This window comes from Xyrauchen texanus, chromosome 44 (assembly GCF_025860055.1).
Source record: "Xyrauchen texanus isolate HMW12.3.18 chromosome 44, RBS_HiC_50CHRs, whole genome shotgun sequence".
NCBI lineage: Eukaryota > Metazoa > Chordata > Actinopteri > Cypriniformes > Catostomidae > Xyrauchen > Xyrauchen texanus.
The window spans coordinates 3,172,292-3,316,470 of NC_068319.1; the positions used below are offsets into that span (position 1 = coordinate 3,172,292).

Below are 144,179 nucleotides of genomic sequence, written 5' to 3' on the forward strand. Positions count from 1 at the left end.
TTTCTCTGGATTTATTTTTTATAGGTATGTGTTTGAGTAACATTATATTATTTTTTTTATTCTATAAAGTACTGACAGTATTTCTCCCAAATACAAATATTGTTATTTAGAGCATTTATTTGCAGAAAATGACCAACTGGTCAAAATAACAAAAAAGATGCTGAAAGGTGTTTTCATACCTCCAATAATGCAAAGAAAACAAGGTCATATTCATAAACAACACGATATTAATGTTTAAACATAGGATGAGTTCAGAAATCAATATTTGATGGAATAACCCTGATTATCAATCACAGCTGTCATGTGTCTTGGCATGCTCTCTGCCAGTCTTTCACATTGCTGTTGGGTAAATTTATGCCACTCTTGGCACAAACATTGAAGCAGCTCGGCTTTGTTTGATGCTTGTGTCCATCCATCTTCCTCTTGATCACATTCCAGAGGTTTTCAATGGGGTTCAGGTCTGGAGATTGTGCTGGCCATGACAGGTACTTGATCCGGTGGTCCTCCATCCACACCTTGATTGACCTGCTGTGTGGTATGGAGCATTATCCTGCTGGAGAAAACAATCCTCAGATTTGGGGAACATTGTCAGAGCAGAAGGAAGCAACTTTTCTTCCAGGGTAACCTTGTACATGACTTGATTCATGTGTCCTTCACAAAGACAAATCTGCCCGATTCCAGCCTCACTGAAGCACCCCCAGACCATCACCGATCCTCCACCTGATCGTCTAATGGATAGACAGAGACCTGGAGAGGCCTTCAAGACACAATGTCTCGCACCCACTGGGAAATTTCTTGGAGGATCGGTGATGGTCTGGGGGTGCTTCAGTGAGGCTGGAATCGGGCAGATTCGTCTCTGTGAAGGACGCATGAATCAAGCCCCGTATAAGTTTATCATAGACAAAAACTGTGATAAATAATAATGTTCCTTAAAACTAAAGGGACAGTTCACCCACAAATTTAAATTCTCTCATCATTTACTCACTCTTATGACATCCCAGATGTGTATGATATTTCTTCTGCAGAACACAAATTCAGATTTTTAGAAGAATATCTCAGCTCTGTAGGTCCATACAATGCAAGCGAATGGTGACCAGAACTTTGAAGCTAAAAAAAAAGCATACAAAAGGCATAAATATAATCAATACTTATTGATAAGTGGTTTAATCCATGTTTAATCATTCTGAAGCGATATTATAGGTGTGGGTGAGAAACAGATCAATATTGAAGTCCTTTTTACTGGAAAGTGAAAGTGGAGATTTATAGTAAAACATGATTTAACTATTGAACTGTTACTCGCCCACACCTATCACAATGCTTCTGAAGACATGGATTAAACCACTGGAGTTTTATAGATTACTTTTATGCTGCCTTTATGTGCTTTTTTGAGCTTTCAAATTCTGGCCACCATTCACTTGCATTGTATGGACCAACAGAGCTGAAATATTCCTCTAAATACTCCAGTATTGGGGTAAACACAGAGGCCAAATTTGATTATTTACACATTATAAAGTATTGCAACAAAGAGAACAAATTGAGTGTTATGAATTGGATTGTATTTCTAGTATTCTAGGAAAATGAAATGAAGAAATCAATTATCAATCAAATAATTCTAAAATAAAAGTCACCTTTTTTGTTTAATTCATATTTTAAAGTTAAACATAACAATAATATAATAAAATGTTTAAAATGACAATAAATATATTTTGAACGGTTTATTTAATTCATGTTTTAAAATGTAGTTAAAAATAACATGAAACTATTTAATAAATAATGTTAAATTGCTTTTAGACAAAGCATTTGCAGTTACTTTTCTTGACTTATTGTTTAGTTAGATTTTACTACATTTTAAAACATTAATTAAATAAAATGTCTATTCATTTGTCTATTTTAAAAAAATATTTAATTTATTATTTTCTTGTTATATTTAAATACTTTTTAAAAACAGCTTTAAATGTTGATTTATTTGTCAGTTAAAAATAATTTATTTTAATTTTTACATTTGAATCAATACATATATTTAGGTGGCACTTCTAGTCCACCGATCCTATTTTAACAAAAATTTACTATTTACATTTTTTTTGTGACAAATTGCTAGCTATGCTCCTCATTCGTAAGTCACATTGGATTAAAGCATCTGCTAAATACTAATTGAAATGTCTCCTTGTTAGCCAAGCATATTTTTGAGCTATTAAAAGGGATTTTTGTATCTCACACCCAAATAGAACAAATACATTTTTATTTATCCTTATTTATTAGTAAGAGAAGAATACAACATATTTATTTGTCCAGTCAGCATAATTGTTTCTACATTAGAACATCAACTGAAGGCACATTGTTTCCATGAACATTAGAAATGTACAAAGATTTACATTTTTCAGCAGCATGGCAATTAATGCATATTTTAGGTCACACATCTGGAATGCGCTCAGATTTCTTTTACAGAAACACAAAATAAAATCTTGTTTATTTCCTGCCATAACATGATTCAGTGATGCCGTTCACAAAAGCAGGATCACAATATATCAGATTTGGCAGCAACATGATAAAAAAAATGTAAAAAAAAAAAAATTATAATAATAATAATAATTATATATATATAAACTCAATTACATCAGTGAAGAACTACAGGCACAAATGTTCTTAAACTAAAAAAAACCAAAAATTTTATTTTTTCAGATTGACCCATTTATGCAAAAAAAAAAATCCATCACATTTAACAGAGTAATCTTTAGTAAAAACAATGATCAAAACCTAATTATTTAAAGTTTTATTCATTTAATTTGGTTAAAAATGACACTGTTCAATTTGATGGAATTTTGTCATGAAATTGAAATGCATAAATCTTAAAAATAGGCTCAAATATTTTCAGGGTGTATTGACAATCAATTGTGTAAATTGCATTCTCTCAAATCACTCATGATGTATGGAGAAGGCAAAACATGTTATATAAACAGTCGTACCCTCACTAGGGTACATTTAAAACTATTGCATATGTATAATAAGTTAAGTCATTATTATTTCACTGGTCTGTGTGAAACACAAAACTTAATTATGATCGAAAACAAAAGTGAAGTCACTTTTTTTAAATGTTATTTGTTACATGTCAGTCTGCTGTGTTATTCTAGAAGATATTGTGTCCACTTGCCCTCAAAGCATTTGTGCGATCGTAGCAGTAGCAGATGTTTGAGAAGTTTTGAGGTAGGAAGGCAGAACCACTGGAACATAAAAACAATCAAACCGATACATATTTAAGGCACGTACTGATATATGATCAGTATTTAATAGACTCTGGCTAGATCTGTTAAATAATACCTCATCATTATAAACTGCATTCTAATAATGTTAAATAATTAAACATACACTATATGGACAAACACATTGAGCCACACTGCTTAATCATTGAATTCAGGTGTTTCATCCAGTCCCATTGTCACAGGTGTATAAAATCAAGCACCTAGCCATTCAGGCTGGCATTACAAACATTTGTGAAAGAATGGGTCGTTCTAAAGAGCTCACTGAATTCAACCGTGGTACTGTAATAGGATGCCACCATTGCAACAAGTCAGTTCGTGACATTTCTTCCCTTCTTGATATACCACGATCAACTGTAAGTGGTATTATTGCAAAGTGGAAGCGTTTAGGAACCACAGCAACTCAGCCACGAAGTGGCAGACCACGTAAAGTTACAGAGCAGGGTCGCCGAGTGCTGAGACGCATAGTGCATAAATGTCGCCAATGCTCTGCTGACTCAATAACTGCAGAGTTCCAGACCTGCTCTGGCATTGACATCAGCACAGAAACTGTGCGCCGGGAGCTCCATGGCATCTGTTTCCATGGTCGAGCAGCTGTATGCAAGCCTTGCATCATCAAGCACAATGCCAAGCGTCGGGTGGAGTGGTGTAAAGCACGCCGCCACTGGACTCTGGAGCGGCGGAAACGTGTTCTGTGGAGTGACGAATCACGCTTCTCTATCTGCCAATCTGATGGACGAGTCTGGGTTTGGCGAATGCCAGGAGAACGTTTCCTGCCTGACTGCACTGTGCCAACTGTAAAGTTGGGTGGAGGAGGGATGATGCTCTGGGGTTGGTTTTCTGGGGTTGGCCTACACCCTTAGTTCCACTGAAGGGAAATGTTAATGCCTCCGCTTACCAAGACATTTTGGAAAATTCTATGCTTCCAACTTTATGGAAAGAATTTGGGGAAGGCCCTATTCTGTTCCAGCATGACTGTGCACTGGTGCACAAAGCAAGGTCCATAAAGTCATGGTTGGATTAGTTTGGTGTGGAAGAACTTGACACATTTGTGAGGTCCTCTCGTCCAACATCAGTGTCTGACCTCACAAATGTGGCAAAAATTCCAACAAACACACTCCAAAATCATAGGCGGCACGGTGGTGCAGCGGTTAGCACTGTCGCCTCACAGCAAGAAGGTCGTGGGTGCCCCGGCCTTTCTGTGTGGAGTTTGCATGTTCTCCCCGTGTCTGTGTGGGTTCTCTCTTTGTTGAATTGTTTGTTCCTCCCACCATCCAAAAGACATGCAGGCTAGGTTAATTGGTGTCTCCAAAAAAAAAAATTGCCCTAGGTGTGGATGTGGATGTGGAGGTGAGTGTGAGTGTATGTCTGTTTATGTGTGGCCCTGTGATGGACTGGCGACCTGTCCAGGGTGTCCCCCGCCTTTCGCCCAATGTTAGCTGGGATAGGCTCCAGCCCCCCGCGACCCTGTACACAGGATAAGCAGTTGACGATGGATGGATGGACACTCCAAAATCTTGTATAAAGCGTTCCCAGAAGAGTGGAAGCTATTATAACTGCAAAGGTGGGGACCAACTCGATATTAATGCCTATGGATTTAGAATGGGATGTCATAAAAGCTCCTGTAGGTGTACATGTCCCAATACTTTTGTCCATATCGTGTATTTGGTGACGCTAAATACGGTTCAGTTTTCATTAGGTTAGAGTGTTGTTGCACAGCATGTTGTGTGCTATTCCTTTCAGATATTGAGTTGTACAATTAAATCTGTCCTCAAACAGAGCAACAGCACTCCAAAAAATATTTAAATTTCATAATAAAAGTCCAACAACTTGAACTGCGTAATCTACACATAAAATATGTTTTAGTAATTACATTTGGTGAAAGATTACGCAACTAAAGTCGATGACATTTTGGTATGAAATTCAAATGCGTAAATCTAAAAATTAGGCTTAAATATTTTTTAATGGAGTGAGGTTTAAGTTGAGAATAATTGTATGTAATTTATGGCAATGATCATGTAAACAGAAGATTATAGAATGTATATTAATACAGACAAACCCTGAATTACTCTCATATCTATAATGCGAAAGTGCATGAATTATGTACAACTATAGGGTATAAAACATGCTTATCTTAAAATTAAAAGCTTTGTTGAATTGTTTGTTTTGTAAGGTTCAATTTATGCTTCATCTTAGGAAGTGACAACAGTTTAAGATCATTTAAAAGATCTTTTCTACGATGCACAAGATACACTATCTTAAGTTTTATGGTGTTTAAATGAGTAGCCTTTAGTACAAGGAAACGAAATGAAAGCGTATGTAATGTGAGCTGGTAAATTGCACTTAAGAAAATATAATATTGTTAAAACTTGAGCACTAACAAAAATCAACCTTTAAAAAAAATTACTAAAAATATTGATTATTAAAATTGGATTTAGCATTAAAAAAAAACATTTATCTTTAGTCGAATTTTCAAGTGTTTAGCATCTTTCTCACATTAGTCGGGTAAATCTAGATTAAATAAGAAGAATTAAGTACATTCCAGTGACTATTTGTCGTCAGCTGTGCGCAGGTATTTTGGCCCCAGAGTAAATGTTCCCACATCGGTATGATGCCATGAAGGCTTAACTCCGCCCATCACCATATTTGGTCCACCTCACAGATCCATTAATCCGTCTTCCACACTTTGTTGAGAACTTTCACAACTTCCTCATAGATGATGAACACAATAGCCACATCCAGACACACGCGACCTAACCTGGGAACGGTGCCTTTGTAGAATCTAGTGTACAAAGAGACATTTAAGTGAGTACATATAAAATCTCGACCATATACTTGATACATGATTAGCATCATGTTGACTTACGCTGCCGGTCCTTCGTGTTTCATGATCTTGATGGCACAGTCAAGGGTGCTCTTATATTTGTGAGCCTCCAACCCCTGTCAATATCATTATATGTTACATTTAATGCCACCAAGCCATCATGTTTATGTTTTCAATGTTGTATGTTGTATTTTCTAACACACCTGTAATCTAGTTTTGATCACATCCATTGGTGTATTACCAAACACACTTGCAGCTCCAGCAATCGCTCCGAACATTCCAGTTATGAAGGGGTTAATAGTCTTATTGGGGTTATCACCTGTTTTTTGAGAATAAATAGTGATATTAGCCAGAGTGATTGATTCATACAGATCCTTTGATAATTACACTTGATGATAATTCTACTCAATTACTTGAGGTTGAGCTATAGTGGATTTTGCCTATACCGATAACTAAGGTGGCGGGAAAAGCCGATAACAGATTAATCGGGCGATAGTTTTTAGAATGTAAAAAAATGTCTTAGTCTTTCCTTACTATGACGGGCACATACACAGAGACTACAAGAGTCCAAAGTGAACAAAATCCCAGATGCAGTTTATTGTGCAGAATTGAGGCATAACGCAGACTTTTAACTATAAACAAGCCCGGAATTCAATAATTGTTTCGGGACTTTTATTTTGAAATGACGGAATGCACTACATTTAAAGAGATAGTTCACCCAAATATGCAACTTCTGTCATTGTTTACTCACCCCTGTATTGTTATAACTCTATATGACTTTCTTTTTCTTAACACAAAGGGAGACATTGTGAAAAAATGCTGTGCTCAGTGATGTCATACAATGGCGGTTTATGATGACCACCTCTTCAAGCTTCAAAAGAAAGCAAAAGTATAATTCAGAAGTCTACTAAATTATCCCATGCCCAATCATGAATTATAAATTTGTGTTCTTTTGAAGCTTTTGAAGAGGTGGTCACCATAAACTGCCATTGTATGACATCAATGAGCACAAAATTATTTCACAAAGTCTCCCTTTGTGTTAAGAAAAAGAAAGAAAGGGGGTCTGGGTAGCTCAGAGAGTATTGACGTGGACTACGACCCCTGGAGTCACAAGTTTGAATCCAGGGTGTGCTGAGAGACTCCAGCCAGGTCACCTAAGCAACCAAATTGGCCCGGTTGCTAGGGAGGGTAGAGTCACATGGGGTAACCTCCTCGTGGTTACGATTAGTGGTTCTCGCTATCAATGGGGCGTGTGGTGAGTTGTGTGTGGATCGTGGAGAGTAGCATGAGCCTCCACATGCTGTGAGTCTCCGCGGTGTCATGCACAACAAGTCACGTGATAAGATGCACCAATTAACGGTCTCAGAAGTAGAGGCAACTGATCCACCCGGATTGAGGTGTGTAACCGCGCCACCACGAGGACCTACTAAGTAGTGGGAATTCCAAATTGGGAGAAAAGGGGATAGAAGATAAATAAATAAATAAAAAAGAGAAACAAAGTAATTTAGAGTTACAACAACACAGGGGTGAGTAAACAATGACTGAAGTTTCATTTTTGGGTGAACTCTCCCTTTAAGTATTGATCAAATTAATCTATGACCCGCTTTATATTAAGTGTCTTTAACTACTATGTACGTAAGCATTTGATGCAATGTACTTCTTATGTATGTGCATTGTACTTATATTTAATTACATCTGTAGTTACACTGTTAACCTTACCCTTGACCCTAAAAATATCCCTAAACCAACCTTTACCCTAACCCCTAACCCTAACTCATAAACCTACCCATACCTCAACCTCAGTAGCAGCAAATGTGAATCTTGTGAGAATTTTGCAGAACAACATGCAGTTACACAATAAATGCAATGGGTATTGTATGTGTTTAAATGTTAGTGCAATGTAGTTAAAGACACAAAATATAAAGTGGGACCTCATATATGCATCCCCCTGAGGTGTCAATGAATGTTTATATTTCACCTCTAGAGGTCGCTGTTAAACTGTGTAATCAACCCGTTCTAACAGTTGAATCCTTCATTAAGATTTAGAAGAAAAAAAATATTAACATATATTTTTGCTGATAACAATATAAAAAAAAAACACAGATACATCGGTCTAACTCTATTGATTAGACTATTACAATTGATAACTGTGGCTTCATTTCACATACCTTTGTACCAGTTTCTCAATGAGGTCATTACATAGAATCGTATGGCCTGGTTTGATCCCTGCTTCAGTACAGTCGCTGTCAAGCCCTGATAAGTTCCTTTGAGTCCTGAAAGAATACGAAACAACTTAAAAAATGCACTTGTGGTTTATGAGACTTACAAACTAGACTAACACAATCTTAAGAATATTATTGGATGCATGACTATAATGACTAAAATAATGGATTAGATTTGAGTGTGATTGGAGTGTGACAGTCTCATGGGTTGTTGGCAATAACATGATGTTCTTGTGACATGGTACGATCAATGAAAATGCAAAACACAAAATAGTCACACTGCAGTGCATATTGAGCTTCTAAAGACTGATAATGTAAAAATAAATAAAAATGATTTAAATGATACTTTGAGGTAAATAAAAAAAATCCTAGTTAGTTATTTGAGACAGACAAAAAAAGCAAATAATTTCATTTTCGAAATAAATTTACAAAGCAGCTTTGTTGGCATGCATGCATATATTTTTTCAGATGAAACTGTTGTAAGTGTGTTTGTTTTCCAGAAGGTGGTGCTGCAGTTAAACTCATGCACTCCTTAAATGTACCTTGTGTTCTCACTATTTCTCTGACGCCATGGAAAAAGCCTCTGTACTTTGGATTTGCTGAGGACTGATCGTGGATAAATTTCACCTAAAATTGACAGAGAAACAGACTTAAAATGTATATATTTTTATATTGGTTATTGGTTTTCCCCTTATATTTCAAAGAGATGTATGCATTTATAACAACGTACTCAGAAACAGACACTCTACGTCTGCTTATCATAATCATCCCATAAGTATGTTCTTGCATGAAAAACCTGACATTTCCAAACCTGTGGTTTGAAAGCCAGACTAACTATTACCAATGAGTGATACAGCACAACTAAAATGGTACTTCATATTTGTCCTCGTGGGAAATGATGAACACTGTGCATAGATTGCAAGTAAGCAAAGTGATGTACTGCAACTAATCTACAACACATATAATTTTAGTTCAGGAGCATTTTAGTTAAGTTGTGTCACATTGTTTGCTTTCAGTGTAGACGGACGAATCCCAAAGCATTAGGCTCTAAACTATCAATTAGCATTAGCAATGCACCAATGTATCAGCCGTCGATATTTATCGGCCAGTTTATGACCAAATTAAAACCATCAGCAAATAGGTTTAAGCATGAAAACGCCCAATATGAAAAACTGATAGTTCATTTATAATTAATCATCATCACACTTTGTAAAAACTCTTTGAATTCTAATGCACAATCCATAAATAATGATGCCACAGAATGTAGAAGAGTTGGCACTGTTGGAATGGGTAGAAGGGAAAACCTGTCGTTACGTGACATTATGAAAGCAGCACTTCCCTTTACGTGATCCATTCAAATGCTTTGAAAACAGCCAACTTTGACTTATGAGACATAGGTATGGTATCCATTAAGGCTGCATAACTGATTGAGTTAAAATTGAAATCGCAATTAGGTCTTGCGTGATTACAAAAGCTTGAAAGGCTGCGTTTAAAAATAGACACTTTAGGGATTGTGTAAGCAAGCGGCGCCCTCTAGCGGTATGGACAACATTTTCCATTATCCATTACACAACTATAGAATTTAAAAGGGCGTTTTGTTCCTTTGGTAGCTTTTTAGTTTTAATTGATGTGGTTGACATTTCTGTGGAATTTCCCAACATAATATATTTGCATACTATGAATCTGATGATCTATTATAAATAGTACAAACATGTAAAATGTGAGTTCTGTTGCTTTGAACTGCAAAAACAGAACAAATATTTTGTACCTCTTTGTACGTTTTTAAAACACAATTCCTGAGCAAAATAGTGACAAAATAAGGTAAGTGGCAAAATATCTGTATCGGCAAAGGTCTTAGCCAATGGTTATTTGTTAAAATAGGTATTGGCCAAAAATGTTCATCTCGGTGCATCCCTATAATTAATGCATTATTTAGAAAGCATTTTCAGTTAAATATAATCTCACACACCTTAACAGTCTCCATAGGACACACCACAACAACAGCCTCCGCCACTCCTGCACCCAGACCGCAGATTAACCCTTGTGTGCTGTCCAATTTACCAGACTCATCCCTCATCTTATTACTAAGGAACTCAAACACGCCAAACCTGCAGGCGAAGAGAACACATCACAGTACAGAACCTGAACAAAGTGCCTTTTCATAGCAAAAACTTCCAAAAAAACTAAACTTTTTTTTTTTTAAACTGTGTTGGGGTGCTGTGGTATAGTGGTTAACTCTCTGGGATGGTAACATGAGGGTTTCTGGTTCGACCCCTGCAAGGCCTCATTGTGGTCTTAATCATTGCCTAAAAGTTACGGAAGCGTATTCCACTGATAAACATAGATAAACATAGATCTAATCAAAAGTAAGATGAGTGGTATGTTTGTAAGGACGCAAGATATTACATTTAATGGTAAATGGTCTGCACATATAGAGCGCCCTTTTTTAACCTTAGAGGTTACCAAAGCGCTTCACACTGTGCCCATTCACCCATTCACACACACATTCACACTCACACACCAATGACAGCAGAGCTGCTATGCAAGGCACTAGCCTGCCACTGGGAGAAACTTGGGGTTCAGTGTCTTGCCCAAGGACACTTCAGCATGTGGAGTCATGTGGGCCAGGAATCGAACCGCCGCCAACCCAGTAATTAGCGGCCGACCCGCTCTACCACCTGAGCCAAACAGCACTGAATTTGCCGCATCTGCCATCAATCGGACAAACAGATAGTCCCGTTCACAACTTACACCATTGGTTGAGTCAATGTTGTTGCGTCTAGCTGAACAGGTCGCTCAAAACAAACATTGGATATTTTATTGCACCACTTGCAATAATTGTTGGTTTGAATATGCGCTAGCGTGAATGAGATTTGAGAGCTACAGTGGAGGAGAACATTTTGAATGGAGCCTGTTCACACCAAACCCATTTTTTTTATGCAATTGTTCGTTCCGAATGAGCTTTTGAACGGTAATAATGGATTCCTATGGCGCTATTCAAAGAGGGTCCGACAAATCGTCCATTTTTTTTCTTCAGACTGCGATGAAAAATGATTGGAGATTGTCATTTTTCCATAGTTGCTCAAGCTGCTCAATCCGGCACATTGGTGTTGCTAATTAACTGGCAAACACATGCATTGAAAGTGCAGCTGATCACACCTGAAAATTATGAACACTTATAAATAAATAGTTGCAGTTCATGAACACTTTGTACTGCAAACAAAAGCTCGGTCTGTTTTTGAAAGTCTGCTTATGGCATTTTGTCTTTAATGGTAAATGGTCTGCACTTATATAGCGCCTTTTTAACCTTTTCGGTATTCAAAGCACTTTACACTGTGTCCCATTCACCCACACATTCACGCTCATACACCAATGACAGCAGAGCTGCCATGTAAGGTGCTAGCCTGCCATTGGGAGCAACTTGGGGTTCAGTGTCTTGCCCAAGGACACTTCGGCATGTGGAGTCGTGTGGGCCAGGAATCGAACCACCAACCCTGGGATTAGTGGCCGACCCAGTCTACCAACTGAGCCACAGCCGCCCCGATATTAACATATCTTGTATATTCTCATGGGCAGCGAGGTTCGGCAAGTTCGTTAGCGCCAAGCTTGTTTTTAAAATATCCCATCAAAAGATTTGTTACATGAGAGCTTGACAGTACAACACTGTAGTGTTGTTGAACTTTGTATGACAAATTGCTTGCTATGTTCCTCATTTGTAAGTCGCTTTGGATAATAGTGTCTGCTAAATGACTAAATGTAAAAGACGTTAAGTACACAGTCTTGTATCTTTGTCTTTTTGTCGTATTTTCAAATCAAAGTTTGCAATGTTGTGATTCTCCTCGGAACTGGATGGTTTGGTTCATGGCTTGCAACTCTTTTACAGTATAAAGGACTTTATGAAATCTCTATGGAAAAAACTGTATGGGAAATAGGAATGGGACGGGCACTGCTGTGCTTTATAACAACTTAAATTTCATGACTTTAGAAGGTTTGGAATATAGTACACAAGTTTGGAGTACTTTTATGTTGATTTTTTTGGTACTTGACAGTCTCTGGTCACTGTATGTTTTCATTGTATGGAATAAAAGTAGCATGAGCATTCTTCAAAACATCTCCTTTTGTGTTCCACAGAAGAAAGTATGCTGTTTTGGAAGGACACAAGGGTAGGCAAATGATGACACAACTATCCCCTTCAATGTATTTTGATGTAATGGTTCCAGAGGGCATGAGAATGCTTACCTCACCGCAGCTTTGGGAATAGATCCATAGAGCAGAGAGCTCAGACCCCTGTACAGTCCCTTCACACCATGACCACGCACTGTCTGTTTCACACAGTCAGCTGTGCAAGAGGACAAAACCACAGAGAAGGTTGCGATTTCAACATTATTATCCATTTCGCAATCTACAGTGGCCCTGAAAAGTATTTGGAGACTTGTACATGTCTAATTTTTGTTGCATTAGATAACAAAATTTTAAAGCAAGTGTCATCTGCGCTCAAATGCTGTAAGAACTTCACTATTCTAAACCATTTATCCTCTGTGACTTTTAATCAACTGGTGTCGCAGTGACATTAGGCACTGGCTATGCACTATTTGCATTAGCTTTTGAGCTGGCGAAACATTTAAAATGCAAATCATTTGGAAACACGGGAGGGAATTAATTATTAAAAGCATTAATTTCCTCTTCAGGTTGTTCTTACGTGGATCCCCTGCAGTTGAAATGGTAAATGATTCATGAATCCAAAAAGAGAACATGACCAGTGTGAACCCTCGGACTGTTGAAACGTGACATAGCAGGTTGCAATCGCACTATTGGCTAACAAACGCCCAGGGTTCAACTATCAGTGCTGATAAGAGTGTTGTGAAAAAGGGCCACCTTCCAAAGTCCAGCGACTGATAAACTGTAACCCTAACGTTAACGGATTGTATCAGATCTAGTGCACTGAACTTTAAACCTGAAAGTACTTCATTTTTGCAGAAGAACTGTGTCTGCACCCAAAATGCTGAAATATTTTTTTAGTAAAGCCTTAGATTCAGTTCTCCTGGAAAATCATTGATGAGTGTCAGGAATCGACCACATAAAGAGTATTTTCAATGTTTAAAAAACCAATACTCACCAATGCCTTTATATCGAGGGGGGTTTGCCTTTTCATCTAGCTGTAGCTGTGTTTTCACATACTCTGTAGGAAACGTGATGCAGATTTCAATACCTCCAGCGATCCCACCTGCAAAACAAAAACTTAATTGAACCCTTAAACTCTGGTGCATTTTTGTGCTGAGGCCGAAAGTTTTCACACTCAAATTTAAAAACTCATCATTCACACATACTCTAAATTGCTAAAAATGGGTCTAATGTTTCAGAGAACTGACCAAATACAATAAAAAAGACTCCAATTATTCATAAATAATAATCTTTTTTAAACTGTTTTTGTTTTCCTAAATTTGTAAACATGTAATTCTGGTTCTGTTTTCTCTACCTCGCTTTGAAAAGCACTAGAAAAAAAATGTTCTCTATCACATTCCATCACAATATACAGATCTGAAATGTAGGGGGCGCTCTAACGCATTTTAGCCTCTGCAGATGTGCTCGTCCATAGACATTCAGTCTAATATTCAGTTCAAGCACCCCCCTCATTGTTTCACTGAATATCTCGGCCTCTGAGTGGACAACAAGCTCGATCTAAATGTCATTAGAAAGCTGAGATCCTCTCTTTTGCGATAATATAAAACTTTATTTTTCAACAATAGTCAAAAACATATTTTCTGTTGATTTTCCTTCTGGATGGCACATTTTGTTCTGGCATCTAAAATATAACACTGGACCTCACAGACAAATAAACATTGTTTAATTTTTAGAAAACTGCCTAAAGTAAAAGCAGGTAATTTTAGCTATTTGGGGCTTACAGCAGCAGTTAATGGAACATAACTTACAGAAATCATATTTCACTTTGTGATTCTTTTGAAAATCTTTCAAACTGTGGTATTAGGGCAGTAAAATATATATTTTTTAAATTATAACTTTTATTATTATATAAATATTTCTACCCCATTACCTCTGGGGGGCAATACAAATGTATTGAGGCCTTGTATTGTTATTTAAAGTAACATAAATGCTTAAGTGATTTCTGAAAAGTTCAGATTCTACACTTTCAAATGAGACCTCATATACCTGACTTATGTATACGGAGACTTTAACGTTTTAAGCGTAAACTGTTTACACGATATAGTGCTTCTGAGTACAGATATGTTTGTGTTGCTTGATTTAATGGCAGTGTTTGATACATTAAAGAGAAGGGTGGGAATATACGGGGTGGCTTTAGACTGGTTTGTTTCCTATATGTCAAATAGGAAATTTGTGGTGTCTTTTGGAGATGAGATGTCCTCTTGTTCAACTATAAATTGTGGTGTTCCGCAAGGATCTGTGTTAGGGCCGTTTAGTTTTTTCTATATACTGTATGTCACCCCTTCGTTCTGTGATTCAAAAATACAAAATTAACTATTTTCATTTCTATGCAGATGACATACAGTTATATTTGTCATTGTCTAGTTTAAATGTTCTTCAAGTGTGTATAGTAGATATAAAATAATTGGATGGCATGTGATTTTCTGCAGTTAAATTCAGATAAAACAGAGGTTGTCTTAATCATAAAAATATAACATAAAAAATCTGATTGAGTCAGCACTTAATCAGGTGGTCCCGAATATTCAGGAGGTGGTGAGAAATTTGGCCATTTATTTTGACGCCAAAATTGTAAATTTCGAACATCACATCAGGAAGTTAGTTCAGTCTTGTTTTTATCAGTTAAGGAACATTTCCAAGGTGAGACAGGTTTTGAGTTTTAGGCATACAGAGAAGCTTATTCATGCTTTTATTTATTTTTGCCTTGATTATTGTAATGCATATTTTAAGTTTTCAACTTTAAATCAATGCCCTTTAGGACAGCTACAATCAATGCAAAATGCTGCGGTTGCTGATTTTAAGATTTGATTAATTACATATATGGCATTACATGGGTTGGCACGAGATAATTTAGCAGAACTTTTAAGACCTTATGAAATAGCGGGACCTCTTAGACCAGATACAAAACAAAAGGTGATGGAGCATTTGTAGTGAAGGACACGCGATTATGGAACAACCTGTCCTGGGACATTAGATCTGCTGAATCTGTGACTGTTTTTAAGTCTCGTTTAAAAACTCAGTTGTATAAACTTACTTTTCTATTTTGTCATTTTTTGTTTTTAACTTATGTTTCACTGAATGTTTTTAGATTTTTGAAGCACTTTGTGCTAAATTACTAAAAGGTGCTAAATAAATAAAAACATACATATTTTAAGTAATTATAAACTTCTGATTTAGTCACCTAGAACAAAACTGAAAATGACGTATTTTGTAATTTTAGCCCTGTTGTACCCCTAATGCATAATAAAAATATTTTATATATATATATATATATATATATATATATATATATATATATATATATATATATATATATATATATATATATATTTTATTTTTATTATTATTATTATTTTATGGTGAAATGTGACCTGGACATCTTTAAATCTGTTAATAAGATTTATATAGTATTATAGAAGTAATTTTATTAAAAATGTTTACATTTAAAAAAATCATATAATTTCATTAAATGTGTTCAATTAAATTATCTCTCTATATTGCATATTTCTCTGCAAATAGCAATTGTTGTTCCTCCTTAAATGTCACTGTGGAGCACATCTGCAGTTGAACAGCAGGCAGCAGTGGGGGGGAGGGGGTGTCTGGCTTCTATTGGTTCAGTCCCCTCTGCTCACTACAGACGGGTGTGACTGTGAACTAAATGTCCTACTCTTTAATCACATTCAACTTTACAATTCACTTTTACTATGCCATGCATGCAGAGATGCACAAAGCTATAGGTGAACAATCAAGTTCACTTTTCAACTTTAAAAGTTCAATTCATCAAGCAGACATTGTTGTACACTACATAAAACACAGAGGAAAATGTTTGCTCTTACTTAGCTCAGGAGACTCAGTGGAGTTGTGTTTCTTTTAAGTATTAACTTAAGCAAAATTCTCCATTTATTGTCACAGTTGTCTATTTAAGAGATCTCATTTGTGTTTTACCCCAACAGAATGCACTAAAAATGCATACTGTACGATCTAAAAATATGTATACAATGTCAAATACAATGCCAAGGATTGTATGCTATTTATTCTTAAAACTGTATCTTGCAACTGTGAGATGTTGAGCATTTTAAAAGACAGCTAATTAAAACACCCTGCATAAATTAACTGTTTAGTATTGCTGTTATTGTATCAACGATAGTGGGATTAAACTGAAATTCCTCCAATATCAAATGGCAATTATTTAATTGCATTGATGAACAATTTTGTTTAAAGTGTTTTAATGATCTTCTGCACTCATTGATAAATCCTGGATCTAGTTTGTATGCTCTCAGGACATTTAGGACTTTGTTTTAATAAATACAAAACACAGGGTTTACACAGACAACTGACAAGTTGTTATCTATCTAAATATCAGGTCAGTCAGCAGGATATCTACAGGAGGGGTACATATCCAACCTGTTTGACTTGCTGGTCTCCATGAACCACATAAAGGCCCTGAAGGGAAATAATTGAACTCATTTTTCCTGACGAACAGCTCTAATCAATTTTAGAACAATTTTGGACATGCATGCCAGTAATGGACATGCATGCAATTAATAAATGCTTTGAGAGTTATTATTAATTATTATTAATAATAAAAAGTGCATATACTTTCTTATGTGCTGAGAACTTTCCTGACACATGACAAAACATACAATAATTTTTCTTCAATTATTTATAATTGGTTTACTATTTTTACATTATTTACTTTATTTTAATTATTGATTTGTTTCCTTCACCTGTACTTCTTCATACATTGTTGGATCGGTGTAATTTTGTACATCTTATTGAACATTTAACCTTGTGTTTTTCCAATTAAAATATCCACCGTTTTAGCACAATGTGTGGACTTTTTAGACGACCCCCCTCACCCCTTATGATACAAATCGCGTCCCGTGTCTATTCGATATGGGACGCATCATTCCATATTTAAATACGAGCCAATCCCGTATTTTATGGGATGTGTGGTAACCCTACCTAGAGGTCCAATACATTCTCATGAGCAAAGTGTGGATGCGGAAAATCGTGAGTTTATCTGGAGAAATTGTAAATCGGGAGTACAGCTGGAGGAGGGGTGGAAAAATGAGAGAAAGTCAGGTATGCTTTAACGTCATATTAACAACTCTATTTTGTAAACACGTTTTTAATTTTTCCAAGGCAGACTTCACACAAAATGCATTCTCATATGGCATCAGCACTATTTTTGAATTGTTGGTCAATGTAAACATGCGCTAATCCGATGTCGTTGGTGATTGCGTCATCCCTCGCTGTTTTTCAGCGGCTCGCACCATGAGCCCCATATAGAACTGCCACTAATCTAGAATAATTTTTTTTTACATTTCACTTCTTGTTAAGGTGTGGATTTGGCTTTGGGAAACTGACCACCAGTTATGAGCCACTTTATCCCAGAGCAGAAATCGAAAGCATCAGGCGGTCGATTAAGTGAGATAATTCTGCAATGAAATTCTTGATGCGAGAGCGGAAATATTAACCAATCAAATGCTAAATTGTATAATGAGGCATGAAAGCAGAATGCAACACCTGCAAATTTGGACACACTGATCTGTAAGATCATACATGTTTCTTGGTTTTGTGTGTGTTCGCCGCTATTCAAGGTAATATGCTTTGCCAATATACAGTATTGTTAAACTTACATATTCAATTGAGGGTGCGCTAACTTTGATTAACGCTTTGCATTCATTGAGGTTATAAGGTTTGCAACTTCACTAAAACAATGTTAGAGCTCCATAACCTCAGGCCTATTGCTTATTTAGCAGATTCCCAAACCAGCATATCATGAAGCGCATTCTGGGTTGAGCGAGCGGCACTGAGCGGCCTGAGAGACCGGAGAGGAATCTTCAAAAAGGCGCTCGCCGCTCAGGTGAAATTATCACCTTTCTGGTCACCGCTCCGAGCTCGCTCCGTTCTCCTCACACGCTCTGCTCCCCATATAGGTTGAGTATTCATTGCAATGGGGATTAAATCTTTTAAACTCTCATCCTCCAACCTCAACCTCCACAATATTAATCTGCCGGTAGACTGTGGCTATCCACGTTCTTACAGGATTCATAAAACAGCATTTATGATTCGTGTCAGAGCATCAAAATCAGCGCAGCTTTGAACTCCACATGAAAAGCGCTTGCAGACAGAAAGGTCTCATTCTGCGTCTTGGTGATCGTTAAGACTTGACGTGTTTCTGTGATTATTAAAATGCGCCTTAAATAGGCTGCAATGTACTTGATTTCTATCACAAGTCCCATCTGAGCTTGTTTTGTGTTTTCTGAGCAAATATTGTTAAGAGCTCTTTACCGACACAGATGTTGAGTGTGTGTTTGTTACACATGTTATCTTTGACAGCTCTAAAATATATATGGATGTATGTAGTATGTACTGTATGTATATTCATATATGGCCATATATTTCAGATTTGTGTACGGTTATGCGCATTATGTAGTTCAATATAAATTATCTAAACCATATTTGACAATATGTCAAATCATTATATATATATATATCATTATACGTCATAAACAAAACATAATATTTGTAGTGAATGGAACAATAGTTTAAATATGGAAACTTCAGTTGGAGAGAAGTTTAGTATGAGTAAATGCAAATAACACATTACAAACTCACTACCACAATGTTTAAGGAAGTAAAGAAGGATTGGTCATATGCCAGCTCACTAACCAGAACTCTGAAAGCACTTTCTGAATGAATGGCGTACCTAATCCTGCTTATCGTCTTTTAAAGTCAAACAAAGTAGACCTATATGATGCAATAAACGGCCTTGTGTGTTTCTGTGTTAACCCTGGAGGTGTGATGTAGGTATATTTTTACTGAGCCACTGGCTCATTCGTTTAGGCACCAGTGGAACAGGATTTGAGCATGTGTACACTCGATTATCCGTGATGAAATCAACAAATAACTAAACATACAGATAATGAAATGGCATCTCACATTACATTTCCCACCTAAAGGCAGAACAAAACCACTAAATAAATGTGATTAATACATATCTATCACAATTCAGTTCACTCGTAGTTGCACATTCTGCTTGTTAACCTCATCTTTGCCAAGAACAACATTCAAAAAGCAGCTGCTTACTTTGTTCTTGTGTTAATTCGTACATGCCAGAAAAAACAAGTCACTTTGATCATGTCATCTACTCTATTGATTCATGCATCCAGTCCACTGAGCAATTACTGAGACCAGGACGAGACTCATGCAGCACATCATTAGACGTGAATGGAACTATTATAAGTTTCCCATTAACTCTCATTGCATTGAAACTGAACCATGTGCCCTGGCAAGACATTACCCCGACTAATTTGACTTTGAGACACTGCTGGGAAGGGTGGAAAAAACTACAACTAGACATTCAAGACAAGCATGTTAACCATAGATGGGTAGATAGATAGATAGAAATAAAATAAATGTTTAGTAGCCCATTGCCATTAACATATCCTAAAGGAATGGAATTTTAAACTTAATTTGGAACCAATCCTTTGGCAATCAATCTGTTAATGTCTGTGCATTCCGTAGGATTCTATTTTTGATTCTTAAAGAATTTTTATTTAATCACTATAACAGAAATTCCATCATTTAAAAAATTTCATGATTCTAAATTCTGTAGATTACTTTCAGATTTGTGTTTGATTCCATTAAGATTAGTTGAAAATGGCGGCCTGGGTAGCTGAGCGAGTAAAGACGCTGGTTACGACCCCTGGGGTCACGAGTTTGAATACAGGGCGTGCTCAGTGACTCCAGCCAGGTCTCCTAAGCAACCAATTGGCCCGGTTGCTAGGGAGGGTAGTGTCACATTGGGTAAACCTCCTCGTGGTCGCTATAATGTGGTTCTCGCTCTGGGTGGGGCACGTGCCGAGTTGTGCGTGGATGCCGTGGAGAATAGCGTGAAGCCTCCGCACGAATTAAGTCTCCACGGTAACACGCTCAACAAGCCATGTGATAAGATGCGCGGATTGACGGTCTCAGACGTGGAGGCAATTGAGATTCGTCCTCCGCCACCCGGATTGAGGCGAGTCACGACTCCACCACAAGGACTTAGAGTGCATTGGGAATTGGGTATTTTTGACGGAAGTTTAACCTCTTCGGATAAACAGTTCACCTGTTCACCAACTTAGTACCGAAGTACCGGTACTTTTGACAACACTACAGGCCACTTGTATAATATATAATATGTACACACATTTCAACATTGGTTTCAACGTTTTTAATGCTATAATAAATTAATAAATACTTTTGAATACACAAATGACATTGTTTTTGTTTATTTAAGAATGTATAATTAGCACTTTGGCTAGAATGATGCAGACACCAACACAGAACTAAAAATGCAAACTGACGTGTTGGCCACTACGCGAGCATACGCAATAGGTTCGACACAGAAGCATAAATCAGCCTTAAGAATGTAATTGCAGAGCTCTGTAATTAAACATATCATACGTGATTTTTTACTAGTAAAAATGCATCTGTTGAGCTCGGTAATTGGAATTTTTACTAGTAAAGATTTTATTCTAAATCTTTCTATATTGAATTTTTACACATAAAATTTCAATTACAGAGCACACTAGCAAGAATTCAGTTGTAGAGCTTTGTAATAAAAAATGTTTACTAGTAAAATGCAATTAATAAGAGTAACGCTGGGAACATTAAAAGACAATCTGGCCTTCCATACACACCAACATTAACACACATCACAAGCACTCTGTATACTCGCCTGTGGTGACGTTGACTTACAGCCTGTAGGGGATCAATTAAGCAGTGACTGTAAACAGTGAGGATGACCGTGCAAAAACTGAATGGCACAGCTGATCTGAAATCAGTCAAAAATGTAACTTTCAAATATAAGATCAAAATGTAACTTACCCGCTAAAATGGCCTTTCCCGGGTGCGTGAGTTTTGCTTGTCCCGCGGGTGCAGCGGCTGATAAACAGTGCGGTCTGTGGAAAGGACTCACAAATTTCGGGTTCACTGACATTTTGGTTGTTTTTAAACTGGGTCTGCAGACAAACTTAATCTGACAGCACGTCCTACACAGTACTTTGTCTGGTGTAAATGGGGCTCATTAGTGAAGTGACAGGCTCTCTCTCTCTCTCTCTCTCTCTCTCTCTCTCTCTCTCTCCCTCTCTCTCGGGCAGCTGTGATCTTTTGACAGCGCAGAGTTTTTTCGTACAGTCAGAGAAAGCCTGAATATGTTTTTAAGGGGCGGGGCCTCGTGAAGTGCTGTCGGACCGCCGTATTTCTGTCAAACGCAACAGTCCTGTTAAGGTGGAACAGATGATTTTTGAATTTCAATTTTAAAGTACTATATATATATATTTATTTATTTTTTTTCAAATAATATTTCCAAACATCAATAAAAGTAACAAAACACCGTGACAGAAAAAATTATATATATATATATATATATATATATATATATATATATATATATATATATATATATATATATATATATATATATATATTATGTCGCATTGTAATAATACGTTTATTATTATTATATTATAAATACAATTATTATTATTATTATTTAATATTTAAATAACATTTTTAATTTATGTTTCTCTTAAAGGTTAATTGGCCTGAATGTGAAATGCCCCATATAACATCACTTTAGGAAAATTACCTCCATAAAACGTTTTAAAAGTTTAAGATTCATTCTTTTTGGAAAACATTGTAAATTTGATGCAAGACAACAAATTGAAACTAATACAACATGCTTTTTATTCATGTCAATATATCGTTTATTATATATAACATAATATATTAATGTATTACTTATCATTTAAAAGTGTTATATTTATTTATTTGTGTTATTATCAATATTATTAAAAATAATAATATAATATTATAATGAATATAATGTACAATAATTTTATAATTATTACAATATAAAATATGTAAAATTACATATGTCAAATAATATTAGAATTATAAAAAATACTGTAAAAATAATAAAAACAATAATAATGATAAAATACAATTATTGTAAAGGCTGTGTGCCAAACTCAAGCACATTAAATGATTTTGTCTTAAACCTGCATGCATATTTTTTTTATTGTAAAAAGCAACAAACATGGCCACGAAGGAAAAACTGACCAAAGTCAGAGACATGCAAAAAATGTCTACCCCACACATGCCCCAATCCTGTTTTCTTGACAATAAAAATAACAAACTTTTCGAGTTTGACAGAAGACTTTTATTTTGAAATATAATCTAGGTTTGTTGCCCTTGCGCATGCGCAGTATGTCTCCTTCACTTTGTCCTGTAGCAGCAGTTGGTGTCAAATCTGAAACAGGGCAAGCTAAAGATTTTCATTTCATAACATAATTTTATTTCTATCTCAACAACAATATACTCGGTATGACTTTATAATCTTATTTTCAACTTTAAATTGTGTTAAATGAATAACTGACCTTTAAAGCATGTGTTTGTTAATGAGAAACAGACTCCAGCTACTCTAATACTTTCATCCATAAAATGCACTTTTAAGTCCTCTTCTAAGTATTTTTTATAGGTTTATATGCTGTTAAATAGCTTTTAAATAGATTTTATGTTAAGTTTTGCCCTGTTGTTTCTAATAAGATATTAGGCTTTCTGCATATTATTAAGTCTTTAAACTATTTTTGTCCATTCATGATTAGATTATCAAGCTGTAGGACACGCCCCGCTTCATGCATAAATATGATTATCTGTGTTTTTAGCCTTTCAGGCACTTATCTGATTAACGGAAGGGGCGTGGCTTTACGATACACAGTCATACGCCCCCTTTACAGCCACAAAATTTGTCTAAGTTAGGTGTCAGTCGAGTTTGTTGTTCCTCATTTTAGTGTTAATGACACTAAATGTAATGTGCATGCACGAATATGACTTTGACAAAAATGCATGTTGAGGTTTCATATGAACATTAAATTGCCAAAAATCCAGCCAAGCTAAGCAGCTCATCAAGTTTTGAAACAGACAATATCTGGTGTAAAAATAAGGCTTGGATAACTGATGGAGTCTGTCTGACTGCAAGAGCACAGCATGTTTTGCATATGACCAAAGCTATAATGACCCTGCTATTATTCTGGCTATTTGCTAGGATAATAAACTGTCATCATCAAGCAGATCCTCTTGATTTAGACTAAAACTGGCATTGTTTAGAATGTTAAATAATGTTTTATTGGTAAAGTTTAAAACAAAGAAATGCTATGACATTAAGTGAAAATAGTTAAGAAATTCATGTGAATTTTTCACTTCAACATTGATGATTTCGTTTGTTATTGTGAATTAATTTGTTATATAGTGGTCTCAGTATTTTAGACTCCACTGTACAGTATATTACTAAGCAACAAAACTGGTTTGGTTTCTGTTAATGTTGCAATCTTGTGGGTTTGATCTATCTGCGTTTATATCCCATCTTTCTTTTGAAATGTTTGTAGTTTACTAAAGACACAGCGATAACGTTATTTTGACATATACACAAAAATTAGGAATGCACCGGCCAATTATTGAGCAAATTGAAACATCAGCGTATCGGTAATAAGCATTATGAAAAATGTATGGTTTATTTAAAATTAATTAGTAACACACTTTGTAAAAAATCTGTGAATTCAAATGCACAATCCAGAAATAATAAGAGCCACAATATTAAGAAGGGTTGGCACTCCTAAGAGCATGTCATATTACAGTCTTAATGCAGGAAAAAAACGGCATAAATGGGCATGCCAGTTGTTATAACAACACTTATCTATAGGCTACATAATGATGGTTTCAAAACGCTTTGAAACCACCAGACTTCGACTTCTGAGACATCGGTATGATATCCATTAATGCTGCACGATTGATTGAATTAAGATTGAAATCACAATATGGCCTTGTGTGATTACTAAACCTTAAAAGGATGCGTTTTAAACTGCAAAAAAGTTTTAGAAGTTTTCATATCAATCTTCATGTTTCAAATTTTTTTTCTTCTATTTATCTTATTCTATCTTATGTATATTTTTATTATTTTTATCCCCTATTCTCCCAATTTGGAATGCCTAATTCCCACTACTTAGTAGGTCCTCGTGGTGGTGCGGTTACTCACCTCAATCCGGGTGGCGGAGGACAAGTCTCAAGTTGGGACAAGTTGCCTCCCCTTTGAGACTGTCAATCCGTGCATCTTATCATGTGACTCGTTGTGCATGACACCGCGGAGACTCACAGCATGTGGAGGCTCACGCTACTCTCCACGATCCACACACAACTCACCACACGCCCCATTGAGAGCGAGAACCTCTAATCACGACCACAAGGAGGTTACCCCATGTGACTCTAGCCTCCCTAGCAACCAGGCCAATTTGGTTGCTAAGGAGACCTGGCTGAAATATTGTGGGCCTCTTTAAAATTTTGGCTTGTCACGTGTTCAACAGATCCACTGTTCAATGGAAATTATTTATTGTTAGAACAGTAAAAAAGCTTTTGTACCCCTTTGTAAAGTTTTTAACAGTGATCTGATGACAAAATAAGGTATTGTTGTCAAAATCGGTATCAGCCAAAAATGTTCCCATCGGTGCATCCCTAACAAAAATACACTGATTTGTCGTTTCTTTTCCGTGTCAGGCACGATGGAAGTTCCTCCAGCTTACTCCGATCTAGGCAAAGCAGCCAAAGACATTTTCAGCAAGGGTTACGGTGAGAACTGTGAATCATTACAGAAATGGAGGTTTGAGTTTTGGAAAACATCTGCATTCTACCGCAATTCCCATCGTGTCTTTAACTTCTTTCCTGGTAGGTTTTGGAATTATTAAACTGGACCTCAAGACTAAATCTCAGAATGGAGTGGTGAGTAAATTACCATTTAATTCATAGCTTTACTAACATTTAACATGTCAAGGTCACGTTTCGCACTAAAGTCGAAAGAGAAATAGTACGAAATAATATTTAGCATGAAATTGAAGGTCATTTGTGGCAATGTGCCATTATTTTTATGACAATTAAGCAGGTTTTTCTCTAAACTCTTATTACTGTAATGCGTTCCCATTATTATAATTATTCTTAATGATGATTCTCATTAATGTACATTATACTGATTGTAATAAGAATACTTTAAGGACAGTGAAACAAATACGACCATGAAGTGTTTAATTTGATTTATTTAATGTGCACTACAGTACTAAATCTTTCTCATACATTGCATTTATATCTGCATGTCCAAATGTTTGTGTGAACGGCTTGTGTGTTTTTTTACGTATATGTAAATGTAGTTTTTATCTCCTCGTTGCAACTTATTGGGAAATGCATTTACTGTAGATGGACCATTGTGTTTGTTTATCTGTGGGTAGTTTTACTGTGAAGTCCCACACATCTCTGTGGTCACCATCACACATCCTTTACCATAAAGGGAAGATTGCTTGAACATTTGTCTTGTTATCAGTTATTTGGCATAACTATTTTCAGGTCATGCGGGAATTAGAATTGTGTTTGGTATGAACTCCATCTGATATGCTCCCATCAGCTCATTGACTGATCAACTGTGTTTCTGTGTCATGTTTATAAGAAACCAAATTCTTCACTAATCATCTGCCGTACAGTCATGTCACCTGCCACGTGGTCACGCTGTCTGTTTTCATTGTATTTCAGCATATGTCTACAGTTTTTGTGTTGAATTATTAATAACGTTTTCTGGGTTGTTTTTAGGGATGAGCCTATAAAGGAGTTTTGGCTGGTACTAATAGTCGATCATTATAGTCGATATACATTTATGCATTTACATTTATGCATTTGGCAGACGCTTTTATCCAAAGCGACTTATAGTGCCCTTATTACAGGGACAATCCCCCCGGAGCAATCTGGAGTTAAGTGCCTTGCTCAAGGACACAATGGTGGTGGCCGTGGGGTTCGAACCAGCGACCTTCTGATTAACAGCCCTGTGTTAATCTACGCCACCACCACTCCACTAATTATTTTTATGTTATGGCGTAGAGGTCAACCGATAACTAAGTTTGTGAAAAGGCCAGATAATGATTATTCGGCCAATCGTTTTTAAAATCAGTTTATATAATGTTAAAAAAATTAACTTACTATGGTCTTTCCTTACTATGACGGGCAAAGTCATAGATGTTACAAGAGTCCGAAATGAATAAAATCCCAGATGCAGTTAATTGTTCAACCAAAATCCCAATAATAATCAGAAAAATATTTAAAGAATTAAACAATATTCAGTTTAAAGTATAAACAAGCCTGAATCACACTATGGACTCCTATTTTGAAATAACGCAGACTTGGTTCTGTTACAATTATCAGTAGTTATGTATTACTATAGAACATTCCATTTAAACACTTCGTTATCTAATAAAAAATAACAAAATATGCATTGAACTGTGAATTGTCAATGATTGATGAAGTAGCTCAAATGGAAAAATCCTCCACGGCTGGCCACAGAGGAACAATAAAAACTAAAAACGATTGGATTTTTGCAGATAAACGATTGTTTCAGAAAGAAACTGTCGGCACCGATTAATCGGTTAAAATTATATATGGGCCTACATCTATTATGGCAGATAACTGATGTATAACATTATCTGCTATCAGTTAAAGAACTGAACCTAACAGAATAGGTAGAAAAGTTTAAATATCGGTCAAACCGATTATCGCATCTAGATTAACTGTCCTGGGCTGCGTTTCCAAAAAGCATCATAAGCCTTAGTAGATCATAGAAACCATTGGTGCCAGTGGTCTCTACGATCAACTTAAGCTTACGATGCTTTTAAGCAATGCAGCCCTGGTCGATATATATTGGTCAACCAGTACTGCTGGTTTATTTTGGAAAGAGTTTGATAAAAAATGAATAATGGTTGTGTAGTAAAAAAACAAAACAAACTATGATATAATGGCTGATATTATGAATCTATTCTGTCGTAATAGACTCACATTACATGCAATCACATACTTTGTGAAATCAGACATCAAAACATTATAATGTGCAGTTTCAAATATGGATAACTCTTTAATACTTTTATATCCTGGAATGGAAATAAAAAGATTACAAATACCAATAATAATAATAATGAAAAGCTAATTATAGCTGGTACTTACAGTATATCTGCACCAATGTGTGGTGCATCCCTTGTTGTTTTTGCCTCCTAATGATCTCTAACTCTCCTCCAGGAGTTTAACTCATCTGGATCCAGTAACACTGATACAGGAAAAGCAGGTGGGAGTTTGGAGACCAAATATAAGATGAAGGATCTGGGATTGAGTTTGAATCAGAAGTGGAACACAGACAACGTGCTCAGTACAGAGGTGTCTGTAGAAGACCAGGTCAGTAGATACTAGGCATGACCCTTGACCCCTTGATTATATACTTATTATTCAATCTGTCTAACATAAATGAAACACTACAGCGTACTACTATTTGAAACGTTTATCCTTGCATATTGCACACTTTTTCACATGCAATTTTTTAAATAGCATGCAGTATCCAATATATACTGTGCATTACTCTAGTATTCAATTCTAAAACATAGCCATACTGACATGCTGTCAATGCAGTCTTGTGAATCTTGTATCTTATGTCCTCTCCACAGCTGGCACAGGGGTTGAAAGTGGCATTAGATACTTCTTTTGTACCAAACACAGGGTGAGTTATTAACTTCTGATGCATCAAGACTGGCCAGTCTTGATAAAAATGTTTTGATTTAAAACTATTTTTTATCTCAGCAAGAAGAGCGGTAAACTGAAGACCGGCTACAAGCGTGATTTTGTCAACCTGAGCTGTGACATTGATTTTGAGGGTCCAGTTGCGCATTCTTCAGCTGTTATGGGCGTCTGGGAACTTAGCGCTGCAACAGCTGGCTGATCAAATCTCAGACACAGAACAACAATACCCGGACTCAGTCATTATTATTCTTGGGGACTTTAACAAAACAAATCTCACACGCGAACTGCCCAAATACAGACAGCACATTACATGCCCCACCAGAGACAGGAATATACTGGACCACTGCTATACTACATTAAAGGATGCATATCGCTCTGTCCCACGTGCAGCTTTGGGTCTCTCTGATCACTGTCTGGTTCATCTTCTCCCGACCTACAGGCAGAAATTAAAATCAACCAAGCCAGTTGTAAGGACTATAAGGAGATGGACTATTGAAGCAGAGCTGGAACTACAAGCCTGCTTTGACTGCACTGATTGGAGTGTTTTTGAAGCTGCAGCTACAGACCTGGACGAGCTCACAGATACTGTTACATCATACATCAGTTTCTGTGAGGATATGTGCATCCCTACTAGGACATTTTTGTCATTCAACAATGATAAACCATGGTTCACAGGAAAACTCAGACAGCTTCGTCATGCCAAAGAGGAGGCTTACAGGGGTGGGGATAGAGTCTTGTATAATCAGGCCAGGAACACACTGAATAGGGAAATCAGAGTGGCTAAAAGAAGCTACTCTGAGAAGCTGAAAAACAAGTTTTCAGCTAACGACCCAGCATCAGTGTGGAGTGGCCTGAAACAACTTACTAATTACAGGACTCCTACCCCCAACCCTGTGGCGGACCAACGACTGGCTGACGACCTGAATGTGTTTTACTGCAGATTTGAAAGGCCCGATTTCACACCCCACATGCACTCGGACCTTCATTTCACACAACCATTAACACCTCCTGCAACCCCCTCCTCCCCCTCCTGCTACACTACCTGCACTAAAGATCTGTGAGGACGATGTGTGCCGTGTCTTTCGGAAGCAAAGGACAAGGAAGGCTCCAGGACCAGATGGCATCTCACCAGCTTGCCTTCGTTCCTGTGCTAACCAACTGGCCCCCATCTTCACTCAGATCTTCAATAGATCACTGGAGCAATGTGAAGTCCCATGCTGCTTCAAACGCTCAGTCATTATCCCCGTCCCTAAGAAACCAAAAATCACAGGACTTAATGACTACAGACCTGTCGCCCTGACATCTGTGGTCATGAAGTCATTTGAGAGACTGGTGTTGGCCCACCTGAAGGACATCACTGGACCCTTTCTGGACCCCCTTCAATTTGCTTATCGAGCAAACAGGTCTGTGGATGATGCAGTCAACATGGGTTTGCATCATATCCTGCAACATCTGGACAGACCGGGGACATACGCAAGGATCCTTTTTGTGGACTTCAGCTCGGCTTTCAACACAATCATACCAGATATACTCCGGACTAAGTTAAACCAACTCCCTGTTCCCACCTCTACCTGTCAGTGGATTACCAGCTTTCTGACGGACAGGCAGCAGCTTGTGAGGCAGGGAAAATTCACTTCCACCACCTGTACCATCAGCACTGGTGCCCCCAGGGATGTGTGCTCTCCCCACTACTCTTCTCCCTGTACACCAATGACTGCACCACCAAGGACCACTCTGTCAAGCTCCTGAAGTTTGCAGACGACACCACTGTCATCGGCCTCATCCGAGATGATGATGAGTCTGCGTATAGAAAGGAGGTTGAACGGCTGGCTGTCTGGTGCAGTCAAAACAACCTGGAGCTGAACACGCTCAAAACAGTGGAGATGATTGTGGACTTTAGGAGGAACACCCCAACATTGTCCCCCCTCACCATTCTAAACAGCACTGTGTCAGCAGTGGAGTCATTCAGGTTCCTGGGCACTACCATCTCACAGGACCTGAAGTGGGAGATACACATCGACTCCATTGTGAAAAAGGCCCAGCAGAGGTTGTACTTCCTTCGCCAGCTGAGGAAGTTCAACCTGCCACCAGTGCTGCTGAAACAGTTCTACTCAGCGGTCATTGAGTCTGTCCTCTGCACTTCAATAACTGTCTGGTTTGGTGCAGCCACGAAATTAGACATCAGAAGACTACAAAGGACAGTTCGGTCTGCTGAGAGGATTATTGGTTGCCCCCTGCCCTCCCTTCAAGAACTATACACTTCCAGAGTGAGGAAAAAGGCTGGTAAAATCACTCTGGACCCCACTCACCCTGCCCACTACCTTTTTGAACTGTTGCCTTCTGGCCGGCGCTTCAGAGCACTGAGCACCAGAACCGTCAGACACAGGAACAGTTTTTCCCTCAGGCCATCCATCTAATGAACAGTTAAATTACCCCCATTGAGCAATAATTATGTGCAATACACAGTTTAATTTTAATTTAAATTATATTATCCAACTTATCCACTTCTGCCATTACTTACATTGCTCTGTACATAATATACTGTTTTTTGTTCTTTATATACAGATTGTATTAGATTTGCACTCACGTGTGTGTATGTGGGTATGTATGAAGGTGAGTTTATGTACGTATATGTATAATTATTTATTTTGTGTTCTTTTTTGTTTTTAATTACCTATGCCTTGCTGCTGTTTTTTTTGGTATTGTTTGTATTGTTGTTGACTGGAAGCTCCTGTCACCTAGACAAATTCCTTGTATGTGTAAGCATACTTGGCAATAAAGCTGATTCTGATTCTGATTCTGATTCTGAAGGCTGGCTTTTGGGATACCAGAGAGCCTTTGACACAGCCAAGTCCAAACTCGTGCAAAACAACTTGGCTCTGGGCTACAAGACTGGAGACTTTCAGCTTCACACCAACGTGTAAGTATCAAGAAAACAACACTGGAAAGAATAGATTAGTAGAGTTTTTGTGATTGTTATGTCGACATTCTTGAGAGTAGGGTAGCCAATATACTGTATTGTGGATACATATTTTCCACTATTTAAAATAATTGTAAAACACCAACATTTTTAAATAACACAAATGGAAGTATGAAAATGATGTAGTCACCAAAAAGTTAAACAAATTAAAACGTATATCTTTAAAAGCTGACATACTTTTTAAACTGTATTGAATTCACTGCCTTCAATATCCAACTCATTCATTTAATTTATATTTACATATATATATGCACACTGGCAGCCAAAAGTTCAGAATAATGTTCAGATTTTGCTGTTTCGGAAGGAAATTGTTACTTTAATTCACCAAAGTGGCATTCAACTGATCACAGAGTATATTCAGGACATTACTGATGTAATAAACAGCACCATCACTATTTGAAAAAAGTCATTTTTGATCAAATCTAGACAGCAGCATCACTCCAACACCTTATCCTTGAGTAATCATGCTAAATTGACCATTTGATACTAGAAAATCACTTGCCATTATATCAAACACAGTTTAAAGATATTTGGTTCATTAAATAAAGCTTAACATCATCTTTGTGTTTGTTTTTGAGTTACGACAGTATGCAATAGACTGGCATGTCTTAAGGTCAATATTAGGTCAAATATGGCAAAAAAGAAACAGCTTTCTCTAGAAACTCATCAGTCAATCATTGTTTTGAGGAATGAAGGGGATAAAATGCTTGAAATTGCCAAAAACTTCAGATTTCATCCAAAGGTGTCACTACAGTCTTCAAAGACAAAGAACAACTGTCTCTAACAAGGACAGAAGGAATGTGGAAGGCCAGATGTGCAACTAAACAAGAGGATAAGTACATCAGAGTCACTAGTTTGAGAAAATAGACGCCTCACATGTCCTCCGCTGACAGCTTCATTGAATTCTACCCGCTCAACACCAGTTTCATGTACAACAGTAAAGAGAAGACTCAGGGGTGCATTATGGGAAGAATTGCAAAGAAAAAGACACTTTTGAAACAGAAAAACAGAAAGAAAAGGTTCAAGTGAGCAAAGAAACACAGACATTGGACAACAGATAACTGGAAAAGAGTGTTTTGGATCTAAACCCCATTGAGCTTTTGTGGGATCAGTTAGACTGTAAGGTGCGTGAGAAGTGTCCGACAAGACAGTCACATCTATGGCAAGTGCTCCAGGAAGTGTGGGGTGAAAGGTCACCTGAGTATCTGGACAAACTGACAGCTAGAATAACAAGGATCTGCAAAGCTGTCATTGCTGCATGTGGAGGATGTTTTGATGAGAACTCTTTGAAGTAGTTTACGTTTCTGAAAATTTGTATTAATGTCCTGATTATACATTGTGATCAGTTGTATGCCACTTTGGTGAATAAAAGTACCAATTTCTTTCCATACGAGCAAAATCTGTACATTATTCCAAACCTTTGGCTGTATATATATATATATATATATATATATATATATAAACACACACACTACCGGTCAAAAGTTTTGAAACATTTACTTGTTCTTTATTATAATTTGTTTTCTTCACATTTTAGAATAATAGTGAAGTCATCACAACTATGGAATAATAGAAATGGAAATATGGGAATTATCTTGTGACTAAACAAAATCCAAAATAAATCAAAACTGTGTTATATTTTAGGATCTTAGTCACACTTTGTCTAGAATTTGCAGACATGAACTCTTGACATTTTCTCAAGCAACATCTTGAGATATCACCCTGGGATGTGTATATATATATATATATAGATTAATTCATTAACATTTTTGTTGTGTACTTATATTTAATGTATTATTTAATTTAGATTTGATTTAACAATTTGTATGTATTATTTATGAAATATTTATTACATAATATTTTATTTTGATATATATATATATATATATATATATATATATATATATATATATATATATATATATACTGTACATAGATAGATAGATCATTTGGAACATAAATTCTGTCAAGTGTGTCCAAATGTTTGAATCTAATTTCTAATTCTACACAACAATAATAATTTGTGGAAATGAAAAGGACATTTTAGATGACTGTCAATAATTGATAAAGCTAAAAGCTAAAATAACAATGTAAAGGCTAGTTATTGGTGCAAAAATATAATTTTGTTTAGATGTTGTATAATTTGTGTCATGTGTCCTCCAGTAATGATGGAGCAGAGTTTGGAGGATCCGTCTATCAGAAAGTAACCGATCAGTTGGAGACCGCCGTCACGCTGGCCTGGACTGCCGGCAGCAACAACACACGCTTCGGAGTCGCTGCCAAGTACCAGCTGGACAAAGACACCTCTTTATCTGTAAGTTATCAGCCTTTACACATGAACATATACACTTGGAGATTAAATGAAGATGTCTGTAGATGAGAATAAATGTATGATTAGCAGTTATTATTTGTTGTTTTCTCATAACAGGCCAAAGTGAACAACGCCAGTTTGATTGGAGTTGGTTACACTCTGAGACTACGGCCTGGTAATCACTGACTTTTGTGCTTTTTATTCTCTATAATCATTGTTTGCAATCATTGGGAATGTTTGGAATAGCATACTACCATACTACTTTATAGTATGCTGTATAATATATACGGTGCACAAATTGTGACTATGCGTGGAATGCCTGGATGATCTACTACATTTGCCAAAATATGCAACTAAAGCACACTGCTCATTATTTGATCAGACATATAGTACTGTGCAAAAGTTTTAGGCACTTAAGATGTTTCATGAAAGCATTGATCTTAAGATGGTTATTTATATCTTCAGCGTTAGTGTGTCAATAGGAAAAATAAATGTTTGACCCCTAAACATTACTTTTGCAAATAGAAGAGATTAGAATAGAAGAACAGAGAGCCCTGCAACAGATGTTATGGTCCCCACAAAGCCCCCCACTGAACATAAAGTGAGTCCGAGATTACATGAAGAGACAGAAGCAACTGAGAGCCTAAATATATAGAAGAACTGTGTTGAATTCTCCAAGAAGCTTCAACATCCTGTCTGCCAACATCCAAGAACAACTATGTCCAGGTGAACAGGAGAATTGGTGCTGTTTTAAAGGCAAAAGTGGCCACACTGAATATTGATTTAGCTTTTTTATGTCATTAACATGACTTTGTGTGACATTAAGTGATAAATGAAAACTATTTATGGCATTATTTTTGTGCAACATTTTTCACAAGTGCCTAAAACTTTTGCACAGTTCTGAGTCATCAAATGCCTTAATGCATCTTTAAATGTCATATTTTCTCCTCATTGTCAAGGAGTAAAACTCACACTTTCTGCCCTCATTGATGGAAAAAACGTCAACACCGGTGGACACAAGGTTGGACTGGGCTTTGAACTCGAAGCGTAGCTGCTGTAGTGCATTAAAAGAAGATATGAGGCTCCTCCTGAAATGATTAACCCCTCTACCTCTCCTGCATCACACACACTTACACCCGATGACTTAAATACGTAGCGGCAAGATGATGATTACTGTTTTTTGGAGTCTCAATCGACCGTAAGATCTGGTCTTCTACGGGACATTTTGGTTGTTAACCTCATTTATTCCGTTCAGAGATTTAATGAGGACAGTTTTTGTGTAGAGCACCTGCAAAATCTAAAATACACGAGTAGCGATAGAGTGCAAATGTTTTTTGTTAATCACTATTTTTGTTTCGTTTTCCACAAAAAATGATTAAACAGTCTTAAAACAAGATATGTTTACTATGTGGAAAAAAAATCTTAATATGTCATAAATTATGTGTATTTTTCCTACCTCATTAACAAATATTTCCTCTTGTTTGAACCATAACCCTCACTAAATGTTGTTAAATATACGCTTAAAACAAGAACAACAATTTGCAAATTGGGTGAGATAAAAAGTCTTATTATTAGCTGACACGATTTTGCTTCTCAAGTAAATGTATCTTGTTTTAAGGATATTTATTCTGTTAGCATTGTTACTGTTTTTGAGCATGATAAACCCATGTGTTTGATTTAGCACTATGAGAGAAAGCCATCAATTGCATGGCATTTGTTATAGTTATGTCTTTTCAATTATATCAACTGGTTGGGACCTGTGATCACACTACCACGTTGCATTAGAGTGACATTGCACTTTTTTAGATGCTATCTAGTTACGAATAAGTTCACAGGAAACCATATAGACAGGATGTGTATTTTAAGCACATGCAACACTTTCTTAGACTCTCATTGATGGTAAGAGAGAGACTTGACGCTGAGAAAATGCTCTTCATCTGCAAACCACATAAAAAATGTACTGTTGTTTGAATGAGGGAGTTAAGTAACATTTTTGCCTCATGTGAGTCACTTTGTGGGCACCGAATTTTAAACGTTGAACATACCAATTGCTTTTTCAAACATTTAATTGAATCCAATTTACTCATGCTGCTTGTGTTTCTTAAATGACGGCCATTATATTATTATGACACTCATTTTACTTTTATCTTTTTACCTTTTATTTAGTTTTATCAGAATGTAGTACCTCATTTTTCAGCCAAAATGTAAAAATTTGAATAAATGACGAAAAACAATATGGCGTCACGTTATTTTCTGCTGTACAGTTTTTGTGCTTGAATCATCTACGTCACAGTGCATGTATGAGAATAAAATACTTTATGCTGTTTGTTTACACAATCTTTACAATCATAATGCACAGTTATAACAACAATGTTTCACAAAAAAGACAATGTAAAATAATTGAAATGCTTGACAATAAACCCGTTTCCATTTGGTATTAAGTTGCGTTTCGGGTGATCCGATCACATGTGGTCAGCGCTAAATACGGGTCTAAACCAAGTGTGCCGCACAAGCCCTCAAAAATTAAGCCAAAACGTCTCGATCGCCCCCCGGTGACTGGTCCTAGTATAGGTCATAAACCCCGCCTCCCCATGTTATTCAACGGGACGTGAGACCAACTAAACAATTAAATTACACTTCACATATCTTTTTTCCAAAGATAGTTTCTGTCATTTAATGTACAGTGCTGTGACATCATGATTGACATCATGATTGACAGGTTCTCTGAGCGAAGTAGTCACTGAAGCACCAACAGACTTTTTTTCGGGATCTTCGGAGGAGATTGAAGCTTTAAATTTAATATATAAATTTCTATAATTAATAATTTCAAACCGTCAAAAGTGCAGGGGCGTGTGCTTGCGATTGATTCAGCGAGAGTGAGGGCGGGGCCTTGATTTCGCAGCTTTACTTCCTGCTCACTACTGCGCAGGTCTGGTCCCGAAATCGCAACTGCGCAGACTCGAGTCCCAAGATGTCAGCGCCATATCGGGACACTGGCGGCTTCAGTTCTCACCAATGGAAAAGAGAGAAGGGGCGTCGTCCATCTTTTTTTACAGTCTATGGTCTAAACGGGGTTGTGATCGGATCACATGTGACCTAATCGCATTTGAGGTGTAAATGCTAATCTGTCCTGTATGCATTCTGGTAGCAATAATGCGCCATCACTCACCTGTCAATCAAACTAATACACTAAAACAAGTTTAAGCGTTGCCATTTACGAGCAGCTTTAAAAGGATGTGTCTCACCTGACCACATGTGATCAGCTCATCCGAGACGCATCTTAATACCAGGTGGAAACGGGGTCAATAAGACCAAACACAATGGCAAACATCTCACAAGGGCTTACTATAAGGGATGGGAATCGTAAGGAATTCCGCTTCCGAATCTTCTTAATGATTGCGGTTACTTAATGGTTCCATTAATGCTTCCTTTAGTACTTTTGAGGAAGAGTTATTTGAAAATAAGATAATGCCATTCTTATTGCATTTACTTCCCTTCAGCTGTCTGTTGCCAAATGCCAGATTTCGACAGCACAGATATAGAGGGACAGTGCTGTTGCTGAGTTGCACTGCAGGAAACCTAGCCTTTAGTACATGTTCCGTCCATTTTGGTTGGAAAATTGCATGCTTGGGAACCTTTATCAGAACTGAAAATCATCCTGGAACGGTTCTCGGGTCCCAACCCTACTCACAATTGAGTCCCACCAATGGTATCATCCTTGCATGTCGAACATCTGCATGGCAGATTGTGTTTTAGAGAAGGTTCACCTTTGCTACAACCTTCCTGCATCCGGTGTGGGAAAATGCCCACTTTCCTACATTATAGTACGAGAGTTCTTCCGCTAGTTTTTCTACGTGTGGGCGATCTGGGTAGAATCCTTCTCGAGACATCTCGTCAATAAAACACTCCATTACATGGCTTTTCTCTAAAAGAGTGAAGGGTAGGAACTCGGCTTCCAGGAATAGCGAGTGGTAACTTTGCAAGTAGCTGCGCAACCAAGGGGTCAGTCCTTGACTCAAGCTCAAAGGGCCCGAGACGGCGACACTAGAGTTATGAAGGACAAATTTGGTGATATCCTCATGTCCCAAGTTGCTAATTATAATGTAGATTGCATTTAAGTATTCGTTGTTTTTTTGGGGTTGTGTCAGATCTTGTAATGTGTCCAGCAACTCTCTGGGCATGTGTTCCACCTCGTCGAAGATGAAGAGCGGTATCTTCTCTTCTTCCTCAGCTTGAGTGACCATTTCAGTGATGCGGGCGTCCAGAGCGGTGGTGCAGTGAGGGATATCGTCATCCGTAGGGCAGTGGTGCAGCACAAAGTATTGCATTACCAATTGGTCGCCTACCACTGAACGAAAATGCTGAGCCAACAATCGACCAACGTGGCTCTTCCCGACTCCAGTCGGTCCATGAAGCGACAGCACCAAAGGTTTATTGTGAACATAAGTTGACAAATAATCTTGTAAATGCTCTAGAATGCCCTCGGTCACTTCCTGTTGTCCAAACACTTCCCTTTTCAGGGTCTTTTCAAGTCCGTCTAGATCGTACATGAGGACGTGGTCGTCTAGGTTCTCGAAGGCATTGTAAACCTGCAGAAAGACAATGATGCACAACAAGTACAGACACTTCTTGGCTCGGCTGTGCTCTTTTGTGGGAACAGCTCTCAAACTGTTGCTCGGATACAAGATTCGTGTCTTCCTCTTTTTCTTGCGTTTGCGTGGAGAAGCAGGCTCTGGGAAACTCTCAAAGGTGAAAAATTTGGGGCTGTGCGACCGTGGAGATATGGAATTCTGAAGGTTTTCCATACGCCGTTTCTTGATGGCCTGGTACTTTTGGCGAATTCGCATCATGGTGCGTACACTGGTGGAAAACTGGGAAAAACTTGTGTCATTTTCCTTCGGATCCTTTATTTCGTCACATGGTAGCCTGTTAGTTGGGTCTTGTTCACCCATCTGTGGAAATCAATATGGAATTGTATAGTAAATAAGCAAAACCAGTGTCAGAACAATTTCAGACAAATTTAGGATAGAATTTGAGTAATCAAGCTAAAACCAGCTCAAGGTTGGCAAACTGTTTTTTTTTATACAGGGGTATAGTAATGATGTGACATGCATTAAAATAATAACAAAATCCCAAAGATAAAATATAAAACTAGTGACACCAAGCAGAATTGTAATTATGGCAACATTGGCTCAACCAGTGGCATGAGTTTGGGGCGAGACCAACTCTTTTTGTCTAACCATGGAAGATGCACACAAACTCTGCACTGCAGCTTTTATATAAATGTGCAATAAGTAACAAAGCATCCAGAAATTAAAGAACAAATTTTACGCAAGTACGTGAACGCAGATGCTTCTATCTACACAAGCTCGATTTTATGCAATGTTGTGTTTTAAAATGTGCCGCAATTCATAACACTGCGCAAGTGCACGTTGCATTCTCAACATCGCCACAAGGGGGTGGTAGCGTATATTAGTGTGAATTTTCTACTTCTACAGTGTGTTTTCTCTACTATCATGGTGGAGAAACAGTTTGACGAAAATATTGGTGAACTAGTAAGCAACTTTCCAGAATAATGAAACATCAAGTTTAATGGCACAGACTTTCGAAGGTAACTCTATCGCCCCCTTGAGTACTGAAGTTTGTTAACGCAAGCATGGGTGTAGATTCCAGGGGGTATGGGGGAGTTAACTCCCCCAGTAATCAAAATAAGCAAGTACCAACCCCCACCCCCACAATATTTATATCAACTCATGAATGGAAACATAAATGCTTCACGCTGCAACCCCCCAATGTTCAAGCCAAATCTACGCCATTAAACGCATGTAAAGCATGTTCCATCAGAATGCACGTTGGCTATGCGTTAGCCAAACATCAACATTTGCATATGCATATTTGCCTACTAGTTTAGCCTTACAATATTTACATTTGTTAGTCATTCAAGCTGCCATTCTAATCAATTTAATATATCAAAAACTCAAAAACGCTATCATACATTGAGCTGTGGTTCTCAAGTTGGCGACATGATGTTTGAGTCTGGCTCGTGTTACCCTCTTTTCTCTTGGATTCTCTGTCCTCTTTCCAATAAATGGGCAAAACAAAATGCTTTAAAATATGTAGAAAATGTTTTAAATCTTTTAAGCTGCTTGCATGTTTTGTTTTGCGTTCTCACGTTACATTCTTGATCAAGCGGCATTTTCTACACAGGTATACATGACTCATGTTGTTAAAGGCATGCACCATCATCTACTGTATGATGCAAGTTACACTTTCTGTTTTGTTTCATTAATGGTCACTCTAGATGACATATACAGTTGTTTACAGTTTGCATTTGCCACAAAAGCTAATGCAGACACAAAGAATGGTACCAAAATACACAAAGGCATGTTGGGGCAACATGTTTAACATATTTAACCACCCTTACAGTAGGCACTTTGCCTTTTACCTAAAAGGGTGCCTTCTATTACTATACATATGCAAATGGTACTCAATTTATAAAGATGAATCTGCTATAGAAAGCACAATGTTTTCTTTTTAACAGAAGACACACTTGAATTGCTGGACCATCAAGTGTATAATGACAAAAACGAAAGATTCTTATTCCAAAGAGACTTCTTGATTTCCTCCTTAGAGTGAAACTTGGCCAAGAGCATGTATTTGCTTCTAACAAAAAAGAAACGACCTTAAGCTCTTTGGAAACCTACTTGAAAGGTTGGAAGCATGCTGTATTTGAACATGGTTTCCCTCTGCAAAAGTTACATTCCTCACATTCTGCTTTTCCATTACGAACCCCACAGCCAAAGCAGACTTCCTTCCTGAAAGTCCTTTTTTTTTTCTACGGCCACACACTTCTTTGAGAGAAAGGGTAATAAAAAAAAACGGACCCATACACCATTATATCATGAGGTTGCGTGACTAGACTGCAAGTTTGAAGACTCCCACCAACTTGATCTCTTAAGCTTTTGTCATTGGCTTTGATCATTGGTCAGATGAGAGTACTAAGTAATGCAAAAACTATTCTTGCGTTTGATAAATTCAGTTTTTTCCCCAGACCTCTCATGTGAGGGAAGTGAAGAAGTTAAGCAAGACAAGACTGTTGCTTCAGCTGCAGTGGTTAAACTCTAAGATGCAACAGGAAAATGTACAAGAACATAAATGTAAAGCCTGAGAAGGAAAAACAGAACATGTATTATAAAAGCAGAGTTTGCTTACCTTTATTAAATACAGTTAGCTGCCGATGTGTGGCTTTGAAACATCAAATTTGTCTGCCAGCTTGACAGATAGAAGAGGAGAGAAGAAGAGGACTTCCTCGCAGTTAGTTACATTAACAAGCACTTTTGTGGCTCCTCCTAAGGGACTATACTTGTCTGCAAGCCACACCCCTTTATACCTCTCTCAAAAGACTTGCTCATGCATCTTTGTGATTTTAGAAATGCACTTTATTGTATGTCATGTAGCTGGGAGATGGTTGAAAATTGTTGGTGGAAAATTGTCAAAACTAATTATTTGTATTTTTTTTAATGTGTTGTTTCCATTAAATCTCACTTTCATTTTCATTTTAAATGGTTCTGTAGTGTAACATATACAGCTATACATTTTCAAACGTATCCCATGTAGTCTCTCAATTAATATGAGGCCATAAAAGCTGCATGCATAATATATTTTAAAAATATGAAATGCTGTTTAAAATAGTTTTAGATTGAGTGTAGCGTGTCACGCCACAGGACATAATGTCAGCTACTATGTTCGAGACAGCTCAGTTGAATGTTTTATTGAAAGCCATTTATATGACAACATGTTGAGTGTTACCTGAGTTATTTTGTTAATACATAAACCATTCATCCCAGATGACTTATATTGGGTGTTGAGCTGCTTTATAAAGATGCCATTGTTGGGAATTCAGCAGGGTGTGAATCCGTTTGTATGACACTGTCAGTGTATGTGATGATTAGATGGTGTGACACGTTTTATGCTAATTCTCACTACTAACATATCTGCTTGCTTTGTGGTTCTGCACTGTAGGTAAAAAAAGCACAATTTCAAGAACTTTAGAACTAAATTATATTTTCTCCACTTCTAGTTTTTAATTCTTATTCACTGCTTATTCTATTATGTAACTTATTTTGATCTAAAAGGTTTTCACTTTATTATTATAATTAATATCATTATTACACTCATTATATTTCCATGGTATTACAATCTGATATTGTACCATGGTAATATAACGAGTGTAATAATTATATAAATTGTTGCCTCCGCTTCTGAGACCGTCAATCTGCGCATTTTATCACGTGACTCGTTGTGCATGACACCGCGGAGACTCACAGCATGTGGAGACTCATGCTACTCTCCACACACAACTTACCACACGCCCCATTGAGAGCGAAAACCACTAATCATGACCACTAGGAGGTTACCCCACATGACTCTACCCTCCCTAGCAACCAGGCTATTTTGGTTGCTTAGGAGACCTGGCTGGAGTCACTCAACACACCCTGGATTCAAACTCGTGACTCCAGGGGTGGTAGTCAGCGTCAATACTTATTTAAACCGTTTTATGTTTGGTAACAAGCATTTAGCTTGCATGTGGAAGGCATGTGTTTATAAGGAAAGTTTGAAATGTGTAATGTTCCAATAAAATGTTTAATTACATATGACTAAATATACATCAGAGTTGTTTGTAAAAGTTACTCTAACTGAAATGTTAGTCACTTTTTCAGTTTATAGAAAAAGAGACTCTTATTAAAAATCGCAACGCAAGGGCTTTTATTATGAAATTACTGTATACTTCTCCACCGGAAGTAACCCGGTAATTTATTTTTCATTATCAAACGTCATTTTTGTTTTCACGCGTTTGTTATCCAGTTAATAAAAATGATTTATTTTAGCGTTTATGACATGTAGTTATGATAAACAATAGTTATTATCGGTCGGATGTGATGTTTTAATACGTGTCACGCTGCATTAATAGTGTTTAATTGAGTTGTTGTTGTCGTCACTGCAGTTGGCAGCAGTTGATCAGTTATTGATCAGTTATTGATCATCGGAACACATGAGTGTGTCTCTGGTTGTGATCAGACTCGAGCTCGCTGATCAGTCTGATTTCCCGCAGGGTTTTCAATACTGCGCCGGTGAGTTGCACGATTTTACTGTTACAGTTACATTACCGAGACCCTGCCGTTACTTTGTGGATTTACCATGGTACAGTCATGTATCAGATGGTGAAACCATGGTACTTCAAAAGAATACCATGTTATTACCTTAATGGTAGTGACAAAACATAGTATACCCATGAAAATATGGTAATACTGTTGTGCTTTGATACATGCTATGGTATTAAGATTAATGTACCATGGTGTTTAGCTTTTTAGGGTGGGCAACTGACCGCGTGACTCATGTTTCAATTATCTCCCCCCCAGAGATAAGTGGCCCCAGGTCCTTTGCGAGTCAGAATCCGTCCCTGGGTCCTGGGGGCGTCTTGAAATGGGGGACGGGGCACAATAAAAACCTTTTCCAGAAAAAAATCTAAAATTACTTGAGAAGCAGAATAGCATAAGATTTATAAGTTTTGTTTTCAGAGAAATCTAACCAAATGTGGTGAAGTTTATACTTAAAATTATAAAAAATAAAACTATTTCCCAATGGGGTAAGAAAAATAAGCTTGTTTTCCCTTTGAATCAAGTTTTTTTTCTTACCACATTGACAAATAGTTTTCTTGTTATAAGTATAAACTTAACTAAATTTTATTAGATTTCTCTGTAAACAAGTCCAAATGTCTTGTAATTTTGCTTCACAAATAAATGTTGTTTTAAGAATGTTTTGTACGAAGCCCCTTTGAGGACAGGGTGGGAATTTATTTCAGAATAGTTTTGCGTTAACTCGCAATTCGTTTTCGTTCCCTCACAATTAGTTTTGTGTTCCCTCTCAATAGTTTTGTGTTCCCTCACAATTCGTTTTGTGTTCCCTCACAATTAGTTTTGTGTTCCCTCGCAATAGTTTTGTGTTCCCTCACAATTCGTTTTGTGTTCCCTCACAATTCGTTTTGTGTTCCCTCACAATTAGTTTTGTGTTCCCTCGCAATAGTTTTGTGTTCCCTCGCAATAGTTTTGCTTTCCCTCACAATTAGTTTTGTGTTCCCTCGCAATAGTTTTGTGTTCCCTCGCAATAGTTTTGTGTTCCCTCACAATTCGTTTTGTGTTCCCTCACAATTCGTTTTCGTTCCCTCACAATTCGTTTTGTGTTCCCTCACAACTAGTTTTGTGTTCCCTCTCAATAGTTTTGTGTTCCCTCACAATTAGTTTTGTGTTCCCTCACAATTAGTTTTGTGTTCCCTCGCAATAGTTTTGTGTTCCCTCGCAATAGTTTTGTGTTCCCTCGCAATAGTTTTGCTTTCCCTCACAATTAGTTTTGTGTTCCCTCTCAATAGTTTTGCTTTCCCTCACAATTAGTTTTGTGTTCCCTCTCAATAGTTTTGTGTTCCCTCTCAATAGTTTTGCGTTCCCTCACAATTCGTTTTGTGTTCCCTCTCAGTTTAGCGAGTCCTCTCAATAGTTTTGTGTTCCCTCTCAATAGTTTTGTGTTCCCTCGCAATTAGTTTTGTGTTCCCTCGCAATAGTTTTGTGTTCCCTCACAATTAATTTTGTGTTCCCTCGCAATAGTTTTGTGTTCCCTCGCAATTAGTTTTGTGTTCCCTCTCAGTTTATCGTTCCCTCGCAATTAGTTTTGTGTTCCCTCTCAGTTTATCGTTCCCTCGCAATTAGTTTTGTGTTCCCTCGCAATTAGTTTTGTGTTCCCTCTCAACAGTTTTGCGTTCCCTCTCAGTTTAGCGTTCCCTCGCAATAGTTTAGCGTTCCCTCCCAATAGTTTTCCGTTCCCTCTCAGTTTAGCATTCCCTCGCAATAGTTTAGCGTTCCCTCGCAATAGTTTAGCGTTCCCTCTCAATAGTTTTGCGTTCCCTCGCAATTAGTTTTGTGTTCCCTCGCAATAGTTTTGTGTTCCCTCACAATTAATTTTGTGTTCCCTCGCAATAGTTTTGTGTTCCCTCGCAATTAGTTTTGTGTTCCCTCTCAGTTTATCGTTCCCTCGCAATTAGTTTTGTGTTCCCTCTCAGTTTATCGTTCCCTCGCAATTAGTTTTGTGTTCCCTCGCAATTAGTTTTGTGTTCCCTCGCAATAGTTTTGTGTTCCCTCGCAATTAGTTTTGTGTTCCCTCTCAGTTTATCGTTCCCTCGCAATTAGTTTTGTGTTCCCTCTCAGTTTATCGTTCCCTCACAGTTAGTTTTGTGTTCCCTCGCAATTAGTTTTGTGTTCCCTCTCAACAGTTTTGCGTTCCCTCTCAGTTTAGCATTCCCTCGCAATATTTTAGCGTTCCCTCCCAATAGTTTTGCGTTCCCTCTCAGTTTAGCGTTCCCTCGCAATAGTTTAGCGTTCCCTCTCAATAGTTTAGCGTTCCCTCTCAATAGTTTTGCGTTCCCTCTTAGTTTAGCGTTCCCTCGCAATAGTTTAGCGTTCCCTCTCAATAGTTTTGCGTTCCCTCTCAGTTTAGCATTCCCTCGCAATAGTTTAGCGTTCCCTCTCAATAGTTTTCCGTTCCCTCTCAGTTTAGCGTTCCCTCACAATAAGTTTTGCATTCCCTCATAATTAGTACCATGGTATTTGTAGTAAAACTTTAGTAACCACAACCACAGCAATTAACCATGGTTAATCTATAGTAAAACCACGGTTACTATGTGGATACAGTATACTGTATTAAAACCAATGCACGTGGTTACTTATCTTACTTTTCATAGTTAGGCTACAGTATTACTATAGTAAATCCTTGGTTTCCAAAAAAACATTTTATTTATCTTTAATGTTAGTTAATACAAATAAAAAAATTTATTGTTAGTTTGTTAGTTCATAGTGCAATAACTAATGTTAACATATACAACTTTTTTAATATTATGTTGAAATTAACATTAACCAAGATTAATGAATGCTGTAAAAGTATTAGCATATTCATTGTTAGTTCATGTTAGCCAATGTTGTTGTAACTAATGGTAACAAATGTTACCTTATTTTAAAGTGTTAACCACAATATTACTATAGTAAAACCATAATACCCACAAAATTATGATTTTTATTACCATAGTTTGCATTTTCCTGTATTATTACTATGGCGTCACTACGAATATCATGGTTAAAATATGGTTACTGTATGAAAACCATGGTACATTTATTGCGAGGGGAAAAAATTCCCACTCTGTCCTCTAAGGAGCTCATTATTTTAGATCTTTTCACTAGAAAAGGAGACCAAAATTTTTATTTTATCAGTGCTTTGAATTCAGTTCTGGAATCTCTTTTCAGCATGTGCAGCATGGAGGCCTTTATGTTGCACTAGGCTGATGGTATTTGCTGGTGAAATGTGACTCCGCTCAACTCACCTCTGTGTGTTTCCTGCGTCCCCACAGTTACAGAGATGTCAGAGGAGGAGATGAGGGAGAAAGCGCTGGCCTCTGCAAGAGTCACGCTAAGAGGTAAAATGGACAAGGAGCGAGGGAGTCTACTGCATCAGCATCTGGGCAGCCGAGTCATGAGCGACATGGTGATCGAGACTTTTGAACGCAATGCAGGTTTGAATTTGTTTGCTACTCAGTACTGAATTGAGAATGCTTTTCCAGTTCAGTTCCTGAAGAATGCTTCTTTTCTAGAAAACCTGAGTTGTATATCTTTGAAATGTAATTCAGTACATTTGCATAAAACAGAAGGAACCGAGGAAGTTAACAAAGATGTGAAATACACAAATGACAGTAATGGAGATGCCAAAGATCAAACCGATGTGGGGACAACTCCAGACTCACCATCCAAACAGCTACCAGATCAAATTTCCTTCTTCAGTGGGAACCCGTCGGTGGAGATTGTTCACGGCATCATGCACCTTTACAAAACTAAGTTTGTATAGTGTGAAGGATGTTTACCTGCTGTTCTATTTCCTATGATTGTTTAAAAATAGAGCACTAGTATATATATATATGCATACCACACTCTCTTCTTTCCTGCTCTATGTAATCAATATGACTCTTACAAAATAGTACTGTGGCAGTACCATGGTACCGTGATGTTATGATTGCCATATTCATATGCCATGGTTTTACATGGTACTCCAAGGTACTTCAAAGAATAACATGGTATAGCACCAGGGTTTCTGTTAGCAGGTAAATCAAATTTTTTTTGACCGTTTAAACGTCCCAATGTCTGACAAATACAAAAGGAGTTTCAATTTTTTTATTATTTTTTTTTTCAATTTGGAATGCCCAACTCCCTCTACTTACCAGGTCCTCGTGGTGGCACGGTTGCTCACCTCAATCCGGGTGGCGGAGGACAAGTCTCAGTTGCCTCCGCTTCTGAGACCGTCAATCCGCGCATCTTATCACGTGACTCGTTGTGCATGACACCGCGGAGACTCACAGCATGTGGAGGCTCATGCTACTCTATGCGATCCACACACAACTTACCACACGCCCCATTGATAGCGAGAACCACTAATCGCGACCACGAAGAGGATACCCCATGTGACTCTACCCTCCCTAGCAACCAGGCTAATTTGGTTGCTTAGGAAACCTGGCTGGAGTCACTCGGCACACCCTAGATCCAAACTCGCGATTCCAGGGGTGGTATTCAGCATCAATACTCGCTGAGCTACCCAGACCCCCAAAAGGAAGTTTAAACTTTCCCAACAATTTGCGAAGTCCTAATCCGTTACTGCAGCAGGTTGTATCCCGCACACTAAAAAGCAGCCTGCATTATTCTCGTCTCGCATGCCCGCAGTGAGAAGCTTCTCACTTCAGAATCGCATTAAAACTGCCTTGTTTTTCCATCTTCTGGAGGTGAAGGACACCAGGCTTATGTGCATCTCAAGCTGTAGAGAAAAGCTGCACACATTGACTTCATGTCAGCTATGAAAAATCGGAAGAAAATAGTCATAAAAATAAAGAAAAATAAATTAGCCAAGGTGAGAAATTATATGACATAACCTAATGATTTTTGTTATTTAAAAATATTTTTGTGTGAACAAAAAATAAGTTTAGCTGTAATTCCTTCCTTTCCCCTTCCTTGTGCACGACCTTCATTCCACCCTTTTTATATCCGCATTTCCTACCTTCATCCCTTTTTCTGCATTACATCCCTTCCTTTCTCCCTTCATTTTGCACTTCCGTCCTTCCCTTTCTTCATCCTCTCTGCCCTTCATTTCATCCTCATTACCTTTCCCTTCCTTCCTCCCTTCTTCCTTCTGCACTTCCTTCATCCCCCTTCGTTCTTCATTTCTTTCCTTCCTTACTTCCTTAGTCATCTGTCCCTTCCTTCTGCACTTCCTTCCATCTTCCCTTTCTTTGTCCTGTCTGCACTTCCTTCCTTCCTTTTCCCTTCCTTCTTTCCTCACTTTCTTACTTCTGCACTTCCTTCATCCCCCCTTCATTCTTCATTTCTTTCCTTCCTTACTTCCTTAGTCATCTGTCCCTTCCTTCTGGACTTCCTTCCATCTTCCCTTTCTTTGTCCTGTTTGCACTTCCTTCCTTCCTTTACCCTTCTTTCCTTCCTTCCTTCCTTTTCCCTTCCTTCTGTCCTCACTTTCTTACTTCTGCACTTCCTTCATCCCCCTTCGTTCTTCATTTCTTTCCTTCCTTACTTCCTTAGTCATCTGTCCCTTCCTTCTGGACTTCCTTCCTCCTTCCCTTTCTTCGTCCTGTTTGCACTTCATTCCTTCCTTTTCCCTTCCTTCCTTCCTTCCTTCTTCCCTCCCTTTCTTCCTTCCGCACTTCCTTCATCCCCCTTCATTCTTCATTTCTTTCCTTCCTTCCTTAGTCATCCATCCCTTCCTTCTGCACATCCTTCCTTCTTCCCTTTCTTCGTCCTGTCTGCACTTCCTTCCTTCATTTACCATTCTTTCCTTCCTTCCTTCCTTCCTTCCTTCCTACCTTTTCCCTACCTTCTCCCATCCCTTTCTTCCTTCTGCACTTCCTTCATCCCCCTTCGTTCTTCATTTCTTTCCTTCCTTCCTTAGTCATCCGTCCCTTCCTTCTGCACTTCCTTCCTTCTTCCCTTTCTTCATCCTGTCTGCACTTCCTTCCTTCCTTTACCCTTCTTTCCTTCCTTCCTTTTCCCTTCCTTTCCTGCCTTTCTTCCTTCTGCACTTCCTTCATTCCCCTTCGTTCTTCATTTCTTTCCTTCCTTCCTTAGTCATCCGTCCCTTCCTTCTGCACATCCTTCCTTCTTCCCTTTCTTCGTCCTGTCTGCACTTCCTTCCTTCATTTACCATTCTTTCCTTCCTTCCTTCCTTCCTTCCTTCCTACCTTTTCCCTACCTTCTCCCATCCCTTTCTTCCTTCTGCACTTCCTTCATCCCCCTTCGTTCTTCATTTCTTTCCTTCCTTCCTTAGTCATCCGTCCCTTCCTTCTGCACATCCTTCCTTCTTCCCTTTCTTCGTCCTGTCTGCACTTCCTTCCTTCATTTACCATTCTTTCCTTCCTTCCTTCCTTCCTTCCTTCCTTCCTTCCTTCCTACCTTTTCCCTACCTTCTCCCATCCCTTTCTTCCTTCTGCACTTCCTTCATCCCCCTTCGTTCTTCATTTCTTTCCTTCCTTCCTTAGTCATCCATCCCTTACTTCTGCACTTCCTTCCTTCTACCCTTTCTTCGTCCTGTCTGCACTTCCTTCCTTCATTTACCATTCTTTCCTTCCTTCCTTCCTTCCTTCCTTCCTTCCTACCTTTTCCCTACCTTCTCCCATCCCTTTCTTCCTTCTGCACTTCCTTCATCCCCCTTCGTTCTTCATTTCTTTCCTTCCTTCCTTAGTCATCCGTCCCTTCCTTCTGCACATCCTTCCTTCTTCCCTTTCTTCGTCCTGTCTGCACTTCCTTCCTTCATTTACCATTCTTTCCTTCCTTCCTTCCTTCCTTCCTTCCTTCCTTCCTTCCTTCCTACCTTTTCCCTACCTTCTCCCATCCCTTTCTTCCTTCTGCACTTCCTTCATCCCCCTTCGTTCTTCATTTCTTTCCTTCCTTCCTTAGTCATCCATCCCTTACTTCTGCACTTCCTTCCTTCTACCCTTTCCTCGTCCTGTCTGCACTTCCTTCCTTCCTTTACCCTTCTTTCCTTCCTTCCTTTTCCCTTCCTTCTTTCCTCCATTTCTTCCTTCTGCACTTCCTTCATCCCCATGGTTATACCATGGTTCACTTTTGTGAGCAGAACTTGTTGTGCATTGTTCATGTTTTTAGCTTTAATATATAATTGTTATTGACAATCTGATCAACTGCCACCTTGTTGCATTGTTGACTTTGATGAGACTTGCCCAGCCTTGTTTTTTTTTTACCTTGTTTTGGTGATGTTTTGATGACAGTAAAATGACATCACTAACAGAGGACGTGAGGCGCAGCGCGATGATTTGTGTTCTCACGGTACCAACAACCATGACCAGCCATGACCTCATGAAGTTTGTGTCGCACTTTAATGATGTCATAGAGCACATGAAAATTATCAGAGACTCCACGCCTAACCAGTACATGGTGCTGATTGAGTTCAGGAATCAGGTGAGCTAGTTAACCAGGTCAAAGAACAGTCTTATTGATTTTTTTAGAGACCATGTATTTCTTAATTTCTTTGGTCTTGTTTCCAGTAAAAATATCTTAACATGCTTAAAACAAGATACATTTTATTTGGAAGCAAAATTGCATAAGATATTAAGGCATATTAATGTTATTCTTCTTACCCCTTTGGCTAAATGTTTTATTTTTCCTTTTCAAAAAAGCAATGATGGTTTGCCTCAATTTTTGTTCGCATAATAGTTTTACCACAAAATTTGCAATGTAAACTCATGCAAATTTGCTTGCTTGTAGTTTGTTTAATGTTTCATGAATGGATTGTCAGGACTGGTGACAAAGTTGCATGTGTGTTTTTTTTCTTCTTCTTTTGTTTAGGCCGATGCTGACAGCTTTTACACAACCTGTAATGGCCGTCGGTTTAACTCGATTGAAGATGCCATCTGCCAGTTAGTTTATGTGGAGAGGGCAGAAGTCATAAAATCTGAAGAGGTAAGGCTGTATAGTTCATGCTAATTAATGGTGTTTATTAGCAAAGACAAGCATCACTATTACTATTACTAATGCTAAAATATTAGTATTACAAGATAAAAAATTAAAAACAACTAGACCCTTAGTAATAAACATTAGCACCTAACTCGTCCCGTACCATTTTAGCTACATACATGAATGATTGACAAAGAAAAAATCCCATAGACTTACATTGAAGGAATTACCTAAGCCATATGTTGAGACCCGGAGGTCATTTTTACTGTAATAATATAAAATGGCAAAACATTTCTTAAATGACCAGGTTTCTACCACCCCTGGAGTCACGTGTTCGGATTCAGGGCGTGCTGAGTGACTCCAACCAGGTCTCCTAAGCAACCAAATTGGCCCGGTTGCTAGGGAGGGTAGAGTCACGTGGGGTAACCTCCTCGTGGTCGCTATAATGTGGGTCTCGCTCTCGGTGGTGCGTGTGGTGAGTTGTGCGTGGATGCCGCGGAGAATAGCGTGAAGCCTCCACATGTGCTACATCTCCGTGGTAACGCGATCAACAAGCCACGTGAGGCGAGTCTCTACGCCACCATGAGGACTTGGAGTGCATTGGGAATTGGGCATTCCAAATTGGGGAGAAAATGAAAAAAAAAAATAAAGAAAATAAAACAACCAGGTTCAGCCTTGTTTTTGTTGTTGACAAGCTGTTTCCATTTAAACACACACACCATCTCTACAGGCTGATTTAACAATGTATAACAATAGGTGCAGTATTCTGTAAAGTTTGAGCTAGTTTTGAATGATCTAAACCATGTTCATAATAAACCAGGGGGCCAGTTTACCAGTTATGCACCTTATTGAGCTGCCCAAGTGCACTGTGTGTTTGGAGCGCATGGATGAGTCGGTGAATGGAGTGCTGACCACCCTGTGTAACCACAGCTTTCATAGCCAATGCCTCCAGAGATGGGAAGACACAACGTAAGTGCTTTTTAATGTAGCTAAAATTAGGACTAGTTTATATTCCTCCTTCGAGACGACATGAAATCTTAATGTCTTATTTTGCTCAACCTCTGAAATTACTTTTAATTTTTGATGATACAACCAAGGTCATGTGGGTGGGAAAATAATATTAACCAACAATATCATAGCCCATTATTCTTGGTTCAATAAAACCCTAAAGAATAAACTGAAACTTTTCTGATTTGACATTATATACCTCTGAGTGTAAATAAGGCATCTCCGAAAAACTGCTTTTGTTTTGTTCCCAATCATGTCAACTGTAACTGAGTAAATTTTTGTGTCGATACATCAATCAAAAATGAATAGCATAATTTGTCCAAGTGTTCAAAAGCCTCTCCAAGCAAATAAAACACAATAATTATGCATAATTAACTAATTACACAACAATGACTAAACGTATCCTCTCTCTCCGAAGCATGTAGGCATGAGTAACAAGATCTCATTCAGTTCCATTCTGTGTCATTTGAGTCATCATTGAGTCTGCGTCATGTATTTGGCGCCATCTCCTGGTAGCCATATGTAATTAGAGTGAACGATCCTCTCTGCCCATATTTGGAGGACTTCCAACTCTGGTTGCAGCCGACTAAATCCTAATAAGATTGGTTTAGCATTCCATGATGCTGGACAATGTATTACATCATTTACAATGAAAGTCATCTGATCCATTAGCTTTCCTGGATCAGATGACTTTCATTGTAAATGATGTAATACGTTGTCCAGCATCATGGAATGCTAAATTATATGCTATAATTATATGGATTATATAATTATCTATGCATCCGGTGTGCATGTGTGTGGGCTTGTTTGAAAGATAATCACATAATCACACACAATAAGTAATAGTATGTGATATTTTATGTTCTGTTTATTTTATGTGAAGTTTAAATGTAACATGTATGTCAAAGACATATACTTAGCTATTACTTGCTATATTTTTGTCAGTGAGTAAAACAGTGGTTGTATTTTACTCATTGAGAGCTTTCCAACGACATATGACACATGGCTATTTGATCAGTTTGATGTTTTAACTGATAACTATAACATGTTTAGTGCAAATGTATTATTAAATTATCAAAACAGAACATTTCTGATTTGTCTGCAAATTTCAAAGCATTGGTTCAGTTTTGGTCATAATGTCTACATGCATTTTAAAGAAGAGCTTCTAAGATTAGGTATTGGATAAGACTCTAGTTATTAATATTTTGATAATTATTTTTTTCTCGGCAGGCCCATCCAAGCTTATAAACAGATGCATTTTTCTCTGTATATTTTGCTCCAATTCTGTGCATTAGTTCATCCACACCCGTCTCCTTTCATCACATTCTTCTCCGTGACTCATCCATGCTTGACACTGTGTTAACGCTCACATGTGTCTTTTTAACCTGCATTCTTCAAAGGTGACCTTTGACCCTTTAGAATGTCACATTGTCACATTTCATACAATGGAAAAACAAACTGCCAGTGTTTGAATGTTTAGGGAGTTAATGACATTAAAGTAATTTGCAATGCATTTAACTTGCGTAATGTGACATTTCTGAGTGAAACTCAATCTTCAGTGGAGACAGTGTTGGGCGGGACTTGATTTTATCTATAAGGATTTGATTGATCTGTGAAAAGTTGGCTGTGCTATTATTAGTAGTGTTTGTACAGTCATTTGCTCCTGATTAGGGTTGGTGATTTAAATTATCTCTTTATCTTAAGTATTAAACTTGGGTATTCAGCCCGTACTGCACCGTTTGGCCTACAGACATGAATAAAACCCCAAAATAGTGCGGCTGGTTGGGGAAAGGTTTCCTGTTTATTGTCTAAATAATCAGACATACATTTTTCCTTTAATAACATGCATTAATTTACAATAAAACCAGAGACATTTATGAAGAAAGGAAAATATGTCAATTTTGATTTCATGTTGTCTTGAAAAAAAGCTAAAATAATGCTTTTTTCCTCCAGGTGTCCAGTCTGTCGATACTGTCAGACCCCTGAACCCGTGGAGGAAAACAAGTGTTTTGAGTGCGGCGTACAAGAGGTAACAAACCTTTCAGATATAGACAGATCTTATCCTGAGCAAAGGTATCATTACTGGAAATATGAGTTAATAGCACTCGATATTTCAATGTTTGTTTACTTCACGCATAGAATCTGTGGATCTGTCTCATCTGCGGGCACATTGGTTGCGGGCGCTACGTAAGCCGCCACGCGTATAAGCACTTTGAAGAAACGCAGCACACCTACGCCATGCAGCTGACCAATCACAGGGTCTGGGACTACGCTGGAGGTATGCAAGATTAAAAAAAGTTCAGAGGCATCAAGCGCAGATATAAAATGAAAATCGTACTAGGCTTTTTTCTGATTGTCTTTATGGATTTTTTTTATTGTTTTTTTTTTTTTAATCAGATAACTATGTTCACCGGCTTGTTGCCAGTAAAACTGACGGTAAGATGGTACAGTACGAGTGTGAGGGCGACACGTGTCAAGATGAAAAAATTGATGCTCTACAGCTCGAGGTGCGTATTTGTCTGGAAAGTTGTGGTAAAACACAAGTCATTTGAAGTCACTGTCTGTTATTACTTTCTTTTGAATGCGTCTTCCTCTTCACAGTACTCGTATTTATTGACCAGTCAGCTGGACTCTCAGCGCATTTACTGGGAGAACAAAATTGTTCATTTAGAGAAAGACACAGCAGAAGAGGTGAGAACATTTAAAGGGACAGTTCACCAAAAAAATGAATAATCTCCCATTATTTATGCACCCTCATGCCATCCCAGATGTGAATGGCTTTCTTTCTTCTGCAGAACAGAAATGAAGATTTTTAGAAGAATATCTCAGCTCTGTAGGTCCATACAATGCAAATCAACAGGGTCCAAAACTTTTAAGCTCAGAAAAGCACATAAAGGTAGCATAAAAGTAATCCATAAGACTCCAATGGTTTAATCAGAAGTGATTTGATAGTTGTGGGTGAAAAACAGATCAATATTTAAGTCCTTTTTTATGATAAATTCTCTTCTCTGCCCAGTAGGGGGTGATACGCATGAACAATATGAATCGGCAAAAACAAAAGTAGAAGAGCGCTTAGCAGGGCTATTTGAAAGTGTAGATTTATGGTATAAAATGACTTAAATATTAATCTGTTTCTCAACCACACTTATCATGAATACATGGATTAAACCACTGGAGTATTATTGATTATTTTTATGCTACCTTTATGTACTTTTTTGTGCTTCAAAGTTTTGGACCCTGTTGACTTTAATTGTATGGACCTACAGAGCTGAAATATTCTTCTAAACATCTTTGTGTTCAGCAAAAGAAAGTAAGTCATACACATCTGGGATGGCAAGAGGGTGAATAAGTAATGGGATATTTTTCATTTTTGGGTGGACTATCCCTTTAAGACACTAAAACTGAAAACTAAACCAATGCTTTGTATTTACGGAGACTCTTTGAGGACAGGGAGAGAATTTATTTTCGCAATAGTTTTGCATTCCCATGGTATTTGTAGAAAACTATGTTAAACATAAAAATAATGACATGGTTACTGCAGGTTTACTATATTATTTATTTTATTTTATTTTACATTTTATTACCATAGTTTTTGTTTTGCTGTATTGTAACTCTGTTTTTCTACAAATATCATTGTTAAAATATGGCTACTGTAAAATCCATTGTAATATTTCATAAGGAATAGGTCAAAGTATTGTGAGGGAAGGCAAACCTATCCCTCCTGGTCCTCTAAGGGGCACCGAATGAATGAAATCCTCAATAATCCACTTATTTATTTGTGTTTTAGATCAACAATATGAAGGCCAAATTCAAGGAGACGATTGATAAGTGTGACAGTTTGGAACGGAAACTAAATGAACTCGTCAAAGAAAAACAATCCATCGAAAAGAAGTAAAGTTGACTGAATTTCACTTTTCACATTTGAATTTGACATCATCAAGCCCATTTTTGTAGCCCCTCCAACCGTTTTGATAATACAATCAATTACCAGTGAACAAAGCTAGAATAGTCGAGTGTTCAGCTGTTGAAGCTGATCTAAAGGGGTAATTATATAATGAAGAATGAGGGATTTCAGTATTGCATTTGTGCATTACTCACACTGTTGTGTGTTGTCGTCTGTTGACATTTCCTGCTGTTCAATTGTTTACCAGATGCTCACAGCTGAATAACAAAGTGGTGAAGATCAGTCAAGAGTTGAGGGAGGAGCAAGAAATGAACCGATGCCTACGAGCCAATCAGACGGAGCTGCAGACTCAGCTGCAGGAGGAGGAGAGGCGGGCCCACGAGGCCACAGCCAATAAAGAAGGACAGATCGCAGAGTTGAAGGAGCAGCTACGAGACGTCATGTTCTACCTGGAGACGCAGCAGCAAATCGATCGTATGCCCGCAGATACCCGGCAAGAAATACAGGAGGGCCAAATCAACATCGCCTCGGCGCCCGCCGCGCCACAGCCCGGGCCCTCTGCACATGGCACCGGGAAACTGTGCGGCAGGAAAGGACGATCTAAAAGAGGAAAATAGTGAATTCGAAGAGGATGGTGGAATTTATTAACTGCACATTTCGGCTGCTTGTCTTCGCAAAGTCTCCAAAAATATTCTGTTTTTGTACTACAGGAAATGCTGCTTTTGAAATGAGGGTGAATAATCACCGTCCCTCATATTCTGTCTACATTAAGGCTCTAAAATAATGTCATTTTTTCTGTAATATCTCACGTGAGAGCACCAATAGTGCTTAGAAATATAGCTTTACATGTTTCATATGAAAACAAAGTGCTGTTATTGTCGCAGAAATTTATTTTGGTATTATTTCATATTTAGTGTCCTCATGAGAGGAATATCTAAGGCTGAATTCCTTGGAATAAATTATAAAGCTGTTGAAAATTCTGGATGTTTGTGAATGGTTTGATTTACTTAATGTTTGGTGACATTTTCTCATATTTTTAGGAATATTTTACAGAGTCTTGCGTCTGTAATGGGGAAATCATATATATATATATATATATATATATATATATATATATATATATATAAGATGTTCAGCTTTCATTTCAACCTTAAATTATTTTGCATAAAGAAAAGGAAGCTTATATTTATTTGAATTGTACCCAAATTATTATTACCGTAATACATCCACACACTTTAGAGAGTTTTTTTTATTTATAATTCTTATTATTCTTAATGTTGATTCTCATTACTTAATTTAAATCTTTGTTGTCCCCAGAATGTGTTTGTGAAGTTTCAGCTCAAAATACCCTACAGTTAATTTATTATACCATGTTGAAAATGCCACTTTTTGTGTGGGAATTAAAACGAGCTGTTTTTGTGTGTGTGTGTGTGTGTGTGTGTGTGTGTGTGTGTGTGTCTTTAAATGCAAATGAGCTGCTGCTTCCCGCCCCGTACTCAGAATAGGGCGGAGTTTTGACATCTATGTTCGGATAACTGGACATAGTAAGCAATATGACTGACAGTGTAAATAGTGGTCTTTAGCCCGATATACACTCACCTAAAGGATTATTAGGAACACATACTAATACTGTGTTTGACCCCCTTTCGCCTTCAGAACTGCCTTAAATCTACGTGGCATTGATTCAACAAGGTGCTGAAAGCATTCTTTAGAAATGTTGGCCCATATTGATAGGATAGCATCTTGCAGTTGATGGAGATTTGTGGGATGCACATCCAGGGCACGAAGCTCCCGTTCCACCACATCCCAAAGATGCTCTATTGGGTTGAGATCTGGTGACTGTGGGGGCCATTTTAGTACAGTGAACTCATTGTCATGTTCAAGAAACCAATTTGAAATGATTCGAGCTTTGTGACATGGTGCATTATCCTGCTGGAAGTAGCCATCAGAGGATGGGTACATGGTGGCCATAAAGGGATGGACATGGTCAGAAATGATGCTCAGGTAGGCCGTGGCATTTAAACGATGCCCAATTGGCACTAAGGGGCCTAAAGTGTGCCAAGAAAACATCCCCCACACCATTACACCACCACCACCAGCCTGCACAGTGGTAACAAGGCATGATGGATCCATGTTCTCATTCTGTTTATGCCAAATTCTGACTCTACCATCTGAATGTCTCAACAGAAATCGAGACTCATCAGACCAGGCAACATTTTTCCAGTCTTCAACTGTCCAATTTTGGTGAGCTCTTGCAAATTGTAGCCTCTTTTTCCTATTTGTAGTGGAGATGAGTGGTACCCGGTGGGGTCTTCTGCTGTTGTAGCCCATCCGCCTCAAGGTTGTGTGTGTTGTGGCTTCACAAATGCTTTGCTGCATACCTCGGTTGTAAGGAGTGGTTATTTCAGGCAAAGTTGCTCTTCTATCAGCTTGAATCAGTCGGCCCATTCTCCTCTGACCTCTAGCATCAACAAGGCATTTTCAGCCCACAGGACTGCCGCATACTGGATGTTTTTCCCTTTTCACACCATTCTTTGTAATCCCTAGAAATGGTTGTGCGTGAAAATCCCAGTAACTGAGCAGATTGTGAAATACTCAGACCGGCCCGTCTGGCACCAACAACCATGCCACGCTCAAAATTGCTTAAATCACCTTTCTTTCCCATTCTGACATTCAGTTTGGAGTTCAGGAGATTGTCTTGACCAGGACCACACCCCTAAATGCATTGAAGCAACTGCCATGTGATTGGTTGATTAGATAATTGCATTAATGAGAAATTGAACAGGTGTTCCTAATAATCCTTTAGGTGAGTGTATTTGAGCCGGATTCAGACACTGATGAGGGAGAGACTGTCAGAACTTACAACTTTGAGAATTAACCAGGAAGTTTCCGAATGGTTATTTGATAATTTATTAATTTGTTGTAGAGTTTTTTCAGCAGTTTTGCAATGATGGATGAGCAACAACACACACACACACACAAATACTGTTACAACGTTCGCAATGCTTTATAACGAAACAACATACACAAACAAACATGTCCATCAACAGTCGTGGGCTTGCAGAGGCCCCGCCCTAAAGGGGTGGTTCAATAGCAATCGGGCTTGGTGATGTCATCCGAAAAGTAAAGTCGTTTCAGAGGTGGAGCTAGTTAGTACATTACTCTGAAAGACAATGAAGACAAACGTTTTTTTTTTCTTTTCATTTTGATTTTGGAATAACATGAACAAATTAATTTTTCACAATAAGATCAGAACATTTATTTTAAAAAAATAAATAATGTTAATTAAAAAAGAAAAGCAATATGACTATAATGCTAAATATCGCGGCGACATTTTGTGGTCCGTTCTGCATAACGCGGCGGCCCATTTTAGCTTATCGCGGACCATTCGGCACATTTCGCGGCCGACCCAACGGCCAGCTCGGTTCTGCCGATGGACAGTCCACCCCTGATCGGCCCCAAAGTGCGTCGGCCCACCTGGAAAATGCCCGGTATGCCAGATTACCAGTCAAGCACCATGTAAAAGTGCATTTTGCATAATAGGTCCACTTAAAGAAAAAAGAAAAAAAATATTTACAGTGAGGCACTCACAATGGAAATGAATGGGGCAAATTTTTTGGAGGGTTTAAAGGAAAAAATGTGAAGCTTAAAATTTTATAAAAGCAATTATGTTACATTTTCTGTCAAAACTTGTGTATTTTTATTTATTTATTTTTTTGCTGTAGAGTTGTTAAAATCATCAAAGACAAGTATTTTTGTCTTTTTTTTTCCAGTAAAAATATCTAAACATTCTTAAAACGTGATTTAATCACTGGCATAAGATTTAAAATATTGTTTTGAGAGAAATCTAATCAAATTATACTGTAATACAATTATTTTTATTTAAATGAGCAAAAAATCAATACAACAAGTACTAAATGATGTGTACTAAAACAACAAGTACTAAATGATTCACTTTACAATGTGATTAATACCATTTTAGTTTTTTTGCATCATGGCAAATTAAAAATAATTTTAAATCTAGACCCAACATAGGCTTTAGTTTATTGCCTTTAAAATTGCACTCGGTAACTTTTGTCATTGTGTCATCTTGGACTAGTGACACCTAGTGGCGTGGTTTCAGCATCATTTAAAATCAATAGTTTTCAGTGTCAGATGTTATAATGCAGTATTCACAGTCAGCCATGATTACTTTAAACAATGAGTGAAAGTGTCCAATAACAGGACGGCTACTGAGATTAACAGAGTAGTATTCGTCTGGTCATGTGATTCTAACATGGCCGCCCCCATGTGCGGACCCTCTCCATGTAGAATAAAACAGCTTTCATAAGGTTAGTCTTTGTTTTAATGTGAGTGCTCTTGATTTCCTACATACAATGCACGATTACAATTCATGTCTTTAGGAGTTCAACTTTTTCAATGAGGAATAAATGACTGCGTGTACCTTTAAGTACGATATATTTTTGTGAACAGTATTAATACACGTCCTAATCTAGAGGAAGGGCTCGTCCTCTTTCTGTGAATCATCACTGATAAAGAAACACAATGTTATTTGGTTATAGATTACATTACACACAATCATGTGGCTTTGTGGTTATTTTTAGAGCACACTATGGACTCACTCATCGTGTTATACATTTATAGTTTCCACACCCCTCAGTTAAACCACGTGGTATTGTCGTGTTACTAACGTTTGACAGGAACTTATCTGCACACAAATGTACGTGAGAACATAATCGTCAACAGAATTTACTGGAAAGCGCGCAGCTATATCAAATCCCACAAGCTATTTTGCTTAACCACAATGTGTTTGTAATGACAAGGAAATTCAATTTTTGTGTAGTGAATTATTCAAATTTAACATCCGAGGCCCACATGAAATTGTCACCCACAGAACAAAATTTTCACATTTCCGTAATAATCTGCGTTGAGAAAAAAAGTATTACTAAATACTAATTACATTTTCAACCCTGATCAACCTCGTCCAGATGAAAAATACAAGGATAGACATGAAACTGTTCTTTTTATTCTTTCAAATAAATCATATAAAATCTAATTAATTATTCATGAACTGGCCAAAGAATTTAAAGGGACAGCGTTAAATTACAACACATATTTTAACATTAGAAGTTACATTTAGATTATTCACTATTGTTTTATATAGAATTGTTCTGTATTCTATACAGTATTTCACGCAATTACACCAGAAGTAACTGTAAGTTACTTTTTTCAATGAAAAAGTACTTTACAGTAATTACCAACACTGGTAGATTTACCTCCAAAATCACTGATAATGTTAGTATACTTGTCATTTGTTGACAATCCCAATAACCAGATCCCATCACTAAAATAACAAAATGAAGCAATTTAATATCACTGAATTTAAAGAAAATAATGTATTATATAATTGTTTTTAAACCCCTCTGGAGGGCCTGCGTGGAGGCACGGCAGTTCAACATTAAGTTGTCGTAGTTTATTTAAATAACTGTACCTGCTTTACTCTCACCCAAATTTTACGACCCAATTCGTTCTGACATGAAGTTGCTTAAATATAAGTAAAATATTAAAATGTGATGTTAAATGAGTGATTTTTCATTTGGAAGTGTCGAAATCCTTTAACGAAATTAAACCCCCGCCAATCAGTCGATATTTTAAGATAAAATAGTTTTTAAATTTAACATGAAACCGGTCATGTAGCTTATGTAATGTATATTTATTTATGTAACGGCTTCGCTTCCAAATGAAAAAACAGCGTATTCACTGGCATCGGCTTTAAGCCGGTTATGTGATGTTTAACGTATTGAATTTGTAAAAATTGACAAATAGAAAAAACAAACAAACAAGTGGCTCCATATTGCTGAAACTCGAGTCGCAATGACCATTTTTGTTGTTGTTTTACAGTGATCCACCCTTCAAAGTTTAAGGAGTGGGTAGATGACATGAAGCAAATTCCCAAGGCTAGTTACGTTGATATCATAAACTTCTTCGAGTTAAGACAATCAAATGGTTGTTGTTCTGTCTGCCGCTCATTTCTGTATTTTTTTTTGTTTACGTGGCTTCTTATAGAGACCGGAAGCAGAAAACAATCCAATGGCAAGCCAGGATCATCATGGCACTGCCCAGTGGTTGGTCAGGTCATTCGAGGGGGGTGGTTCAATAACAGTCGGGCTTGGTGATGTCATTCGAAAAGTAAAGTCGTTTCAGAGGCGGAGCAAGTTAATACATTACTCTGAAAGATAATGAAGACAAACGTTTTTTTTTTTTGTTTTTTTTTCCCCATTTGATTTTGGAATAACATGCACAAATGAATTATTCACAATAAGATCAGGAACATTTATTAAAAAAACAAAAAAAAATCATGTTAATAAAAAAAATAAAAAAAATGTAAGCAATATGACTATAAATGCTAATTAAAACCATATAAACCAACCCAACTCATTTCTAATGCTAAACTACGTGAACACAAAATTAAAATAAATAAAATAAGAAAGCAAATGTGGACACGACAAGTGGAACATTTACATTTTATTTAAAAAAAAAAAAAAAAAAAAATCCTTTTCACATTCCAGTGTCTTTGTTTTCAATCAATTTCCCAAACAAAAGAAATAAACAGCCGACGCATTTCCAACCACCTCTTGACATCTCCAAATGATCTCCTCGGTTTTAGAAATGTTGTCATCCTCGTTGTTTGTGACCGTTAGAATGTAGTATGAGCCCTTCAGTTCGGAAATATTGGACATTCCAGAGGCCGGAGCAACAGATGAAGCGTTCATTGCACAAGCGGTCCTCGATCCTCTTCTTTAATTAAAATAATAAAAAGCTTGACAAAAGAGAAAAGCATCTACCCCCCAGATATAAAGCAGTGAAAGCTCATAGATTGCTGCACACCGTTTAACACGCCGATATTACTATAAACATGATTCGTGTTCGAAAACGTTGTAAACAGTTGCACTTTCCGTTAGACATCAACAATTCAGTCTTATAAAAACCTCTCTACCATGCTTATGTGGTGCTAATGCAAGGCTAATTTTGATGTTTTTGGTATCAATAATAATAATATAACCTCACAATTTAAGGGACAATCAGTGCAAGTTTTATGAGTTCAAACGTAAACCATTCAAACAACTTTTGACCAAACAATTCATTTGTATATTTAAGCATTAAATACATTTCAAATTTGATCTTTGAACCTTAACGCATATCAATTTAAACCCTCGGCATGTCCCATAGACAATGGCGTCTTTCATGTAGCAGTCAATGCTGTTACACTGTTGTATCTGATGACAAATCCAATGCTTTGTCAGAACAAAGCTTCATTTCGAATGTCATTTGTAACATACAAACAATATCGTAATATAAGCACCAAACATTAGCTGATTTGGGAACAAATATACTGACGAAAGCGTCTTAACAAATCGTTTATAGGATTGTTACATCACCCCGCCCTGATCACCATCATGCGTTTTCCCAAAAATGTACGCAACACATCTAACGTCGAGCTAGAGCATCGCGAATAGCTACGTAAACACATTGCGGAAAGTGTCAGCATGGAAGTTGGATCGAAGTTGGCTACTTCAGATACGCAGTGGCACCGATAGGGGTCTCACTTTGGAGTGTCGGGTGCTTTCGTGTGGTCTACGGCTGGGAAGTAACATTGAGACAATAACGCAAGACATCGACAAGGAAAAAAGCAGTTCACTTTAATTCATCAAGGAGTTCTTGTTGATCTTTATCTTCACACTATGTACAATAATTTATAGCAGTACTCCTAAAACTGCTTGTTCGTTCGCCTATGTAGTTTTTCTAGGGATATGAAGTTTATTTTTCCACTTAAAAGTGCTGCTTGGAGCACCGTACACATTTGTGCTGAAGCCGTTGTTGAACTTTACAGTGTGCCTGTATCTGTATGCGAGTAATGAGACATAAATAAAAGGTAAAGAAGGTAAGACAAGGGAGAGTCCGGTAAGCTCGACTTAATGAGTTCACAGACTTTGCGTTCGTACAGAGACAGAAAGACATAAGGACGTGTTAGGGACAGAGGACGCCGCCACATGGAGCTGTGCAGGTCAGGGACTGGATTGGTTGGTGGATTGATGGAGCTCTCAGATTTTGAAGGATTTGAACGTGTCCACTCGCTTCTTCAACAGTTCCCCGATCTCCTGCAGTGAACGCAGGTAGCTGCTCTGCACCTTATCGATCGCGTTCTTCGTGAAGGTCGCCTCCGCCTGAATAAAAATACATAACATACAAATATTATTGCATTTATTAAAATTTCAAAGTGGACAAAACAGGACTGTCCAAGTCCTGATGTCACTCACCTCAGTCTGGGTTTGTCCGTCCAGATTAAGGGCTTCCAGCTTAAGTGTAATCAGGCTGGTTTCCTGTCCCTTTATGAGCTCTACGGACTGGCTGAGGAGACTCTGCAAGCTGCCATTGAACTCCTGGAATCCTGTCAGCACCACCGGCTGTGTGGTAACATAAACAAGACTGACCCACATTCCTTTAAACCCAACTCATAATGAATATCGGCTTGGGAAAGAGTGTCAATAAAACCGCCAGCAATCGATGCATTACCGTAACTATGCTGGAGTCTTTTTTCTTTTTCTTCTTCTTTTGTAAGCTGGACTTTAGGGGTCGGAGAACACTACCGCAGTAATTACACACCCACAGGACGATACTAATGGTCTGCAACAAACATGTGAAAAAGTTATTTATTTTAGTTTCAGAAAAGAGCCATTTCTCTTTATTTTAGTGATGGTGAGATACTCACTTCAACAAAGTAGACTAGGTTTTCTATTAGGGAGGGCTGTGTCATGTTTTGACCATCTTTAACTTCAAACAGGTCACCTTTACACTTTTCCAACATGTCTGGAGAAGCACACGAAACACGTAGTTAAAGACAACATCAAACACCACTCACACGACACATTTAACTTATCTAATGTGAATACAAATACAATTCTTTAGAATAATGTGCACTGGTAAATCCTACCTAATATAACCAGAGACATTTATTAGTAAAGTACATAGGAATCATTTTCAAAGAAATAATGTGACCATAACAGCAGTACGGATCAGTGTCAGAAATAAACATTTTCATCATGGGGCAATTATTTAAAATATGCTGGTTGTATTCTACACTTTCAAACAACATATGACACATGGCTGTTTGATGAGTTTCATGTTTTTACTGAATACAATAACATGTTGGGACAGGGCGGAGGGTGGGGCCAGGTGGTGGTACTACACTGTTACAGGAAGTATCCTCCCCTATTTTTATTATTTTGGTTTCCCTCCCCTTGTCCCCTCCCTCATCCAGGTAGACGGGGCGGAAGGTACACCCCTCCCCAGGGAAAGAAGGGGTGGGGGGGTGTACGTCATGAGAGAACGAGGGAGGAATGTGGCAGGGCAGAGGGCGGGGTAGTGATTCTGCACACCCGGTTCCTTATGAGGCTAATCAAGCCTCCGAGAGGGATAAAAGCCAACAGCGGAAGGTGGTGCAGGAGAGAGAGTGATCGTTTACTGGCAGCTGACTGTCAAGTGTGTGTTTGTCTTTTGTTTAAGTTTTTCATAAAAATATTATTTATAATGTCCAGCCGGTTCTAAATCCCTTTACACATATACAGTGCAATTATTTATATTTATACCAAAATGGAAAACTTCTGATTTGTCTGCATATTTCAAAGCACTTGTTCAGTTTTGGTCATAATGTCTGCATGTATTGTAAAGTAGATCTTCTAAGCTTTAAAACGATACCTATTTTGTGTTGGTCAAGACTGTATTTTTTTTGGATACATCTGAGCTTAAAGGGTTAAAAATAAAATATAAAATGTAATTCACTAATATGCATACCTAGGCTTAGAATGGAATATTAAGAAATATATTAGTTACCCCCTGATTTAGATTTCTGGTGCATTTCGTCACTTTCGTTGGCATTTGTGCCCCGAGTCCTGAGTTTCTGACACTATTAAAATGGATTTAGGATTAATTGCACAACAGTGTAGAATTAGTCTGTGATGTACCTTGAAGTTGTACTGTTAAAGACTTGAAAAGATTTGAGATTTGTGTCTGAAGCTCCGCTGATTCATCTGAAAGCATAACAAACAATTGAGAACAATTAAGAATTATTGTATTGCGTTTCAGAAATGAAGTGGTCACACTGCAGGACCACTGCAGTGAACTGCAAAAAGGCGTCTCAAGCATGATCAAACAAGTTCTGATGTAACAAACCTAAACCGGCAGTCTCGAGCTCCTGGAGGTGAAGAGGAAGTTGTAGAGAGGATAGCTGACACTGACAGCAACCACTGGACAGAGCCTGAGTCAACCGAGACTGGACAGGACCCAGAAACGGGTACTGATGCTGTGAACAACACACAACAGCTCCTAACCAGACCCGACCACTTTCTCAGAGAAAACATTGTGCAATGTGCAAAGTCAGAAAAATCTCAGCCAATCAGAACACATGTGATGTTAATAAACTGTTGTTGGTTTCATCATGGGTGGAGCTACTCAGTGCAATGTCTGATCTCGCTAGTCGAGTCATTACGGATTAGAACAAAAACTCAAATTAACACGGAATATGTGACTTATCACGTTGGCCTCTTAGGACACAGTGCAAGGTGACGCCGCCAATTACAAGCAACAGAACACTTCAAAGGGGTCATGACATGAGGAATCTAATTGTACTTGATCTTTTGACATATAAGAGGTCATTGCACTATAAAGACACACTGTACTTTTCAGAACTCCAACTTTCTCACTGCAAAAAGAGCATTTGCTGAAACCAAGCTGCCAAATGACACGTTCTCCACTTCCTACACATTGTGATCGCCTCCACAACAACATATCATCGCCTACGTTATCTTTAATCACTTCCGTAGCCCCACCCTGCAGCTGTGAGCGGTGAGATATAGAGCAAGTATAGAGCATTTCTGACAGAGGGTCAAAATGAGGGTGAAAAAATGATTTATAATCATGTTTTACAAATATATGACTGTTTTTTTGTGCAAAAAACTTTACTAATATTATAAGTGAACCTTAAGGATCATATTCAAATAATAAAAAAGGCACGTCATGACCCCTTTAATTGCATTTGCTAAACTCCGGTCTCTAACAGTTCTGACCTGTCCGTGTTTTTCCGTAAACTGTACGGCCTGGTTTAGTGTGTTCTCTAGTTGGGACAGCAGCGACTGTAGAGTCGACGGTTTGGTGGAAATTCCATTCTCAGTCGTCTTTTCTGAGTTACGAGGCGTGGGTGGGTGACTCAATGCCGAGATGCAGCCAATCAGACGTAGGGTGAGCGATCGCAACTTCAGCCATAAGGTCTCGTCCTCGACAGAGCGCTGCTGGTGTTCCTCATTCAACTGCCTACAAACACACACACACATTATTCAGAGCAGTATTGCCAAAAACAAGATATAAAAACAAGTGGATTATAAAACTTAAGGTGTTCAGTTGGGGCGTCTAAGAGTACCATTCTTTAGGGTTCCAGCTGACGAGGACAGTCAGGTCTCGGTTGTCCCTTAAGTTGTCCCACGGGACGTCATCCTCTTCCGGACACAGAGACATTGCTTTAACGCTCTCCTCCAAAGTAGAAGATCTATGGGGGAAAATAAATCAATAACACCAAACAGTAAGTCTCAAAAAGAACCCTCAAAATAATTGGAACCCCACCCATCTTGTAATAGGTAAATATTCACTAAATGGATGTCTTTTACCGTTTAAGAGAAGTTTACATTTTAACCGTTTAAGCTTGGATGGGCTCGCCAGTAGGCCCACAAGAAAAAACAAATTCTCAAAATATTAATAACTAGTCTTGACCAACACAAAATAGGTATTGTTTTAAAGCTTAGAAGCTCTACTTTCCAATGCATGTAGGCAATATGAGCAAATCTGAACAAGTGTTTTGAAATTTGTAGACAAATCAGAAGTGTTCCATTTTGATAATTTAATAATAATTTTGCAATGCTCATGTTTTTGTAATCGGTAAAAACATCAAACTGTTCAAATAGCTATGTGTCATATGTCGTTGGAAAGCTCTCAAAGTGTAAAATACAACCAGCCTATTTCTTTTACTCACATCCAAAAATACATGGAGTATTAGCTAAGTACATGTCTTTGACATACATGTTACATGTAAACAGGTGTTGCTTGTATGCCGTATTTTCACTAATATCTTCACGAAAGAAAAAAATTGAATATAAAATATAATTTCATTATTTAGAAGGGGCGATTATCTTTAAAACGAGATCACACACAAGGTAATCGGATTCAAAGATCATTAGAAAATTCACACTAAGGTGTAGTACATTGTCCAGTACAATGGAACACTATGGAACCAATCGTATTAGGATTTAGTTCACTGTAACCACAAGTGGAAGTCATCCAAATATGGGCAGAGAGGATCGTTCACTCTAATTACATATGGCCACCAGGAGATGGCGCCAAGTACATGACACAGACTCAATGATGACTCAAATGACACAGAATGGAACTGAATGAGAACTCGTTACTCATGCCTGCATGCTTTGAAGCGAGAGCATACCTTTAATCAATGATATGTATTTAGTTCTTATGTACAATTATTATGTTTTATTTGCATGGAGATTTCTTCAGCAGTTTCTTTGGATGACAGTCTCAGAATTTATCAATCAATTTCATAAATTTTTCAATAAAAGTTTTCTTTCAAATGTTACCAAACACTTGACCTTCCTTGTTTTTTTGTTTGCTTATTTTTTATTTTTTTTATAAGCCTTTAATTTTGGGTATGCCACTGAAACAGGAACTCTTTAAAAACACCTTCAGAGCTTAAAGGGTTACAAAAGCATCTCAAGAGCCCTGCGATGTCTAAAAGTCGTTGCACTGCGTCTAGATTTTCTGGTGCTAGGACGTGTTCCGCCTGAACGTCTCATAAGCTGTATGATGTTGTGTCAGACAGAAGAACTAACATGTCTGCTTCCAGGAGGAGGTCGAGCAGCATCCTCTCCGTGCGCACCTGGGCGAAGTGCAGCGAATGATTGAGTCGGTTCCTGAAGGCGATGAACTCGGGGATTTTCTCAAAAGCACCATACTTATAAGCTTGAATAATGTATTCTGAGGTCTGCGGGAGCAAAACCAGAGTTCAGACATGGGTTTTTAACTTCTGCACAGAAAATATAGAGCAAATAAACAGAAAAACAACATACATCTTTCTGGTTGGAGTGAAAAAACCTGAGGGAGAAGTTACAAGACTGGGAAGCAGCAGCAAACTGGCCCAAAGACTCTGCATAGCGGGTCAATATATACCTGTGCAAAGACAAAACCACAGTAAATGTTACATTTCACATATTTTCACACTGCTGATATTTTAGCATAAGAATAAATGCTGCCAAATGTAATCAAACAATTCTCAGTGGGTTTTTTGAACGGTTTGTCCAGTTCTATTGTAGTTTCTTACCCTATGGTGTCGTGCTGGACGTGTTTGGCGTCCAGACTGGAGTAAAGATCTACCACAGGCTCGAACGCCCCCAGACGGCAGTACAGGAGCAAAAGCAGCAGTTTGAATTGAGCGTTAGAGGGACTATGAGCGAGACCTTCTTCTAACATCCCCAGACTCTGCCATAACACATTCTGATCACCTACAAGACAAAACACAGAACTTGATCAATAACTACAACTTTGATCGTTTTAAATGATCCCACAATGGAGCTTGCTTACCTGTCTCAGTCCACAGGTCTATATAGACATGCGCTGCCATCAGACAGTACATATCCGAGTACTGTAACTCCGTTTTTAAACACGACTTTCCTACGACACAACGAGAAACACCACAAAATAAAAACACCACCTTAAAAACTGAATATTACACTTGAATTTAAACATTTTAAACTGAAGTTATCATGGAACACTACATTTTTTGCATTTTGAGCAGTCAAAAGTGACCGACATATTGCTAGGGTTTTGTTGGTTGTTGCTAGGGTGTCCTGGGTTGCTCTAATTTATGAACAGGAATTATCAAGTTCTGTGCTTACCGAACTGTAAGCCATGGTGGTAATGTGCCTTAAGCTCTTTGATGACGTCCAGTTTGCCCTCCCTGTTTGGAGCGTGCTGTAACCCCAGACAGCGACTGAGCTGGGTCACGCAGAGGTGTCTCTGAAGAGCCCGCGTGTCTGCTGGCAGAGCGACGCCATCCTCTCCTGGAGCGCCCAGTGGCACGGCCTCCATCAGCCTGTTTATAAACTGAGACAGATACACCAGAGTTAGTGTTGGAGAGTACAATATGAAACATGTTGCTCAGATCGTCTATGTAAGTGGCCTGTTCTTGGTCAAAATAAGCTGCAAACGGACCAAACTTTATGCCTAGAGTCAAAAGTCTGGCTATACGAAACTAGACATCTCTGAATGGGGGTTTGTCTTAATGGTTTATGCTTCAGATTGAATTCAAATGCATCAAAGTCTCAACTGTTTACTACATCTGTTATGCAAACATTTTTAAAGGTATAAGAGATTTAACTATTGATAAAACTGTTGTATTATACCAAAGTAGTCCCTTTCAAGGAAAGTCAGTCCACTCAGCGGCCCTCTTGGGAACACTCCCAGGTAGTTATTTTCTATGGATACAACAAGTATAGCTCCTATCTACTTTAATGAAGAAAGACCAAATAACATTTAAAATCAGCAGTAAACTCTGACAACAATGGTATCATAAAATGCTCTTTTTTTTAGCTCGAGCAAAAAAACACTATTGTTCAGGCAACGTCTCTATCAAAAAGGTAATTGGCTCTTTTACTTGCAAGGCGGAACTTCCTGTTTTACACCCGCTTATATTAGAAGTTCCAATTTCTTCCATTCAAATGGTAAAAAAAAAAAAAAGATGAAAATTGTCAATAACTTTCACACCAAACTATTCATGCCGAGTTCTATGAGAATATCCGTCAGTCTCTGATTAAAACAGAAACATACTCCAGTAATTCACACACTGTACTGCAAAATATAGCACAAAATGTAGAGATGTCCCAATCAGCTTTTTTGGCCCCCAATTTAAATATTAAATATCTGCCGATACCGAGTCCCGATCCGATACTTGTATTTGCCTAGATAATAGAGCTGCAGACTGTTTTTTTGTTTTGTTTACAAAAATAACTCAAGTAAACAATCTCCTCAATGGCCTGTTTTACATGCTCGGCTGTATGAGACCCACGAAACTGGTGTGCATGCAATACTGCACGCTTAAACTCGAAAGTGGAGGAATCAATCCAGTGTGCAGAGAGGCTGTGCAATGCCATGGGGCAAACTTCAGAGCTCCAAATGTCACATTATGTTTTAAATCACCTCGTATGTTGTAACGAACCTTACTGTACAGCTCTGGTAAGGCGGTGTCTGAAATGTAGTGTCGAAACGGCTGGGCATAGCGTGGATCCAAAAGCTCCAAAAGACGGCAAAAACCTGCATTCTCTACCGCAGAGATGGGCTGGTTGTCCAAAGCTATGAATTCAACCACTTTCTCTGTAATCTTTTTGGCCTTTTCGCTCTCTCGAGGATATTTTTCCTTCCTTTTAAAAGTTTTGTCCAGTGTTTGTTGCTTCGGCGCAGCAGCCTTTTCCTATGTTGTTTGAGTGAACTCGCTGTATTCTGTTGCATGCTTAGTTTTAAGATGTCGTATCAAATTGGTCGTATTGAACGCAGCTCTATTCACCTCAAGAAACGATCGCATGGATGTTGGACAGTTTTCGATCTCTAGTTTAAAATATTTTCACACGGCTGATATTTTAGCCATGGGGTTGCTAATGCTAAGTTACTAATGAGTTCACGTTCTGCAGCAAATTGTGCTCAGCTGACGTAAATGATCGGAGTAAGGTGACCGGGCTGACTGCCGATCCCCGATCAGTTAAAAGATGACCATATTTGCTCCGATCCGATACTTGCGATCAGGACCGGGACATCCCTAACAAAATGCATCCAAAAATCTGTTGGAATGGAATGATGGAAGAGCCAACAATTACCAACAGACAGTTCTAAGTCAGGAATATCAGTTTTGTACAACCCCACCGCCCCCATAAATAATGTTAAAAAAACATTAAAATAAAAACAAAGGCCCACAGGGTGAATTTTCGATCTATAGAAGGGATCTATCTGGATTAAGGCTGGGCGATATGGCTTTAAAAATAATATCTCTCGATATTTTCAGCCTATTGATGATATTCGATATACAGTATATCTCGATAATTAAGTATTTGCTCTGAAATGGCTCAAAAGTAAGGAACCATAATTTTAACCAAACAGCCATTGTAGCCAATTAGATTCAATATTTGAAAAGCATTGAATACAAATCTAATTAAAAATATTTAAAGGCATGTTTCCCAACAGTTTTTCACTTAATAAACACAAGGGAGAATGAGATTTATTTATTTTCATTAATCAGGGTTCCCACTCTTTGGAAGGCACAATTTTCCAGGACATTTATTTGCCCAACTGGTGTAATATTTAAACAAAAACATAATGTACATTATGGTTATTGAATGGTTATGTTTTTCCAGAAATCTGTACACGTTCATTTTAAAGCCTACAGCACATGCAGATCATATTTTTATTTTTTTTGCAGTTTAAAAATCACACTAGGACATATTGCAATTTTAATTTGATTTGTGCATTCAAACATTCTTTTTTGTCCCAAATGTATCAAATTCCGAGACATTCCGCATTTTATACAGCTAGCTAATGCCATTTTTATGACTTCCAAACTAGTTTTCCAAATTTAGTTTTAACTAGTTTTATTTTTCTCATTTTCCATGACTGGAAAACTCCAATGCAAAATTTCAGGTTTCCCAGGATGCGTGGGAACCCTGTTAATGTGCACTTTTATATTTATATTCCATATACAATGACACATAGTAGCTTAAGTATTATTTCCCTTCAGACATTTTTACTAAAACATTTTTTAAATGAACAAGGTGTGCTTAACTATTTCACTTGTTTTTGGAGCCCAGATGAATATTGCATAATACTCAATTATTACTGTGGGACCCAGTCAAGTTTATTATTACAATATAATACGGAACTATCATTATTTTGAGAATTAGAAATGTCTTAAACAAAAGTTATATATTTCTATCCCATTTATTTCAACTTCACCTGGAGCTTTAATTTCGACACCAAAATTGCTGCATTTATTTGACAGTTTACAATGTTCTGCATCTGGTGAAACGCTGTTATCTCCTCCTTTGTTTTATTGTAGATTTGTATAACTTGTAGCGGTTACTAATGTTTGGAATTTACTGTTTTTGAGACCATAGATGTGTTTTTTTTTTTTAAAGTGGGCTTCTTCTATATTCTTCCACTTGCCTGCACATGTTGGTTAGGAGTCAAAAGATCCACAAAGATCTTCAGGTCTGTGATGCAACACGGCTTGTCTCCAAACTTCACGAAAAACTGAAACATGAGCTCCAGAGGTTCACCTGCATCACGACAGGTAAACACACATCAGAAACATATAACAAACATGTGTTAAACAAATCTCGACTGATCCTGTACCTAGCTGCGGTGCTTCAGGACAGTTGTGTTCTCGGAGGCGTTTAATAAGCTCCAAACGGGCCAGATAGGGTCCTCTCAGATGTTTGGACTCTTTCGCCTCCTCTGTGTTCAAGCGATCCACTATGAAACTGATGGCCTGGGCCACGGAGGAGTGCACCTCCCCTTCTGCAGAACTACAATACAGAACAACAGAATATATCGAGTACAGACAGTCATCATATAGATTATAATCAAAGCACACTGTGAGGAATACTGTATCCCACAATCCAATACTCTCCACTTTATCTTCCATCATCTAATGAGATGACTAAAACATAAGTGACATGAATAATTTTTTACAGCATCTCTAGTAGACTCACACTGCCTTAAATTTTTAAAAAGTATTTTAGATTTTCAGAGATGATAACTGGATGCCATTCGTTGAATTATACATGCAATATAATGAGGTCAGGTCACAACAATGTTGCATACTACTATTTGAATGCCTACTGCATATCGTTTTAAATTTTATTTGATCCTTTTACACACTGAAGGCAGTATATTAACTCTTAAATAATAATAATAAATATAGCTGCAAGCAGCAATCAACGGGCCCAAGCACCACAGGCCCATTTCCTCCAGGCGGCTTTAGTAAAACAATGCATCAAAAACTTTAAAGCGATTTGTGTAAATGTAACTAAACTGTTTTCAAAGACTGTTGTAAGGGCAACACTTCCTGCTGCCAGTTGGTGGCACTATGACCGTGACCCACAGTAGATACATCAATGTGATCAGCCCTCAAGTCCTAACATACCGGTCTATTTTTAAGTAAATAACACGATGCACGCAAAAGATATGAGACAATTCTTTCTTCCTGTTTTTTCGTTCATTTTTCGAGTCGCCGTGGAGACACCATTTGAGACGTCAAAAATCCATTCACAATTCAGCATCTTCAATGTTTTGGCATGACATTTGGTGCCAGATGAATTCCCTATGAGGAGTATTTCAAATTCCAGAGCCATTCCCTTTTCAAACAATCCAAAATGGCTGACTTCCTGTTGGGCGGAGCTAATGTCTGTGGTGTGAAAGTTGGCTGGCTTGATGAGATCTACATACAATATGTACAAAGTTTGGTGACTGTAGGTATGTGCTACAGAGTTCCCTGAACATGGCCATTTTCTATTTGGCACTACAGAGCCCCCTCTACATGCCAACTGAATTCACTGAATGAACCTTTGCCCAGCCCTAATGGCCGACGATTCTGGTGTGTGCAAAAGATCATAAAAATTCAAGCATGCCAAGTACATCACAAACATATGAATATACATATAAAGGAATAATAGTGTTTAATGTGTTACCATGGCAACAGTAGTTATCGAAAATCCCTTCATTTTAAAAGTGTACTTTCTTGACATTATTATAACAAAATTGGAAGCAGTTCAGATAAAAATATGAGTGCTATCCCATAGTCTGTAAAATGTTCCACACTTCCTGCTCCCTGTTGGTGGCGCTATGATCGTGCTGCACAATAGTCATATCTATGTGATAAGCCCCCAATACCAAACATAAATCTAAATTTGATCTAAATCGCACAATGCATGCCGAAAAAATTAGCACTTCCTCTTTTTCATTTTTCGGCATTAATTTATCTCCTTGCCATGGAAACACCATTTTAAATATCAAAGTATTTCAAATTCCAGAGCAACATGGCAGACTTCCTGTTGGGCGGAGCCTATGATGAGGTGAAAGTTGTCCATCTTGATGAGATCTATATGTGTACAAAGTTTTTGTGACTGTAGGTGAAAAGGCACGTGCTACAGAGCCTCCCAAAAATCAAATTTGACGTAAAAATTCATTTTGTTATTATTTATTTTTTAAATCTTGTAAATAATCCATCCATCCATCTTCAACCGCTTATCCGAAGTTGGGTTGCGGGGGCTGCTGCTCCAGCAGGGGGCCCAAACTTCCCTATCCCGAGCCACATTAACCAGCTCTGACTGGGGGACCCCGAGGCATTCCCAGGCCATAATGTACATCCAAAAAAAAAAATGGTTTTTTTTTTTCCTATTTAAGTTATCCTTTGGAACCCATTTATACACACACACACACGCACACGCACGCACACATATATATATATTTGACTGAAACAATTCTTTCCAGTTAAATATTTATGTGCATGAAATAGTCTCCATTTCCTTATTTCACTTACTGTGCTCCTTCCTGTGAGGGCATCCAGCTCTGATTGATCAGGTGAAACAAAGAGTCAAAATACATCAAGTAGAATTGCCAGTCATCGGGGCTGCAGAGATAAACAAAGATAACGAGATCACCTACTGATTGACATCTTACATAAATAACTTCATTACTCTATAAACTCTTGCAAATTAAAGGGACAGTTCACCCAAAAATGTTAATTCTCTCATCATTTACTCACTCTAATGCCATCCCAGATGTGTTTGACTTTCTTTCATTTAAAAATAATATTTCAGCTCTGTAGGTCCATACAATGCAAGTTGAATGTTTTCCAAAACATCAAAGCTCCAAAAAGCACATAAAGGCAGCATAACCAGTGGTTAAATCCATGTCTTCAGAAGCGATCTGATTGGTTTTGGAAGTGAAAGTGTAATCGTGTCTAGAGACTGCAATGGCAAGATGTACTGTGAAAAGGAGATACATTTTGGTCTGTTCTCACCCAAAACCAATATGATCTCTTCAAATACGTGGATTAAACCACTTGAGTCTTCTGGATTACTTTTATTCTACCTTTATATGCTTTTTGGAGCCCTTTGAACTTGCTTTGTATGGACCAAGAGAACTGAGATATTCTTGTAAAAATCTTAATTTGTGTTCTGCAGATGAAAGAAAGTCAAACACATCTGAGGGTGAGTAAACTATCAGAGAATTATCATTTTTGGGTGAACTGTCCCTTTAAGGTGTTTACATATACTTGTATTATGCTCCCCCCTAGTGTATACATATTGTATTGCACTGGAGCATTTGAATACATTAAATTTGTTTAATTTGTAATGTTGCTATTAAACCTTAATTAAAATAATGTCTTCTTTTATTTAAATCAGTTTTAGGTACAAGCTATCATTTAAAAATTCTAAACAAAAAGAAAGTGGTCTGAGATCAGTAGTGGACTGACTTTTTCAGGAGCAGTTTGCAGGAGAGAGCGTTGCACTCGGGCCAGTGCTCAAGACGACGGTACAACATCATGCATTTGTTCTCACGACTCTGAAGTTCACTGGTCAGCTTCTCTGAGGGAGCAAAACGCAAAGATGACCGCCATTGAAATCAACATGCATCGGCCTTCAAAATCACCATTTTACCCCCATACTATAAGGTGTTTTTGAGTGAAACAGAACATTCAGCGGGATACAAGCAGAGCAGGAGTTGGGTTTTACCAGTTTAGATTAAAAAAAAAATAGACTATTATATAATAATTGGCGAATTTATTTTTCACTGCCTATGTGGCCTTAGGTATAGTGTCGCTAGTGTAGCTTATGTGTTATGTTGCTTCATCTCTCTGTTATATGAAAAATGAAACATCAAAATATATCAGAATATGTTCCATTCTATTATTTTCTTACAGTCTTGAAAATGTTGCCACTTTGACACTATCTGGGCATTTTGAAGATCCGTTTGTGAAATACTTGCCAGGTCTCTAAAAACACGAGTATGTAATAGTATTTGTCAAAACACCCATGCATTTAAGGGTTGATCCTCCTCACCTCCAAGTGGCCCCTGCACCACCTCTAGTGCCTCCACATACTTCCCCAAACGCTCCAGGATCATAAAATACAGCTGCACCTGGAACAGACAATGGAAAACATGTCATATTCTTTCTTTGACTGGAATTGGAAACAGGTTATCAATAACACACCCACATACCTCCGCCTCTGCCTCAATCTTCTCCTCTTTCACCATTTTCTCCACCATGCGCTCGGCTAATGGCAGGAACATGGTCTGAGAGAGCTTCTCGTCTTGTGCTGAGATGGCCTGACACATAAAGCAACAGGTTGAAGTGCAGAAACGTGCAAGCTGATGATATTGTATGTGTTGCGGATGCACAATTCATCAGTGATAATTCTGGTGGAAGCCGATGTTGGCACTTTTGTAATGATTGTATTATCTGTAGGGTCCGAAATTCACTATGAAAGTACGTGACCATAGATATGAGTGCTTGGCCGTCGCATTGCCAAAGTGCGGTCTGGTTGAACATGCTTAACATGCATTAATGTGGCAGCAAGTACTCAAGGGGGCGCTAGAGTTACCTTCAAACATCTGTGCCATTAAAATAGATGTGTTATTATTCAAGTAAGTTGCTATAAATGTATTGATTTGAACTGATATGCTCAGCAATATTCTCTTCAAACTGTTGCTCTGCCATGACAGTAGTTGACTTGAAAGAGAAAACTCACCGTAAAATGGGACAATTAACACTAATGTACGCTACAGCGCCCCTTGTGGCAACTATGACAAGGCAACGAATTTTGGATCACAACTACGCACGAAATCGAGCTTGCATAGATAGAAACATTTGGGTTCACATACTTGTGTAGCGTATGCTTTGGCCTTTACATTTCATGGTATTTTTCGAGTGAGTCAATTAAAACAGTCAGATTAAATCAGACACAGCTCAGACTGATTCTAGTTTTTTCTCTCCCCAATTTGGAATTCCCAATGCGCTCCAGGTCCTCGTGGTGGCGTAGTGACTCGCCTCAATCCAGGTGCCGGAGGACGAATCTCAGTTGCCTCTGTGTCTGAGACCGTCAATCCATGCATCAGATCACGTGGTTTGTTGAGCGCGTTACCACGGAGACATAGTGCGTGCATATAGAGGCTTCACGCTATTCTCCATGGCATCTACGCACAACTCGTCACACCGAGAGTGAGAACCACATTTTTTTAAAGTCATTAAATACATTTTCTTGTAGGAAATACTAAAACTGCTTTTCAAAAATCTGTTACAACAACATGATTACTTAGAGACAAAACATTTTCATACCTGCATCACTAAGCTCATAACAGACCAGAAATAATAGGGATTTTTGGGAACAATTTTATACAGTGCCATTCCAGCCTGCGAAAGAAAATGCAAACATCAAAATCTCAAATACGGTCGAAACTAATCTTTCAACAAAAACATTTACAAAATAATGCAATTATTGAAGTTATTTCAGACCAGTTACAAACACAGAGAGATGCAGTAGAGATGTAAACAGAACCTGTTGCATTTTCTTGTATTCTCCGACACGAGCGTAGGCCATAAAGAGGTGGGAGTGATACTCCTCGCTTGTCGGGACCTTCCGGACTGCCGCTTCATACAGCTTGGTCACTAACTCAGCTAAAGAAAGAACGCAAACGTACAGAATTAAACAGCAAAAAATGACACAAGATATCAAAGCACAAACATAAATATGAAAATTGCATGCAGGTCTAAAATCCTGCTCCACAAATCTGGATTTAGAGGGCAACCGTTTGGTTTCGGAAGTAAAAATGCCATTCATTAAGGATAACATAAAAACCTTTTACATTTACATTTATGCATTTGGCAGATGCTTTTATCCAAAGCGACTTACAGTGCAATTATTACAGGGACAATCCCCCCGGAGCAACCTGGAGTTAAGTGCCTTGCTCAAGGACACAATGGTGGTGGCTGTGGGGATCAAACCAGCGACCTTCTGATTACAAGTTATGTGCTTAAGCCCACTACGCCGCCACCACCACCACTCCATGACACGTGAGCTCATAGGTTGTTAATCGATGGTATAATCGCCATCAGTCCATGTTAATTCAACTTTCAGTTTTAAAAATCGTGTTTAATAGGAGAATCTCTGGTGAAGAACGTCAATCCCATGATGCACTGTGAATTTGAGTTGGTTGTATTTTGTAGCATTTTCACATTCAATGAGTACAAATCAATTCCCTGACACTCCAAATTTGTTACGTTGTGACTAGAGCTGCAACTAACGATTATTCTAATCAAACTATTCGGGCGATTATTGCAATGATTAATCGTTTGATTATTCAGCTTGTGCCTGACTTATAAGGTTGTATTAAACGTGCTTACTAACAATAAAAAGGACAAAATCATCTTTTAAAAATGCCTCTAAATGACATTCACTGAATTAAAGGGGAAAACTACTTGGATTTTTATTGCTTAATTACAAATTTCACTGCAAAAAATCCTATTGTTATTAAGTGTTTTTGTCTTGTTTTCCATTCTAAATTGTCTAAAAATCCTTAACAAGACACATTTACTTGAGAAGCATCATATATGATATTTAGACTTGCTTTAAGAGAATGTATCTTAAATAAAAGTGTATTTTTTTACTTGTTCATACTTCTGTCAGTGCTGTAAAGAACAAAATATACTCATATTCAACATAAATGCTCTAAAAACATGTCTAAATATCTTAAATGTTGCTTCTCGGGTGAATGTATCTTGTTTTAAGGATTTTTCGTTATTTTTGAATATTTAAATATTAAAATTAATTAAATATTATATTCAAAATTCTCCGATAATCATTTTTTCTTCTCCCGTACAGCTGCTAAAGTAAATGTACATAAGGAGTTTTGATATTTATATTGGAAAACAAACCACTTTTTTTTTTGCATTGTATAATGGGCGAAGTCTGCACCCTCTCACCTTTTCGTTCACTTGATTTCAATCCATCTTTAACTCACAAAAAACAAACTCTTTCTCCTTTATAGAGCTGCGTATCGCTGATTTTCTTCAGCATAAGATACACACGTGACACTCATGTTATAATTCACTATGTCACGAGCAATCACTATAAACACAATCTAGCTTCAGCGAGCGTGCGCCAGTGATGAGAGTTTTTCAGGAAACTCATATAAGCGTCTCTGACCGCACGGACAAATGGCAGTTTCAGAGTTTGTGCTTATTAATAGAGCCTGCTTCCTTATCATTTGAACTTTAATAAAGGATGCATTAAATACAGAATATAAAAGCGCAGCATTTCCTTTTTTACGCTCTGACAGGCAAGTTTTGCTCAAGCAGAACACCACGTACAAGTTTGGAGTGTGTCTGGACTGTGATTTGTTCTTTCTTCCTCTCCTCAATCAAGTGCGAGCTGAAGTGCTGCTCTCCCACGTCATCATTAGCGTTTCAAAAGATCTCATGTTGTGTTAAATGAAATCAAACGACTATTCGACAACAAAAATGTTCTTGTCGACGTTGTCGATAATGTAGACTAAACGTTTCGGCCCTCTTGTGACTGGATAGGGCAAGGTGCCAGCTCCTCTTAGGACATTAGCATTAGCAAACTTTATTTTAGTTAAGTTTTTTAACTCACGCCGGTGCATTTCCCTGTACAGGATGGTCAGTGCCTGAAGGGAATTGTCGTCTGTTGGCTCTAGAATGGCCACTTCCTGTGCCAGCGTGAACGCTTCATCCTGTCTGCCTGTGCGCTGCAGACCAATAGCCTTCAGGACCTACAGAAACAGAGCACAGTGTGACACCAGCAGCTCGATTAATGTGTGGATAGAGACTCCAAAGCTAATTCATCAATCTTGAAGGTCAAATTGATCATATTTGTTTCTTTCATAAACAAAAAGGTTTTTCCACAGTCCACAGCATCATGCAAGTTACAGCATTGGTTTCAGCTGATGTTTGGTGACAATTGCTTTTACAATGAGAGTAACAGTGGAACCAACCAGAGCCAGAGCTGACCAGAATGCATTTGCTAATAAAAAAAAACAACCAGTTTTTCTAGATGATGTGGTGTGCCGGAGTGCCATCTTAAAGGGATAATGTACCTGACAAATTTAGTTTCAAACCAATGGCTTTATTCCTTCCACTGAACACAAAAGATGATAAAAAGATGACAGAATGTAACTTTTATGGACCTATTTTTATATTTTCCAAACAATAAAAGAAAAACCATTTCCTTTTTTGCTCTACAAATACAGGCATACAGGTTTAGAACAACATGAAGTAGTTAATGATGACCAAATATTCAAATAAAGCTACACACCTTTGCGCAGTGAAGATCTTTGTGCTTCTTGAGCAGTTTGTCGGCCTGCTGGATTGCCATCTTGTTATTGCCATTGTCCAGGTAATCTGGTAAAACAGATATATGTTAGCAACATTTCCATCAAGATGATCCAATCGAGATAAATAGCCTATTTAACCTTTACCTGTTTGTTTAATTGTAAGCATCAGCAGTATTGATGGAAATAGGGCATAAAATGATGACTGCTTTTGGTGCAAGAAAACTTGACTAAATCATTAGTGGATTTATTTATATATTATTCATTTTTTTATGTCATATCAGCATCAAAGGCAATTTTCATGGCAAGATCAAAGAGCCTGTAGACTGAATAAAATATGGCAGAAAAGATTAAAGGGATAGTTCACCCAAACATTTTATAAAAATGATGTACTCACCCCTGTGTTGTTATAACCCAATATGACTTTCCTTCTTTTTCTTAACCCAAAGGGAGAAATTGTGAATAAATGTTGTGTTCTGTGATGTCATACAATAACAGTACAATATGTACATACAATTATGACCACCTGTTCAAGCCTCATAAGAACACAAAAGTATAATTCAGAATGTAATAAATGATTCCATGATTGTTATGAAAGCATACGATAAGGTTTAGTGTAAACAATCCAATATCTAATGCATTATTTAGTGATAATGTTCACTGACCGTTATTCGAGATGAACAGTAGTTGTGCACATGGGGCGTTCAAGCTGAAACTTGTTTTGTTTTGCTTCAACAGGACCACCAGCGATATTAACAACAGAAAACACAACATAGCTGCACACAAACCAGAGAGCAGAACTGACAACACATGTCTGAAAAGTTTGTAATGAAAGATTAGATGCATTTCTATGCCCAGCCTTATTAGTTTGAACCGAAGTCTATCATCAAACAGTGTGATGTGCTGAAGGTAGCTTCAGTCACAGTGTCCTAACCAGACGCCAAACAACATGCAATAAAAGTGAGCATTTCTATGTCCTAAGCAGCTGCGATGAACAATGAGACATTCTGTCTGCTTGGTTTCTATATTTGGCATTGTGCAGGGAAACCCTGTCTGCTATAAAGTATACCATGCGACAACCGGTGCCCTACGGATGGTGCCCTACGCAGACTATATAATATGCATATAGGGAGCTGTGGTATGGGTAGCTACTTTCAGCCCCATCACGCTGTTTGATTGAGGACTCCGGTTCAAACAAATAAGGCTGGGCATAGAAATGCATCTATTCTTCCACTACAAACTCTTCAGACATGTTCTGTTCTCCAGTTTTTGTGCAGCTATGTTGTGTTTTCTGTTGTTAATATCGCTGGTGGTCCTGTTGAAGTAAAATAAAACAAGTTTCAGCTTGAACGCCCCATCTAATGCATGCTGCGTAACTACTGTTGCTCTCCTGCAAGGAGCTCTAAGGTGCACGTACAGACTCATGAATGCGCACAGGAGATCAACGGTCGGTCAAGAATTTCACTAATACATTAGAATTTAGTTTGTTTGGCACCAAACTTTATCGTATGCTTTCATAGCAATCATGAGCCTCGTGGAATAATTTATAAGACTTCTGATTTATACTTTTGCTTTCTTTTGAAACTTGAAGTAGTGGTCATAAACTGCCATTGAATGACATCACCAAGCACAAAATTCTCACAATTTCTACCTTTGCGTTAAGAAAAAGAAAGGCATATAGAGTTATAACAACACAGGGGTGAGTAAACAATGACAAAATTTGTGAACTATCCATTTTAGTACTTCTTTACATTGAATAAGTTAATGTGAACTAGAAAATATTAAGTAAATTCTACATTTGTACTCAATTCAAATGTAAAAATGTATGCTCTAGATTAATATTCATGATTGTTTGTTATCTTTACAATGCATCATTATGTACCAATCCTTAAGTAGAAAATATTGTCATATTAATTTGCTTATTTTAGTAAATCTCATGGGTAAATTAAATATGAACTATAATAACTTTTCGAAGCTGGTAATCCTAGCATTCACCAGGCTAGAATAATTAATGAGCTTGCAGGTTTATTTACACTGTTTTTATTGTTGATTTCATTGATATGTTAGGAACTTCTTGTTTTGTGAAGTTTGAAGTTCATTTTCTACTCAAAATTACCCTTTCAGAAACTTTGTTAGTGGACTAAGCAAAAAATGAAACGCTAAAGAAGTGTAAAATGCAATGCTTTAAAATTAGGCAGCCTAGGCAACTTGTACTTGTCAACCATGAGGGTGAATATAATAGTTTCATCACACAATGCAGAATTGCATCACTCAAACATGCTCTATGACTGTGTGAGAACGTTCTCTCAACGCCTGCCCCCTCCCTTCCCATGAGTCTCTGCTAAAAGGACACAGGACAATTTCTCATGACAGCTGGATGCCAAAATTAACCGGGCCAGACAGTAGATTTGTACTTTATATGAAAGAATAGCTCTCAGTATCTATGCCCATTGTCAAAGCACCAGAAACAAGTTTATTGACCTATTTACATAGCCTACATGTTTACTTAAATTCAGCAATTTTGTGTAAATCATTTGATTATATTAAATCGTATTATATATCTTATCTGCCACCTAGATGTCTAGATATCAGACTTGACTGACAGTATAATAGCACTAGTTACTTTCAAAACATGACAGCCCTGCACAAGAGCTGCAACACTACCTATTTTAAGTGTATTACCAGATATCAAAATGGATCTGCTGTACACTCCAATTGAAAGTGATATTTACAACATGCAAATACATTTACATACATACGATAAGATTCACATAAACGGAATAGTTTAAACATCGATGCCAGAACACTACTACTAAGAGGTGCTCTCCAAGGCTATATTTTGGTACCAATTTAATTTCAAGGTTTTAAGTCATTTGTAAGGCATTTTCTGCACATGTTTGAACACAATATTCAAAAGTAAAGACAGCTCAATTTATAATATAGACAAAGAGGCATATAAACCACCTTTAGACGATTATACTAGTTTAAAGAGCATTCACAGAAAACCACTAGGGGTGTAAATTAACCATCCGAGTGTCTCTATACAAAATTCTTCAAAGTAATTGTGGCAAATTAATGCATAAATGCAATAATTTTGTTTATATTTTCGTAGTTAATCTCTGACATCTCAGTCAGTCAATGAGCCGGTCAGATCATATGAGATTAACACGGAACGTTAGTGTTTAAACGTTTAAATGGCATAAGAGCAGGATTCATCCCACCGGTAGAAGCATGAGAGAATGACGGGATTAGGACGCACTGTCATCCTGCACCGCAGCCGAACCGACGCCGCGGCTTCACCTCTACAGGCCTCACCGGCTCTCAAAAGCTCCTGCAGCCCGTATAATAACCTCTATACCGCACATCCCGGTTCCACAGCACTAACCGGGTCCGTTACATGTATGTAAGCTCCGCAGTGTGGTATAAATCTCACCGTAAATAGGTCGCAGTCGCCTGTCGTTGGGGTCTTGCACATGGCCCCTCGCCGCCATGATGGAGGTGAGCAGGATTATTAGATGCGCATGCGCAGAGCGAGCACTCCGGAAAGACTTTTAAACAACCTGATGACATGCACACTAAAGTCATGCATGCCATTTACTGTCACTGTAAAATACATATATGTGTTGATATATTATGGTATGTTTTTTGGACATGTAGCATGTTAGTATTAAAAATAAAAAATTCCATGACTATCTATCTACCTTGTCTGTCTGTTCGTCCGTCAATCCATCTATATATCCTGTCTGTCTGTCCGTCCATTCATTCATCCATCCATCCATCTTGTCTGTCCATCCACCCACCCATCTATCATCTATCTATCCTGTCTGTCCGTTCATTCATCCATCCATCATCCATCTTGTCTGCCCATCCATCCATCTATCTATCTATCCTTTCTGTCTCTCTGTCCTTCCTTTCAATCATCCATCCATCAATCTTGTCTGTTTGTCTGTCCATCCATCCATCCATCTATCTTGTCCGTCCGTCCACCCACCCACCCATCCATCATCTATCTATCCTGTCTGTCCGTCCGTCCATTCATCCATCTTGTCTGCCCATCCATACATCCATCCTTTCTGTCTCTCTGTCCTTCCTTTCAATCATCCATCCATCAATCTTGTCTGTTTGTCTGTCCATCCATCAATCCATCTATCTTGTCCGTCCGTCCACCCACCCACCCATCCATCATCTATCTATCCTGTCTGTCCGTCCGTCCATTCATCCATTTTGTCTGCCCATCCATACATCCATCCATCTATCCTTTCTGTCTCTCTGTCCTTCCTTTCGTACATCCATCCATCCATCATCTATTTACCCGGTCTGTCAGTTCATCCATCCATCCATCCATCCATCTATCTTGTCTTTCCATCCATCCATCACTCTATCTGTCCAGTATATCTGTTCCTCCATCCATCCATCCATGTACAGTGGCAAGAGAAAGTATGTGAACCCTTTGGAATTAGCTGGTTTTCTGCCAGTGGTGGCTCAGCGGTTAAGGCTCTACGTTACTGACCAAAAGGTCAGGGGTTCAAGCCCCAGCTCTGCCAAGATACCACTGTTGGGCCCTTGAGCAAGGCCCTTGACCCTGTCTGCTCCAGGGGCGCTGTTTCATGGCTGACCCTATGCTCTCACCCCGGCTTAGTTGGGATATGCGAAAACACCTGCATTTCATTGCTCTGTACCTGTACTCTGCACAATGACAATAAAGTTGAATCTTTTAATCTTAACTATAGACAAACACAGTGCTCTTAAGTTAAATATTAAATATTCACAGTGCTGTGAAAAAATAAGTGAACTCTTGAATTAAAAAAACTGGACGATCCTCTTTTGGCAGCAGCAACATCAACCAAGCATTTCCGGTAGCTGCAGATAAGACCTGCACAATGTTCAGAAGGAATTTTGGACCTTCTTCCTTACAGAACTGCTTCAGCTCAGATTTTATTTTTTTGAAGCCGTTCTGTAGTGGATATACTTCAACGTTTAGGATAATTTTCCTGCTGCATCACCCAACTTCTACTGAGTTTCAGCTGGTGCACAGCTATCCTGACATTATCCTGTAGGATATCTTGATAAACTTCTAAAATATTTTTTTCCCTCGATGATGGGAAGTGGTCCAGGCTCCAAATCATGATGCTCCCTCATCTGTACTTCACTGTCGGTATGATGTTTTCATGTTGGTATGTGGTGCCCTTTTTATGCCATACGTAGTGCTGCGTGTTCTTCCCTAACAATTCAACCTTAGTTTCATCAGTCCACAAAACATCTTCCCAGTAGAGTTGTGGTGTGTCAAGGTGGTCTTTGGCAAACTTCAGGAACACAGCAATGTTTTTGTTGGAAAGCAGCAGCTTCCTTCTTGGTGTCCTGCCATGTTTAATGTTTTCTGTATAGTAGACTCATGAAAAGAGATGTTAACTAGTGCCTGTGAAGTCTTCATCTATCAATCTTTTTTTTAACCTCATTGAGCATTCTGTGGTGTGCCCTTTGAGTCATCTTGGCTGGGTTCACATACTTTTTCTTGCCACTGTATAGTCCATTCATCTATCTGTCTCCATCCATCTATTTATCTATCTAGTCCATCCATCCATCCATTCATCCTTCTAGCTATCTATCATCTATCAATCTACTCTGGAGCCCCGCAGGGCTGTGTTCTCAGCCCTCACCTGTGGCAACATAGCTTCAGTTCCATCATTATGTTTGCTGACGATACGACGGTGGTAGGTCTGATCACTGACAATGATGAAACAGCCTACAGAGAGGAGGTGCTCACTCTGACACGCTGGTGTCAGGACCACAACCTCTACATATATCAGCACTGCACTTTATTTGCCTCAGACTGGACTCACATTTTATACTTCTCTTAATAACACACTGGCAACTGACTATCAACGGACAGCTGAATGCCAACACAACACTTCATATTTATTTCCACTGATTGCATGGGGTCTTCTTATTTGGTGTAACTGTTTATTATTAGGCGTATATTGTGTTGTGTAACAGATGTTTATTGTAATTGTCATACTGCTATGTTGCTCAGAACTGCACCCAAGATTTTCACCCACTGTTGCACTTGCGTATCTGGTTGAGTGACAATAAAGGGATTTGTCTGTCCGTCCACCTATCTGTCTGTCCACTCATCTACCTGTCCGTCCACCCATCCATCTATCTGTCTAAACATCCATCCATCTGTCCGTCCACCCATCCATCCGTCTGTCCAATCATCCATCCATCCGTCCGTCCGTCCACCCATCTGTCTGTCCAACCATCCATCCATCTGTCCGTCCACCCATCCATCCATCTGTCCGTCCACCCATCCATCTGTCCGTCCACCCATCCATCCATCTGTCCTTCCACCCATCCGTCTCTGTCCATCCAACCATCCATCGGTCCAACCATCCATCCATCCGTCCACCCATCTATCTGTCCGTCCACCCATCTATCTGTCCGTCCACCCATCTATCTTGTCTGTCAATATCACATACAATACTGTATATTTTCGATCTGAAACTTGTACATTTAATCCTCATAAATGCATAACAGTAAATGTGTAATATAATAATTTTATATAGAGTGTATTTAACTTGCTCGATTTTGAATTAGTACCAAAGATTTATAGAAATATTAAAGTACCTCATACACTTTTCTTTTGGATGCTATTTTTTTATGTTATCAAATTATATACATTTTTATATTTGAATTTGCTTTTCAAACCACTTTATATAATCCATTACAAACCTTTAATTCTTTGTTTTTTGGCCAGGGATATATATGGCAGACAACATCATTATTACAAAAACAGTTGTGAAGAATGCACCCTCCTCGTACATTATACATAAAGCCGTCATGAAATTGACTCTGCTGATCCAGCATACTTGCACATTCAAGTCAAACAACCATCCATGTGTACAGTCATATAACAGTTCAAACTGATCAGCCAATCACAGCTCATTCTCCGTCTCCATCAAAACTGTCCTCATGAGACGTGGTGGCTTGTTTGTGCTTTGAGGTCCCAGCAGAAGTTATGTGTTTTTCAAAGTCCTCTTCGCTGATTTTTCCCTTCTTGAGTTTCTTCAGCGCACGCGTGTCATTTAAAAGCTCTTCGCCATCACCATCTGAACCCTGTATCCACACATCAAGTTTAGTGTTAACATTTTATAGAGTGCATTTAACATGCTCGATTTGGAATTATTACCAAAGATTAATACAAACATTAAAGTACCTCATCCAGTTTTCTTTTGGCTGCTACTTTTTTCTTTCTGTCCTTTCTGGTCTTCTGCTTCGACCAGGATTTGGTCTTGACAAATCTTCTCCTCATTGGCATATTTTTGTATTTCTCTCTCAGCTGTGCAAGCATTTTCTGTCTCTGTTTCTCACGGTTTTTATCTTTAAAACGAATGGCGTCTGTGTCCGGGATCTCTTTGAAGTCAGGGAAAGTCTTTCCTCTCAGTTCAGGCATTTTGGGCAAACGGAGGAGGGCGAAACCACGAGCCATAGCGGCAAAATCCAGATCTGTAAGAGGTATATAGGTTACGACAATTAAACATGCTTTTTAGGAAAGGTTTATTAAAAGAGAATCTCACCTTTAACGCGAAAGATCAGGCTACACTCGTGTTTGGCGTACGCCTGGACACACGAGACAAAGGCTTTCATGCCTTTCTCAAATACTGCTCTATCTCTTAGAGCCATTGTCTTCAGTTTAGGAAGAACATCAACCACATCTTTCACAGGACGAAACAACTGTAGGGGACACTGCGAAAAACAGAATTAGAAGCTATAAACTACGTCAAGACATTGATGTGCTATTCATGGAATGAGTGCAATAGCAATTCATTTTCGGTGATTGTCTGTACAATAAACAAAGTTACTCTCAAACTTACCTTTTGATTAATGGAAAGGAAATTTACATACGACTCTTCCATTGGTAGCAGAAAGACTAGTGCATTGCCGAGGTTCCCGATGCGTGCAGTTCGCCCACACCGATGTACAAAGGAACTAGAGAAAGGAAGCCAATAGACATTCTAACAAATGAACAATGACATGCAAATCATGTAAACTATTTCTGTTTTAGTAATTCAAGAACTTTAACTTTACATTGGCCCTCTTGTCAGTATGAAAAAAATGGTTAATTCAAATTTTACATAAATTACACACAAAGTGAGCAACATGTAAACCTAAATGGAATTTTGGAATTCAAAAAATATAATTCAAACTTTCTAATCATCACATGAGTTCATGTTCGTTTACACATGTCCCGGTTACCTCGCACTGCTTGGTGGATCGTACTGAAGAACCCAGTTCACTTCCGGTATGTCAATACCTCTCGCCATGACGTCTGTGCACACAAGAATCCCACTGCACAGAGGAGAACATACATGATGGAATTCTTATTCAAGTCTTTTATCTGTCACATATATATTTACATGTCGTGCATAGACAGTGAATTATTTTTCTGCAGGTCACCAGTTTCAATTTTGAACTCCGAAAATGATGTTTTAACAAAATTAAAAATTAAAAACAGAATAAAATTAAAAGAATATAAAAATAAATAAAATTAGAATCATTTTAAAGTAAAAAATAAAAGTTAAAAGAGAATAATGTTGAATGATTATTATAATAAAGAAATACTATTAGAATCATTTTAAAGTAAAAAAGTAAAAAGAATATAAGAATACAGAAATAAAATTTGAATAAATTAGAACTTAAAAAAATAGTTAAAAAGAATCAAGTTAAAAGAATATAAGAAAATTTAATAAAATTATTTAAAAAAAATGGTTAAACGAATATAAGAATAAAGAAATAAAATGAGAACAAATTTGAATTTAAAATAGAATAAAATTAAAAGATTATAAGAATAAAGAAATTAAATAAAAATAATTTTCATGTCTAAAATAAAGTTAAAAGAGAATAAATTTAAAAGAATAAAGAAATAATAATGTAAACAATGTATAAGTTAAAAGAATATAAGAATAAAGAAATAAAGTTAGAAAATTAGAACTTAAAAAATAAGTAAAATAAATAAAGTTAAAAGAATATAATAAAGAAATAAAACAAGAACAAATTAGAAATTAAAAAAACTGTTAAATTATCAAGTTAAAAGAATATAAGAAAATATAATAAAATTAGAAAACAATTGTTCAAAGAATAGAATAAAGAAATAAAAGGAAAAACAGGTAAAAGTGAATAAAGCAAAATAATATAACAATAAAGAAATAAAATGAGAAACATTTTAAGTTAATAAATAAAGTAGAAACAATTTAAGATACATTCAAAAAAATATAATAATAATAATAAAAAGTTAAAACAAACGAACAAACAAACAAATAAAGCTCCAATAAAATAAGATTAAAGAAATAATATTACTATGATAATCTATAATAATCTTCTCTGTCAGCAGTTACACTAAATCATGCAGTGCCGTCACCTCTTCAGAGCTCGGAAATCTGCGAAGATCTTGTTTCGTTTGTCTTTCATCTTGCCGTGGAGGCAGTGGACGGTGACGCTCTTGATTAACACCTCCAGGGCTTTACCGAAATACTCCACACATGCACAGGTGCTGCAGACACAAAGTATGAAGCATCTGTAATGGAAAATTCAATGTAACAACTTCAGACAGTTTTAGTGAATTCAGTCCAAACCTGAAGAACACCAGCTGCTTCTCGTGTTTGTGTTGTCTGAGAAACGCCACCAAAATGTTGAACTTCTCCTCGACTCGACAAATCTGCAGATAATGAAGACGTTTAGATCCACAATTCCCGGATGATTGTGGAAACACCCATCATTTTTACAAAACTCAAATATTGTCATAATAGATTGTTATAGATGTGACATGACTCACGGTGTAGTAGTTACTGAGACTCGCAGGGGTTTTCTGGACGCTTGTGGCCGCCACACCTTTCTCCTTCACTGTGATACGAACAGGGTTCCTCAGACCCGCTCTCACCAGCTTCTCCAGCTCTTGTGTTTGGGTGGCAGAGAAAAGTCCAGTGCGTCGCTGCTTCGGTAAATACCCCAGAATAGTGTTTAAACTGAGGAGACACAGAATAAATCTTTCCATGTAATATAAACAAAAAATGATGTTGTGTTGTGATATTATATTTGCATATACTGTAAAAAATATGCAAATTAAGCATCATCTGATTGGATATGCACATAATTGCATGTTATTTGCATATTATTATAAAACCAAAGATACAAAAACTAAATAGAAACATGAGTTTATGTGACACATGTGGGTTGTGCTGTGTAGCCCTTTGAGATGTTGCACTTCCTCCATAGCGCTTAAGGTAAAAACTCAGTATTATTCAAATGGGTCACGTCATTTTTGTGGTCTCCGGCACGTTATCGAGAGAAGCAGGATTGAGTCGCACAAATTATCCCACTCTGGAGCACAAATACCTGTGCGCACACACGTGAAACACGGATGTGCCTGAAAAATTAACAACCATATTTAGCACATGTCTCTTCGATTCTCTTAGTGTCACGTGAAGCCCCGCTCACTGATAGATACGCACGCATGGAGTACCGTATTGCGATTAGGGCTGTTGATTTAACATGTTAATTCAGTGTGAAAAATTATATTAAAAATTATGTGTTCAAAAAAGTAAAGCAATTAATCATGTCCCCGGAACGTAATAAGGAGTATTCTTACCAACTGAGCAATTCAAGCTTGTAGTACCACTTGTTTTCAGCAGGGGGCAGTAAGTAAAACTCGCTATATAGGCAACGTGCAGCTTATACAGAGAGCAAACCACACTTACAGAGAGCAGAAACACAAGATGAAAACTGAGAGCATGTTCTTGCGTTCAAACACAGCTTTATGAAGCGCAAATCTGAAGGCATGTATCTCAAGATGTGTTTTCTAAGTTTCAAACTTCATTTAACTTGAAAAAGCGACCTAAAAACAGTGTGTTGATGACACAACACAACTGAGACGCTCTAAAAGCGTTCGTCTGATGCAGATGTACATTTATTCGTCCTTAAACAAGCCCTTATAATACATCTCGGACTGACAGATTAATTAAATTGCAAAACGGATAGCTGTGAACTGTAGGTCAATGACTGGCTTATGTTCAATAATATGGAAATAAACAATGTATTGCATTCTTTTAATACTTCACTTGTGTGCCAACATTTTTATAATATATTTATTTTATTTATAATGATATAAAATAACTTTTTATAATTATTTAATCATTATATATTAAATTATTGTTATCTGATGGGGCTTTCTCAGCAAATATTTATGTGATTAATTAATCGGCATAACGTAATTAATTTGATAAAAAATTTTTATCAATTGGTAGCCCTAATTGCGATGTATGTATAAATATATATATTTATTACTAATTACTTAAAACACTTTTCCGCTCAAGAAATTCTAAATAATGTCTTTATTTCTTTCGTTAAATAATATATTACACATAAGCATAACCCTAAAATGTACTTAAAAGTAATTAAAGTCTGTAACTGTAATCGGATTACAAAAATGAAAAATGTAATGCATTACACCATTTTTATGACTTAAAAGTAATTAGATTACAGTAACTAAATACTTTATAATTGGATTACACCCAACAATTGCATGTATATAAACAAGATTGTTCATCTGATGAATATAGAGGCCATAAAAATCTTCATTTTTAAAAAATTTTGGCAGATTAATCGGTTGATGGCATTGGCAAAATCCACTATCGGTCGACCTCTTATCAGTACCTCGCCTCAAAGCCCATATCCAGCAATCGGTCTGCTTCATCCAAGACTAGAACATCCAGAGACTTCACAGCAGTGGGCAGATCAAGACCATCTGCCTTCCTCCTGAACATGTCTTCCAATCGACCGGGTGTCGCAATCACAATATTGGCTCTGTGAAGTGCATAGAACAATGTGTTTGCTTATATTTTTCGCAGTTTGAAACAGTAACATGACTTGAATGACAGCATCTTAAATGCTCACCCCTGATCCTTAAACTTCTCAACATCTTCAATGGGGTTGCTGCCACCAATTAACAGAATCTGCCTGCAAGAAACACAAATTTGGTTTGATTTACAGTCAGAAAACCCTCATATGGTACAGTGCATGTTATGTGTACTTCAATCAACCTGAACTGAGGAAATCCCTGGAGAAAACGACCCATAACTTCACTGATCTGCAGCGCCAGCTCACGGGTGGGCGTTATGATCAATGCACCAACCTGAGAATACAGTAATACAGATATACAAATACACGTAAGTGATTTAAAGTTTCTTTATTGGAATACTTGTACGCATGAGGCACCAGGTTTGTCCTACATGTATAGATATACTGTAGTCAATTCATCATGATTACTTTTGTCCACATTATAGAATAACAGTGACGTCATTAAAACTATGAAACAACACAAAAGGCCTGACCTGCATCTTTTTCAACTTTTCTTCTCGCTTGAGGAGAATTTCTAAGATAGGAATCACAAAGGCGAGAGTTTTGCCACTGCCAGTCACCTATAATTGAATAAAATGTTTATTATATACTGTATATTCCCCCTTGTACATTGTCATATTTAATACAACTGTCACACTATACGAAACATTAATATTACAATACTCACCGCCTCAGCAGCTACATCTTTATTCCTCATAAAAAGAGGGATGCAGGCAGACTGAAATTAAAAACGTTGTTAGTAAACTGTTAACAAACTGGTAATAAACCACTTCAGAAACATTTCGGTGCAGACCAACAGAATATGAATCATATAAATACCTGAACCGGTGTCATGTATGTAAATTTCAGCTCTTTAAGAGTCTGTGATATGTTGTCATTAAGTTTCACAGGCAGACTGTTCCATTTTCCGTCGGTGATGTTATCCATAGTTTATAATTTTAGACGTGTCTAATCCATCAAGGTAAACTCACATGGGGAAACTAATGTGTGCTGCACAAAATGCGCTCCGATTAGGGAACGTGCACGAGCTACAAACGTTCCACATCACTACTGCAGGGCAGGCGTCATCCTACAGGAACACTGTTTTTACAGTAGAAAGCGCAATAGATTAAATGTATGAATTCCAATGAACTTTTTAGTATATATATATAGATATAAATATATATATAAAGGCCTTATCCAATCATTGTACAACGGTGCCTGGAAGGCCCTAAACAGCCTGCCAGAAACAACTCGGGGAACCATTCGCGGCATTATCCCGTTATCACAATCGACTGTGATTGGTCCACCCCTATCAGCGCTGAGTAAAGTAACATATACCGCGTGACTATGCAATCCATGAGGCGCGTAGTCGCGTCTGAACAACAATTTACACATGAATATTGACACTGACAATCTTCAATGTCCATTGAATTAAAAATACATCGTGAATTTTTTACAATTATAAAATTACTTCTTTGACAACAGCGTTGCTGAAGAATCAGAAAGAACATTTTTAAAAGGCATTGTGAAGGCTCAACATTTATGATGAGCTACATATATTATAATAAATAACGGAAAATGATTTTAGTATTTTTAAGAGATAATATAAAATGGTAGCCAAATAGTCAGGACATTACTGATGTAAAAAAACAGCATATGAAAGAAGTAATTTTTTATCAAATCTAGACAGGCCCATTTCCATTAGCCATCACGGCAACACCTTATCCTTGAGTAATCTTGCTAAATTGCACTAGAAAATCACTTGCCATTATATCAAACACAGTTTAAATCTATGTGGTTCTTTAAATGAAGCTTAACATTGTCTTTGTGTTTATTTTTGAGTTGCCACAGTATGCAATAGACTGGTATGACTGGCAAGGTCAGTATTAGGTCAATAATGGCAAAAAAGAAACAGCTGTCTCTAGACACTCATCAGTCAATCATTGTTTTGAGGAATGAAGGCGACACAATGCTTGAAATTGCCAAAAAAACTGAAGATTTCATACAAAGGTGTAACTACAGTCTTCAAAGACAAAGAACAACTGTCTCTAACAAGGACAGAAAGAGATGTGGAAGACCAGATGTGCAACTAAACAAGAGGAGAAGTACATCAGAGTCTCTAGTTTGAGAAATAGACGCCTCACATGTCCTCCGCTGACAGCTTCATTGAATTCTACCCGCTCAACACCAGTACAACAGTAAAGAGAAGACTCAGGAGGACTTAAGGGAAGAATTGCAAAGAAAAAGCCACTTTTGAAAGAGAAAAAGTAAAGGTTAAAGTGGGCAAAGAAATAGACATTGGACAACAGATAATTGGAAAAGAGTGTTATGGATCTTAACCCCATTGAGCTTTTGTGGGATCAGCTGGACTGTAAGGTGCGTGAGAAGTGCCCCACAAGACAGTCACAAGTCACTTCTATGGCAAGTGCTACAGGAAGCGTGGGGTGAAATGTCACGTGTAAACAGCGAGCTATGCGCACTGCTATTTTTTTTAAAAATATTTTCATGTTATAATCCGGTGAGATTTGATACTCAAATGTGTCAATTTAAAGCTTAGAATAAGGACTTTACAATGCATATAGCGGATACTAACAATTCTTAAATAATTATTTTGAGTTGACAAATTAGAACCATTTTGTTCTCATAATTTGATAATTTGTTATCTCAACAATTTTATTTATAGTAAAAACAAAAAAGATGAGATAGCCATGTGTTATATATCATTGGAAAGGTCTCAATTAGTAAAATACAATGAGCAAATTTGTTACCCTCAGAGACCAAACTGGACTGAGTTTTAGTGTATGAATTTCCCACAGACACACGTTTTTCCTTATTACTTCCTGAATCACACATATAACATAGACAATGACATACCGCAACTTACAGCAGACCATCCCGATTCAAACTAAACCAAACACAACATAATATGATGAGTAGATCTTGAAATATTCCTCATGTCTGAGGACTTTGTGTGTGCAAACACACATCCACATTTGTGCTCATCTAAAGGTTTGTGAAGCTCCAGAACACTTAATATTTACTTCATCTAATCCCTTCATTTCCAATGGCCGGTCATTTTGACCACAGGTGACACCACAGGTGCAACAAAGTGAAATAAAACCAATAAAATGGTTAATTTTTTTTTTTTTCAGATACCGTATGTAAACATAGTCAAGTTGGATAAAGTAAAACAAATAAAAATCGTTAAAAGGCATCTTGGTCTAAATGACCAGAACACAACATAAGGGTTAAATGAATGTAAATTTGCAAAACAAAAGCAACAGAGAGAAAAAGACATTAAGAACATGTTTGTTTATTAAAACAAATCCATATTCAACATATTTACTGTAATATAATCAGTTTCCCAGTAGTTGTAGCCAAATAAATTTAGCATTTTCATCAATGTAAAAGTTGGTTTAGACAACAAAAATTGTACAAATCTAATTAAAGTACTCCCCTCAAGAAGAAACTGAAGACAAAGGAAAAACCGGGCCAGAACTATCCCACATAAACATTTAAAACACACCAGAATATCTCCAAAAAGCAACGGCGCAGTCATTTTACTGCATTACCATCATCAGGTTTAATTATTTGCAATGGAGGTTGTTGGTGTAACTAACTGCAATAATGAGCTGTGATATTAAAAATGCTTGCCGTGACATTTCTCAACATCAGTGAGTGCTGACTTTCTATTGGCTCACAAAACTGTTCATGTCATGGTATAATTCAATCATGCAATTCAACACAATCCTCAAACGTGTTGCACTTTCATTTGGAGCGACACCAAAACACCATTTATACTTCATTCTCATAGTAATGTGTACTTGTAACACAAAGCCATAAATAAAAATGAGGCCCTTTCAAAATAAATGTACACAAGTTGGGCTAGAACAAATTCAATTATTTTATAATTCACAACTGATATGCCACCTTCTACACAAAAACAAACATGGAAGAGATCTAAAATTGGGGCAAAGAAAAACAAAAACATGAAAATAACGACCAGGTTCTTCCGATTCTCTGCTGAATGGTATGTCCAATTTGTAAAACTGGTAAATCACGACTCGATGTGGTTGCGTAGTTGAACACTGACAAGATGTTACACGACTCTTCGCACTTCAAAGAATCTCTTCAGGTAGTAAATCTGTCCGAGTGTCATGGCCACCAGCACCAGAGCTTCAAAGAATGACCACAGGACCACCCTGCTGTTTGTGTTATCATTGACTAAAGGGCAGAAACAAAATTAGACAGTTAAAAGAGAGACAGATTTCTTCAATGCTTGCAAAATTAAGATCCATCCCAAAAGTGAATATACTAGCATGCTCAGCTTTTTACAACTTACTTGCACGGTGTATTCTCTCTCGAACCTCCATGTACTCCTGTTCATGTTTGACCGCCGTCATTGCAACCGCCAGCTCGTTAATCATCTCCTCAAGCTTATTCTGATGCGCTGGAAATAAATGAGCACACATTAACTCATAGGGTTTGTAATAACGCAAGCATTACTGCTAGCGCAGCATGCAAACATAAATCACACCAAGACAAATGATGCTTCAGTTAAGAGCCAACTTTGAATGCTCCACATCTACATGCAAGAGTTCACATGTCACAAACATGTTTGGAGCTTAAGCTTTTGTTGCGGTTATTAAAAACACCATCAGATTTAGGCATAAGATAGTCTAAACCACATGTAAATCAACTTTACAAGTCTTTTCATTCAAAACACAAGTGATCAAAATGATTCATGTTATTCCATAAAAACAAAAGCCACACCAGATTACGTTCATCTCTCCTTTACCATTCATAAATGTGTAGCCTTACAGTACCTACAGTTTACACATGCTACTGCCAGCACCATATCAGTAAATGAAATGTGCTTGAACACAGCGGTGCAAATCAAACACGTTAGTTATGGGTTAAAATGGTCTTTGTTTTGTCCATTCTCTGCCTACCATCCCAGCTGTCACCACCACCTGTATAGGCGAGGAAGAAGGCCATGATGGATATAAAAAGACACATTAAATCATAATGAACGTACTGTATAACTTCACTGTGAAATATATTGAGACTGCCTGAAAACCATTTAATATGAGGTTAAAAATGCTGTCAATATGCAACCGTCAATAATGAATGCTAAAAACATATTACACTTCAGGAGAAATGTCTGATCTATACAAATGCTTATTTTTAAGTTTGTTTTGTTTTTAAGAGATGCCGTTGTTTATTGACGCTGACTATCACCCATGGAGTCGTGAGTTTGAATCCAGGGCGTGCTGAGTGACTCCAGCCAGGTCTCCCAAGCAACCAAATTGGCCCGGTTGCTAGGTAGGGTAGAGTCACATGGGGTAACCACCTCTTGGTCGCGATTAGCGGTTCTCGCTCTCAATGGGGCGTGTGGCAAGTTGTGTGTGGATCGTGGAGAGTAGCATGAGCCTCCACATGCGAGTCTCCGCGGTGTCATGCACAACGAGTCACGTGATAAGATGCGCGGATTGACGGTCTCAGAAGTGGAGGCAACTGAGACTCGTCCTCCGCCACCCGGATTAAGGTGAGTAACCACGCCACCACGAGGACCTACTAAGAAGGGGGAATTGGGCATTCCAAATTCGGAAAGAGGGGATCAAATAAAAAAAAAATAGATGCCATTGTTTTTTGGCCCAATACGGGATAAGCCACACCTTGAACAATGGGTGATTCTCATGAAATCTCTCAAGAAAATGTCAATGCCCCAGTCATATTTAACACCAAATCAACAACAACAACAACAACAACAAAGGGAGATTATATTTTGGAAGGCTATATTTAGGACCATTATCACTATTGCATTGTGAGATTTTCAGGACACTTAAACTTTAAATCCCCAAATCTCATTCACAAAACACATCTGGACATTTTACTTTTACTATTCCCACTGTGTTCAATTATGATTCTCATTACCGTAACATTTTTTAAATCTTTTTTACTGTATTACAGTGTAATATATATATTTGTTCAAATGAACGCAATGAATCCAGTATCCATTTAATAATAAATAATAGCTTTGAGATTTTAAACTTCAGCATTCAATGTGTTTATATCTGGATGTATAGTGGTTTATAATGCATTTGACAATGTACACTTAAGTTTCTTTTTCTAATAAAGCTTGATATGAATTGAAACTGCCCATTTGATGCTATTATTAAAAAAAAAAAAAGTCACTAGAAACCGCCAGAACATTTTGCTTTTAACTTTGAATCCATTTTGTCCATTGATTTTATGGCATGCATACATATACTTGTATCAAAGGTTTAAACCTGTAAAAATGTGTCTAATTAACAATCTGCAAAAAAAAAAAAAAAATTACATTTTAACTTACATATTTGAAATATTTATATAAATGATGATTATTTGAGAAGTACTTCGAGACAAAGTATAAAGTCAATTTACAATGATTATTTTTGAATGTTTGCTTTAATGTACCATGATTAATCAGGATTAAAATCACAGAAAAATGTATAATTAAATACATCTTAATCGATTCACAGCCCTAACAAATAATTTACAATTGAAATATATTATTTTTCATGTTACAGTAATGAGAATATCGCATTGACCAATGCGTTAAAGAGAATTGGGGGATAAAATGAGCGTTAATACCATGAAAACAATGTCACAATGCAAATTATTATTATTATTTGATTTTATTTAGATTTTGTATTAAAATATATCAGTAAATTCCACGGATATTCCAGTCATTTTTGATTATTAGATTTTCTACATTAGATTCTTAAAAACCTATAAAAATGTTATAAAAGTTGTTTAGGTGCACATAACAAGAAAAATGTTTCTTATTTAAAATAATGTATATGACTGTTATAGGCATGGAAAAAATAGGTTTAAAATGTCCTGATATTTCCAGGTTTTCAGTGACCGTGGGAATCCCGCCATATGGAGGAGAGAGGGTCACACTATGGAGTTACAAATCTTCCCAGAAAACTTCAGATGTTGTGCTCACCCTCTGTCTCCATGTCCTGTCCTTTGGGCACCTCACCGATGTCGATAGTGAACATCACAATTTTAGGGGTCATGGTGGACATCTTGTTGCTGAAGCAGAACTTGTAGGTTCCGTCCATATGAGCGGCCACAGAGTACTTCCCACTGGACTCACGGTCTCCTTTATAGACCTGCTTCCCATCTGGCCCAGTTATCTGTTAAAGACATGCATTAAACATATCATCCACAATATTTGTGGCATATTATTAATTACTACAAAAGTTCATTTTGACTCGTCCCTCCTTTTCTTAAAAAATGCAAAATTCGAGGTGACTGTGAGCCACTTACAATGGAAGTCAATGGGGGGGGCAATTTTTGAACATTAAAATACTCACTTTTTCAAAAGTATAGCCACAAGACGTAAACAATAGGAGTGTTAACATGAACTAACCACATCTGTGTAAAGTTATAGCCAATTTTACCACTTCGTTGCAATGACAATATAGTCAACAATCCTTAAAACCCCCCAAAAATGACATTTTAAACAACTTTAAAGCTCAAATAATACACAAGTTTTAACAGAAGACTTAATGCAAGTGCTTTTATAAAATTATAAGCTTCAAATTTCAGCCTTTAATCCCTCTAAAACTTGGCCCCATTGAATTCAATTGTAAGTGCCACACTGAAACATCGATTTTAGCTTTTATTTTTTAAAGAAAAGGACGGTAGAGTAGAAATAATGTTGTGGTACTCAACATTATGCTACAAATACTATCAATTAAGCTTATCCGGAATATTCCTTTAAGAAATATGACAATGCACTAATGGCGAAAGCCCTAAGAGAGACAATTAATCGTCAGCCAAATTACATAATCGTGACAGCCCAGAACACCCTAGCATCCACTTAGCAACGGTCAAGAGCACTTTTGCTACTTTGTTATTAATGTGGCATGAACAATCTCAGATCATGATAAGGGTCTACTGTCTAGAACTGACATTTTAACTCCTAAAACTAGAATCCAAGCACTTAAACTCACTTTTAGACACAGCATTTCTGAACATGACAAGTGGTCAGCAAACATATGGTGAAGGCTAAACTTATAAAAGTGCAATTCAACTACATATATTTTTCTTTACCAGTGAATGCCACCTTAGAGGGACAATTTTAACACCTGATAAATAAAATCCAAACACTTATAATCGGCTAGAATTACCAAGACACGGTTATTAATGCAGATCCCAGTTTGAGTAACCATGTGGTGGAAACAAAGAGAGAAAAACAAAGCCACACCACACTTACCTTTATATTAAATATTGATTATTAAATATTTATTGGACCATTTAACACCTACACTACACTTTTAAATCACCAAGATACTGTCATTACAACATAACCTGCTTTGAACAACCATCTTAGGTGTGCAAAACAGACTAACACACAAGGAAACTTAATTTAGTGTAACTTTAATACGTTATTACACCCCTAAAACTATAATCTAAACACTTACAATCACTCTAAAGCCCTCAATTCACTTTCGGTTTGATCGCCTATCAGGTATGAGCGCGAACAGACACACTTTCAAACACCTTGCAGCGCTCGTTTGTGGTCTATAATGTATATCAAGGACATATATTGGCATTCCAGTGTATTTTTGAGCTAACCTCCACGTCGATGTCCAGGAATCCGCCCTCAGCCACCTCAAACATCAGGCCCATCTTCGTGCCCGAGTTCACGCGCTCATAGAAACACTCCTCAGCGTGCGCGTCGATGCTCACGAAATAACCGGACGCGGTGTAGGACAGCGCGCAGAGCAGCAGCACGAGCTCCGTGAACGTAAACATGTCTGTTCGCGGTATTAATGCAGCATATAACCCATAAAAGAGCGTTTATATCGCGCTCGACCGACTCATGTAGAAAGGCGGAGACTGACAGCGCGAGCTGCTCCACTGATGATGCCACGTCAAGCTTTAGACGGGCCGCGTGCGGGGACAAAAAGTGGACGTGACGCGGTGAGCGATTGCAAAAACAAAAAAAATACAAAATAAAATAGGTGGAGTATGTCAGTTATGTTAAACCGTATTTATAACTTATTGAAATATATATATATATATATATATATATATATATATATATATATATATATATATATATATATATATATATATATGTATTATTTAATGGTCAGTTGATGTGACCTGATGCATCTATAACTGTTTAATTTGAAACAGCACGTTCATAATTCTTTTAGAATAATCATGCATGCTTTTTATTTCTATGGTCCCACATTAATTGAGATACTACACGTCTTTCTGTCTGTCTGTCTATCTATCATCTGTCTGTCTGTCTGTCCGTCTTTATATCTATCTATCTATCTATCTATCTATCTATCTATCTATCTATCTATCTATCTATCTATCTATCTATCTATCTATCTATCTATCTATCTATCTATCATCTGTCTGTCTGTCCGTCTATATATCTGTCTGTCTATCTATCTATCATCTGTCTGTCTGTCTGTCTTTATATCTATAAAGAAAGATCTCAGCCCAAAGAAGATGTTAAAGCTATATCCAAAGGAATAAATAGTGTAACATTACAGAACTTATTAAAAAACAATTCAAAAGAGACTAAGGCTGTATTAGATTACCAAAAGACAACAAGTCTGATTAGAAGAATATAACATCACATCCTTGTGAAAGACATTCAGATTAAACAATTAGATTTCAGATAGGTGTTTTTCCCCCCCGTCTCTTGTCCATCTTTTTATTTCCTACTTCATCAATGCCTCACACTCCATCCCAGTAGGTGGCGGAAATGCGCCTAATCTGTATTGTCAACCACCTATAAAGCCAACGAAGATATGTGGTAGTGCTAGTGCTGTTTTTTTTTTACTTTTTTTTTTCCGTTAATGTACAGTCAAAACTACAATAATACATATATAAAGAGAAAAACTATACAGCCAGGGGGGAAGGCTAAATATCATGTAAATATATTGAAGGACTCACATATAGAAACAGTTTTAATTGCTTTCTTATTATGTGAATTAAAAATAGTCTTGATATATATTTGAATTTCTTTTTCAAGAACCAAAAACAAAGGTTGGGATTTACTGTACTTACATTTATGTATATGAAATTTAGCAAAAATTAAAATTACATTTATAATATAGTATTCTTTCCTTTTATTTGAGGGGATATTAGTAAAACCAAATATAACGTTATCTAAACATAAAGAAAAAGTGGGTTCAATGTTATCAATTATAAATCTGGTCAAACCTTTCCAAAATTTCCTTACATGAGCACAATGCCAAAATAAATGAAACAAGGTATCAGGCAATGTATTGCACAACGAACAGTTCAAATCAATATCCTTTTTAAATTTAATAAGAAAAACATTAACTGGGTAGTATCGGTGTAAGATTTTGAAAGTTATTTCCTTAATTTTATTTACTAATAATTATTTGTTTGGTAAAGCCCAGATGGCCTTCCATAATAAACCTTCCACCAGTCTATTCCAATAAACAGTTTGGCATAGTGACAATGTCTTTTTGAAGTAAGGAGAGAATAGTTTTATTAATATTTAAAACTCCAGGGGCAAAACAAAGTTTCCCAATTGCAGTATCAAATAAATCATAAGCAGGAGGGGGCGCAATAATGTTTTGAATATTAGCTCTGAATAGTGCCAGGACCCCTGTGGGAATCGCATCCATGACAATAGAAAACTCCCTTGGTGTCACTGGGATTTTATGGACATCTAGAGACTCAGAATAAGTGAGCAACATGCCTTCTTGATTTAATAATTGATAGACTTGTGTTATGCCTGCTAAAATCCATCTTTCAAAAAATAAAGATTTATATTTAAATAATATATTGTAATTGTTCAGCAAAAAAAGATAAGGGGAGATTGGACAACCTTGTCTAATACCGCGTTTTAGATCAAATCTAGAGGATGATCCACCTTTTAGTTTGCTGTTTGCGTTCCTATACATTGTTAGTATAGCTTCACAGAAAAAGTGTCCAAGCTAGTGCTGTTGTTCTTCTTTCCACCTCTAGAGGTCGCGTCAGTGCGTCGCGCTGTGTGTCGCAGCTTTGGTGACGTTTTTCCAATCGACTCCAGAAAACTCTGTCCTCCGCTGCGGCCTAGCGCTCCCGTTCCCTCTCTTCCGTCACTTTATTCGCTCATGTCCATCTTTCCGAACCCGAACCGAGCGGGATCCGCTGCCGTATGAGGGGGTAAATACGGGACTGTCGATTTAAACTGAGTTTTGACCCCGAAAGTGAGTGAAATTACAGTAAACAAAGTGAGGAAGCGATGACATCCCGGAGGTGAGAAACTAGCAAAACAAACACTAAAATCACTTTATTTCTCATTTTACCTAACCCTCTGGCCTCTTGTTGTGGTGATAAATACGATTAATGTCTTTTTTAAAGTGTTTAAAGTGTCTTGCTTGCGAACTGAACATGTTAAATGACGGGAATATAGTAAGTGTAGCATAACAGGACGAGACTGAACATGGTTTAGTCAGTAAGAGTCTTTGAAGCTGGAATTAAATGAATTTTACAGATCTTATTGATGGTAGTTTGACAGGTCATATTGTGTTTTGGCAGATCTGACCACAGTCAGAGAGATGGTAAAGTAGGACACGGTTTTTGTGAGAGCAGTATGGTTGAATAAAAATCATTTAACTTAATTTAGCAAATTGTGGTTAAGATCTGACCTACTACGAGTCAGCACTGTTTTCATTTGACATGAACTAGATAGATAGATAGACGGACGGACAGATTGGTAGAACAATAAATAAATAGATATATGGTGGACAGACAGACAGATTGGTAGAACGATAGATAGATGGATGGATGGATGGATAGATAGATAGAGGATGGATGGACGGACGGACGGACGGATAAGTAGAACAATAGATAGATTGATATATGGTTGGAACTACAGACAGACGGATGGATAGATTGATATATAGTTGGAACGACAGACAGATGGATGGATAGATTGATATATGGTTGGAATGACGGATGGATGGATAGATTGATATATTGTTGGAACGACAGATGGATGGATAGATTGATATATGGTTGGAACGTCAGACGGATGATAGATTGATATATGGTTGGAACTACAGACAGACGGATGGATAGATTGATATATAGTTGGAACGACAGACAGATGGATGGATAGATTGATATATGGTTGGAATGACGGATGGATGGATAGATTGATATATTGTTGGAACGACAGATGGATGGATAGATTGATATATGGTTGGAACGTCAGACGGATGATAGATTGATATATGGTTAGAATGGCAGACAGATGGATGGATAGATTGATATATGGTTAGAACGACAGACAGATGGATAGATTGATATATGGTTGGAATGACAGACAGGCGGATGGATAGATTGATATATGGTTGGAATGACAGACAGACGGATGGATAGATTGATATATGGTTAGAACGACAGACAGACGGATGGATAGATTGATATATGGTTGGAATGACAGATGGATGGATAGATTGATATATGGTTAGAACGACAGACAGACGGATGGATAGATTGATATATGGTTAGAACGACAGACAGATGGATGGATAGATTGATATATGGTTGGAATGACAGATGGATGGATAGATTGATATATGGTTGGAACGACAGACGGATGGATAGATTGATATATAGGTAGAAAGATGGATAGATTGATATACGGTTTGAACGGCAGACAGATGGATAGATTGATATATGGTTAGAACGACAGACAGATGGATAGATTGATATATAGGTAGAACGATGGATAGATTGATATACGGTTTGAACGGCAGACGGATGTATAGATTGATATATGGTTAGAACGACAGACAGATGGATAGATTGATATATGGTTGGAATGACAGACGGATGGATACATTGATATATGGTTGGAATGACGGATGGATGGATAGATTGGTATATTGTTGGAACGACAGATGGATGGATAGATTGATATATGGTTGGAACGACAGACGGATGGATAGATTGATATATGGTTGGAACGACAGACGGATGATAGATTGATATATGGTTGGAACGTCAGACGGATGATAGATTGATATATGGTTAGAACGGCAGACAGATGGATGGATAGATTGATATATGGTTAGAACGGCAGACAGATGGATATATTGATATATGGTTGGAATGACAGACGGATGATAGATTGATATACGGTTAGAACGGCAGACAGATGGATGGGTAGATTGATATATGGTTAGAACGGCAGACAGATGGATATATTGATATATGGTTGGAATGACAGATGGATGGATAGATTGATATATGGTTGGAATGACAGACAGACGGATGGATAGATTGATATATGGTTGGAATGACAGACAGACGGATGGATAGATTGATATATGGTTAGAACGACAGACAGATGGATAGATTGATATATGGTTGGAATGACAGACGGATGGATAGATTGATATATGGTTGGAACGACAGACGGATGGATAGATTGATATATAGGTAGAACGATGGATAGATTGATATACAGTTTGAACGGCAGACAGATGGATAGATTGATATATGGTTGGAACGACAGACAGATGGATAGATTGATATATAGGTAGAACGATGGATAGATTGATATACGGTTTGAACGGCAGACAGATGGATAGATTGATATATGGTTAGAACGACAGACAGATGGATAGATTGATATACGGTTTGAACGGCAGACAGATGGATAGATTGATATATGGTTAGAACGACAGACAGATGGATAGATTGATATATGGTTGGAATGACAGACGGATGGATAGATTGATATATGGTTGGAATGACGGATGGATGGATAGATTGATATATTGTTGGAACGACAGACGGATGGATAAATTGATATATGGTTGGAACGACAGACGGATGGATAGATTGATATATGGTTGGAACGACAGACGGATGGATAGATTGATATATGGTTGGAATGTCAGACGGATGATAGATTGATATATGGTTAGAACGACAGACGGATGGATAGATTGATATATGGTTGGAATGACAGATGGATGATAGATTGATATATGGTTAGAACGACAGACAGATGGATAGATTGATATATGGTTGGAATGATGGATGGATAGATTGATATATGGTTAGAACGACAGACAGATGGATAGATTGATATATGGTTGGAATGACAGATGGATGATAGATTGATATATGGTTAGAATGACAGACAGATGGATAGATTGATATATGGTTGGAATGACAGACGGATGGATAGATTGATATATGGTTGGAATGACAGACGGATGGATAGATTGATATATGGTTGGAATGACAGACGGATGGATAGATTGATATATGGTTGGAATGACAGACGGATGGATAGATTGATATATGGTTGGAACGACAGACAGACGGATGGATAGATTGATATATGGTTGGAATGACAGACGGATGGATAGATTGATATATGGTTGGAACGACAGACAGACGGATGGATAGATCGATATATGGTTGGAACAACAGACAGACAGACGGATGAATAGATTGATATATGGTTGGAATGACAGACGGATGGATAGATTGATATATGGTTGGAATGACAGACGGATGGATAGATTGATATATGGTTGGAATGACAGACGGATGGATAGATTGATATATGGTTGGAATGACAGACGGATGGATAGATTGATATATGGTTGGAATGACAGACGGATGGATAGATTGATATATGGTTGGAAGGACAGACGGATGGATAGATTGATATATGGTTAGAACGACAGACGGATGGATAGATTGATATATAGTTGGAACGACAGACAGACGGATGGATAGATTGATATATAGTTGGAACGACAGACGGATGGATAGATTGATATATGGTTGGAATGACAGACAGATAGATTGATATATGGTTGGAACGACAGACGGATGGATAGATTGATATATAGTTGGAACGACAGACAGACGGATGGATAGATTGATATATAGTTGGAACGACAGACAGACGGATGGATAGATTGATATATGGTTAGAACGACAGACGGATGGATAGATTGATATATGGTTGGAATGACAGACAGATGGATAGATTGATATATGGTTGGAATGACAGACGGATGGATAGATTGATATATGGTTGGAATGACAGATGGATGGATAGATTGATATATGGTTGGAATGACAGACAGATAGATTGATATATGGTTGGAATGACAAATGGATGGATAGATTGATATATGGTTAGAACGACAGACAGACGGATGGATAGATTGATATATGGTTGGAATGACAGACGGATGGATAGATTGATATATGGTTAGAACGACAGACGGATGGATCGATTGATATATAGTTGGAACGACAGACGGATGGATAGATTGATCTATAGTTGGAACGACAGACAGACGGATGGATAGATTGATATATGGTTGGAATGACAGACGGATGGATAGATTGATATATGGTTAGAACGACAGATGGATGGATAGATTGATATATAGTTGGAACGACAGACGGATGGATAGATAGATAGATTGATATATGGTTTGAATGACAGACTGATGGATGGATTGATATATATTTGGAAGGACAGACGGATGGATAGATTGATATATAGGTAGAACGATGGATTGATAGACAGACAGACCAGATAGAAAGACAGAAAGATTGAATGACAGATAGATGTTGGACGGACAGATGGTTAGGTAGAACAATAGATAGATTGATATATAGGTAGAACGACAGACTGACAGATAGATAGATGGATAGATAAATGCATTGAGATAACACTATTGTTGTGCATATGTAGCTTCTTTCAGTGTTGTAATCTTTTATGCATTGGCATTTTTAGAGTATTTCATGGTTAAATTGGATTTCTTTGCAATAATTGATCAAATTGACAAGGTAGATTTTCTAGATTTATACTACTAAACAAAAATACATTATTTGATGACCTGATTAAAAAGAATATTCAACAATATTGTTTTTAGGTGTTTTTCTTTCTGTCTATAATATACTGTCCTGTTTGTTGTTGTATCCTGAAGTCACTCTTGCACATTTCTGTTGATAGGTGGTTCCATCCCAACATTACCGGAGTGGAGGCTGAGAACCTTCTACTCACTCGCGGTGTAGATGGCAGTTTTCTGGCCCGTCCCAGCAAAAGCAACCCTGGAGACTTCACGCTCTCTGTTAGGTGAGAAGTGATGGATAAACTAGGATTTAAAGGAATATTTCGGGTAGGGCTTATGTAGGGATTATGTAATCGTGAAAAATGCCGATTACAGCGTTCAATTTAAGTCTGCTCCTGTTACGCCAATGGTTTCTATTTACAATGTGTTTTTGCAACGTTTGAGTATTCAAACCAATAACTAACATGTACATTGATCAATGAAATGGCAATGGTCAATCAGAGCCACTTTATTAGTTCTTAGTCCTATCTGTAATGACAAGTGAACCTAATGCCCAGATGCTTGCTTTATGTTCTTGCTCTGTTTGCGTGGCACATGAAAATTAATACTGAAGAAACATCACCTGACACTTGAAAAGAAACTGTAGAACAAGAGCGAAAAGCACTTTGTAATTATTTTGGATTCATTGCATATTGCACCGCTCGCTTTGAACGTAGATGTTAAATACACTACAAATGAGCAACACGACAAAACTAAAACGCTCCCGTTTTAATCAAGGCACAGACACGGTGTATATAACTGAATTATTATGCTGATTAGACATCTATGTTTTCAATGAGAGCATTAGTGAGAGTGCAGAACTTTGCGTCATTGAGCTTGTGTCGAAATGCAGATCTCAAACCGTGTAAACCTGCATTGAGTGAGAGCAGTCATTGTTACGGGAGAGTTTGTCGCATTGCTCGATTTCTGTGTACAATTTATTAAAAATGTAATAACAGTTTTGTCAAGTTATTAAGTAAACCAATGTGAATTTTTATTTGTACAAAATAGCAATTAAGTAATTCGGCTTCACTGTTCTAAGTGTGCATGAATTGCATATTTCAGGAATCACCGTCATTGTTATCACGCCTGCTCTAATAAGGCCCATTTGCCACGCAGCTGGTATTAGATTTAACATTTTCATCGCACAAACTCTGATGGTAAATTAGTGTTTTTAATTTCCAAAGTGCAACCACTGAGGCCAAAAATGATCTAACATGAACAAGATCACCATTGAAGATCTAACAGGATGAATGGTCCCCTGTCCCACCACCAAAGGAGTAACTTGGTCAAAAAGATGCTTAAATATCCACCATTGAAATCTGCTAATCTGAAGAACCACATGGTTGCTTGCTTTGTTGTTCGACATTAATAATCGCGATTGCAAATCAAGGGCAATAATCGACGATTATAATTATTGCTATTATTCTGCAGCCCTAATTTCGGGTTCAATACAAGTTAAGATTTATTAACAGCATTTGTGGCGTAATGTTGATTACAATGGAAGTGAATGGGGCCAGTCCATAAACACAGAGTCTCAAAAGTATAGGCACAAGACGTAAAACAATAAGCATGATAACATGATTTTAGTGTGATAAAATCACTTACTAAACATTTCTGTGTAAAGTTTATCTAATTTTACAACTTTGTTACGAACGAAATGCTCTAATCCTTGTATTGGATATCACTTTACACAGATTAGATTAGTAAGCTATTTTATAACACTAAAATCATGTTAGCACGCATATTGTTTACGTGTTGTGGGCTATACTTTTGAAGCATTTTTTTTAATGTTTATGGATTGGCCCCATTTACTTCCATTGTAAGTGGCGTCATTTTTTAAATGTTATTTTTTATTTTTGTGGTAATCAATATTATGCCACAAATACTGTTGATTTGATTTAGCTTAACTTGTATTTAACCTGGAATATTCCTATGAGATGGATATATCCTATGAGATGGATATATAATTTTGACCGGAAATAAATGATTCTGCAGTCACATTTGGAATCTGTTCCTTGAAAGAGTGACTCCATTAAGCCTTATGTTGCGTCTCTAAGAATTGGTTGAATATTTGTTTTAATTCTAAACATATCGGTGTCGTTGTGCACCATATGCCCTCCTTTCCTAAAAAAGTGTTTATTTAAAGCTGCATTATGTAACTTTGTGCTCTCTAGCGACATCTGTGTTTGAAAGCTAAAATTGCAAGCAATTTGCGGAAGAACACCTTACGTCAGTCGTGTTTTGGCCCTGCTCTTCTCGTGGATGAATCTCGTGATTTGAGCTTACCTTGACGTCGACCGTGTGTCTGATCTAGGGATGCATATCCATCCAATACATGGATTGGTATCGGCTCCGTTACTGACGTTTTTAAACAGATTGGGTATTGGACCGACGAGCCCGATCCAGATCCGATACTGTGTGTTAGTCATGTTCGTTACGGTCAAGCTCAAAAAAATGACATAAAAGAACCACTAAAACACCATTAAAGCAGTTCATAAGACTCATGCATTTTATTCAAAGCCACTTGATGTGCGATACCTCTGTGAATCACAAAAGGCTGTTTTATAAGTAAATATATAAAATGCACGTGCAGCTCCAGCACGTTTTTGAATGGCGCAGCTCTGTTCACACATACACACGTGCCTATTTTTAACCTTCTACGCGGTGTGCAATATTTGAGCGCTACTCGCGAACATCATCTCAGATGTAGAGATGCTCAATAGTTCGGTTCACTTATAAGGCACACACCTGTCTATATAAGGTCCCACAGTTAACAGAGCATGTCAGAGCACAAACCAAGCCATGAAGTCCAAGGAATGGTCTGTAGACCTCCGAGACAGGATTGTATCGAGGCACAGATCTGGGGAAGGGTACAGAAACATTTCTGCAGCATTGAAGGTCCCAAAGAGCACAGTGGCCTCCATCAACCGTAAATGGAAGAAGTTTGGAACCACCGGGACTCTTCCTAGAGCTGGCCACAGGGGCTTATCAAAGAATTAGCCTATATGGTCCTCTATAATTCTCTTAAATTATTTCTGAGACCGCATCGCTGCTATTATGGGCTGTCTGGAGACCATACCCAGCTACTCATTTGTTACAGATAAAAACATCTCAATAGAGCCTGATTTATTCTGATAAAATGATGACTTTTTAATAGGCAAAGATTAAACCCATCTAAAAGAATATGGCATGAAATGTTTAAAAAATGGACACTATTTGTGATGCTTATAAAATATATAGGTACAAAAATTGTATTTAGTTTGTATTTAATAAAAAAATGTTTGTGGCCAATAAAAATGTTGGCAGGGCAAGTAAAAGTCTGAGGTTCTTCCCTGACATGGCAAGCAGAAAAAAATCCTTATTGTCGGGCTTCTGTAAGAAGTTCTTCTCTCTTTTCTAGGCGAAATGGCGCCGTCACCCACATTAAGATCCAGAACACGGGAGACTATTATGACTTGTACGGGGGAGAGAAGTTTGCCACGCTAGCTGAGCTGGTGCAGTATTACATGGAACACCACGGACAACTGAAAGAGAAAAATGGAGATGTCATTGAGCTCAAGTATCCGCTCAACTGTGCCGATCCCACTTCAGAGAGGTGAGCACAAACGGAGCTCATTGTCTGTCCTGTCATGATTGTGGCGAAAGTTGTGTTTTATGGCTGTTTTTATTGGTGTCCAAGCGCACTCCACTGACATTGTTTTTGTCTGCAAGGTGGTTTCATGGTCATCTGTCTGGTCGCGAAGCCGAAAAGCTGTTGACTGAGAAGGGCAAGAACGGAAGTTTCCTGGTGAGAGAAAGTCAGAGTCACCCGGGAGATTTTGTGCTGTCCGTACGGACCGGCGACGACAAGACAGACAGCAGTGATGGCAAACCTAAAGTCACCCACGTCATGATACGCTGCCAGGTAAATGTGTAATATTTGTAGGTGTTAAATTACTTGCGCTTACCCCAGTTTTTAGGTGTAGTGTGTAATTTCTGAACCACTAGCGTCACCAAATGGAATTGCAACAATTTCAAACAGGTTTCCTAGAAATATTTGTTTCCAAATCACTGTGATTGAGCATATTTCCTTGTTTTCTGTTATATAAGTGGGATGTTATTGTGTTACAGCATGATCTGAAGTTTGATGTTGGTGGTGGAGAGAAATTCGACTCCCTCACAGATCTGGTGGAACATTACAAGAAAAATCCCATGGTGGAAACGCTTGGTACAGTCCTGCAGCTCAAACAGGTGTGTTGATGACCGTTTGCAGCATTGATGCACACTTATGGGCCTTTAGGATGTATTTTGGGTTAAAGAAACAACTTTGAAGAACAATATGAAGAATTTAAGCATTAAAGTTTAGAATGTGCAAACAGCTCCTATTCATACAATGAAATCAGACAGTGATGATGGACTGTGTGTTTTACAGCCTCTGAACACTACACGCATCAACGCCGCAGAGATCGAGAGTCGGGTGCGAGAGCTCAGCAAGCTGGCAGAGGCCACTGATAAAGTCAAACAAGGCTTTTGGGAGGAGTTTGAGGTAAGAGCCAATTAGCATTCTGTTTATTGGCAGATTATCCATCAATATGCCATTGTGTGATATGGGAGTCATTTGTACTTCTGTGTCCACAGACGCTTCAACAGCAGGAGTGTAAACTGCTCTACAGTCGCAAAGAGGGACAACGGGCAGAAAACAAGAACAAGAATCGATATAAGAACATTCTTCCCTGTTAGTAAACAACATCGGCTCCTAAAAACCAGCTGGACTTTCAGTATGCTATGCACCACATGCAAATGAGACGATGCTCATGACTAACATGCTTGTTTCTGTGTCTCCTTCGCAGTCGACCACACACGAGTCGTACTAGACGACGGCGACTCAAATGAGCCAGGGTCCGACTACATCAACGCCAACCTCATCATGGTAATGATGTGTACATGTTGTATCGTAATGACCATAATTATTTTCAACAAGAAAAAACGTTTACGTTTTTGTGAAACTCGTCACACATTTTACTGTTCGATATATCATTTTATTTTAGCTGTTCACTTATAATGCACTTTTGTTCTTCCATATTTTGCAAGAGCATTTAAACCTGAAATAATCTGAATATTTTCTTGTCATTAACAAAAAAGCTATAGTATAATGATGTTGTTACGGTTGTTGGTGATGTTACAGTACAATAACATCACTATGGTAGTGAATAATGTTTTAGTATAGTGATGTCACCATGGTAGTGTATCATGTCATATCATTTTCTCACCAAGGTTGTTAATGCTTTCATAGAATAATGATGTCATCATGGTAGTCAGTGACATTATCAAGGTAGTGTATGATGTCATAGTATAATTGCCTCACATAGGTAGTTAATGCTGTCATAGTATAATGATGTCATCATGGTAGTCAATGAAGTTATCAAGGCAGTGTATGATGTCAAAGAATAATTACCTCACAAAGGTAGTTAATGATGTCACCATGGTAGTCATTGATGTCATCAAGGTGGTGTATGATGTCATAGTATTAATACATCACCGAGTTGGTTAATGATGTCATAATTTAGGAAAAGTAACCCAATTAATCTCACCCAAATCCATTTTCTTATAGAAATGTTAACAGCCTTCGAATAAAGTGGGTATTAAATCAAAGATTAATCTCTCATCTAAACACTCATTTTATGTTTTGCCATAAACTAACAAAATTAAATTACTTTATTTAACTACATACTTGAAATGTCTGGAGTAGGCGGATATGGAACACGTGTACCATTTAAGCCCATGTGTTATCTTAATAATGCCACTATGCTTTTTAAAATGTAAATCCCTCACATTTTACTAAATAAACACCTACATTTTGATTTAGATATTTAGATTTAGACCTCACACATTATAACCATTCATTGAAAAACTAAACATTTGATTGGCTCCAAATAAAATGTAAAATGATTACAACAAATGCATGCATTTCCTCTGCAACAAAAATGTTTTCTCTTGCTTTCTGTCTTTTTTATATTCCAAACTAAAACGGTAAGTGGGCTGATATGATATGTGGGCTTAATTGGGTCACATCCACTAATGATGTCATCATGTTAATCAATGATGTTTTCAAGGTAATGAACGATGTCATAGTATAATTTCCTCACCAAGGTAGTTAATGATGTCATTGTATAATGATGTCACCGTGGTAGTCAGTGATGTCATTGTATATATGATGTCATCATGGTAGTCAATGATGTTATCAAGGTAGTGAATGATGACATTGTATAACTACCTCATAAGGTAGTTAATGATATCATCATGGTAGTTAACGATGTCATAGTATAATGACCTCACTAAGGTAGTTAACGATGTCATAGTATAATTACCTCACTAAGGTAGTTAATGATGTCATAGTATAATTATCTCACTAAGGTAGTTAATGATGTCATAGTATAATGACCTCACTAAGGTAGTTAATGATGTCATAGTATAATTACCTCACTAAGGTAGTTAATGATGTCATAGTATAATTACCTCACTAAGGTAGTTAATGATGTCATAGTATAATTACCTCACTAAGGTAGTTAACGATGTCATAGTATAATTACCTCACTAAGGTAGTTAATGATGTCATAGTATAATTACCTCACTAAGGTAGTTAACGATGTCATAGTATAATGACCTCACTAAGGTAGTTAATGATGTCATAGTATAATGACCTCACTAAGGTAGTTAACGATGTCATAGTATAATTACCTCACTAAGGTAGTTAATAATGTCTTAGTATAATTACCTCACTAAGGTAGTTAACGATGTCATATTATAATTACCTCACTAAGGTAGTTAACGATGTCATAGTATAATGACCTCACTAAGGTAGTTAACGATGTCATAGTATAATGACCTCACTAAGGTAGTTACATGTATAGACCTCACTAAGGTAGTACATGTCATAGTATAATTACCTCACTAAGGTAGTTAATGATGTCATAGTATAATGTACACTCACTAAGGTAGTTAATGATGTCATAGTATAATGACCTCACTAAGGTAGTTAATGATGTCATAGTATAATTACCTCACTAAGGTAGTTAATGATGTCATAGTATAATTACCTCACTAAGGTAGTTAATGATGTCATAGTATAATTACCTCACTAAGGTAGTTAATGATGTCATAGTATAATGACCTCACTAAGGTAGTTAACGATGTCATAGTATAATGACCTCACTAAGGTAGTTAACAATGTCATAGTATAATTACCTCACTAAGGTAGTTAACAATGTCATAGTATAATGACCTCACTAAGGTAGTTAACGATGTCATAGTATAATTACCTCACTAAGGTAGTTAACGATGTCATAGTATAATGACCTCACTAAGGTAGTTAACGATGTCATAGTATAATTACCTCACTAAGGTAGTTAACGATGTCATAGTATAATGACCTCACTAAGGTAGTTAAAGATGTCATAGTATAATTACCTCACTAAGGTAGTTAAAGATGTCATAGTATAATGACCTCACTAAGGTAGTTAATGATGTCATAGTATAATGACCTCACTAAGGTAGTTAAAGATGTCATAGTATAATGACCTCACTAAGGTAGTTAATGATGTCATAGTATAATGACCTCACTAAGGTAGTTAATGATGTCATAGTATAATGACCTCACTAAGGTAGATAATGATGTCATAGTATAATTACCTCACTAAGGTAGTTAAAGATGTCATAGTATAATTACCTCACTAAGGTAGTTAATGATGTCATAGTATAATGACCTCACTAAGGTAGTTAATGATGTCATAGTATAATGACCTCACTAAGGTAGTTAAAGATGTCATAGTATAATTACCTCACTAAGGTAGTTAATGATGTCATAGTATAATGACCTCACTAAGGTAGTTAATGATGTCATAGTATAATGACCTCACTAAGGTAGTTAATGATGTCATAGTATAATTACCTCACTAAGGTAGTTAATGATGTCATAGTATAATTATGTCACCATGGTAGTCAATGATGGTAGTTAATAAGCCGAAAACTTGTGGTCATGTAAATGCATTAAATGGCATTCCTTTATTGGTGTAAGTTCATAAATGGCAAAAGAAAAAAAAAATTATTGACACTGGTAGATTTTTACCCTTTACCCCGATTACACGTTGCATGTAAACACCTTAACCGGCATTCTTACCGGCTTATCCAGTGTACGTACATGTTGTGCACATGCCTCTTCACTGATTGACGTGAAAAGTAGAGAATAACGCAATTATTAATTTCTTTTTAAATAAGCTCATTTTTGGGAGTAATTAGCATATTGGTGTAAATGTGCTCACTGCATAATCATAGAAGCACTGTTTAATGCTTGTATGGTAGTTAAATTATGTCATAAGTGTATGATGACCTCATCACAGCAGTCGTGTCATAGTAAAAGACTGCAATATAAATGATGGTTGTTTTATCGTGTTTTGGTGGTGTGCAATATGTGTCTGTGTCTTGAAACACATTTTTGTGTCCTGCAGCCTGAAATTGAGAACAAGAGCAACAATTCAAAGTTGAAGCGGAGCTACATCGCCACACAGGGCTGCCTGCAGAACACCATCAGTGACTTCTGGAGAATGGTGTTCCAAGAGAACTCTCGGGTCATCGTCATGACAACAAAGGAAGTGGAACGGGGAAAGGTGAGGTCATTTCTAATGGTACGGCCAATTGGAAACCAATACGATTTTTCTATAGAAATATAGAAATATTTATTGGATAAAGTCTGGTGGTATTTACATGATTTTGTTAAATGTGCAATGTTTGAATTTGGGTATTTCTTCCAGAGTAAATGTGTAAAATATTGGCCTGACGTGTCCGCTCTGAAAGAGTACGGAGCCATGCGTGTACGGAACGTTAAGGAGACGTCGGCACATGATTACATTCTACGAGAGCTGAAACTATCAAAAGTTGGACAGGTACGGTAAATGCTGAAAATATTTAATCACCCAAAAACACAAGAGACTGCCTTTAACAGCTGTGATCTGTCTGATTATGTAGGGAAATACTGAGCGTACAGTGTGGCAGTATCATTTCCGTGCCTGGCCCGATCACGGTGTGCCCAGTGACCCCGGCGGAGTGCTGGACTTCCTGGAAGAAGTCAAAATGAAGCAGGAGAGCATAACAGGGGCTGGACCCATCGTAGTGCACTGCAGGTTATGAGAACATATTCAAAAACACACCTCATACTTATCTGGTCTGATTATATATGCTGTTTCCTGATGTGTAAGCTCAATTATAAACGTTGGTTTCTGTTCCTCCCGTAGTGCTGGGATTGGACGAACAGGAACGTTTATCGTGATCGACATCTTAATAGATATCATCAGAGAAAAGGGTAAAGTCAGAGCGTCTTCATAACTGATAACTGTAGAGCAGCTCATTTGTTTTGTGTTCACCTAAATAATGAAAATTCTGTCATCATTTACTCACCGTCATGTTGTTCCAAACTTATATGATTTTCTTACTTCTGTGGAACACTAAAGGACATTTTTTGAAGACTGTGCTGGTTGCTCTTTCAATGAATGGGAACTGATCTTTCAAGCTTAAAAAAAGATGCAAAAGCACCATAAAAGTAGTCCAAAATTCCAACTCTTCTGAAGCCAATACAATAGCTTTGAACGAGAAGCCGACTGAAAGTTATTGTTCGCTGAAAATATTGTCCTCCGGTGAGCTATTAACTCCTCTTACCGTCTGTTGTGCATTCATGAGCACTATGAGAGAAGTTAGTAACTTCAATTCTCTGTCGTTTCTAACCAAAACTTTTCAATGTGTTCAGAAGATTTGGAATATGACGCTTGATCCTCATAAACAAATTTTATGGTACATTTGGGTCCTATAAAGTGAGGCACTGTCCACAGCAAACTATCCCTTTTGCCACAACTGTTGCCCAGTAATACTGATCCAACGATCTTTCCTGTGGTTTGTGTTCTGCAGGTGTTGACTGTGACATTGACGTGCCCAAAACTATTCAGATGGTTCGATCTCAGCGTTCAGGAATGGTACAGACAGAAGCGCAGTATAGATTCATCTATATGGCCGTGCAACATTATATTGAGACTCTACAGCGCCGTATAGAGGAGGAACAGGTGTGTTTACGACATGTTGCTTTGTGTAATAACACTTTCATCTACAACAATTGGATATTTAGCTTTATTATTGGCATCACAAAGACAATAGTCCACTAAATATAGCTTAGACAGGTTTATGACATCATCTTTTGACTAACGATAAGCTGATTCTTTTGCATGTTTGTCTTTTAGAAAAGTAAAATTAAAGGACGCGAGTACACCAACATCAAATATTCTCTCTCTGACCTCACTGGAGGAGACCAGAGCCCTCTGCCGCCCTGCACACCAACGCCAGCCTGTGCCGAGTGAGTCTGACACCAAACCGCTTGTGTGTTTTGTTGATTAGGATGGAAAGTGTCTGCCAAAGGACAAGCAAATAAAGTACATTTATGTTCCTCTTTCTTGTACAAAAAAAATTATTTAAAAAAAAAATCCAAATTTTTACACCCTCTCTCCTAAGCTTACAATTAAACTGTTTTACTAATGTACCTTTAAGACTACTATATGTAAATTACCTCTGTTATAAACTCTCAGAATGAACCGACTGACTAAAATGAATCATAGTTCCCAGTGTTAGATTTTAGCGAATCATTTATTGTAACCGGTTCAGTTTCATGAATTGTCCGAAAGAAACGGTTCACTTAAATGATATGCATGTTCCCGCACTATGTGAGCGAGTGAGCGCATTCGATTAATCTATCAGCTCCATTGCTGTGTGCAATATATCGAGACAAATCTATGCTACACTTCACAATGCTACTTGTTGGAAAATGTAGCTTGTTTCTGGAAAAGCAACATTATTGTAAAAATAGCTTAGCTAGTGTAAAGTGTAGTTAAGTTCATAGCATCACTACATTTAGTTAATTATTTTAGTTAAAGGGACAGCTCACCCCAAAATAAAAACAATTCTCTCATCATTTACTCACTTTCTTTCTTCTGCTGAACACAAACAAATGTGTTTTTATGATTATCTCCGCTTTGTAAGTCCGTAAAATGCAAGTGAATGTTGACTAGAACTTTCAAGCTCACAAAAGCACATGAAGGCAGCATAAAAGTAATCCACATGACCCCAGTGGTTTAAAATATATGCTTTCTGAAGTGATATGATTGGTGTGGGTGAGAAACGGGTTGATATTTTTACAATAAATCTCCACTTTCACTTTCACATCTGTTTTTTTCAATTCGCATTCTTCGTGGATATGGCCAGCTACTGGGAAGGGAGGAGAATTTATAGTAAAAATGGACTTGAATATTGATCTGTTTCTCACCCACACCTATCATATCTCTTCTGAAGACATGGATTAAACCACTGGAGTCTTATGGATTACTTTTATGCTGCCTTTATGTGCTTTTTGAGCTTCAAAGTTTTGGACCCTGTTGACTTGCATTGTATGGACCTACAGAGCTGAAGTACTCTTCTAAAAGTCTCAGTTTGTGTTCTGCAGAAGAAAGAAAGTCATACACATCTGGGATGGCATGAGGGTGAGTAAATAATGAGAGAAAATACATTTTTCGGTGAACTATCCCTTTAATATTTAATATAGACTCTTCAAACTGGTTTATTTCAAAGGCAGGAAAAAATTATATTTTCCACAGTATGGCACCTTTTTATAGATCATATTAGAAATTCATTCACAAATCAGCTTTTTCTCTGTGTTTGAGTCTGTGAGGAGGGTTGTTAGTATTTTCTGTCTGTGTATTATAGTATGCGTGATGACAGTTCTCGAGTGTATGAGAATGTGGGACTAATGCAGCAGCAGAAGAGTCACAGATGAGATTAATATTCCAGCACTGTTTATAACACAGGTAATTCTGCTCACATCACGAAGAGTCAACACGAGATCTGTCATCATTCACTTTTGTAGTCTGGACAAAAATGCAATGACAGTGAATGGTGACTGATGTCATCATTCTGCCTAACATCTAATTATGTGTTCCACTGAATAAATAATCTGTGCTCTTAAGGCTTTTTGTAGCCCAGTAGTTGTGCAATAATAACTTTTATTTTCCCTACGTTGACAGGAAGTGATTGTGTTGTTGCCAGCCGCTCCTGAACGCCCGAGATGTGACCACGAATATACGGAGAAATGACACACATAAAAAAAGAAACAAATCTAGCGAGCGGTCCACACAAGCTCAGAGACATACGGATGGAGTGAATTTAATGCGTAGCCTTTCAACCCCACTCTCTGAAACCACTGTGACTATCATGACGCCTTATGCTAAATAAACCCAAAACAGCCCCTGCAAAATCACATTCTTTTGGGTGTGGACTTCTCTCAGTTTCACCAGGCTACATGTGGAAAAGCGTTAGCGTTTTTAAAAAATCTTTTAAATCATCCTCTTTCGTTTTACTTTGCCTTTCTCTTTTAAACAAAGCAAGTATGCTTTCTGAAAAACATTATGATATTCTAATGGAAATGGGACACGGAGCATCTGAAATAATCATGTTGTCTTTTACTACTTTTATCGGGAACAAAACACAAGGGATTCTCAGCCATGGAAAGGGATATTCTTTATCTTCGAATATTGTTTTATATGCAGTAAAAAATGCAATATTGGGCGAATGTCATTAAAACATGTTAAAGTCTTATTTCAACCCCAAAGCTTAGAAGAAGACATAAGAAATTATATTTTGCATTCAGGAAATTAAGAAGTGTATATATTAGGACCGTTCAGATTTTAATTTAAATAATTAAATAATTAAATATAAATAATTCCCTCTATTTCTCGTAACTGTAATGCGTTAGAATGTTTATTAACTTGTGTGCACTGATTTTTTTTGTTAGTTTTTTCTAAGTATATTTGTCTTGTTTTCCAATAAAATATCTAGACGTTCTTAAAACAAGATACACTTCCTTGAGCAGAAAAATGACATATTATTTTGTCTTGTTTTCACAGAAATCTTAACACTTGTAACAAGAAAAAAATATTTGCAAATGAGGTATAAAAAAAAAAAACCCATTGGCAAATAATTTTTTTCTTGTTTTAAGGATAAACTCCATTAAAAAAAAAAGCATTTTTGCCATGCAATTTTTTTTTTTAAATTAATTTCCATTTATTCTCAATGGTGATTCTAATTAGTCATTTGTTCTGTTTACAACAAATACTGCCATGATGTATACATATTCTACAATTTAAATGATATACCGGTACATCCTTTATCACATTACAGTAGCGAGAATTTAAGGGGGAAAATTCATTGCTTCATTGTCATGAAAATAATGTCACAAATCTTAATGGTCCTCCAAATTGGCTTTAAAGTTTTAAAATATAAGCTGGAAATGCTCTTGACATGTTTCCTGAGATTCGCTCTACTAATCGAATCTAATTGAGCCAGTGCCATTTTAACAGTAGACTAAATTCAGACTTGAACGAACAATCCCTTGCAGTATCAGGTTGAAGAATTAATGCTGTCCCATTGTGTCATTTTTTTCGTCCTCTGCCTTCACTTAAAGCCCAGCGTCCTTAAGATTCTGCTCCTCAACAGCAGGGGAACTTCAGTCGGGTCAGGACACCCCGGCTTTTGCCTTTTGTCCCCCTCAAGAGAGATGTTCTGTGACTGAGGACTTTTTCATGGGACATCATCGTCCTGTCCCTGGCTTGTTTGTGTAACTGAAATATTGTTCTGCGTGCATCGGGCCATCCTGCAGCTGTCTTTGCTTGGTCACATACCTGTTTATTAATTATGTTTTCATTATATTTGACTAAAAAAATTAATAAAAGCGTAGTACTTGTGCACCGAGCACCGTATGACAAAAAGTGACTGCACATTTGTAACCCTGTTGATTTCAAGCTTGTAAAGAGCATTGGATAAGTTAGGGGTTTGAAAAGTGTTATTAGGGGCCTCTATTAACATATTTTAATTTTGTTTTTGCCAAGCCATAAGCCTTTTTTTCTTGCAATGCTGTCTTCTGATTTCCTATTTCTTTTTCTCTTTTAACACTTTAATATTTGCTTTCTTCACTAAAACACACTTTTGTCCTTTTGTTGTTTCTTGGTGCGTTCAATGTCAGCAGTATTTTGTAACTCATATATTTAAATGGTTTTCACAAGCGCTTTTAGAAAGTTAATGCATCTTTCCTTGTCATTTCGAACACTCTTGTCAGCGTTTGGCATCTGCAAATCATTCTTGACTTCGTTCACAGCCTTCATGAAAAAGTGTCTTTGCCAACTTGCATTAACATTCATCATTTCTAGCCTCGACTTACTTTCTTCTCTCAGAACTACGGCTTTTGAAAATGGGTAAAAACACACACAAAAAAAATGCTGAGTTTGTTTACTCACAGGCAGCGAGAACAGCCTTTTAGCCCAGGGGACATATGGTGTATCCGGCATACTGTTGTGTGTTTATTGTCCTGAAGAGTGCAAGTGTGTTTGTATCTGAGAATACTGCTGTTTGCTCTTTGAAGTCCCCTTCTGTTTCAGCCATGCTGTTTTTCTTTTCTTTAAGGACCACTCTGTCTCAATGATGTAAATATTTACACACAACTGTGTGTGTGTGTGTGTGTGTGTGTCAGTGACCAATTTAATATTTTTCTTTCTTTTAAAACTAAAAAAATAAATGTCCCATTACTCTTCGCCAAGCTACACGGAAAGCAATCTGTCCAAAACAACTGTCATAATTTTTTTTTTGTCATTGTGAAGAAAAGGCAATGGTTGTTGAACTCAATGCAAACAAACTATATTTTTTAAACTTGTATATAGTACATGAATATCTTGTAGAGGAGAATGTACTTACTAAACGTATGTAATTGCCATTAAGATATACTGTATGTTTAACCCAGCATCTCTCTCGTGCCAGACAGTTAGCCTTACACAAGCTAAAAGAGTTGATCGTGTTGTTCGACTAGCAATGCAATTAACCAACATGAATTCATACATAACAATAAACAAGAAGCTCACAACTTAATGATTGTCTTATTAAACTTTTTGTCAACTAGATGGATGAATGGACGGTCATTGAGAGGTAGATATGTTTTCAGACAGATACTGTAGGTAGGGCAATGGTAGGTAGAAGGATAGATTGATAGATGAGTAGAACAATAGCTAAAACTATATTTATATTAGAACGATAGATATGTAGAATGATAGAAAGATAGGTAAATTGAGAGATAGAAAGGTATATCAATAGGGAGATAGATATGTAGATACAGTTGAAGTCATAAGTTTACATACGGTTTAAGTCATTAAATATAATTTAACCACTGAACTGTGCCTTTAAGCAGCTTGGAAAATTCCAGAAAATTATGTCAAGCCTTTAGACAATTAGCCAATTAGCTTCTGATGCTAATTTGAGGTTTACCTGTGTATTTTAAGACCGACCTTCAAACTCAGTGCCTCATTGCTTGACATCACAGGAAAATCAAAAGAAATCAGACCTCAGAAATAAAACTGGACCTTCACAAGTCGGGTTCATCCTTGGGAGCAATTTCCAAATGCCTGAAGGTACCACGTTCATCTGTGTGGGTTAGGCAATAATACACAAATATAAACACCATGGGACCAGCCGTCATACCGCTCAGGAAGGAGACGCATTCTGTCTCCAAGAGATGAACGTAGTTTGGTGCGAAAAGTGCAAATAAATCCCAGAACAACAGCAAAGGACCTTGTGAAGATGCTGGAGGAAGCAGGTAGACGAGTATCTATATCCACAGTAAAACGAGTCCTATATCCACATAACCTGAAAGGCTGCTCAGCAAGGAAGAAGCCACTGCTCCAAAACCACCATAAAAAAGCCAGACTACAGTTTGCAAGTGCACATGGGGGACAAAGATCATTCTTTTTGGAGAAATGTCCTCTGGTCTGATGAAACAAAACTGAACTTTTTCCATAATGACCATCGTTATGTTTGGAGGAAAACGCGTGAGGCTTGCAAGCTGAAGAACACCATCCCAAATGTAAAGCGTGGCGGTGGCAGCATCATGTTGTGGGGGTGCTTTGCTGCAGGAGGGACTGGGGCACTTCACAAAATAGATGAAGCAACATCTCAGGACATCAGCCGGGAAGTTACAGCTTGGTCGCCAATGGGTCTTCCAAATGGACAATGACCCCAAGCATACCTCCAAAGTTGTGGCAAAGTGGCTTAAGGACAACAAAGTCAAGCTATTGGAGTGGCCATCACAAAACCCTGACCTCAATCCGATAGAAAATGTGTGGGCAGAACTAAAAAGCGTGTGCGAGAAAAGAGGCCTACAAACCTGACTCGGTCACACCAGTTCTGTCTGGAGGAATGGGACAAAATTCCAGCAACGTATTGTGAGAAGCTTGTAGAAGGACACCCAAAACATTTGACCCAAGTTAAACAATATAAAGGCAATGCTACCAAATACCCAATACTCACTGTGAATTTGGTAAAAGATACTGCACAAAAGACCATCTTGAAGTTACATTGACATTGGGCAAACTTCTCACAATATTAAACTAGAAAATGGTCCAGAAGTGCAGTGAAGTGAAACCAAAGCATTTTGCTGTGCTAGACAGCTGTGCAGCAGTATAGAAGTGTGTGCAGTCGGTATATTGGGAGGAATCCAGCTGTTACGCCGCAGGGTTGTGATGGAAGATCTCGTGACTAACGCTGTGGGTTTCTCTGGGAGGCTGCCGGGACATGGGTACAGATATTCCCTTAGGAAAGACAAAACTCACACACGAGTTCTCTGTAATATCTCAGTTGTTTTTTCTATACTGTGATGAGATGAAATGAGACATTTGCTGTAGTTTCTCCTGAGTAAAATACCTCTTTATTCTCATGTGAGACAATGATATCAATATGAGCTCGACATTTCTCATCAAATTCTTCCAGAACTAGATTGCTAGTCAGATGGACCGCAAGTGTCTGAACGAATTGTGCCACCAAAACTGTTCAGACTGACCGTCATATTTGTAAGATGTTAAGTCACGAATGATTACTACTTCAGTATGATGTCTCATGTTCACAAGTTATCCAAGATTTCCATGTTCAGTTTGTTTTTTATGTGATTTGGCCATTATAAGACGCATGTCCTTAAAGATAAGACTTCTAAACTGCACTATTGTAGGCTTGAGTATCACTTTATCATGTCACTGCTTTACAGTCATTTATCCTGGTAGTTTGCATCATAATTCCATAGTTAATGCAGCTATTCTGTCAAATCATAATAAAGAAAGAGAAACTTTCAAAAACTTCTTTTATTAATGGCGTGGTGGCAAATAAATATCAAGTTACCACCATTGTGTTGTAACAAGACCTGAGACCAACAAAAAATCTGATTTGCAAGTTTTTTGGCCATGCACAATAAATGTGCATTGATATACTCATGTGTTTTGGGGTGCAATTTAAGTACCATAGTGCATGCATTCAAAATATGTAACATGCACACTCCAAAAAAAATCGAATTTGTTTTTTTCCTTGTTTTCCAGTAGAAATATACTTGAGATAACAAGGTATTTTGTAACGTTAATGCTTATAACAGGAAACCCCCTTGAAATTGAGCTTGATTTCTCTAAAGAAACACTTAATATCTCGTTTTAAGACAAAAAGCAGTGCAGTAAAACGTTAATACATTTTGCTTATTAATGTCACTACTATGGCAAAGGTTTGCAAGGGTAATTCACAACCAAACTAATCACCAGAGGGCAGTAAAATCACAGGATGATATTTCTGCTCTGTATTTTTTATTACAACAAATTATAGTATAATTGGTCATTTTGCTCGCATTCAGGCATATGTGACATTTTAAAACTAATGAGCCGAGGAGCGAGACAGTGATTAAAAATAGAATAAGTAATACTTTAGATGTACAGAATTGACTGTAGCTCTCTGTGTTAAAATAATAATAGTGAAAGGAGATATACTGTCTTTTAAGACTAACAGAATAGAGAGAGTGTGTGTGTGTGTGAGTGTGTTTGTGTTTGTGTGTGTGTGTGTGGTTAGTCAGTCAGAGGGGCCGGACTTCAAGGAATATTCTGGGTTCAATTCAAGTTGAGCTCAATCGACATTTCTGGCATAATGTTGATTACCACAAAAATTCATTTTGACTCGTCCCTCCTCTTATTAACCCCCCCCAAAAAGCACAAATCTGGGTTACAGTGAGGCACTTACAAGACATAAACTATATGTGCGTTAACATGATTTTACTGTGATAAAATCACTTGCTAAACTTTTTTTGTGTAAATTTATATCCAATTTGGCAACTTTGCCAATACCCTAAAATGACTGTAAAAATAATGATTTCATCATAAGCTTCACATTTCTGCCTTTACACCCTCCACAAATTGGCCCCATTGACTTCCATTGCAAGTGCCTCACTGTAACATACATTTTAGCTTTTTTTAACGAAAAGGAGGGACGAGTCGAAATAATGTTTTATGTAATCAATATCATGCCACAAATGCTGTCGCTTGAGCTGAACTTATATTGAACCCAGAATATTCCTTTAAAGGGACAGTTAATAAAAAAATGACATTTCTGTCATCATTTACTCACTCTCGTGTCGTTCCATATCCGTATGACCACAAACATAGATGTTAGGCAGGATGTTCGTTTCAGTCACCATTCACATCCATTGCATGTGAATGATCTCATTTGTGTTCCATGTAAAAAAAAGTAAGTCATGTAGGGTTTTGAACAACATGAGGGTGAGTAAATAATGACAGAATTGAATTTCATTTTCGGGTGAACTGTCGCTTTAAAAACATAAACGTACAGAAAAATGGCTAGAAAATAATTGTTGACATCATCACCATCATCTTCATCAGGTATGTGCCCTGTGACTGAATTCTCTTCTCATTCTCATTGGATCAGACCGCAGCTTGGTCATACAGGAGGGGGTGCGGGTTTGGTTATCTTCTCTCTAAAGACAGAATTAAAGCATCACTCAAGCATCAGTGTGGCAGAGCGAGAAAGAGAGAGAGAGGCATCTTCATTTATTCTTTTAAGCGGAGGAGATCACATCTCAGCATCAGGGGTGGGTGAGTGACTTCCAGGGTTGTTATAATTCAGCATCTATATTCTAATTTACTTATAATAGACATGGATAATATGGGTTAATCTGATATAGAATTAATAATATGTGCAAATGGGCCTTGGTTATTTTTTTATTAATTTTTTTACATCAGTTTAAAGCGCAAATGCATCAGTTAGAGTACAGTTGAATGATCCTGTATGACTCTAAAGGCTTGGATAAATAATTCAGCATGTCAAAACTAATATTTGTAATATCTTCTTGGACTAGTTATGTTGCATGCATGCTATTATGAGACATCACTGTAAAGTACTGTGTGCATAAATGCTTAAACGTTGCAAATAGAATACAACACAGATGGTTGATTTTTCATGCATGTCAAGCAATTAATGTCATGTGACGTGAAAGCGTCTATCTGGCACTAGTTTGTCTAGAGAATAAATACTGTACTTTGTGTCACTTTTTTTTTTTTGCATATGCATGGATGCTTTTAAAGGAATAGTTTAACCAAAAACAACAATTCTGACATTATTACACATCCTCATGTTTTTCCTATGGAACTCATAAAGAGCCGTTCAATACAACGCTTTTCAATACAATGAAAGTGAATAGTGACTATGTCTGTCAAGCAAGATTTTCAGTGAATAACAACTTAAATTTCAAAGCAAAGCTATCATATGGCTTCAGAAGACTTTGAATATAGTTTGAGTTGTCTGGACTACATTTATGATGCTTTTGTGGTTAATGTTTTGTTATTTGGGGGGTTGAAAGCTACCTTGTCTCATAGAAGCATGTTGCTATACCTGCATTATTTGCTAAATGATTTTTATATGGTTCGTTGTACATATCACAGCAGTTTCGATGTGAAACTCTTTTTATTCACTTAAACACAAATCAGGAGTAAAACGGCAGATTACCAGTTCATAAACGCATACTTTTCACTCTGTTCCTAGCTCAACTGATAGACTGTTGCATTTGTGATGTAAAGGACCAGGGTACGAGTCCCGTAGAGCACATGTGAGACGAAAGTGTCATAGAAGCTGCACAAAATGCTATTGCGTTTTTCATCTCACATTTGCTTTGTATGACACTATCAGTTAGGTTTAGGTTTAAGGATTTAGGTTTTGTTGATTACAACTCAATAGAGGATTAACCTTAAAAACCCATCAGTTTGGGAGACCATTTAACTCGCGTTTAGCGCCACTCAGTGGACATTTCACCTCAGAACACAGATGCTTGTTTGCCATGTCTGGCGTTGTGATTTTGGTTAAATGGCATTTATATGCTGTAAGATGCGAGAGATTTATGAACATTATGCTGAAATGTTTCCTGTGATTTTTGGGGGGCCTTTGGACTCATTTTTTGCACGGTGAGCTAACAAGTCTGAGTCATAGAGACAGAAATCGGCTTAGCATCGAATAAGACAGCACATCAAAAAGTTGTACAGCTCAGAGGGCTTTTGAACGCAACATCCTCATGAGACTTCTAATGTGTGTGTTATGTAATGGGAAGTTGAGTCTTCTCGCTCTGGCCGATGCATTTGTGCACGAGAAAAAGATCTGACGGCATGCAGAGGCAATAAATGTTGCTTGACAGACACATCTACAATGGAAAATAAGTTTGTGACTGCATGTTGTAATGTTCCCAGCTCAACATACTTTTTCTTTTGCATATCAAAGGATCTTGGAGACAACAGACTATTTTAGAAAATGTGCATTGTTACCCTGCTTTCATGCCGCCTCGGGGCAACACAGGCTGTTGAATATGTCACGATTACATCCCATGCAGGTTTTTATTTTTATTTTTAACAATAGTCACAATCCCAGCAGTCTTTCTGTTCAAATCTTTCTCTAATTTCTTAATGCTTGACTGATTAGTTGCCCGTTTGCTCTTATGAGATCTACCATAAACTCTCGACAAGCAAACGTGCAAGAGGATGATTATTAAAGGGATAGTTCACTCAAAAATGAGCATTCTGTCACCACGTATTCACCCTCATGTTGTTCCAAACCTGCCTGACGTGCTTTCATCTGTGGAACACAGAAGGAGATGCTAGGCAGAATGACTGCCTCAGTCATTTACTTTCATTGCATCTGTTTCCAATACAGTCACTTTCTGGCTTATTCAAACATTTTACTTGTGAAAAATATGTTACGTTATCCACTTTTCTCCCAATTTGGAATGCCCAATTCCCACTACATAGTAGGTCCTCGTGGTGACACGGTTAGTCGCCTCAATCTGGGTGGTGGAGGACAAGTCTCAATTGCCTTCGCTTCTGAGACCGCCAGTCCGCGCAGCTTATCACGTGGCTCGTTGTGCATGACACCGCGGAGACTCACAGCATGTGGAGGCTCATGCTACTCTCCACGATCCACACACAACTCACCACACGCCCCACTGAGAGCGAGAACCACTAATCACCCCCACGAGGAGGTTACCCCATGTGACTCTACCCTCCCTAGCAACCGGGCCAATTTGGTTACTTAGGAGACCTGGCTGGAGTCACTCGGCACACCCTTGATTTGAACTTGTGACTCTAAGGGGTGGTAGTCAGCGTCAATATCATACATTTTACTTAAAAAAATAAAAAACATTTTTGTTAAATCTAATAAATCTTGTATGGCAAGCAGTGCTGGGTAGCAACAGAATACATGTAATCTGGATTACATAAATCATATCTATTCTCATATTTTGATCCAATAAGTAAGTTTTCTTTAATGCATTTCGGCAACATTATGTCACAATGGTATAAGTTTATCCTGCTCAAATGCATGTGACTACAAGAATTAGAACAGGAGTAATCCAAAAGTAACCCAATCAGATTAGATTACTTTAAACATGTCATCTGAGAGATTACATTACTGACCACCATAGTCATGTAATTTGTAAGCAGTAACAGGGTTTCGTTGTTCATGCCCAAAAGTTGTTTAGCGGGAGGGGATCACCAAACTAGATCATGCAGTCTTAAAGCCCAGGGCACCCCCTGGTAGTCAAGGGCCCCTGGGCACTAGCCCCATTGGCCCGGTCAGTAATCCGTCCCTGCACTCTCCCATGATGCATTTCAATTGATGCAATGAGTCGATCTCCCTACACTCTCCAACTACATATATACTTGAAATCCTCTTAACATATTGCCAATTGTCTTAAATTGTTTAACAATTAATTTCAACCCTGTTGGCATTAATCCCTCTTTTTGCTGTTATAACAAATTCCACTTTTCTGGGAAAGGTTTTCTAGTAGAAGTTGTACAAGGCTGCAGGGATATTTGTTCCCATTCAGACACAAGTGTCTCAGCGAGGTCAGGAACTGATGTGGGGTGATGATGAGGTCAGGCTCGCAGTCGGCATCTCAAAGGTGTTCAGGTCTGGGTTTTGTGCAGGCCGGTCAAGTTCTTCTCACCAGACTTAGCACAAAGCAGGTAATGCTCTATCGAGTTTTAAATCAACAGAACTGACCTCCCTACCCTAAACCTGATACCTAAACCTAACCGATAGTGTCATAAAAAGCAAATGTGAGATTACAAAGGTGATTACTGAAGCAACCACGTCACTTTCGGCTCACGCATCGACTCGTGTGCTCTTAAGGACTTGTACCCCGGTCCTTTGCAGGTTGAGCTACTGTGCAGTTTGACACACTCGAACAAGCTTGTAAATATAGTTGGTTCAGGGACGGATTACCGACCGGGCCAATGGGGCCAGTGCCCAGGGGCCCTTGACTGCCCGGTGGTGCCCTGGGCTTTAAGACTGCATGATCTAGTTTGGTGATCCCCCCCGCTTGAAAACCCTTTTGGGCATGAACAACGAGGAGGGGAGGAGTTTGCAAAATAGAAGGTCTTTGTGACGTCAGCCGAAAAGGAAAGACGTTGTAGAGGCAGAGCAACATTTTTCTTCTTTGAAACAACATGCACCGATGTCAATAAGACCAGGAGCATGTGCTAAGAAATTAAACAGTCCGAAACATACACCGAAACAGAGCCTTGAGGTACACCTCTCAACTTTGCTTAGAGCTGCATGGAAAAATATCTCCCCCAAAGAATTAATTCCCTCCTCAACCACCGTGAAAATGAGGGTAACCCAGTTTGACAGACTAATGTCAGCTTTGCGTCTCCACCGTGCCAAACAGAGATGGATTTAACACCCTTCTCCATCCGTTTACCCAAAAGGAGACTCATTAAAATGGTGGTAAAGGGATAAACTTGTTGGGGCTCTCGGTAAGCTGCTTCCTGCCAGTGCAGCTCTTGACGTCTAGAGTAGGTGGATGATCTTGCGTGTGCTGATGTTGTGTTAGAGCGCATCCGGTGGGAAGACAATCTGCTGCGTGTATGTTACAGGAAAGAGTAAAAGTAGGTCAGATAGAGAATATCAAGACTTTAAAATGTCATACATGCACTTACAGTGACAGCCTCAGGACGACTTTTGAGAAATGTTGCATGCATCTCTATCCTTCTCCTTTTGGTGCACAGCATGCATTAAATGCATTTGTAAGTGATATTTATGTAGGTATAGGCGATACGCATTGCACCGTGGCAGCTGGTGCTTTTCAAAAGTGGGGAATCACTGACTATTGTGTTTGGTGCATGCAATGTTGCTCCCAGAAGCTGCTTAAACAACTCAAACAGTGACTATTCATTATGAAAATAATGAACTAAGCTATATGTGATGAATATTTGACTATGAAAGCTGAAAGAAATGTTTAACATCAGATTGCAAATAACTGCAAGTGTATTTTATACACTGATTGATTTTATATTTTATACACTGTCAAACACATAGAATTGCTGTGACTTGCAAAGGCCCTGGGGAGGCCCCCTCCACCCAAAAGTGGTGGTGGGGAGGGGGGTGGGACACCAACCTAGATCGCGCAGCCTTAAAGCCCAGGGCACCACTGGGCAGTCAAGGGCCCCTGGGCACTGGCCCCGTTGTCCCAGTCGGTAATCCGTCCCTGTTCATATGGAGAAGCCGGGCTTCCAGGCAGGACCAAATACATTATAAAACCCAATGTTTAATGGAAAACTAATGCTTATCCAATGCAAACAAAGCTCATGCAGCTCCTATAGACTCCATGGCATAAGGGCGGGACTCAAAATGACATATTTTGAGCCTTTTGCGCCATTGATTGGAAAGGTACAGGTAAATGCCATAGACTCCCATTAAAGCACGGCTTCATTGGGTCTTCTATGGACATATGTCGAAAAAAGCTGATTTTTTTGCACATATATTTAACTCATCATTGCCACATTTGCTTTTAAATTTTAGGGGCAGCTGTGCTTCACCTGTAGTATTGAAGCAATCACCACTGGCAGAGACGTTTTTCATCAGTACTGCCGTTAAAGGAACAGTTCACCCAAAAACACATTTCTCTCTTCCATGAAACACAAAATGAGCAGAATGTCTGAGCTGCTCTTGTCCATACAATGAAAGTAGGTGATTTATATTGCCAACTTCCAAGAAGGATGAAAAACACCATTTAAGGTTTTCTAAACGTATTCCTTTAAAAGCTTTGTGTGACGAACAGAAACAAAATGAAATTGTTATTCGCCCTTTTAGACCTCTCAAATCTTTTTCATGCTTGTGTTCAATTCAAAAATGGCGTCTTTGATGGGAAACGCTACTGGACGTGGTCAATTGATAGATAATATAATGACGCCTTAAAGGGGCAGTTTACCCAAAAATGAAAATTCTCACATCATTTACTCGCCCTCATGCCATCCCAGATGTGTATGACTTTCTTTATTCTGCAGAACACAAATGAAGATGTTTAGAAGAATATCTCCGCTCCGTAGGTCCATACAATGCAAGTCAACAGGGTCCAAAACTTTGAAGTTGCATAAAGCACATAAAGGCAGCATAAAAGTAATCCATAAGACTCCAGTGGATTAATCCATGTGTGGGTGAGAAACAGTTCCATATTTAAGTCTAAATTGTTCTATAAATCTACACTTTCACTTACACTTTTCAAACAACACTTTTGTTTGTTAATTCGCCATCTTCATGCATATCAACACCTACTGGTCAGGGCTGATCAAAGGTGTAGATTTATAGAAAAAAAGGACTTAAATATTGATCTGTTTCTCACCCACCCTTATCATATCACTTCTGAAGACATGGATTAATCCACTGGAAACATATGGATTACTTTTATGCTGCCTTTTTGTGCTTTTTGGAGCTTCAAAGTTTTGTACTCCGTTAACTTGCATTGTATGGACCTACAGAGCTGAAATATTCTTCTAAAAATCTTCATTTGTGTTCTGCAGTAGAAATAAACACTCACTCGCACGTGCACAGGGAGCACAGTGTAAACCCCTTAGAGCCCTCAGTCAGACCACATTGTATTGTGGAGCTAAAATGCCTCCATTTCTTTTTATTCACTTCAATTTGCAGAGCATTTCCCTGGGCGAGTGATGTTTCTCCTGCACGGCAGCTGCAGATTAATTCCAAGTGACACGGGTTTTTCTCTTGGCAGCGTGTGGAGGCAAACGTAGCATCACTGATTTCTGGAGCTGCTTGCTGAGCACGCTTTTTCTTTTACGTTTACGAGACCTCCCTAACACCTGATTTATTTATGTCTGCTGAAGAATAACTGTATTTTTGTAATGCATTATTTTTGCCATGTTGAGGCATGATAGGGATAAAGGGTGACCCTGGTGGAGTTGGGACATGATATTAGCTGGATTTGAACCCATATCTCCCATATGAGCACTACAGCTCAATATATATATAGGTAGATTACATGATATACGTTTGGATAATTATTGTCTCATTTTTAGGCATGCAGCTTTTAAGAGCCCTTTATTGCAAAACTTTAAAAAATGAATTTGTCACACAATAGGACCATTTCTAATATGACATTATTTTAATCTCTGGTGCACTGTTATTTTAAAGGCCCTGGGTGAATATGATGCTTGCATTTGTCACTTTGTATTTATCTTCAAGGATGTCATCACAGAGGTCACGTTTATGTAGTGCAGATTTGAATACAAACATCCAGTCATATCGAAGCAAAGAAAACGCATGCAACGGTGAATGATCTGAATATCATCATATATAATCATTATCTGTAAGAGGGGTTTTTGTCCACTAATTCCACTTTAATGCCTTGACGCTCGTGTTTGTGTAAAGACTGTGCTTTTAATGAGTTTACAACAGTATCTCTTCATTATCCACCCACTCGCAGAGCCCCAATTAATCCGAGCGCCCCGCAGTCATATCACCATGTAGCTCAAGACTGCTTGCCTACCGAAGCTAAGCAGGGTTGAGCCTGGTCAGTACCTGGATGGGAGACCTCCTGGGGAAACTAAGGTTGCTGCTGGAAGAGGTATTAGGGAGACCAGAAGAGGGTGCTCACCCTGCGCTCTGTGTGGGTCCTAATGCTCCAGTATAGTGACGGACACACTATACTGTAAAAAGGCACCATCCTTCGGATGGGATGTTAAACCGAGGTCTGACCCTCTGTGGTCATTAAAAATCCCAGGGTACTTCTCGAAAAAGAGTCCTGGCCAAAATTTGCCTGACCAAAAATTGAAGAAACATGGACCGAGTTCTCCATCATTTAACATTTTTCTGTGGCCGCCCAAGCAAATTGAATGACCTTCATAGTGCGTTTGGTGCTTTAAAAGTGCTAAATATTCTTTCAAACACTCATCTGACACGCAAAAGTTTCACGTGAGTCCAGCAGACTTTCCGATGTTTGTGCTCCGGAGACGGGAGAGCTCAGAGTGGGATCACTTATTTTTGACCCTGGAAATCCCTAAATGGAGGAAGACATCACCACCATCACAAAAATGAGGAGCTTGCTATTAAAACAGGTGCTCCAGTCAGGCTTCCCAAGCATCCAAATTGCCCCGGTTGCTAGGGAGGGTAGAGTCACATGGGTTAACCTCATTGTGGTCACTATATTTTGGTTTTCACTCTCGGTGGGGTGCATGGATGCCGTGGAGAATGTTGTAGAAGGTTGTTGTGTTAGAAAGGAACCAATTTTCCCTCCAGTAATCTTAAAGGGATAGATCACCCAAAAATGAAAATTCTCACATCATCTCACCCTCATGCCATCCCAGATGTGTATGACTTTCTTTCTTCAGCTGAACACAAAGATTTTTAGAAGAATATTTCAGCTCTGTAGGTCCATACAATGCAAGTGAATGGTGAACTGAAATTTAAAACTTCAAAAATCACATAAAAGCTGCATAAAAGTAATCCATACGACTCCAGTGGTTTAATCCATGTCTTCAGAAGATTTCACTTTCTTCTTTTGTTTTTGGCAATTTGCATTCTTCGTGCAAATTGCCCCAAATTGGGCAGGGAGAAAAATGTATTTAAAAAAAAAAAGTCTTGAATATTGATCTCTTCTCACCCACACCCATCATATATCTTGTGAAGACATGGATTAAATCACTGGAGTCTTATGGATTACTTTTATGCTGCCTTTATGTGATTTTTGGAGCTTCAAAGATTTGGTCACCATTCACTTGTATTGTGTGGACCTACAGAGCTAAAATATTATGGTAAAAATCTTCATTTGTGTTCAGCAGCAGATAGAAAGTCTCACACATCTGGGATGGCATGAGGGTGAGTAAATGATAAGAGAATTGCTTGCGCTGCCACCTACAGGCGTAGATGATGCATTACGCAATAAAAAAAAACAGAAATTCTCAGTCACAGATGTCCCTGTAAGATCCCGTTATTCACAATAAATCGTGATTAATTTATTCCACAATTGAACGTGTCCAATTACAGGGTATTGTCATGATAAGATGAGCAATATTCGGCTGTTCATATGATCTCAACAGGGCGGCTCTCATGAATTTGCGCTTCGCACCATGTGTAAAATAAAGCAACTTTTTTTCTAACCCTGATGTGACTAGAGTCTTCATCTCATGAGAGTGTATATTATTGAATCATTTACAAAAAATATAGATGGAGATCAGCAGTTACAGAAATACTCACCAACAATCATGTTATGGTCCAAATCAATGAGATCAAATATTTTCCCCATTCCGATGGTTGATATGAACATAAACTGAAGCTCCTGACTCGTATCTGCAGGTGTTTTTCCCAGGGGAGGTTGGTGGGGGTCTACAAACCCCAGGCTGCATATAAATCACAACAGAAGAGCTCACTAGAGTGTGTTCAAGGCAATAATATCAGCTACGCTGAAACAGCTGAGGTTATAGATTGTGTATGTGTGCAGGGATGTTAGTACATTTAGGTGTGGAACAGAGGCGGCTTTTGCCAAATCCAGCCGTGGTGACAAACCCGCCTGGTACCGTCTCATCTGTTGCACAAGTTCTCTGATGAAAGTATGTGAACCCTTTGGAATTAGCTGGTTTTCTGAATTAATCAGTCATAAAATTTGATATTATCTTCATCAAAGTCACAAATATAGACAAAACACAATGTGCTTAAGCTAACAACACGCAAACAATTATAATATTTCATATCTTTATTGAAAACATCCCATTAAACATTCACAGTGCTGTGGAAAAAGTAAGTGAACCCTTGAATTTAATAACTGGACGATCCTCCTTTGGCAGAAAATAACATCAACCAAGCATTACACCTGCACAACCTTCAGAAGGAATTTTGTGACATTCTTCCTTACAGAAGTGCTTCAGCTCAGACATATTTTTAGGATCTCTGGTGTGAACGGCTCTCTTAAGGTCATTCCACAACATCTCTATTGGGTTAAGATCTGGGTTCTGACTGGGCCACTTCAAAATGTGGATTTTCTTCATTTGAAGACGTACTGTAGTGAATTTACTTCGATGTATAGGATCATTGTCCTGCCGCATCACTGAACTTCTACTGAGCTTCAGCTGGCGCACAGACACCCTGACATTATCCTGTAGGATATCTTGATAATCTTGGGAATTCACCCCCCCCCCCCCCGATGATGGCAAGCCGTCCAGGCCTGAAGCAGCAAAGCAGTCTCAAATCATGATGCTCCCTCCACCGTCCTTCACTGTTAGGATGATGTTTTAATGTTGGTATGTGGTGCCCTTTTTATGCCATATGCAGTGCTGCGTATTCTTCCCAAATGATTCAACCTTAGTTTCATCAGTGCACAAAAAATCTTTCCAGTAGCATTGTGGTGTGTCAAGGTGGTCTTTGGCAAACTTCAGGAACACAGCAATGTTTTTTTGGAAAGCAGCCGCTTCCTTTGTGATTTCCTGCCATGAACACATGCCTGTTTAATGTTTTCCATGTAGTAAACTCATGAACAGAGATGTTAACCAGTTCCAATGATTCCTTCTAGTCTTTATCTGTCATTCTAGGGTTCTTTTGTACCTCATTGAGCATTCTGCGGTGTTCCCTTTGAGTCATCTTGGCTGGACGGCCACTTCTAGTAAGAGTACCTATAGTACTAAATCATCTTCATTTATAGACAGTTTGTCTAACTGTGAACAGATTAATATTACAGCTCTTCGAGATCCCTGTGTAACCCTTTCCAGCTTTATGCAAAGCAACAGTTCTTGATCGTAGGTCTTCTGAGATCTCTTTCTTGCGAGGCATGGTCCACGTCAGCAGATGCTTCTTGTCAATATCAAACTCAAAATGTTTAAGTCAAAGTAGCTCTAACCCACACCTCCAGGTTTGCCATTTCCTGACTCTAATTAGCTTTGGTTGATGTCATTAGCCTATGGGGTTCACATACTTATTCCAGCCTACACTGAATGAATTGCCATTTGATTGAAAGAATAAATATAACCTCTTACGGAACGGTTGGAAGCAGTTCATTAGATTAAAAATACATTTTGTTTTTAATTCTTTTCATCTTGTGATTCAATTTCTACTAGTGATTTAATCATGCCATTATCTAGTTAGCTCCTAGCCAATCATACATCAGCCATTGCTTTAAAAGCCTGCTTTCAATCTAGCGCTTTGCTGTTTCACTGTGCCATCATACCCACCTCCACCAGTCAAGTCCCGTCCTGCACGGGGGGTAGGCTTACTCCCCATTTATTTGATGTCACGTGAACTTTACCAAGTCTGCGAGTCTTTCCGATCGAACTAAAGCTCACTTGTATTTGTACTAGATCATTAAAATTGACCTTATGATGTCTCAGCAAACATGTCTCCTTATAAGGAACACAAGCCTACAGTATGTCTATTAAGTCACTTGACTTATTGATGTTTCATTCTAGGTTCTTCAGATAAGCGTATTGATTTCTGTGTTCATTAGAGATATCAGGCTGAACACTCAAAAGTTTGGTTTTAAATGAAGCATTTGGAGAGCTGATGCAGACCTTCCTTTATCAAAAGACCTCACCCATAGATTCCTGCAGCTGCACTTGCTTTTTATGTCACTGTCTAGATTTCATGGCTCAGTGATTTTGAATTTGTTTTAGCCGTCAATGCGATAATGCAATCAATGTCCCGGCACAGAAAATGACATTTAGGGCATGTTGATGTACTGCCCCCAAAGACTGACCCCACCAGAAGGACGTGGGTGCACTCTTAATCTATTATAGTCTGCGGTAAGGGCTTTTTATGAGACGTTGCTTTAGCATGTGAATAATGCTTCAAGTGTTGCTTGTCATAAACATTGGCCAAGTTGTGGAGCGGAGCATAATGTTTCTGGAAATTCCACATATGTTATGTCATCATGCATCATTCAAAATGACAGAACATTCATTTGTTTGATTTTCATTCTAGTTCTAAATTGGAATTACAGTCCTATTATCTACCTGAATTCAAATGGAGTATTCTGACTTCAATTCTGAATGGTACATATAAGTTATTTGTATTTAGATTAGTTGCAAGCATTTGCTGTTTTTGTCGGCATCAGCATCCGTGCATTAATCTCAGCAGGGTTTCAGCAAAGTTAATGCAAACACATTTGATTTTTCATGAGCATTTGAGCGATGTGTTTGAAGATTCAGCAGGAAGGATGTGATAGACGCATCATCTTTAGAAACAGCTGATCAGATGAATAGTGACAGCGCCGGTGGAAGTGTGTTGTAATTTCTGATCATCTTTCGCTCTCTAATTCCCATTTGCTCTGTCTCCATATCCTCATCCTCTTCTTTTCAGGCCCAGATGGTAATCAGTCATGTCCTCACTGTCACCTCTCTCACTCCTCGACATTTTCAATCAACGCTTTGAACGTCTCTGCAGGGACAAGATAGAATTTGCCCAACTCGCTGGAAAGAGCAGGACATTGACTCATTAATGATACGACATGCTGTAATGTCTAAAGTCACAGAGATGATTCCACTTTTACTGCATAGAAAGCACAAAACAGCCATTTATAATTGCTTTACCTTTAAAAGTGCATTTCCAAGTGTGTGCATCTCCGTAAGTGCTGTACGCTCCTGGTAGATGCCGCAACTAAACCATTATTTACATTTACATTTATGCATTTGGCGACTTACAGTGCACTTATTACAGGGACAATCCCCCCGGAGGAACCTGGAGTTAAGTGCCTTGCTCAAGGACACAATTGTAGTGGCTGTGGGGATAGAACCAGCAACCTTCTGCTTACTAGTTATGTGCTTTAGCCCACTATGCCACCACCACTCCATTATGCGAGCAAAAAGAATCCTTGGTCATTCAAATGTAGCTGTGTATTTAAAATAACATTGTTTGAAAGCAACATTTAACAATTAAATTGCTGATATGTTAATTATTATAATTATAATTTTTTTAGGGTGTATCACAGCTCATGATACACTAAAAAAGTAAATGTATTTAAAGATGTACGCATTTCAACATCATAACAAAATTCCATTAAATTGAATCAAATAATCTTTAATTAAATAAGATTAAATAAAAAACTAAACATTTGAAGTTTTATCAGTTTAATTTAGTTAAACATTACACACTTAAATTTGATGGATTTTTGTTATACAATTGAAATGTGCAAATCTTAAAAATAGGCAAAAATATATTTATTTTGAGTCGTTTAAGGGTTTTAGGACCGTGCGTGTTCTTGTATTGGCATCAGCTAGTCAGCATTGACAAGAGGTCATTTTCACTGCTGCTCAAGACCAAAACCATATTTTTGTCATCAGAAAGGTCCTGCAACTTAGTCGAAAGTGACTTATTTATATATAATTTATATGTAATTGATGTCAGCCGGTCACTCAAACTGCACACAAAAAGATGAAAACATCAGTCATAAAGAGGGAAGTTGTGTTTTTAAGTGGCATATTCAGAATATAAAGTAGTTTATGCAACTAGTATAAATATTCTGTTTACCACAACATTAGCTGGGTTTCCATCCATGCCTTTTGTGATATAGTATAAAAACTGCTAGATGCGAATAATGTCTCAAAATGCGCATAAAAACGTTATACTTTTTTTTTTTTGTCTGTGTGCTCTAAACCATGAGTATTTTATTAATAAAAAAGGCTGGCTACAATTTTTCCGGAAGAGATGATTTTTGCGTTTTTTGATCACGATGGATGGAAACGGCTTTATTTGCATATTGTTTTTTCAATGTTATAGTTGTTCGCTAGGGCTGTCAATCGATTAACATTTTTTATCTAATTAATTACATGGTGTCCCGATTAATTAATCGCATATACAAATATTTTCTGAGAAAGCCCCTCATATAACAATTCAATATATAATGATGAAATAATTATACATATTTATCTTTAAATATTAAAAATTATATATATATATATATATATATATATATATATATATATATATATATATATATATGTATGGTTGTTTTCTTCACTATATAAACTGCGCATTGCCACACAGCTGAAGTTTCACTTACTGCCCTCTGGAGTAAACTGGTGGTACTGCAAGCTTGCATTTCTCAGGACTCTTCCTTATTACGGTCCGGGGGGCATTGCGATTAACTGCGTTCATTTTTTAACGCGGTATTTTTAATAAAATGAATCGCACTGAATTAATGCGTTAAATCGACAGCCCTATTTTTCGCATAAATTATATTTGCAACTTAGATGGAAACCGCTATTATTTTGCTAACAAACAGGATTCCCGGTACTCAAAGGCGTTTTCACATGCAACTCCTTGCATCCCCTCAAAATGATGTTTCATCTCTCTACTAGTAAAAACATTTAGTAAGTGAAACAGATAATTAGCACATAGCAAGTAGGGTTGCATATTGTTTAACAGATGTGGCTTGTTTGTTGCTTTTTTCTTGAAACATAAACACAATATAAAAAAGGATTACGTAACAGATGCTCCCGATTAAAACTAGCCCAAATACAACATGATAAGGTCATTCTCTCACAATTTGTTTTACCATGTGTGACTTATTTTTAGGTACGACTTTATTTCTAGACAATACAGTCTTCACATGGCATTTATGGCTTTGCTTATTGCCTTAAAATAATGAGGTCAGATCTGAATGCCCATGAGCAAAGATTGAGAGGTTGAGACCAAGTGTCATTATAGACCTTCTTGGCAGTACAGTGCTCCTTTAAAACCCCCCCTGTCACTAATTGTGATTGGGTAATAATACAGACGGGGCTGCGGGGAGTTTCAGCACGTTGGTCGTATATTAAGCATTCAGTGCAGCTTCAGTACAGAAGTGTTTGGCTGTGCACTGGGCATAGTTGACTATTGTGGTTCTGTGTATTGTTCTTGCTGTAGAACGGGCTGAAAGATGTACGGCAGACAGATGGAGCCCACCGCTGGAACCAACGAGCTGACAGACGAGGAGAAGGAAATTATCAACAGCGTGCTGGCGAGAGCCAAGATGATGGAGGACATGGAGCAGAAACGGATTGGGTGAGATCTCACCCTTGATAGAAGTCATCCTTTTGTTCTGTTCCTGTTGGAACGAAACCTCAGATTCAAGATCTCTTTAATATCTCGATTATTACTCTTGCAATGAGATGTAATGGAGTGCAAATTGAGACTTCTACTTAATTGTCCTGCTCCTCAGATTTTTCTTTTCAGCAAAAGAGTGATCTCACAGGTGTCTCACTGTGCTCAGATTTGCCAATGAACTACATTTATCAATATGAACTCAAATATTTCTCATCGAATTCTTACAATACCAAATTATCAGAGCTATGCCATCCTAATTAATTTAATAGCTTTATACTCTTAAGGCTAATTTAGACTTGGTGGGCGAACAGGCTTCGTTTAGTTTGCCTAAAAGCTAGTATGAAATGCACTGGTGTTTTATCTTTTGGATATTCTTCTGTTTGTGCACATCTCTGAAATTCTTGACCTACAGTAGGAGAACTTGATGGTTGGTTATAAGTATTGTGACACTCTTTATTTGTTTTCCTCGACTTACTAATTTTACAGCAAAACATTGTATAAACGCAGGCTTTGTTCAAAAATTGCTTCTTACAGAATGTTTGGAGAAACATCGAGGACTAATTCCAGGTGAAGGTAATTTCCATGCTACTAGCATCACCAAACAGAGTTGGTGTAAAAATAAAGACAGTTTCAAGTAGGTTTCCCGAACCATTCCCCCAATTGCCATTGATTGGACACACGGATTGTCCCACCTCAAACTGTCGGCATTGGTTGAGCCAATATTGCCATGTTGAGATGGTCGTGATACAAAGGGAATGTTCTGAAAATGGCACAGAGACAGTGAGCATGTTTACATGCACACCGATACAATAATTACCACCAAAAGTCAGCTTATGCTGTAATCTGTAAAAATATGACAAAGCGAGAAAACCGTGTTTATGTGGGATTTGAAATAATCGCGTTATTCTCTGCTTTTGTCGTCAAACCGTGAAGAGACATGCACCCGACATGTGCGCACTTTGGATAAGCCGGTGAGAATGCCGGTAATGGTGCTTGCATGCTACGAGAAATCGGCATAATGGTCAAAAATCTACCCGTGTCGGGGGCCTGGTTTAGCTCAGTGGCTACCACCACACCCGGAGATCTCAAGTTCGAATCCCAGAGCGTGCTGTGTGACTCCAGCCGGGTCTCCTAAGCAACCAAATTGGCCCGGTTGCAAGGGAGGGTAGAGTCACATGGGGTAACCTTCTCGTGGTCACTATAATGTGGTTCTCGCTCTCGGTGGGACGAGTAGTGAGTTGAGCGTGGATGCCGCGGTGGATGTCGTGATGTCTCCGTGGCAACTCGATCAACAAGCCACGTGATAATATGCACGGATTGACGGTCTCAGAATCGGAGGCATCTGGGATTCGTCCTCAACTGCCCAGATTGAGGCGAATCACTACGTGACCATGACGACTTAAAACACATTGGAAATCGTGCATGCCAAATTGGGAGAAAAATGGGAAAACTTTATTTAGTCGCCATTTATGACCGTACACCGATAAAGGAGTGCTGTTTATTGCGTTTACATGACCACAAATGTTATGTCAGCTCATTAAGCATAATCGTTGTAAGAACGTGCATGTAAACGCGCTCACTGTTAACACTCTTCAGGAAGTCAACCAATGAATGATAGGTTGGGATAGATATGTCTCCTGAAAAAGCAATGTCTGAGCAATCCAATTGTCCTCTAGGGTTGTAGGATAAGCTCTCTCCTACCTACAATATCA

The 144,179-nt window shown here is 37.9% G+C and overlaps 9 protein-coding genes across 12 annotated transcripts in view; 4 read left to right on the forward strand and 5 right to left on the reverse strand.

Moving 5' to 3' along the window:
- Nucleotides 1-5,889: 5,889 nt before the first annotated feature.
- Nucleotides 5,890-21,671, reverse strand: slc25a1b (slc25a1 solute carrier family 25 member 1b). The gene is made up of 9 exons (XM_052118016.1): nucleotides 21,357-21,671; nucleotides 13,417-13,524; nucleotides 12,540-12,639; nucleotides 10,270-10,408; nucleotides 8,843-8,927; nucleotides 8,247-8,351; nucleotides 6,282-6,397; nucleotides 6,121-6,194; nucleotides 5,890-6,036 (listed from the first exon to the last, which is right to left on the reverse strand). The coding sequence occupies exons 1-9, from the start codon at nucleotides 21,466-21,468 to the stop codon at nucleotides 5,922-5,924; spliced, it is 954 nt and encodes a 317-aa protein (XP_051973976.1). The 5' UTR covers nucleotides 21,469-21,671; the 3' UTR covers nucleotides 5,890-5,921.
- A 1,164-nt stretch (nucleotides 21,672-22,835) lies between these two features.
- zgc:56235 (Voltage-dependent anion-selective channel protein 2-like) lies at nucleotides 22,836-35,650 on the forward strand. Its single transcript, XM_052117286.1, has 10 exons — nucleotides 22,836-22,854; nucleotides 25,080-25,151; nucleotides 25,252-25,301; nucleotides 27,627-27,779; nucleotides 28,046-28,098; nucleotides 28,179-28,282; nucleotides 30,900-31,038; nucleotides 33,262-33,412; nucleotides 33,527-33,584; nucleotides 34,369-35,650. The coding sequence occupies exons 2-10, from the start codon at nucleotides 25,085-25,087 to the stop codon at nucleotides 34,458-34,460; spliced, it is 867 nt and encodes a 288-aa protein (XP_051973246.1). The 5' UTR covers nucleotides 22,836-22,854; nucleotides 25,080-25,084; the 3' UTR covers nucleotides 34,461-35,650.
- A 17-nt stretch (nucleotides 35,651-35,667) lies between these two features.
- Nucleotides 35,668-40,732, reverse strand: LOC127636631 (torsin-4A-like). The gene is made up of 2 exons (XM_052117285.1): nucleotides 40,622-40,732; nucleotides 35,668-38,361 (listed from the first exon to the last, which is right to left on the reverse strand). Exon 2 carries the CDS (start codon nucleotides 38,359-38,361, stop codon nucleotides 37,162-37,164), a length of 1,200 nt encoding a protein of 399 aa, XP_051973245.1. The 5' UTR covers nucleotides 40,622-40,732; the 3' UTR covers nucleotides 35,668-37,161.
- A 1,516-nt stretch (nucleotides 40,733-42,248) lies between these two features.
- Nucleotides 42,249-56,377, forward strand: brap (BRCA1 associated protein). The gene is made up of 12 exons (XM_052117743.1): nucleotides 42,249-42,540; nucleotides 45,858-46,019; nucleotides 46,152-46,338; nucleotides 49,782-49,971; nucleotides 50,359-50,472; nucleotides 51,287-51,435; nucleotides 53,428-53,503; nucleotides 53,614-53,752; nucleotides 53,872-53,981; nucleotides 54,076-54,165; nucleotides 55,262-55,365; nucleotides 55,626-56,377. Exons 1-12 carry the CDS (start codon nucleotides 42,462-42,464, stop codon nucleotides 55,993-55,995), a joined length of 1,770 nt encoding a protein of 589 aa, XP_051973703.1. The 5' UTR covers nucleotides 42,249-42,461; the 3' UTR covers nucleotides 55,996-56,377.
- Nucleotides 56,378-61,811: 5,434 nt separating this feature from the next.
- naa25 (N-alpha-acetyltransferase 25, NatB auxiliary subunit) lies at nucleotides 61,812-84,417 on the reverse strand. The gene is made up of 24 exons (XM_052116927.1): nucleotides 84,321-84,417; nucleotides 80,872-80,957; nucleotides 80,191-80,329; nucleotides 78,097-78,215; nucleotides 77,877-77,951; nucleotides 76,760-76,867; nucleotides 76,600-76,678; nucleotides 76,014-76,125; nucleotides 75,075-75,164; nucleotides 72,887-73,059; nucleotides 72,698-72,810; nucleotides 69,388-69,595; nucleotides 69,074-69,163; nucleotides 68,814-68,994; nucleotides 68,563-68,662; nucleotides 68,326-68,477; nucleotides 66,852-66,977; nucleotides 66,502-66,745; nucleotides 65,609-65,738; nucleotides 65,401-65,466; nucleotides 64,149-64,246; nucleotides 63,953-64,063; nucleotides 63,697-63,843; nucleotides 61,812-63,603 (listed from the first exon to the last, which is right to left on the reverse strand). Exons 1-24 carry the CDS (start codon nucleotides 84,376-84,378, stop codon nucleotides 63,481-63,483), a joined length of 2,928 nt encoding a protein of 975 aa, XP_051972887.1. The 5' UTR covers nucleotides 84,379-84,417; the 3' UTR covers nucleotides 61,812-63,480.
- A 3,100-nt stretch (nucleotides 84,418-87,517) lies between these two features.
- Nucleotides 87,518-93,785, reverse strand: ddx55 (DEAD (Asp-Glu-Ala-Asp) box polypeptide 55). The gene is made up of 14 exons (XM_052116932.1): nucleotides 93,617-93,785; nucleotides 93,465-93,515; nucleotides 93,271-93,357; nucleotides 92,980-93,071; nucleotides 92,834-92,896; nucleotides 92,594-92,743; nucleotides 90,717-90,906; nucleotides 90,517-90,599; nucleotides 90,303-90,434; nucleotides 89,141-89,233; nucleotides 88,759-88,873; nucleotides 88,462-88,630; nucleotides 88,101-88,390; nucleotides 87,518-88,000 (listed from the first exon to the last, which is right to left on the reverse strand). Exons 1-14 carry the CDS (start codon nucleotides 93,722-93,724, stop codon nucleotides 87,827-87,829), a joined length of 1,797 nt encoding a protein of 598 aa, XP_051972892.1. The 5' UTR covers nucleotides 93,725-93,785; the 3' UTR covers nucleotides 87,518-87,826.
- A 2,287-nt stretch (nucleotides 93,786-96,072) lies between these two features.
- tmed2 (transmembrane p24 trafficking protein 2) lies at nucleotides 96,073-101,730 on the reverse strand. Of its 2 annotated transcripts, XM_052116934.1 has the most exons (5): nucleotides 101,414-101,730; nucleotides 99,774-99,966; nucleotides 97,732-97,752; nucleotides 97,122-97,229; nucleotides 96,073-97,003 (listed from the first exon to the last, which is right to left on the reverse strand). In XM_052116934.1, the coding sequence occupies exons 1-5, from the start codon at nucleotides 101,591-101,593 to the stop codon at nucleotides 96,879-96,881; spliced, it is 627 nt and encodes a 208-aa protein (XP_051972894.1). In that variant the 5' UTR covers nucleotides 101,594-101,730; the 3' UTR covers nucleotides 96,073-96,878. The 2 variants fall into 2 exon arrangements, with proteins under 2 accessions (XP_051972894.1, XP_051972895.1); XM_052116935.1 differs by lacking the exon at nucleotides 97,732-97,752 and having other exon boundaries at nucleotides 101,414-101,726.
- Nucleotides 101,731-103,863: 2,133 nt separating this feature from the next.
- Nucleotides 103,864-123,674, forward strand: ptpn11a (protein tyrosine phosphatase non-receptor type 11a). Its single transcript, XM_052116933.1, has 16 exons — nucleotides 103,864-104,077; nucleotides 108,825-108,947; nucleotides 112,106-112,300; nucleotides 112,417-112,609; nucleotides 112,816-112,935; nucleotides 113,117-113,230; nucleotides 113,323-113,419; nucleotides 113,535-113,614; nucleotides 117,189-117,347; nucleotides 117,492-117,623; nucleotides 117,706-117,860; nucleotides 117,972-118,039; nucleotides 118,639-118,790; nucleotides 118,965-119,077; nucleotides 120,478-120,578; nucleotides 120,795-123,674. The coding sequence occupies exons 1-15, from the start codon at nucleotides 104,064-104,066 to the stop codon at nucleotides 120,545-120,547; spliced, it is 1,785 nt and encodes a 594-aa protein (XP_051972893.1). The 5' UTR covers nucleotides 103,864-104,063; the 3' UTR covers nucleotides 120,548-120,578; nucleotides 120,795-123,674.
- A 3,889-nt stretch (nucleotides 123,675-127,563) lies between these two features.
- rph3aa (rabphilin 3A homolog (mouse), a) overlaps nucleotides 127,564-144,179 on the forward strand; it is a 34,963-nt gene continuing 18,347 nt past the window's right edge. For 2 of the 3 annotated variants that reach the window (XM_052116929.1, XM_052116931.1), the window contains exons 1-2: nucleotides 127,564-127,721; nucleotides 142,288-142,425. In XM_052116929.1, the coding sequence (XP_051972889.1) occupies nucleotides 142,301-142,425 (125 nt within the window). In that variant the 5' untranslated portion in view covers nucleotides 127,564-127,721; nucleotides 142,288-142,300. The remainder of the gene's footprint in view (nucleotides 127,722-142,287; nucleotides 142,426-144,179) is intronic. The other variant, XM_052116930.1, reaches the window with a different exon arrangement.

Excerpts from the sequence above, each read along its gene's own strand:
- slc25a1b (XM_052118016.1), bottom strand. The coding sequence starts at position 21,468 with ATGTCAGTGAACCCGAAATTTGTGAGTCCTTTCCACAGACCGCACTGT. Across the intron at positions 13,525-21,356 it reads GGGAAAGGCCATTTTAGCGG|GTGGGATCGCTGGAGGTATT; the intron begins GTAAGTTACATT and ends TTTGTTTTGCAG. Across the intron at positions 10,409-12,539 it reads ATTCCCAAAGCTGCGGTGAG|GTTTGGCGTGTTTGAGTTCC; the intron begins GTAAGCATTCTC and ends CTTCGCCTGCAG.
- zgc:56235 (XM_052117286.1), top strand. The coding sequence starts at position 25,085 with ATGGAAGTTCCTCCAGCTTACTCCGATCTAGGCAAAGCAGCCAAAGAC. Across the intron at positions 25,302-27,626 it reads CTAAATCTCAGAATGGAGTG|GAGTTTAACTCATCTGGATC; the intron begins GTGAGTAAATTA and ends ACTCTCCTCCAG. Across the intron at positions 33,585-34,368 it reads CACTCTGAGACTACGGCCTG|GAGTAAAACTCACACTTTCT; the intron begins GTAATCACTGAC and ends CTCATTGTCAAG.
- LOC127636631 (XM_052117285.1), bottom strand. The coding sequence starts at position 38,361 with ATGGGTGAACAAGACCCAACTAACAGGCTACCATGTGACGAAATAAAG.
- brap (XM_052117743.1), top strand. The coding sequence starts at position 42,462 with ATGAGTGTGTCTCTGGTTGTGATCAGACTCGAGCTCGCTGATCAGTCT. Across the intron at positions 49,972-50,358 it reads TGATTGAGTTCAGGAATCAG|GCCGATGCTGACAGCTTTTA; the intron begins GTGAGCTAGTTA and ends TCTTTTGTTTAG. Across the intron at positions 50,473-51,286 it reads AAGTCATAAAATCTGAAGAG|GGGGCCAGTTTACCAGTTAT; the intron begins GTAAGGCTGTAT and ends ATAATAAACCAG.
- naa25 (XM_052116927.1), bottom strand. The coding sequence starts at position 84,378 with ATGGCGGCGAGGGGCCATGTGCAAGACCCCAACGACAGGCGACTGCGA. Across the intron at positions 76,126-76,599 it reads GGTGCAGGGGCCACTTGGAG|AGAAGCTGACCAGTGAACTT; the intron begins GTGAGGAGGATC and ends TTGCTCCCTCAG. Across the intron at positions 68,663-68,813 it reads GTCCAGCACGACACCATAGG|GTATATATTGACCCGCTATG; the intron begins GTAAGAAACTAC and ends GTCTTTGCACAG.
- ddx55 (XM_052116932.1), bottom strand. The coding sequence starts at position 93,724 with ATGGATAACATCACCGACGGAAAATGGAACAGTCTGCCTGTGAAACTT. Across the intron at positions 93,072-93,270 it reads AAAAGTTGAAAAAGATGCAG|GTTGGTGCATTGATCATAAC; the intron begins GTCAGGCCTTTT and ends CTGTATTCTCAG. Across the intron at positions 90,907-92,593 it reads GATATGGGCTTTGAGGCGAG|TTTAAACACTATTCTGGGGT; the intron begins GTACTGATAAGA and ends GTGTCTCCTCAG.
- tmed2 (XM_052116934.1), bottom strand. The coding sequence starts at position 101,593 with ATGTTTACGTTCACGGAGCTCGTGCTGCTGCTCTGCGCGCTGTCCTAC. Across the intron at positions 97,753-99,773 it reads ACAGGACATGGAGACAGAGG|GTGGTGGTGACAGCTGGGAT; the intron begins GTGAGCACAACA and ends TCGCCTATACAG. Across the intron at positions 97,004-97,121 it reads AGAGAGAATACACCGTGCAA|TCAATGATAACACAAACAGC; the intron begins GTAAGTTGTAAA and ends TCTGCCCTTTAG.
- ptpn11a (XM_052116933.1), top strand. Across the intron at positions 112,936-113,116 it reads CAGTCCTGCAGCTCAAACAG|CCTCTGAACACTACACGCAT; the intron begins GTGTGTTGATGA and ends TGTGTTTTACAG. Across the intron at positions 113,231-113,322 it reads GCTTTTGGGAGGAGTTTGAG|ACGCTTCAACAGCAGGAGTG; the intron begins GTAAGAGCCAAT and ends CTGTGTCCACAG.